The sequence below is a fragment of the Solanum verrucosum genome, unplaced genomic scaffold, assembly GCF_900185275.1.
Source record: "Solanum verrucosum unplaced genomic scaffold, falcon-dt-bn FXZP01000229.1, whole genome shotgun sequence".
In the NCBI taxonomy this organism is placed as follows: Eukaryota; Viridiplantae; Streptophyta; class Magnoliopsida; order Solanales; family Solanaceae; genus Solanum; species Solanum verrucosum.
The window spans coordinates 6,416,036-6,533,298 of NW_026020011.1; the positions used below are offsets into that span (position 1 = coordinate 6,416,036).

The following is a 117,263-nucleotide window of genomic DNA, read 5'->3' on the forward strand; positions in this document are numbered from 1 at the left end:
CGGCAAATTAGTTAGACGTATTGAACTACTTATAATTATATATAAAAAAATGTTCTTTTCTCTTCTTTTTATTAAATTTTTGTGTCTTGTCTTTACTATAGTGAAAATGAATTTGAATGAAATTATTAAATTGGTAAAATATGGTGGAAATTCAGATATCGACTGATGGTAGTTTAATTTAAGTCTAATTTGACCCAAAGCAAAAAATTATTTTAATAGAAATTGAACTTTTGATAATTTCTTCGGTATTATCAAGTAATTTGAATTTAGAACAGATATTGTGAAAAAAAATTATACATAAGAGAAGCTAATTATTATTATTGTTGATTTTTGGATATGTGATCTTTGTAAAATCATATATATATATATATATATATATATATATATATATATAATAAAAGAGAACCTTAGGCCCGCCTACGTGGTGTCATCACAAACCATAATTCACTTTTAATTTATTTATTTCCAAAACTAGCCTTTCCCTTTCATGACAAGTTATGACATTTATGAAAAATTGTGACTTTTATGAAAAGTTGCGACTTTAATGAAGAGTTGCGACTTTTATGAAAAGTTGTGACTTTTATGAAAAGTTGCGACATTAATGAAGAATTGCAACTTTTATGAAAAGTTGCGACTTTTATGAAAAATTGTGACTTTTGTGAAAGGTTGTGACCTATCTGAAGGGTTGCAACTTTTCCAAATAGTTACTCCCCCGTCCCTATTTAGTTGTCCATATTTCCTCTTTTAGTTGTCCCTATTTAGTTGTCTATTTTGACAAATCAAGAAAGGACAGCAAATTTTTCCTATTATACCCTTATTTAAAGTGAAAAGTTGTCATAAATAAAGTAAATAAACTTATGAACTTCCTAGCATTGATTAGTTATCTTGAGTGAATTTATTTTGGAAATAAATTGTACTATAAGGATAAAATTGTAACTTCACTATGCTAATCATTGTTGCCTTAATTTGTGTGTCATTTCTAAAGTGGACAACTAAATAGGGACGTAGGGAGTATAATCTTTCCGATAAGGCACTATAAACATTTGTTCACATTTCCATTTGTTGTCTATAAATAGAGGGATTTCCTCTCACTTTAAAACAACGAAAATTCTAAACCTCCTCATCTTCTCCTTCTTCACAATTAAATATTTTTGTACTTTACTCATGTTGAGTGTCTCAGTGACACAATTGCTTATGTTACAAATCATGGTATGTATTTTTACAGTCATTAATTTATGCTTATGTTATTAAGGATAAATGATAAGATGTAATAATTTTCATTTTCCTTTACATTATTAATCTGATAGGTTTTAAGTATTATTTTATATATTCCGTGATATTAAATTTCCGCAAAGTGCAGATAATTTTATTAATTATATATATTTGAAAGTTTGTAATAGCATGTAATAACAAGTATTTATTTATATATATATATATATATATAATTTTTATTAATATGGCGTTTTATTAGGATACTTCGATACCTTGTTTCTGAATCATAGTTTACATATTTGGTAAGATTGTTGAAGAGTTGGTGAAGTTCTAATAGTTTACATAAATTATGAGATTTTCATGATTAATTACGAAAAAAAATACAACTTACGTAAATCAAATTGCATGTCCAATCGTCCACACAAATTTCAACTTCAGGTCATTTGCACTTTTTGACCTATTTTCTGTTTGTCCTTATTTTTTACTCCTCGTGACTAGAGCCGTCAATATGGGCTAGGCCTGTTGGGCCAGCCTGGCTTAACCCGGGATTTAATAGGGCTGGGCTAAGATTTTTGGAGCCCATTTAAGAAAAGGGCTTTTTAGCCCGGCCTGAATAAGCCTGCTGATTTGTTGGGCTTGAGAAATATAGGTAGGGCCGGCCCGTGGGCCAAATAAAAATAATTTAAAAAATATAATATAATATTAAAATTTAAAATTAAAGAGAATCCAAACTCAAAATCTATTTAATATTTAACTAATTGAAACGGCATATAAATTGCAGATGAAAATGAAGATGTTAAGACAACCTTGCCACAAGCTGATTCAGATATGCTTGATGAAGATGATCATGAAGTGTTGAATACGCCATAGATTTCATGATGTGTTAGATACGCCATAAGTTTCATGATTTTTTTAAGGAGTTTATTTTTAACTTTTTTATGGTTGGAATATTGTCACATATTTTGTTTTTTTAATGTGACAAAACAATTAGGTTAATATTTCTATTTATATATTTATACTTTTATTTGAAAAAACCTTAATAAATATTATAAAGATAATTTTATTTGTGGATATGATTAACAAGTAGTAACATTAACATGATGTAATATTGTTTTGTCGAATTTATCATAATATTTTAAAATTATAATTTATAATTTATTTTAATAATTATAAAAAAAATATAATTTTTAAAAAAGTGGGCTAGCCCGGGAAACCTGTAGCCCACGTACTTGTGGGTTGGGCTGACCGTTTTCTGGCCCACACCAAAAATGGGCTAGCCCGGCCTGACCCGTAAAATGTCAAAGCCTGTATGGGTTAGCCTGGATGGGGTGGGCTAGCCCATATTGACAGCTCTACTCGTGACAAACAACTTTTTTTGAGAAATAAGTTTATTATTTTATTTCATAATATCCCTCAAGTTATTTTGAGCATGACTTTAGTTTCTAAAGTGCGTGTACCCTATAAGGCATGAGTTCAATTATTAGGAAAAAACTTACTATTTTAAAAAAAATATACAATTTTCATATTAAATCAAATCTGATTTCAAATTATATCGAATCAAACCTAAATTTGTACATTTTAGACAGATGAAGCCATATGGATCATAAGACCAAAATTGGGGTAATTAGGTGATGAGTGCTATGGATATGAACAAACTGGATAGGGCTCTTGTCTTGTTCTTTCTTTAGGAGAAAGTGCATAAATAACCCCTTTAGAGGTCCTATTTAAAGATGAGTCAAAATTTATAATACCAATTAAGTTTAATCATCTCATATCAACTTCAGATATGTAGGTCTAAAGTTAATTTTATCGTATATAAGGTATGAAATGTAACGTAAAATGGGAATACTGAAAAACTAAAAGGGAAAATTAATGAAAAGTCATGATTTCCTCATCATTGATAGAATAGAGGAAAAAGTATTGTCCTTATATTAAGAAACACTTTCTTTAACTCTTTAGGGTTAAGAAGATGTTGTTGTCATTGCTCGGGTGCGCTATATATATATATATATACGCGATTATTATATCATCTTTTAAATATAATAAATTTAATGTTTTAAAAAATGCATAAAAATGAGTAGTTAATACTCCATATGTCCAATAATACTTGTCAAATATTGACTTTGCATACTTCTTAAGAAGACATAATAAATAAATATGCCCTTTAATTTGGCCTCATTTCACATTTATACCCTCCAACTTTGGGCGTGCACAAATAAACACTTAAACTTGTATAAAGTTGACTAAGTAGACACATGAGTCTTATGTGGCATAATATACATAGGACACCACGTAGGACGCGAATTACCATGTAGGATGCCACATAGGACGTGTGTTTATTTGTTCAATTTTATACAAGTTTAAGTGTCTACTTGTGCACACTCGGAGGACATAAATATAAAATGAGGCAAAGTTAAAGGGCATATTTATGTATTATGCTTCTTAAGAAACTATAAATAGAAGGGTAATTTTACTAGGCACAATACATAAACATGACCCTTAACTTGGCATCAACTGACAACTATGACATTTACTTTGAGTGTGCTTGTAAACACTTAAACTTGTATAAAATTGAACAAATAAATACACACGTCCTACATGGCACGATATATGATAATTTTGTGTCCTATGTGGCGTTCTACGTGTATTATGTCTATTAGTGATGTATGGCAAACATGAATACGCGTTAAGGTTGGAGATAATGGTGTAGTTAATAAAGATGAATTAAATCGCGAGTTCCATAAGGGAAGTTATCATTGAAGAATTTGTATATGTAAATCATACAAGTGGATGAGAAGCAACAACACAAAAGTTTATTGGCTAAAGTTTAAATAGATTTTCTATTCAATTAATATATAAATATAATTTATCTCGAATTTGAATATACATCTGAATTTTTTGATAATTGCAATTCCGAGTCAAAATTAGTCAACCGTTTCTTCTCCTTCGATACTTCCTCCTTAACTTGCACTGTGATATCGTTCATATCTTTTTTCTTCCCCCATAAAAAACTATAGAGGCCGATAACGGTCACAATCGAACCCATAACTCTGATCAAAAATAAAAAAATAAAAAGTTTAATCAATGTTATATATTCATGACATCTAATTTAAAGGATATGATATATCATAAGGAAATGAAAATTTGAGGTTTTAAACATCTCATAACGTTTTGTGCATGTGTCTATAAAAATATGATAAATAATAAAATATAACTTACGTTCCAATGTATAATTTTTCACCAAGCAATGTCCAACTGAGAAAGGCAGAAAATATTAATTGCAACGGAAGGAACATTGAGACATATAAAGGTCCTTTTCTTTTGATGCACCATGTAGCCAAATATAATGCTAGTGCTGAGCTCACAATTCCCTAAGATAAATAAGAAAAAAAGTGTAAGTAATAAATAATAATAATAAAAAGTGACATCACAAAATGTTACATGCTCACGAAAGTCTAAACAAGCAAAGAAAACAATATAACAAGGGAAGATAACTCATGATCAATTTGTTTATCATAAAATGATTTATTTTTTTTGTGAGATAGTGTGTATTATATGTTTACTATTATTACCGTATATTATCCAACAATATTGCTTGCTTGTTGTTAGTAATTAACATATTCATATTAAAGATGTTGGTGTCCCTTTACGTTTAAATTCTGCATCTACCTCTGTTCGTCCCTTAGTGTTGATTGGGACTATACTTAGTATGAAAAATATTTTACACCTAAAAACGTTAAGAGTGATATATTAAGGTTTATATTATAGATATTCATTTGTATAAAATCTCTTTTTTAAAAAAAATATATAAATATGAAACGTGAAAACATATATACTTACATTGTAAAGAACAGAAATAGCTCTGATGGGGTTCAAAGACCATGCAGTTTTGTCATCATGATTAACACAAATTGCAACAATTGCACACTCCAAGCTTGCCATGAAGAACATCAATGTTGTGCTAGTATATGGAGCTGCATACCTCTTATTAACACTTGGCTAACTCCAAAATAAATAAATAAATAAGACAAAAAAAGGGTAGGTGGTACTTCCTCCGTCTCAATTTATATGACAACTTTCATATTTCGCAAGTCCAACAAGTTTTTCATTGACCGTGTTTCCTTCATATGCCTTTTTATTTTTTTTAATAAAACTTAATAGATTCTAAATATGTCTGAATATACGACAAAAGGGAGTTGCTCGGATGGTAAGCACCCTCACTTCCAATCTTAAGGTTGTGAATTCAAGTTACCAAGAGAGCAGAGCTTACCAAAAAAATGTCTGAATATGCAATCAAAATTAAGAAATTTGACTCGCGAAATTCGAACGATGTCACATAAATTGAGACTGAGAAAATAATATTTAATTAAGAGGAAGATTAGTAATATTACTTGTATGATTAACCATAAAGAATAAACCATAGTGCTAATTATGACTAGAAAAGGTCCATTGAAGAAGTTGCCATGACTATTATTTTTGCTTGTATTATTATGTTGTGAATATTTCCAATGAATTCCCAATTTTCCAATCACAACTTTTCCATGATATAATGATAACAACATAGCTCCACCAATGCACATTATTGTCCCGATCATTTTGGCTTGTCCTGCTTTAGTTTTTAGTCCTAGTTTTTCAAGCCTACATATATGTAAAAATAAAAGTTTCAAATTAGATATGTTCTTTTGTTGTTGAGAAATTTACATATTTACTCAAAAAGGACTATAAGATAATGAATTTAAGTCATATATATTATTTATCATATTGATAGTATTAATGTAACTTGACATGTTATATCTGAAAAAAATAAATTTTAAGCTTAACTCAACTCAAAATAATAATTTATGTGACGATAATTGTTAAAGATCATAAAAAGATTCAAGTGTCCATCACACATACGATGTAGGACTACTAGAACCTTTCACAAGTCCTGACTTGTCAACTGGAGTGTAAATAACTTAATATGAAAAACAACATCAGGTAAATCAAAAATTCAAATAGGCTAATTGGGATACCTTGTTAACAAAATAAATTCTTTTTTTTGCACATATATACCTACTTTAATTTAGACATACACAACGTTTGAAGTTAAGTTTGACAAAATCAAACTCGAAAGAAAATATTTGAAGTTACATAAAAGTAAGATTCATGCAATCTGCCTAAAGTTCAGACGAAAATAACTAAATGGTTGAAGTTCAGGCTATATGAAACTTTGTCTAGACTAAATTCAGACATTGATCATAAATCTGAAGTTGTCTTAAACTAATTACAACTTACACTTGTAAAAAATAATAATCTAAAAGGCGAACACAAATTATGTAATGGTGTCAAAATTGGATACCCATGCATTTCGCCCCATATTACGACAATAAATCTTGAATCTAACTCAAATCCAAAATTTAATCCATAATATAAGGATACCCTAATACCTAATAAACCATCTATTACTCTACTTTTAATTAGTACACTTTAAGTGATCTAATTGTGTCAATTATTTTATAATTTCACTACATAAATCATAAAGTAAAAAATATTACCTGCAAATGAGGGCAAGAAGAAATGTATTTGCTGGAATTAAATTAGCCATAGCTGTTGTAATAGTTGCTGTTGAATTTTTTAATCCTATAATACAAGTCATTTGCATTGCTGTTACCCTGCAGTTATCACACCAAAAAATCATATCAATTATAATTTAATTAATTAATTATCATTTAAGTAATTTGATTTAACAAATATTAATTAATCATGTGAGAAGGACAATTAATTTTGGAAATTAAAGTGATTGCTTACCCCAAAACAGAACATAAGAAAATTAGGAAAAGTGTAAATGGTGTCAACTTAGGCCTTGTTTCCCTGTGTGGTGGGACACAATCATTAGTTAGCAATAATATAATAATCGTATTATTCGTATATATGTTCAATGTAATTCTACGAGTATGATCTGAAAAAAATAAAAAATATGCATAAATAGGATTGTTTTCAAAAGATGGTTGACTCGAGTGTGGTAAATTAAAATAGTCATGAAAAAGGTAACACAATAATAGAGAAAATAGTCAATTAATACGGAAAGCAGTACACGACATTCAGAAAAAGAACAATAATAATAACGAAATAGTACATAAACACAAAAGATAATAGATGATAACATATATCAATCAAAAACAAGAAACTACATGTATAAGACTAATACTACAACAACTATGAAGCTTTCAGGCTCACACCATACCTAATCTGTTACGAATCTATCCAAGAAGGAGGGCCCAATTGATCGTGATTTACTGTCAAATTACACTTGAGACCCCGGTTAAAGGAATGTGCATGTGCACTAAAGATATCTATATAAAGAGGATAAACTATCTCATTAGGGTTATGTTATGAATTATGTTTTTTTTTTTTTAATTAGCTATATTGTAATAGCAGTCTGAAATCTCCTTTTTTTATTTTCCTTTTATTCTTTCATCAGCTAGTATTTTTTTTATGATCAATACAAACCTTAGTTCGTTACCTAATCATGCTGAAAGCAAGCCATAATTCAACTATATACTAATATTCTATTCTAATCTATGATTTCCATTCACTCATGAATTAAAAATGAATTATTTTATTATGAACCAAAGAAATGGAAGGAAGAGTTATGATTAAAGGATATAAACATCTAATATTTGGTGTTTGGTGTGATGGAGAATAATGTTTTCGAAAATGTCATTTCGTATTTGAATGCGAAATTATTTTATGGCGAAATATTTATTAAAACTTAATAATTAACAATATGATAAGAACTTATAGAATATTTTAATGAGATATTAATCTTAAAGAAATATATCGATTAAGATATGATAAGCATTATTTATAATAACATTTCACTATATATATTAATAACATATGTTTTTTTGTTTTGGAGAATTGATAACTTAAAAAGATTTTATTATAGCAATTAAAATATCCAAATGAGACAAACGATGTAATTATATATAAAGATTAAAATATATTGTATTGTACGATCCATGCATGTGATTGTGTGCATTGCCTGGCTGTATTAATGGGCCTCTAGTTTGACTATATTTTCTTTCTCAAAGGGAAATGAATGTGATTAACTACAAGGGTACGATTAAATTATTTAAAATAATAATATAATATAATAATAAGTAGAAAAAAATCAGTAAAAAAGTATGTCATTTTTTTCAATTTTTTTTTAAGAGGTAACAAGGTAAGAATCGAAGTCTCACAAACAAGATAAAAATTCAAGTAATTAATTAACTGAGCTACTAAAATATTCAAATAATTAATTAACTAAGCTACTAAGATTTTTTAAAAAAAAGTGGTATATTTCTTGCGTGAAGAACGTATGAAGCAATAAAGATAAAATGTGAAACAATACTATGAATTATTGAGTAATTAATTGAGATATGTGACTAAAAATATAATTTATCAGCATATTTAAAAATAAAAAATTGAGAATGAATGGAATAAATATTATTTTGTACATAACTACTAAAGAATATGAAGCAACGGATCAAGTTGTTCTTTTCTTAATCAGAAATCATAATTTTGAGTTCTGAATATAAAAAAATCTTAATACGGAGCATTTTTTTTTACTGAATCAGTGCAAATTCGAATTAGTTGAACTCTAACCAATTGAAAAAATTGCATATAGAGTTTGAATAAGAAATTACCTTTCAAAAAAGTAAGCAAAAGGTGCAATAGAAATGGTGGCCAAAATTTGTCTATAGGATAAGTGAACATAAGGATCCATGCCTTCATCCATTACAAGCTTTGATATAATAGCTGTGCCTGCATAACCTAATTGAACTACCACCATTAACAACAATGGCAATACATCTTCACCCATTTTTTCCAATTAAAAATATTATTTATGTATATAAATTCTCTATATACACCAATTAGCTTTATGAGAGGTTCTTTTTTTTTTTTGGGTATTTGGGGGGTGGGAGGGTGGAGTGGAGAGTGGGGGTGATTGTTAGAAGGATGGAAGGTTTTATAGATGACAAGTAGTTAGCTACTGCTTTCCTCTATTTCAATTTATGTGATTCATTTCAAATTTTGAGATTAAAATAAGTCTATTTTTTATTGTAAAATTTTCATATATTTTTTTAAATATTTTGAATTGTAAATTATTATGACTTATAGTACTTTTTACGTAGTTTACAAATATATATAAATTTCATTTTGAAAATTTTGAATATTCCATGAGCAAATTCTCGGTCAAACTTAAATTGTTTGACTTTCGAAAAACGAAATGTGTCACATAAATTGAAATAGAGGGGTACAAATTTTGAGCCGCAGTTAATATTTGGTCAATCTTTTAAAAACGGTTTTAAGTATATATTTTTTCAATAAACGTACTTTTGTGCATAAACTATTTTTTTAGCTTTTGAAAAACAACATCTAATTACTCTTTAGAAACCACTTATTTTTTCTTAAAAACTTAGTCATACACTTACTTTTATAAAATAAGCACGTTTGACCTTCTAAAAATTTGATCAAACAAATTATTAGTACCCGCGTCTGATTCTGATGATCAATTCAATAGTTTATGTTTCAATTTAGTATTTATATTAAAGTATATATGAATTTGAAGATAAATTCAAAATTCATAAACTTTAAATTATACGACAACAAAAGAATATTCACGTGTGAACATTTAAAAAAAAAATCCAATGTCTTTTAATTGAATATTTTCTAAAAAACATTTGCTAACTAGCTATGAGACAAGATTATAGTAGTGGGCTATAATCCAATTTTTTCTATTATATATATTCTCAGACTTTACCATCGGGCTGTCATTAATAATTTGAGACATTTTTGTTTATTCAAACCAAAGAACAAATACATGGGAAAGTTTCCTAAATTTAAACATAGGAAAATGTTATATTTGCCATTGGACTTAAAGAGTCATATTTGTCCAACATATATCATATTTTTTTTGATATGTTTGCTCCTAACATTCAACTTTAAGCACATCTTTGCCTTGGACTGTTAAGTCTCATCTCCCCACTTTTATCATCTTACGTGGCAAGCATAATCACTCAATATTCTCTTGCCACGTAGGCATCATATAGGCGTCGTCACATATGATGATAAAAGTGGAGAGATGAGACTTAACTATTCAATAGAAAATATATGTCTAAAGTTGGATGTTAGAGACAAATATGTCAAAAAAGTATGATGAAGGGTAAATATGACCCTTTTCTTAAAGTACAAGAGCAAATATGACCCTTTTCCATTTAAACATATATATTGAATCACCAACAGATGTGGCGGAGCAGTGGATGAGATTGCTCCTTTCTTAACTAAAAATTCCGCGTTTGAACTGCGAGTATGGAAAAAACCTTGATAGGAAGTGATACCCCCAAATGGGGCCCTATCCGGCGCAATATTGAAATATTTAGACTCCAATATATAAATATTGAATATCGGATGAGAAATTAAAAGGAAAGAAACATACATATTGCGGAACTTTGTTAGTACTATGGGTTTTTAATTCCGTAAATGTTTTGCAAAAAAAAATTGTCTGAAAGTCATATCACCAAAATATTTATGAGCTAACACACACGTGAATAACTGGAAAAAAAATCGTCTAATTTCTATAAAATGGCTCCTAAATGCCGAAATATGTGCAAAAAATGGAGAGGTTTCACGTACTGCACCCCCAACTCCCTATAGAGGGTTCCGTAAAGGTTTTGCAAAAAAATAATCTGGAAGCCGTATCATCAAAATATTCATGGGATAACACACACGAAAAATTGAGAAAATCGAATAATTCCTGTAAAATGGCTCCAAAATGCCCTAAAATCATTCTGAAATTGATGAAACTATATGTACTGCTCCCCCAACTTCCTACGGAGGGTTCCATAAATATTTTGCAAAAAAAAAATCGTTTGGAAGTTATGACACCAAAATTTTCATGGGCTAATACACACGATAAACTAAGAAAATCACCTAATTCATCTCCTAAATGTCCAAAATATGTGCAAAAAATGGTGAGGCTTCACGTACTGCTCCGGCAACTCCCTACAGACAGTTTCACAAATATTTTACAAAATAATTGTTCGAAATTCATATCACCAAAATATTCATGGGTTAACATACACAAAAAACTGAAAAAACCACCTAATTCTTGTAAAATGATTCTTAAATGCCCAAACTATATGCAAAAAATAGTGAAACTTCCCATACTGCTCCCCGAACTTCCCCACCATCTGAATATTTTAACATTTGTTATATGAACTTTTTCACATAAATTGAGACGAAAAAAAATATAAAATTAAATATCTTTTTTGGTGGATAGCTTTGGTAATCAGAATTGCAGAGGAGAAAACGCCACAATCTCAGGGCCAAGAGATTGCTTCTAATTATTTTAATTAAGTATATATTATGAAGATATAACGTAATAATTATGATAGAAACAACAGGCTTATATGTAGATTCATTCCTTAATTACCACTTTAAAAAAATTAAAAAGGAAAAAAAATATAAGTATCCATTTGAGTTAAACTCAAATTTCAGAAATACACTTTATCTTTACCTTATTATTTATCCTAATTAATTTTTTTAAAATTTAATAAATATCATCCTAAGAGCCACGTCAATAATTAGGATGATAATTAAGGAGTAGGAAAAACCAATACTATATTTGGATAATTATATTCTCCCATCTGAAGTTGTAAGCATGATTAATAATAACGTGCAATGGAGAATAATTACTAAGTAATTTATTAGGTCAGCTTAATATTAACCAAAAGATAAATAAATCATTAAACATTAATTATTCTTGCGTCAACCATAATTTTTAATTAGTTCTTCTCATTGAAGCCGTTGCTAAAATAGCCCCAGGTAGTTGTGGCCACACTCTTTTTAGTCCGTCTAAAAAATAAGAGAATTATTCTATCAAATTAGTCACTCAATATTTGTAGTATTTATTCGATCAGGCTTTAGAATAAAAGTCATTAAGAATGATTTTGATTTAGACTATGGCATATTTAAAAATAAACATGTTCTCGAAGACTTTTAACGAACATGATCAAGTCTATTTTTCAAGTCATAGACTAATAAAGTATTTTTTAATTTTATTTTTATTTGTCCAGTATTGATTTAATAATTTCTTAAAAAATAGTGAAAAAATGATAATTTTACTATATAATTATTAGAATTATAATAAATTTAATATTTTACAAAATACATTGAAAAATGAATGTGGTTAAGAAAAAGGTTAAATTAGAAACTAATTAATAAATTATTTTTCAATTTTTTAAACTGAACAATTAGAATTTAGAAATGAATATATAATTTTAATTTAATAGACAAATAAAACTAACGGGAAGATCAAATAAATAAAATTAGCTGGCACAGCAGCATTAAAGTCGGTCAGCACGCATTACAATAACACCTACATTTTCATACACATGCCCATTTAATGTCTACATTATGTTTCCGGCAATTCAAATTCGAGACCTTTTCGATTTGATGTTGAGTATTACATTGCTCATTTGTGAGACAAATTTTTAGGGGCGATATTTCTAATAATAAGTATTTTGTTCTCATAAATTCAAATTTAAGATCTTTAATTAAGAGTCGAAAGATTTCAATCATCCCACTGCCACTCATATTTATACTGGTTAAAACAAACATTATTAATTTCATCTAGCTGTCATCATTTAATTCCCCATCTTCTTCTTTTTTCACCATCACTTTAAATCTTAATGAATTTCCCATCATTTGTCATGTTGTGTTATTTTTGGACCAATAATGAAACTCCCAAAAAAACCTCTAAAATGTTGCCATTTCTTCAAACATGAAGAAAAAAAACTTGTTTCTTCCATTTTAACTTCACAATCCATACATTTTTCTCAAACAAGGCAATATTCAACTACATCAACAATATCTGATCCATCATCAACACCCACGGTTAATACGAATTTATTGTTATTTATGAACCATTCACCTGTGAAAAATGCGTTGTGGGAGGCACGATCGAGTATTTTCTGGAATTATTCATCTATTGTTCCATTGGCATTGTCAATTGATGATCATTTGATCGTTAAAACTCCGTCTAGGAGCAGGACTACCGTTGTGTATAGATTTTCTTCGGATTTTGAACTTCGGGAGAGGTATAGGAACCCGACAAATGAGATTCGAATTGAAAAGTTGTTAGAAGACTTGGATGCACTCGCTGGAACCATTTCCTATAAGGTATTTTTTCCATTTTATTTTATTTGTTTTAGTTTGACTGAACGCGAAATTTCAAAAAAGAGAAAGTTCATAGTAGAGGACTTTTTTGCTAGTCCTTTGTTGACTAGGCATGGCCCTATAGAAGTTATTTACTAAAATACCCTTGTTAATGATTGTTAAGGTTGTAACTTTAATAAATTTGGGCAATGTGGATACTTATTAAGGTTAATGTTGGATGAAAATAATTTGGGCTAGCTAAGCTTAAGTGTGTTACTTTACTATTGCCAACTAGATCAAGTGATTGCTTTGTTATTAGATTCTGATCTCAACAGATATTTCTTAGGTTCTCGATATAAATATAGAATTTATGTAAAAATTACTGAATTCTTGAGAACAAGCATTCTATACCCTAATGCATTACTCATATTGTTTCTCTTGACAAACAGCATTGTTCTTGTGATGATGGCAAAGCAAGGTCATTAATATTGGTGACTGCATCTGTGGATAATATGATTTTGAAAAAACCAATTTGTATTGACAATGATATCACTATAGAGGGGGCTGTTACATGGGTTGGATGTTCATCTTTGGAGATTCAATTAGAGGTCAAGCAATCTACACCAGGTATTTTTATAATCTTTTTTAAAAAATATATTTACGTTTGGTATTATAGATAAATATACTACCATTTGATTTGACTTCAGCTTGCATCTATGCCCTCTAATTATAGGTGTACAAATAGACATTTAAACTTGTATAAAGTAGAACAAGTAGACATATGTGTCTTATGTGGCGTCCTACAAGACCAGTTTGTGTCCTACGTGACATCCTATATGTATTATGTCACATAGGACGTGTGTGTCTACTTGTTCAATTTTATATAAATCTAAGTGTATACTTGTGCACATCCAAAGTAGGAGGGTATAAATGTCGGTTGAGGCCAAGTTAAAAGGCATGTTTATAGTAGACATAATACATAAATGTACCCTTTAACTTGGCCTCATTTCACATTTATGCTTTCCAACTTTGGGTATGAACAATTAGACACTTGAACTTGTGTAAAGTTGAACAAGTAGACACATAAATCCTACGTGGCACAATACACATAGGACACCACGTAGGACAAAAATGACACGTAGGGTGCCATGTAGGACACGTGTGTCTATTTGTTTAACTTTATATATAAGTTTAAGTGTCTACTTGTGCACACTCAAAGTTGAAGAGTATAAATGTAATTTGAAGCCAAGTTAAAGGGCATATTTATGTATTATGCCTTTATAGTATACATAAATTACATTTTTGGCATAATACATAAACATGACCCTTAACTTAGCGTCAACTGACAACTATGACTTTTAACTTTGGTGTGCACAAGTAGACACTTAAACTTGTATAAAATGGACACATTCGTCCTACATGGCACTCTAAATGAAAATTTTGTGTCTTACATGACATCCTACGTGTATTATGCTATGTAGGACACGTGTGTCTACTTGTTCAATTTAATACAAGTTTAAGTGCCTACTTGTGCACACTTAAAGTTGGAGGGCAAGTTGCCCACTAAAGCCAAGTTAAGGGTCATGTTTATGTATTATGTCTTTTGTGTTATTTATCATAAAGACATGATACATAAATATGTCATTTAACTTGGCTTCTGCTTGTATTTATACCCTTTAACTTTGAGTGTGTACAATTAGACACTTAAACTTGTATAAAATTGAACAAGTAGACACACACTTCCTAAGTGACATAATAGACGTAGAATGCCACATTGGACGAATGTGTCTATTTGTTCAATTTATACAATTAAGTGTCTACTTGTCATTCAAAGTTAGAGGACATAGATGTCTGTTGAGGCTAAGTTAAAAGACATGTTTATGTATTATGCCTATTATAAAAGATTTCATTAACTACTTATTCCAAATAATTTTTCAGATCCATTAGAGTACTATATATTAATTAATATAATATATATGATCAGTATCATGCTAAATATGCACTTCATTATATTTTTTTCTAAAGGAGGCGTAAAGTTCATTGTGGACAAGTAAAAGTGAACGAATCGGAGAGAGCACTTTTATAGGAAAAAAGACATGATATTTATCATTTTCTTGCAGAATCAACCAATTCCACAGAATCAGTATCTCTTACAGCAAACTTCACATTTGTAGCAAGAGACCAGACAGGAAAATCAGTTAAAATCAACCAAATTTTACCTGGAAATGAAAAAGAAAAACATCTATGGGAAGAAGCAGAAGAAAGAAACAAAATGAGAAAGAAGAAAAAAGAAGAAAAAAAAGACAATTTGAATGAATTGGTGTTGGCAAATAAAGACAACAACAATAACATTTTAATTAAGGAAACTTGTCTTCAAAATTCTTTGGTTTGCCAACCAGAGAAAAATAACATTCATGGACAAATATTTGGAGGTTATTTAATGAGGAAAGCTTATGAATTGGCATATGCAACTGCTTATTCATTTGCTAGGACTCCACCTTGCTTTGTGGAAGTTGATCATGTTGATTTCTTGAAACCAGTAAGTGTTTATTATTCTCGTAGTTCTGGTCCTTCGATTTATGTTACTATATATTGTTTATTGTGTTTATGTTATTATTTTATTTTAGGCATAATACATAAATATGTCCTTTAACTTTACCTCATTTTATATTTATGCTTCCAACTTTGAGAATGTACAAGTAGACACTCAAACTTGTATAAAATTGAACACATAGACACACGTGTCCTACGTGACATCCTACTACGTGGTGTCCCGTGTGTATTATGTAACATATAACTCATGTGTCTACTTGTGCACACTTAAACTTGTAGGGTATAAATGTGAAATGAAGCCCAGTTAAAAGGCATATTTATGTATATGCCTTTATTTTATTATGTGGTTATTGTTCCTTTTCTCTGTATGCTTTAGAATGTTTCCTCTAGTATTTGTGATGTCTTCATTACTTCTAATTTCTGTTTTTAAATCTGCTTTGATATGCATTACTTGTTATTATTGTTATAAGTACATAAATGTGTTGACGGTTACATGTGATTATCTGATTTAAAAGTTTAAGCGATTAAAACAAACATATTTTTATTGTTTGTGCTTTAATGTCTTGTATAAATTATGGCTAAGACATAGTCTACTAATGCAGGTAGATGTTGGAGATTTCCTTCACCTCAAATCATGTGTTATATACACACAAGTTGAAAATTCATCTAGGCCTTTGATTAATGTGGAAGTGGTATCTCATGTTACACAGCCCCAAGATCTTTCTAGTGAGGTGTGTACAATATCTTATATCAAATATTATTCACTGACGGAGTCAGAAATTCAAGTACTCAAGGGAATTCAAAACTTTAGACTAATATTTTACATATGCAAAGTCTGAATAAAATACAAATATGAGTATTAATACATTTTTATTATGAAATCCTTGATGAGTTATTTGATAAATTAGTATCTAATTGATTTTCTCTTTTACAGATTTCAAACAATTTCTACTTCACTTTCACAGTCCCCTCAGATTCACTAAGAAATGGCTTGAAAATTAGGAATGTTGTTCCTGGTACAGAGGAGGAAGCACGGTGTGTGATGGACGTACGGGATACCTTTCACCCCTGATCATAATTTTTGAATTTGAGTCTGTGAATGTGAATCTGAATTAGTCGGGACCATTGATGATACATACCAATTTTATTTTATTTTGCCTATAGAATCATTTGTTGATGTACTTCCAATATATTTTTTATTTGTTCTCATATGTGATTTTTGATACATTCAATCCTTAGGCGATTTTTTGGACATTTAGAGGCTAATTCACCTATTGTATAGTACTAATAATTCAATCCTTACACTTCATTTTTATTTTATAAAAATTGTATTTTTTTGGAGATTAATTTGAAAGAAAAAAAAAGTTTGAAGTAAAGTAGGACATTAAAAAGTGAGAGTTAAAAAAAAGGCACAATATTTTTTAAAAGGGCTCGATGGTGTAGAGCAAAATGGAAAAAATATATTAAATGGGCATGATAAGATGGGTTAAAGATATAGCGGACACCTTATTTTATTTCTCATTCTGTAATTTTTATGTATTTACTTCTTCATATTTCGAACTCCTGAATGAAAATTATGTGTGTCACTGTTTGATATTTATTCTTTATTACTCCGTTTAAAAAAAAATGTTACGTTTTTATATTTTTATGATAAGAAGCTCTTATAGCCATACAAATGATATTAACATGTTTAAGACTAGAAGTTTTATAACCGCACAATATTATGACATATTTACGATTATACGCTTTACCTACCGTTATCAATAATTCAAAGATCTTATCATCAATCAATTAGCAAATAGCCAAATAGGAATGAAAACGATAACTACTATCTATTGTAAAACATTAATTGTTGTACAACCTATCAATTATTAGATAAATTATTTATGCAATATTTAGAGCTCATACGTGCACTCTGATGGTGCCATTTAAATCTAACCCTAGGTTAGTGACTTTCATCGCACTTTGGAGGGGCATTATTTGTCTAGGTCGGCTCAATAAGTCGAGCCTACATCATAATTTGTGACAGTGGGGGTTACGTTAATTGATTTTTCAATTGTATGCACTTAAATGTTCAAACTCCTGTAATCGTTACTCGAATTTTAATTTGGGATATTTTTGTCCATAAACTCACAAAATGCATATGCGTGATGTTAACAAAGTTTAATAGGACTTTGTAGACCAAAAAATGTGGCGACTAAGGATATTAATGGTATGGTTCGGACGATTATTTTATAAAATTTATACCATACTATTTTTCGGTTATTTTATTTTATATAATCAAAAGTATACTTTACGAAATCATCTCATTATCTTGGTTTCTCTTCGATATCAATAATTGGTATCTAAGTGTCACAATTTTAGTTTTGATAAGCCATTCAAATGGACAGAGGGTGATGAGTTTAGCTGTCTAGGTGAAATATTCGGACAAGTTTAAAGTGTTATCTTTGTATTTAACCTTTTTTTAAAGAAAAAATATACCAATAAGGATTTCCGCGAATCTTAATTCACAATCCAAAGCCATAACAATTAAAAATATTATCATATAATCATATGTTATTCAAAGTGAAATCTCCCGGTAAGAATATTAATCATTTTATTTTGTTTGGTATATAAAAAATATATATATATCACATCATTTGCAAATTATAATTCCTCTGCAATCGTTAAATTACAAATAAAGCATTTGAGTACTTTGCGGAAGAATTTGTCCTTAAATAGAATAAATATTCATCCTTTATTTTTAGAAATTTGCACTATTGTATATTTTAATTTCATTACCTAAGTGTGTAATAATATTATGTGATTTTTTTCAAATTGTTATATTTAATTAGTATATGTTTGCACGTCTTATTTAATTGGGTAGAAAAATAATTGGTGGGGGGTTGGTGGAACATTTACTTGTGCAATTTAATTTCCTTTGATTCAGAAAATTATTGAGCTAAGTTGACTTTCTAAAAAAATAAAATATTAAGGAGTAATCCAAAATTCATGGATCTTGATTCTTGAGACTACTCGGTGAGGTAATTACAATGTGAGGAATCAAACCATCATCAACAAGGTGAAATATCAGATAGTCAATTAACTGAACTACTAAGATTTCTTGAAACTATTCGGGGGAGATGATTACAAGATGAGGAATGGAACAATCATCAACAAGGTAAAAGATCATGTAGTCAATCAACTAAACTTCTAGGATTTCCCGAGACTATTCTAATCCAAAATTCATATATCTTGATTCTTAAGACTACTCGGGGGAGGTGATTACAAGATGATGAATTGAACCATCATCAAGAAGGTGAAATAATAGGTAGTCAATCAACTGAACTACTAAGATTTTTTGAGACTACTCGGGGGAGTTGATTACAAGGTAAGGAATCGAACCATCATCAACAAGGTAAAAGATCAGATAAACAATCGACTGAACTACTAAGATTTTCCGAGACTAATCTAAATCCCTATACCAATTAATGACTTTATTACGCTTCATTTAAATTCCCCTGTCTATTGAAACACCGTCATATAAAATGAAACAGAAAGAAGTAAGTACTATTGTTTAAACTATTGCAAGTTTGCAACTATAAAGAGGGGATTGATCTTCTTCATATTCTTTATTGACTAGCAATGGCTTCTCCATCACAAAACACAAAAAGTAGTCTTGTCCATGTCTTTGTTATCTCATTTATGGGTCAAGGCAATGTTAACCCTTTTCTCAGACTAGCGAAACACCTTGCTAGCAAGGGCATGTTGGTTACTTTCTCTGCACCCGAGCTTGTTGGCAAAGAGATGAGAGCTGTCGATGAGAAGTTGATCATCGATCAGCCAACTCCTTACGGAGATGGTATGATCAGGTTTGAATTCTTCGAGGATGGATCCTCGAATCAATCCATTACTGAGGATTTTGACTTGAGGATGGAAATGCTTGAGCAAGCCGGACGAAGGAACTTGACTAAAATCCTGAAGAAACAGGATGACAAAGGTCGTCCTGTTTCTTGTATAGTCAACAATCCATTTTTTCCATGGGTATGTGAAATTGCTGAGAGTCTTGGAATACCTAACGCGTTGCTTTGGATTCAATCTTGTGCTTGTTTTTCGATATATTACCATTATAATTTCAATCTAGTGCCTTTTCCAAGTGAATTCGAACCTGAAAAGGATGTCATCCTACCTAGTATGCCTGTTTTGAAATACTATGATCTGCCTACGTTCCTACTCCATTCAAGTGGATTCGAATCAGTGTTGAAACGGATTATGTTGAATCAATTCAACATTTTGTCCAAACCTTTTTGCATTTTGGTGGACTCATTCCAAGAACTTGAACATGAGGTGGTAAGGCATATGTCGAAAATTTGCCCCATTAGAACTATTGGTCCCTTGTTATTCAATGACCCTAAAATCATTAGTCCCATTCGCGGTGATTGCACAAAAATCGAGGAGGATTGTATCGAGTGGCTTGACTCGAGGCCAACATCTTCAGTTGTTTACATTTCATTTGGTAGTGTTGCAGTTCCTGATCAAGAACAAGCAGGTGAGATCGCGTTTGGACTATTAAATTCGGGGATATCTTTCTTATGGGTCATGAAGCCACCCCCTGCCTATTCTGTTTTTCAGCCTGTTGTGTTACCTGATGGTTTTCTTTCGAAAGTCGGTGGAAGGGGGAAAATAGTGACATGGTGTCCACAAGAACAAGTCTTGTCTCACCCTTCTGTCGCCTTTTTTCTCACACATTGTGGATGGAATTCGTCGATGGAGGCAATTTCAAGTGGCGTCCCCATCATGGCTTACCCTCAATGGGGTGATCAAGCCACAAACGCAAAGTATTTGGTTGATGTGTTCAAAATGGGGATCAGATTAAGCAGGGGTGAGAATGGGAGTAAGATAATTACAAGGGAGGAGATCGAGAAATGCTTGCGTGAAGCCACTAGTGATGATTCGAAGGTAGCAGAGATGAAAGAAAATGCGCACAAGTGGAAGAAACAAGCAGAGGAAGCAGTGGCAGAGCGCGGCTCCTCTGCTATCAATATCCAAGCATTTGTGGATGAGTTGAAAAATATCCATGCCAAGAAACAAGAAGAAAACACCTAGTGATCGATAGTGTGTGTGTGTGTGCGCGTGTGGAGTTGGTGTTAGTTTGTGTTTTTACCATTTCTAAAGTTCAAGATGCACACTTGAAAGATTGTTCATTCCAAGTTTAACTTCAACCTATTACATAAATATTGAATTTATTTGTTATTTACATTTATGTTCGATCCTCAAAGTGTGTTAATCTATGGTTAGAATGTTGCCCCGTGGATTTCTTCAACGATAAAAGTAATACAACGCGAGATGTGTTTTAGACGCCCTTCATGAATCACACATATGAAATGTAAACAAAACTAAGTTTGGTATGACTTAAGAGATTGTCCTTGTAAATTCCAAGTCTAAATTTAACTTATTATATACATGTTGAAATAAATAGAGGGGGTGAAAGAAGAAATGAGAAAAGAAAGCAAATATATACCATTGTATGGATAATTACTTGGTAACTCGAACCCACAACCTTAGAGCTGGAGGGAGCTTACAAGCAACTCCTCTCGTCTTTCACAACAACTTTATTTCTTTTTTGATTGAGAAATTTATTGAGCTAAGTTGACTTGCTAAAATAATATTTAGGGACAATCCAAAATTCATGGATCTTGTTTCCCTAAAATATCCAAGTTAAACTATTGCCAGTTATTATTAAAATTAATCTTCAATTGCAACTAGAACTTAAACATCATTTGCCTAAATTGTTTGTTCTTAAATCTTTTTTTTCCCTTTGGCATATCCACTACTTCATTTTGCCTAAAAATGGATTTTGCATCACAAAACACCAAAAAAAGTAGTCTTGTCCATGTCTTTCTTGTCGCATTTACGGGTCAAGGCATTGTTAACCCTCTTCTTAGACTAGGGAAGTGTGTTGCTAGCAAGGGTATGTTGGTTACCTTCTCTGCACCCGAACGAGTTGGCAAAGAGATGAGAGCTGTCGATGAGAACTTGATCATCGATAAACCAACTCCTTATGGAGACGGTATGATCAGGTTTGAATTCTTTGAGGATGGATCCTCGGACTATGTTGATCCATCCAAAATTAATGATTTTGACTTGGTGATGGAAATGTTTGAACAAGCTGGAAGAAGGAGCTTGACTAAAATCCTGAAGAAACAGGATGACGAAGGTCGTCCTGTTTCTTGTATAGTCAACAATCCATTTACTCCATGGGTATGCGAAATTGCTGAGAGTCTTGGAATACCTAACGCGTTGCTTTGGGTTCAATCTTGTGCTTGCTTTTCGATATACTACCATTATCATTTCAACTCTGTACCCTTTCCAAGTGAATCCGAACCTGAAAAGGACATCGTCCTACCTAACATGCCTGTTCTGAAATACGATGATCTGCCTACGTTCCTAGTCCTGTCGAGCCCTTTCCAGGCGTTGAAACGGGTTATTTTGGATCAATTCCACAATTTGTCCAAACCGTTTTGCATACTGCTGGACTCATTTCAAGAACTTGAAGATAAGGTGGTAAGTCATATGTCGAAAATTTGCCCCATTAGAACTATTGGTCCCTTGTTATTCAATGACCATGATATTTCTAGTCCCACGAACGTTCACATTCGTGGTGATTGCACGAAAATAGAGGAGGATTGTATCGAGTGGCTTGACTCAAAACCTCATTCTTCAGTTGTTTACATTTCATTTGGTAGTATTGCAGTTCCTAATCAAGAACAAGTAAATGAGATCGCGTTCGGGCTATTAAATTCAGGGATATCTTTTTTGTGGATCATGAAGCCACCCCCTGAATATTCTGTTTTTAAGCCTGTTGTGTTACCTGATGGTTTTCTTTCGAAAGTTGGTGGCAGGGGGAAAATAGTGAAATGGTGTCCACAAGAACAAGTCTTGTCTCATCCTTCTATCGCGTTTTTTCTGACACATTATGGATGGAATTCATCGATGGAGGCAATTTCAAATGGCGTCCCCATCGTGGCTTACCCTCAATGGGGTGATCAAGTCACGAACGCAAAGTATTTGGTTGATGTGTTCAAAATGGGGACTAGATTAAGGAGAGGTGACAATGGGAGTACGATAATTACAAGGGAAGAGATCGAGAAATGCCTGCGTGAAGCCACTAGTGATGATCCAAAGGCCACGGAGATGAAAGAAAATGCGCTTAAGTGGAAGAGGAAAGCTGAGGAGGCAGTTGCAGAACGCGGCTCGTCAGACAAAAATATGCAAGCATTTGTGGATGAACTGAAAAAAATCCATGCCAAGAAACAAGAAGAAAATGTCTAGTCTTGTTTAACTACATTCATTTCAAGTGTATAATTCAATCTATGGGACTATATGATTGAGTATGTTGTTGTTTTTCTGCTTTCTATCGCACGTTTCTACTATTTGGTTATATAGTATGTGAACTCAAACAAATGGGAAGTGCCTATGATTAATTAGTTTCAAGAAAACGGTCATTCACGTCAGGAATAGAGGTTATTAAGGATGTACTTTCTTTTCCTTTTGTTCATCTAGATTGTGTTGGTCTTCAGTGTACCACTTGTCTAGTCTGATCTATGCATGCCTACATAGAGTACAAGATCAAAAAGAAAGCATTGAATGGATGTTCGATTATATGTTTGTATATAAAATTATATGGATAAGCATCTCTTTAAATTAGAAATAAACAACAGCTAGTAGCTCTTAAGCATAAGATGTTCCTCATCAGCTGACACCGAGGATTTTCAAGGAAAAATACTTATCTAGACGAGGTCAATGGTCGATCAAAAAGGCTCCACGATCTACGCTAGTGACCTTCATTGCACTTTGAAGGAGAGTCCAAATAAGGTTGGCCCAAGTGGTCGAGTCTATGTCATAATTTGTGGTCGAGTTCTATAAAATTAAACAAGTAGACATATGCGTTGTACGTGACAATTTACGTCGTATGTGGCATCCTACACATCATGTCACGTGGATGCACGTGTCTATTTTTCAACTTTATACAAATTTAAGTACCTATTTGTGCACTTGCAAAATTAAAGGATATAAATATCAATTAAGATCAAGTTAAAAGACACGTGTATGTATTATATTAAATATTATACCCACAAATAATACAATACAATAAAAAAATAGGAAAGTCAATGATCCAAATAGAGTTTCTTTACAAGTAATTACTTAGTTGATTGTGACATAACTAAAACTCATTTGATCAAGTTGTAGAAAAGTTAAATTAATAATCAATTAACTAACCCACCGAATCAAATCGAGTGCCAAAAAGTCAAACAAACCGACTTTTAATTACCTATTGTTTCGTAACGTATAGTAATGAATTGTATTATTTTAATATTATGATTTGCTAAGTATTGGTCATGTATAAGATAAGTATAAAAAAAAAAATCAAAATTAATACATATATTATTTTGTATAATACTTTTTACCGAACGACCCTTGAAGTTGTTCAAAATTTTGAAGACTTGATATATGTTGTAGAGCCAATAATCCCGAGGTAAGTCTTTTAAGATCAAAGCGAGTGTTATTTGGCAGCTGATTAGAGTTATTCAAGTATTAGTAATATATGAATTAGTTAGGAGAGAATATGTATTATTTATACAAAGTTTAGTTATTCATGAATCATATATTGATTATTAATATTTAATATAGTACATATTCCACATTCTATATAGCTGCATAAAATAATACATATATCTTTTCATAATTTATGCATTTATTAATTATGCGAATTTCCGAATTGCAAATCAAATAGTATCATATATTAACCTAAGATCTAATACACACATAACGACACTTTGACTTTTCTTCACCTTCTTGGCCAAGGGCTAAGTCAAAAGTCTTCTTAAATTACTTGTTTTTAGTACGTACTCTTTAATTTCTCATTAAAAAAAAAATAGGGTACATTTTTTATGATTTCAATTAGGAACATGATAAGAAGTTACAATAAAGACTATGAATAAATAGTGAAAAAAGGTGAAGTCTTGTTCTTCATTAAGTCTTTAGCAATTATAACTAATATTCTTCAACAATAATGTCACACACTTTTTCTTCTGAAATTCACAAGTACGATGCATTTCTGAGTTTTAGAGGTGAAGATACACGAAGAACATTCGTGAGTCATCTCTATAACGCTTTAATACAAGGAAGAATTGATGTTTTCAAAGATGATGAGCGTCTAGAAACCGGAAAATCAATTTCTGACGAACTACCAAAAGCCATAGAAGAGTCTAAATTTGCTATAGTGATATTTTCTGAAAGCTATGCATCGTCAAAATGGTGTTTAGATGAGCTTGCACACATTATAAAGTGTCGAAAGGAATTGAAACAAATCGTAATTCCTATTTTCTATAATGTGGATCCATCAGATGTGCGTCATCAAACTCAAACTTTTGCTGAGTCTTTTTCCCAACATGAGGAAAAATACAAAGACGATATCGAGAAGATTCAAAGATGGAGAGATGCATTTGCGGAGTCTGGGAAAATATCAGGGTATCATTTGCAAAATTACAGGTAAGATTACTTTTCTTTGTCTTATTAACGGTTAAGTCAAACATGTCATATAAACTGAGTCAAAGAGAATATTTAATTTGATTTCTAAAGTTCGATGTAAATAGTTGTTCTTTTCATTGTTACATTTAGGGATGAGGCAGATTGCATCAAAAAAGTTGTTGAAAGACTAATGTCAGTATTACATATTGAATCTGATGACGATGATGATGATGTCCGTGCCTTCATACGGGGCATGGACAATAACTCTCCAATTCTTATCGATGGAGGCAAAATGGTATTATTTCTTTTATCATGTCCATTAAGTACCTAGTTGCTAGTTTCAAAATTGTGTTAGTTGACCCTTGAAAATATTGTTTCAATTATCAATACAAAATCCTATTTAGTAAGTAATTATATAATGATCAATAGTCTTTAAAATACCAAATATTATGTATACATGTTTTTTTTTTTATAAATGATTAATTCACACTAGACATATGTCCACAACTAAATTAAAATTACATAATTCAATTATAGTTTTTTTCTTTTATTGTGTTATTTTCGTAAGTACTAGAATTTAGATTAATAAATAACTAATTGTTGATGAAAAGGACCAATGTCTATGTGTACCGTGTTACGTGTATGAGTGGAACTGTGGAAGTCATGTCAAGTGGGCAGGGTTAGTCCATGGCCGATCCAACCCGACCTGATAAGAAAGGGCGAGTGACTAGCCTGCCCCATTCATAAGGGTTGTTGGGTGGTCAGGGTCCAGGCGCAGGCCACCTACTAGCTTGGCCCATTCATTAGGATTGTTGAGTGGTCTCTATAGGACCTTTTTCGATTTGTTTTCTAATTTATGATGTCCTATGTTTGTGATTTGTCTTGTTAAATAGAGTTTTTCGTTAGATAAGAAGAGGAAGAAATGTTTTATGATAGCAGCAAGGGGACTTGATATTGAATGGAGTCATAAACCAAAGTATTGGAAATGGTTATCTCACTCTGACTCCAGGTTTTATATATTCGCAGTCCCTTTCCATATTTTAGTATAAAATTTGAAAGAAATCAGTAATAATTATTGAGTAAGGTGATTTTTTTTTGTAGATTCACGGAAGTGGCTAAACTCAAGAAGGTCTATTGGCTTGAAATTCAAGGCAAAATTGATTCTCGAAGACTGTCAAAAAGAACCAAATATGCTGCTTATCTAGTGTTCAAATTGGAAAATCAATTCCATGGCCTCGAAACTGTTAATGCAGTTGTTAGATTTGTTGATTCTGTGAGTAAAAAAGATGCAGAGAAACGAGCTAGCGTTGTGCATTTTGCAGGACGAGGACCTAGAGAAACGCTACCCTTCAAAAGAGGTGATGGATGGATGGAATTAAAAATGGGAGACTTTTTCAATGATGCGGGAGAAGACGGATATGTTGATGCGCAATTAATGGAAACTAAGAAACTAGATGAAAAAAGTGGCCTCATTGTTCAAGGAGTGGAGTTTCGTCCCGAATGAAGAAGAGAATAATCCTCCTCTTACTATGCCCTTTTGTTTTGGTCTCATTTTGATTGATTCAAGTACTTCTATATATATGGCCCTTCTAGAGGAACGTACTGATAGAGAAAATTGAATTTGATTAGACAATGTGTGTTTGTAGTAAGGTCGGTTTTTTAAACATTTTAATATGATTCTATAAGATTTAGTTCGTTCAAGTGTCGAGCTTATTTGCATCGACATCTAGCTAGTTGTTTAACAAAATTCATGTACTTTGGTTATTTGTGTTTGTGTTCGATCCTTAGTTAAAATGACGCACTGGATTTTTTTACAGTCCAAAAGTGGCGCTACATTTTTGTTTTAGAAGAGAGTATAACAACATTATGAGTATCTATTTCTTCCCAAGTAACTTAAAACAAATCAAAGCTTAAATACAATGATCTTTAATTTTCATCTCAAATTATATCTCATGATTTTTTAAAACTAACTATCTCAAGTTTTTTGTCATTTTAGAAGTTCAAGATAAAATTAATTATTTTTTTCATATTCTATCTAAAGAGTAGTAATGTTCTTGAAACTACAAATACTTCAATACATAAGTAGAGAAAATATTTAATTTAAAGAGATTATATAAATAAGTAGAGAAATTTTATCTGATGCCGTAGGCTGGCAATTAACCTCCATTATACATGGGAGGGTACCCGCTAGTGTCATTGTGCATGTATTAGATCTCGCACAAGTAATATCATATTTTATGAGTTGAAATAGGAAGATAATAAGAAGTTCCCATAAAGACTATCAATAGTCTTTACGATACTTAATTTTTTGAGTTTTAGAGGTAAAGATACACGTAAAACAATAGTTTTAATGGTACAAGTATACATAATTTTAAGTTTACTTAAAAGAGTGGTCCTAATAAAATATTAATATGGTCATCTTCAAACTTTTACATTGACATTGGATACAGAACTCCAATTAATTGGTCCATATTGAAGATATCCATTACTAGGCCTACCAATTTAATAGTACTAGAGAAATTCCATCCTCAAATTTGGTGGAAAATATCAAACATTAATCTTTCAATGTCATAACAACTTAGAGTAATTAATTAATAATGTTATCATATTACCATAATATTTTGTTATTCAATAGTACTATATATTTAGTTTAGTTTCTAACGTAATAACTAAAATAGGGGACCTTTGTAATTTTGTATCGTGGCACCTTTATCGAGACGATATGTTATTTGTCTCTGATTGAGCCTGATATATGCTAAGGCAAAATTTTCATCAGAAATTTTATCATTTACTATATTTGAAATCGATGATATTGTATCTATACGTCGCAATAGACGATGGTTTAATTATTAGTCCAAGAAAAATCATCGTTTAGTGTATTGCACACCAATTTTTCAGCCCAGCAGACTGTTTTAGAGAAAAACTCCATTCCTTTTAAGTTGTCATGGTTTTCTTTTTTAGATTCAAACGATAAAAACTTTGACTAACATTTTACGATGTATTTTTTATCATATTGATATGCAAAAAATTGCAATTTATAGTAATTTTCGTATAGTTTTTGAATATCTAAAATTTTAATTTTAATTATCGAATTAATATAATCTAATTTAACTTTAAAAATTAGTCAAATTAACTTTCGAAAAACGTAATATTACAACGAAAAAGGAACGGAGGGAGTATCAAACATATGGTATTACTTAGTTGTGCGAGATCTAATATACGACAACGTACACTTAGAGGTCGTTTGATCGGGTGTATAAAAATAATGTTAAATAGAATGTATTAGTTATGCTTGTATTAACTATACATAAATTAATTTTTATGCATTGTTTGGTTTGGTGTACAAAAAATAACATGAATTGCATAAAAAAATTCATTTATAAAAATATCCTCCACAATTATGATGGAAAACATGTAAAAAAGGGTTTTGAGGGGTAATTGAGTTTTTAACCATACTAATACATGTATTGAATCTCTTTGTGTTACTAATACCTAGAAATCAATGATATTAGGACTACACTCTTCCATACACAATAAAGTGTATAGCTAATGCGTGTAAACAAGATACTACTAATACACAGAGTTAATGCGTGCATTATTTTTGCTAATACACTCCACCGACACCTCAAGACTTTTCTTGGCTTTTTTGGCCAAGGGCTAAGTCAAAAGTCTTCTTACCTGTATTTTGTACGACCTCACTAATGAAAAAGTAGGTTACATTTTCATGACTTTGAAATAGAATTATAGAAACATGATAAGACCATAAAGACTATGAATAAATAGTTAAAAAATTAGGTGAAAGTGTTGTTCTTCATTAAGTTGAGAATTTCCCTATTAGTTTTTAGCAATTGTAATTAATACTCTTCAACAATGTCAAACACTTCTTCCAAAATTCAAAACTACGATGCTTTTCTGAGTTTTAGTGGTGTAGATAAACGTAGAACATTTGTGAGTCATCTCCATAACGCTTTAATACAAGGAGGAATTAATGTTTTCAAAGACGATGAACGTCTAAAAATTGGAAAATCAATTTCTGATGAACTACCAAAAGCCATAGAAGAGTCTAAATTTGCTATAGTGATATTTTCTAAAAGCTATGCATCGTCAAAATGGTGTTTAGACGAGCTTGCACACATCATAAAGTGTCGAAAGGAATTGGATCAAATCGTAATTCCTATTTTCTATAATGTGGATCCATCAGATGTGCGTCATCAAACTCAAACTTTTGCTAAGTCTTTTTCCCAACATGAGGAAAAATACAAAGACGATATCAAGAGGATTCAAAGATGGAGGGATGCATATATCACATCATTTGCAAATCATAATTCCTTTGGAATCGTTAAATTACAAATAAAGCATTTGAGTACTTTTTGGAAGAATTTGTCCTTAAATAGAATAAATATTCATCCTTAATCTTTCAAGAGTTATGGACAAACAAATCACATTATTTTCAGAAATTTGCACTATTGTATATTTTTATTTCATAACCTAAGTGTGTATAATATGATGTGATTTTTTTCAAATTGTTATTTTTAATTAGTATATGTTTGCATCATTGCATGTGTACATTATATAATTGGGTAAACAAATAATTGGTGCGGGGTTGGTGAAACATTTACTTGTGCAATTTAATTTCCTTTGATTCAGAAAATTATTGTTGACTTTCAAAAAAAAAAAATATTAAGGCATAATCCCAAATTCATGGATCTTGATTCTTGAGACTACTCGGGGGAGCTGATTACAAGGTGATGAATCGAACCATCATCAACAAGGTGAAATATCAGATAGTCAATTAACTGAACTACTAAGATTTCTTGAGACTATCCGGGGTAGATGATTACAAGATGAGGAATTGAACAATCATCAACAAGGTGAAAGATCAGATAAACAATCAACTGAACTACTAAGATTTTCCGAGACTAATCTAAATCCATATACCAATTAATGAAAATGTCTAATTTATCAAGCGGCATATAATATAATCTAACCAGGTAGCTCGTAGGGATGACTTATTAAGCATCTCTAATAACGACATGTTATGATATTGCCCTACGACCTAGGGTTTTAAGCCAGCAGCTGCACAGCTCTCATGGCTGCTACGACCACTGGACGGCCTCCTTTTGAGGCTGTCCAGCCCGCCCCACCACCCCAAACCACCACATACGCCACCCTTTTCAATTCCAATACTATAAATCCTAAACAATCTGCCCTAATTAACTCAAAAACAATCGCAAAACCAATCGAAATAATTCATGGAGAACCTACTATCACGTTTTCAATGGAGGAAAGGCAAGACTTTATGATTGAAGAGGGATTGCATCAAGCAGTGGTGTTTAAATTATCCCATGGTGCGCCAGATTTGAAGGTATTAAGGTCAATTTTACCGAAACATCTTGGTACCAAGGGCAATTGTTTAATTGGCTTACTTGCTCCAAGACAAATTTTGTTGAGATTTGATCAATATGAAGATTATGTACTAGCATTATCTCGCTCAGTTAATTATCTTCTCTACAATGGAGAGGAGCACCAATGTAGGGTTTTTCCATGGTCCATTGGATATAATCCTAAGGAGGAAACGACGTTAGCTGTGGTTTGGATTTCTTTACCAAACTTATCTCCAGATTTGTTTGCAAAGAAGTCTTTGTTGTCTATAGCATCGGCAGTTGGGAAACCAATAGCTATAGATAAAGCTACTCAAATCAAGTCAAGACCTAGCATAGCTAGGGTCAAGGTTATACTTGATCTAATGGAAAAGCTTCCAAATCGTATAAGATTGCAGTTTGTGGATGGAAAATCTGGTAAGTTGATCGAGATTTTTCAGGAGATTGTATAAGATAATCTACCTTTGTATTGCAATTATTGTAAGCACCAAGGTCATGATGAAGATAGTTGTCGTTTGATCTAAAAAAGAAATCAAAATAACAAACAAATTGATGATACCATTGAAGTTGCTACAAAAGGTACTATTGATAGTGAAAAGTATCAAGGGGATGCGAGAGAAATACTAAATGAAAAAAGAAAGGTTGTAGATATCAATCAAAGTAAAGCTACTTCGTTAGATCGGCAGTTGGTTGATGTCCCTTCTGAGCAAAATCGTGCACACTCAATGGATGTTGTTACAAGTAATATTGGTGTTCAAACAACGACCGAAAACAAAAGGGGAACGCCAAGAGTTGGGGTTGATGCGCCGCGAGTTGGTTCAGGCAAAAAAATAATGGATTCAGGACACAAACTAATGGATACATCTGATGTTGAAGATGCTGAAAATTTTGGGCAGCATGTTTTGCAAGTTGAAACCAAGAATGCAACTAAAAATTGGACACTGGTTGCACACAAAAATTCAACTAGTAATCGGAGCCTTTCCCCGACTAGTCAAAATAATTCTCCATGTAGTGAAAAGGGTGCGACTGGAAATTTTTATGACAGTGAGAAGAGGCAAGATATTAGTAATGCCTCAAGAGACCTATTATGTTCAAATAGCTTTGATGCTTTATTGAAGACTACTGGACAGCAAGTAAAGTTAACAGAGAATGACAACGATTTGATCCAAGAAAAGCAGGTCTCACCACCTACTTTGAATAGCAAATTAAGTCCAGAAGCTCCCGTATTTGTGCCTAAATGTGTGATTGCAAAGAAGAATGAGTCAAGGGTCTTAGTGTCAAATACAATTGATTTGGGCGAGGATTTTCTTGATGAAAATGGGGAAGACAATATGCTTGATTTTGGCGAGGATTCTCTTGATGAAGATGAGGAAGATATGCTGGACATGTGTTTTGATAGAGTGGCTAGGGAAGGAGATATATCACCTAGGCAACAAAGAAGTGGAAGCAACAGAAGCAAAAAGAAGACACATGGAAGGCAACATAGTTGGGACGGCAAAATGACTGAAGAGTTTGTTCCAAGGCACCAACCGATGCGACAGGCAAAGCAGAACCATTTGACAGTATCAATAGGTTCAACAAGATCCAATAAATCCATAAATAAAGTATGAATTATCAAGTGTTGTTGGATAGGTTTGAAGAAGAAGACAAGAGAAAAATACTTCAAGTTACTTTTGATGGGCAATCAATCTTTTTTAATTCATGCGTTTGCAATAGAAAGTTTGAGGCTGATAACTCAACTTTCTTCTTGATTGGCATATTTTTACATTATTTAAGCATCCTCATTTGTAATATCATCATGGAGTGTATTTCAAACTCTGTGGTGATCAGAAAATACTTAGTTCTCTCTAGCTCTTATTTTCTTCATGCTTGTTAGGTAGTAGACACTTCATTAGGATTAGTAAGGTAAGGCCTAGCCCCCCTTGCTTGCACTTATCCCTATTGATATTTTTTGTGTTTAATAAAAGGCCACTAGACACTATCTAGTGGTAAATTTGTGGGAAAAAAAATACCAATTAATGACTTTATTACGCTTCATTAAAATTCCCTTATCTATTGAAACATCGTCATATAAAATGAAACAGAATGAAGTAGGTACTATTGTTTAAACTATTGCAAGTTTGCAACTATAAAGAGAGGATTGATCTTTTTCATATTGTCTATTGACTAGCAATGGCTTCTCCATCACAAAACACAAAAAGTAGTCTTGTCCATATCTTTCTTGTCTCATTTCCAGGTCAAGGCAATGTTAACCCTTTTCTCAGACTAGCGAAACGCCTTGCTAGCAAGGGCATGTTGGTCACTTTCACTGCACCCGAACATGTTGGCAAAGAGATGAGAGCTGTCGATGTGAACTTGATCATCGATCAACCAACTCCTTACGGAGATGGTATGATCAGGTTTGAATTCTTCGAGGATGGATCCTCGAATCAATTCATTATCGAGGATTTTGACTTGAGGATGAAAATGCTTGAGCAAGCCGGACGAAGGAACTTGACTAAAATCCTGAAGAAACAGGATGATGAAGGTCGTCCTGTTTCTTGTATAGTCAACAATCCATTTTTTCCATGGGTATGTGAAATTGCTGAGAGTCTTGGAATACCTAACGCGTTGCTTTGGATTCAATCTTGTGCTTGTTTTTCGATATATTACCATTATAATTTCAATCTAGTGCCTTTTCCAAGTGAATTCGAACCTGAAAAGGATGTCATCCTACCTAGTATGCCTGTTTTGAAATACTATGATCTGCCTACGTTCCTACTCCATTCAAGTGGATTCGAATCAGTGTTGAAACGGATTATGTTGAATCAATTCAACATTTTGTCCAAACCTTTTTGCATTTTGGTGGACTCATTCCAAGAACTTGAACATGAGGTGGTAAGGCATATGTCGAAAATTTGCCCCATTAGAACTATTGGTCCCTTGTTATTCAATGACCCTAAAATCATTAGTCCCATTCGCGGTGATTGCACAAAAATCGAGGAGGATTGTATCGAGTGGCTTGACTCGAGGCCAACATCTTCAGTTGTTTACATTTCATTTGGTAGTGTTGCAGTTCCTGATCAAGAACAAGCAGGTGAGATCGCGTTTGGACTATTAAATTCGGGGATATCTTTCTTATGGGTCATGAAGCCACCCCCTGCCTATTCTGTTTTTCAGCCTGTTGTGTTACCTGATGGTTTTCTTTCGAAAGTCGGTGGAAGGGGGAAAATAGTGACATGGTGTCCACAAGAACAAGTCTTGTCTCACCCTTCTGTCGCCTTTTTTCTCACACATTGTGGATGGAATTCGTCGATGGAGGCAATTTCAAGTGGCGTCCCCATCATGGCTTACCCTCAATGGGGTGATCAAGCCACAAACGCAAAGTATTTGGTTGATGTGTTCAAAATGGGGATCAGATTAAGCAGGGGTGAGAATGGGAGTAAGATAATTACAAGGGAGGAGATCGAGAAATGCTTGCGTGAAGCCACTAGTGATGATTCGAAGGTAGCAGAGATGAAAGAAAATGCGCACAAGTGGAAGAAACAAGCAGAGGAAGCAGTGGCAGAGCGCGGCTCCTCTGCTATCAATATCCAAGCATTTGTGGATGAGTTGAAAAATATCCATGCCAAGAAACAAGAAGAAAACGCCTAGTGATCGATAGTGTGTTAGTGTGTGCGTGTGGAGTTGGTGTTAGTTTGTGTTTTTACCATTTCTAAAGTTCAAGATGCACACTTGAAAGATTGTTCATTCCAAGTTTAACTTCAACCTATTACATAAATATTGAATTTATTTGTTATTTACATTTCTATCGATCCTCGAAGTGTGTTGATCTATGGTTATAATGTTGCCCCTTGGATTTCTTCAACGATAAAAGTAATACAACGTGAGATGTGTTTTAGACGCCCTTCATGAATCACACATCCGAAATGTAAACAAAACTAAGTTTGGTATGACTTAAGAGATTGTTCTTGTCAATTCCAAGTCTAAATTTAACTTACGGCCCTTTAACTTATTATATACATGTTGAAATAAATAGAGGGGGTGAAAGAAGAAAAGAGAAAAGAAACCAAATATATACCATTGTATGGATAATTACTTGGTAACTCGAACCCACAACCTTAGAGATGGAGGGAGTTTACAAGCAACTCCTCTTGTCTTTCGCAACAACTTTATTTCTTTTTTTATTGAGAAATTTATTGAGCTAAGTTGACTTACTACAACAATATTAAGGGACAATCCAAAATTCATGGATCTTGTTTCCCTAAAATATCCAAGTTAAACTATTGCAAGTTTTTATTAAAATTAATCTTCATTTGCAACTAGAACTTAAACATCATTTGCCTAAATTGTTTGTTCTTAAATCTTTTTTTTTCCCTTTGGCATATCCACTACTTCATTTTGCCTAAAAATGGCTTTTGCATCACAAAACACCAAAAAAAGTAGTCTTGTCCATGTCTTTCTTGTCGCATTTACGGGTCAAGGCATTGTTAACCCTCTTCTTAGACTAGGGAAGTGTGTTGCTAGCAAGGGTATGTTGGTTACCTTCTCTGCACCCGAACGAGTTGGCAAAGAGATGAGAGCTGTTGATGAGAACTTGATCATCGATAAACCAACTCCTTATGGAGACGGTATGATCAGGTTTGAATTCTTCGAGGATGGATCCTCGGACTATGTTGATCCATCCAAAATTAATGATTTTGACTTGGTGATGGAAATGTTTGAACAAGCTGGAAGAAGGAGCTTGACTAAAATCCTGAAGAAACAGGATGATGAAGGTCGTCCTGTTTCTTGTATAGTTAACAATCCATTTACTCCATGGGTATGCAAAATTGCTGAGAGTCTTGGAATACCTAACGTGTTGCTTTGGGTTCAATCTTGTGCTTGCTTTTCAATATATTACCATTATCATTTCAACTCTGTACCCTTTCCAAGTGAATCCGAACCTGAAAAGGACATCGTCCTACCTAACATGCCTGTTTTGAAATACGATGATCTGCCTACGTTCCTAGTCCTGTCGAGCCCTTTCCAAGCGTTGAAACGGGTTATTTTGGATCAATTCCACAATTTGTCCAAACCTTTTTGCATACTGGTGGACTCATTTCAAGAACTTGAAGATGAGGTGGTAAGTCATATGTCGAAAATTTGCCTCATTAGAACTATTGGTCCCTTGTTATTCAATGACCATGATATTTCTAGTCCCACGAACATTCACATTCGTGGTGATTGCACGAAAATAGAGGAGGATTGTATCGAGTGGCTTGGCTCAAAACCTCATTCTTCAGTTGTTTACATTTCATTTGGTAGTATTGCAGTTCCTGATCAAGAACAAGTAAATGAGATCGCGTTCGGGCTATTAAATTCAGGGATATCTTTCTTGTGGATCATGAAGCCACCCCCTGAATATTCTGTTTTTAAGCCTGTTGTGTTACCTGATGGTTTTCTTTCGAAAGTCGGTGGCAGGGGGAAAATAGTGAAATGGTGTCCACAAGAACAAGTCTTGTCTCATCCTTCTATCGCGTTTTTTCTGACACATTGTGGATGGAATTCATCGATGGAGGCAATTTCAAATGGCGTCCCCATCGTGGCTTTCCCTCAATGGGGTGATCAAGTCACGAACGCAAAGTATTTGGTTGCTGTGTTCAAAATGGGGACTAGATTAAGGAGAGGTGACAATGGGAGTACGATAATTACAAGGGAAGAGATCAAGAAATGCCTGCGTGAAGCCACTAGTGATGATCCAAAGGCCACGGAGATGAAAGAAAATGCGCGTAAGTGGAAGAAGAAAGCTGAGGAGGCAGTTGAAGAACGCGGTTCGTCAGACAAAAATATGCAAGCATTTGTGGATGAACTGAAAAAAGTCCATGCCAAGAAACAAGAAGAAAATGTCTAGTCTTGTTTAACTACATTCATTTCAAGTGTATAATTCAATCTATGGGACTATATGATTGAGTATGTTGTTGTTTTTCTGCTTTCTATCACACGTTTCTACTATTTGTTTATATAGTATGTGAACTCAAACAAATGGGAAGTGCCTATGATTAATTAGTTTCAAGAAAACGGTCATTCACGTCAGGAATAGAGGTCATTAAGGATGTACTTTCTTTTCCTTTTGTTCATCTAGATTGTGTTGGTGTTCAGTGTACCACTTGTCTACTATGATCTATACAAGCTTACATAGAATACAAGATCGAAAAGAATGCATTGAATGAATGTCCGGTTATATGTTTGTATATAAAATTATATGGATAAGCATCTCTTTAAATTAGAAATAAACAACAGCTAGTAGCTGTTAAGCCTAAGATGTTCCTTATCAGCTGACACAAAGGATTTTCAAGGAAACATACTTATCTAGACGAGGTCAATGGACGATAAAAAAGGCTCAACGACCTAGGCTAGTGATCTTCATTGCACTTTGAAGGATCGTCCAACTAATGTTGGCCCAAGTGGTCGAGTCTATGTCATAATTTGTGGTTGAGTTATATAAAATTAAACAAGTAGACATATATACGCGTTCTAAGTGGCAATCTATGTCCTATGTGGCATCCTACATACATCATGTCACATGGGATGCGTGTGTCTACTTTTCCAACTTCATACAAGTTTTAAGTACCTACTTGTGCACTTTCAAAATTAAAGAATATAAATATCAATTAAGATCAAGTTAAAAGACAAGACTTATGTATTATATTAATATTATATCCACAAATAATACAATACAATAAAAAAAAATATTATAGTCAATGATCCAAATAGAGTTTGTTTAGAAGTAATTACTTAGTTGATTGTGACATAACTAAAACTCATTTGATCAAGTTGTAGAAAAGTTAAATTAATAATCTATTAATTAAAGACCGAATCAAATCGAGTGACAAAAAGTCAAATAAACCGACTTTTATATGAATATTGTTACCTATTGTTTCGTAACGTATGATAATGAATTGTATTATTTTAAGCAAAGTCATGCATACGATAAGTATAAAAAAAAAATCAAAATTAATACATATAGTATTTTCTTAAATACTTTTTACCTAAGGACCCTTGAAGTTGTTGAAAATTTCGAAGACTTGATGTTTCAGAGCCAATAATCCCGAGGTAATAAAGTCTTTTAACATCAAAGCGAGGGTTGTTTGGTTGCTGATTAGAGTTATGCAAATATTAGTAATATATGAATTAGTTAGGAGAGAATTTATGTATTATTTTATACAAATTTTAGTTATTCATGAATCATATTTTGATTATTAATATTTAATATAGTACATATTCCATATTTTATATAACCTGTATAAAATAATACATACATTTTCTCATACCTTATGCATTTATTAATTATGCGAATTTTGAAATTGCAAATCAAATACTCCCTCTGTTCCTAATTACTTGTCCACTTTTCTTTTTATAATTGTCCCTAATTACTTGTCCATTTTGACAAATCAAGAAAGGACAAAATTTTTTTACCTATTATACCCTCAATTAATTACTTTGAAAAAGGTTGAAATTTTGAAAATCATAAATTTTTAATTCATCCACTTTATAATTAATAAGGGTAAAATGATAAATTCACTATGTTAAGAATTGTTTTCTTAATAGGTGTGTCAATTAAAAAAATATATAAGTAATTAGGGACGGAGGGAAAAGTATCATATATGAACCTAAGATCTAATACACGCATAACGACACTTTGACTTTTCTTCACCTTCTTTTGCCAAGGGCAAAGTCAAAAGTCTTCTTAAATTACTTGATTTTAGTACGTACTCTTTAATTTCTCTCATTAAAAAATAAAATAGGGTATTTCAATTAGGAACATGATAAGAAGTTACCATAAAGACTATGAATAAATAGTGAAAAAAGGTGAAGTCTTGTTCTTCATTAAGTCTCTAGCAATTATAACTAATATTCTTCAACAACAATGTCACACACTTTATCTTCTGAAATTCACAAGTACGATGTATTTTTGAGTTTTAGAGGTGAAGATACACGAAGAACATTCGTGAGTCATCTCTATAACGCTTTAATACAAGGAAGAATTGATGTTTTCAAAGACGATGAACGTCTAGAAATCGGAAAATCAAATTGACGAACTACCAAAAGCCATAGAAGAGTCTAAATTTGCTATAGTGATATTTTCTGAAAGCTATGCATCGTCAAAATGGTGTTTAGATGAGCTTGCACACATTATAAAGTGTCAAAAGGAATTGGACCAAATTGTATTTCCTATTTTCTATAATGTGGATCCATCAGATGTGCGTCATCAAACTCAAACTTTTGCAGAGTCTTTTTCCAAACATGAGGAAAAATACAAAGACGATATCGAGAAGATTCAAAGATGGAGGGATGCATTTGCGGAGTCTGGGAAAATATCAGGGTATCATTTGCAAAATTACAAGATTACTTTTCTTTGTCTTATTAACTGTCAAGTCAAATGTGCCATATAAATTGAGTCAAAGAGATCATATTTTATTTGATTTCTAAAGTTCGATCTAAATGGTTGTTCTTTTCATTGTTACATTTAGGGATGAGGCAGATTGCATCAAAAAAGTTATTGACAGACTAATGTCAGTTTTGCATATTGAATCTGATGACGATGATGTTCGTGCCTTCATACGGGGCATGGACATTAAATCTCCAATTCTTATCGATGGAGGCAAAATGGTATTATTTCTTTTATAATTTGAATCCTCTTAGTGAAATTTGATAGATATCTATCTTATCACGTCCATTAAGCAGGGGTGGCTCAAACCCGTTGGTGGTCTAAGGCCAAAATCAAACTAGAGGCCTTAAAAAAAATTATAAATATTTTTATTTAAATCTATTTTTCTAGCTTTTTGAGATGCAAAGTTGTTAATAATTTTTGTGTAGTCAATCTCTTCTAATAATTTTTTTTCAATCAATAATATAGCCAAACCACTTAATCTTTCTTGAGACATTGTCGATCTTAAATAAGATTTTATTATTTTTAATTTTGAAAAACTTCTTTCGGCTGAGGCGACTGTTACGGGAATTGTTAACATTACTCTATAAGCAATGTAAGCATTTGGAAAAGAATCAAGTCTTTTTATTTGATTGAGTATCTCAATTAGAGTATTGTCTTCTACTTTTATGATTTCCCTTAACACTTTTAATTCAGAAAATAAGTCTAAACTGTCAATATCGGAGTGAGTATTATGTTTTAAGGAACATTCAAGATTAAGACAATATTTTTTTAAATTCTCATCATCTAATGATCTCAATTTTTTCCCACTAAATAGAAAACCAAAAATATTTTCATATACTTCAAATTGTTCAAATCTATTTTGAAGTGAAAAAATGGCTTGGTCTACTATGTACAAGAAGTAATCAAATCTAAATGATTCTTCAAGAGATCTTGTGATTTCATTATCAACATTTTCATCAAATTGTTCTTTTCTATAAATTACACGTTTCTTACGAAATACAAGTTCTATATTCATCTCTAATGCAATTTCCTTAGCCGAAATCATAGCACTTGTAAATCCTTCTTCTCTATATGTTTTAAAAAAAAAGAAACTAAACCTCTTAATTGATCTATAGCGACATCAATATGCATATCTTTTGATTGTAAACTTTTGCTAATTGAATTTACAGCAAATAATACATCATACCAAATAGTCATACCCAATAAAAATTCAAAATTTTCAAGCCAAAAATTGCTAAACAATTAGCTTCACTTTTAATTTTTGGATCATCACTAACTTCTTCTAATTTAAATAAAGCATCTCTTATTTGTGGAGTTTGAAACCTTATTGCTTTAACACTTTCAATACGACTTTTCCACCGTGTTTGTGACAATGATTTAAGAGTTAAACTAGGTACACTATCTTTTAAAATTTTCCACCGCTTAGTAGACGAAGAAAATAGGGAATATATACGTTGTACCACTCCAAAGAATGATATAGCTTCCGTACAAGAATTAACCATATCACAAAGTACCAAATTTAGATTATGACAACCACATGGTGTATAAAATGATCTAGGATTTATATCAAGAAGTCTTTTTTGCACTCCTCGGTGTTTTCCCTTCATATTAGACTCATTATCATATCCTTGTCCTCTTAAATTATCAATATCAAGTCCAATACATTTTATTTCATCTAAAATAACTTCAAAAAGACCTTCTCCACTTGTATCATCCACTTTTAAGAATTCTACGAAATATTCGGTTACATTTATTGGAGTTGCCGAAATATCTACACTCCGTATTATAAAAGACATTTGGTCTTGATGACTTGTATCTGGCGTGCAATCAAGTATGATAGAGAATTACTTTGTTTTTATAACTTTTTCAATAATCTTGTTCTTAATTTCACTTGCCAATAAATTTATTAATTCATTTTGTAAATTATGTCCAAGATAATGATTATGAATTTCATCATGTTTGATTCGTCGAATATGTTCTTGCATAATTGGATCAAATTCTGCAATCATTTCAATAAGACTCAAGAAGTTTCCGTTGTTTTCTTGATAGGTTTTTTCATTTTCCCCCCTAAACGCCAAATTATTTCTTCCAAGAGTTTTGATGATGGAAATAATTCTTGACAATACATTTTTCCAATGTTCTCTATCTCTATTAATTTGATCTTGAATGTTTTTATCGATTGTTTTATTATTACGCAATCTAAATTCTAAATCAATCCATGAACTCATATTAATAATATGTTGGTTAGTTGTTTCATCAGTTCTAAGCTTAGTAGTAAGATTTTTCCAATCTCTACTACCTTCATTAGCTAACTTATTATTCTTTGCATTAAATGTCGAATTAAATAACTTACAACAAAAACAAAATACCTTATTCAAATCTTTGAAATAAAATAACCATCTTCTTTCATGTCTTTCTCCATTTGCCAACTTTTGAAAATAATATGTAGTAGAAAAGTGCCTTAAAAATTTATCCTTCGGAAAACATGTGTCGGTAATTCTAATTGGCCCCTTTTCTACTAATAAGTCTCTTAACTCTGCATCAACAATATTCCATTGACTAGGATCATAGATATTTTTAGGAGTATGATTATTTAATTCATTTATAAGTTCTTGATTTTCTTGGGAATCTACATCCGACTTTTCACTAATTTTCTCTCCTTCTTCTTCTTTTTGGTTTATATCATTGTCTAACTCAACTTCAACTAAGTTAGTAACTTGTTCATCTAAAGAGCATTCCCCTACCTTTTTTAATTTAATTTTAACATTGTTTTCCAAAAATTTATCAAGAGCACCTTTTTGAGATTTTATCAAGTTTTCGACTTTTCTTTTTCTTTTAAGTTTTGAATGACCGAATTCATATTTTCTAGTTGACATATTAAAATCTAACAAATATTTTAAACACTATTTACAATATCAAATAAAAAATATAATAAACATAAGACACAAAACAAAAATAATATTAGAAATTAGAATGATATTACCGAATTCAAAAGCAATGAAGACTTGATTTTCGAAAATGAATCGGGCTCCTACAATATAGTTTTCTCCAAATTTAAAATATAAAAGTATCAATAGAACAAGTAAATTTGTAAGCTTTGAATAAGAGATAGATGTAAGATTAGAAAAGAGAAAGTGAGAAGAAATAGAAGGGAGGATGATAGACTATATAAAAATAAAATTAAAAAATCTATATAAAAATATAAAACTGAACGTAAGAATGATGATGTGGCATGCCTCAATGGCCAGAATGACTATTTAGCTATTTTGTCAGAATTTTGAAATTTTTGCTTATTTTCTATTATAAAACCTTCATGAAAAACTATATATTTCCTTATTAATTATTATTAGCATTTATTGAAATCACTCCTACTAATCATATATGTTAACTAATAACGTTATTTCATTTATTCCTTTCCTTATCAATAAAATACTATTAATTTCCTAGAATCTCTCTATATTCTTTATGTTACAAAAGTTTTTTGTTTTAATTAGATGAATTATATCTCATTTGTTTCTTCCCTTATTAATTTAATATTAATCTTTCTTAGAATCTCTCCATTTTCCTTATGTTACTTTGGTTTTCTTCTCTTTTTCTTTCTGATTGGATAAATTAAATATCATCATTATGAGTATTAATGTATGAGAAAAAGTCGGCCAATTTTTACTTACAAATACAAACTGACAATGTCATATTCCTTCTGGCACAAATTGATTTCACTTTCATTCTCTTTGTAATATCTCCATTAAAATTTGGTAAGTTCAACAATTCTCTCTTCTTCTTTTAAATATAAGTTCAACAATCCACTTTGTCGTTTGTGAATAAAATGCTTTGTAAATTTTATTTTTATCTTTTTTTTCTCTTTCCTCATGTATGATATAAATTTTTTCTCTATATATATTTAAATAGGTTTGCTCTCATCAAGGTAAGATCAATTATCTTCTTTTAAAAATTGTATATAGATTATAATATCATTAATTTTGAATTTGAATTTTATGTTTTTCATTTCTAATTCAAATGTATCAAAATTTAACTAATTTTTTTTATCACCAATCTTGAGGAATATTGAATTTGTGCAAGACAAATTATTTAAAAAAATTATATGTACACGAGCCTAACTAATTTATTGATGACCAATCTTAAGGAATATTGAATCTATGCCTAATTTCTTAATGACCCATGTTAAGGAATATTGAATCTATGTAACACAAATTAATTAAATTTCAATATGTAAAAGAGCTTCAATATGACAACAAATTTTGATGTAATAAGTTTTTCTCTTTTTTCCTCTTTTATTTATTTTTCAATGAAAAGCAATATTAAAGTATTATCTAATAACAGAGAGGACAAGAAAATGGAGGAGCGTGGAATGGCATCAAAGGAATATAGACGTTAAAATTATTGAATGAATACAACATTTTATGTTATTGAGGATTAAATGGTCGTGTCATGCTTGAAAGGTATTAAAATAGAATTATGATCATTCAAAATGCATAGAGATAATCTCAGGAAAGATGGTGTATGCACTTTTTTTTTATCTCTTACTTTTTGTTTCATTTTAATACAAGTATATTGTTTATTTATTTAATCAAAATTACACTATTCATTATAGCGTCATAACTTAGGAAAGTGAAAAATAATATAAAATAATAATTACTTACGTAAAATCCAAAAAAAAAAATATCATTTTACAATTCAAGCAATCTAATCATCCTTGACCAAAAAATAATTTCTAATTCATTCACAAATAAGTACTAAAGAAAATTATTGCTAAAGAACTTATAAATGTTATGATTTTATTAACTTGAAAATAGACGTAATGATATAAATATTTGTACTTATAAACATATATAATTGATGATTCTGAAGAGATTACTAATATATTTTTCTATTAAATTATTTTTATTTTTAGATATGCTTACATTTTATTGGGATTTAGTATGATGTTGAGAAATTTCACAGAGGTTAAATTTACGGTATCTGTCTCTTTTTGGAGATTTTCTTTATTTTTTCCTACTTTATATGCTATATTACATTTTTTTTTTAAAATTCACACATTTTATTCTCTTAGTAATATTAAATGTGTAATGTTAACCAATAGCCTTCATCTTATTCTTCAAGTCAAACTAAAGCATGTAAACATCAAAAACATAACAACTTAAAGAGCTAATAATGTGATCATTTCTACAAATTCTTACAGTGTCCTTATTTATAGTACTACATGTCTATTAATTATTTTAGGGTTTATGATAATAAAAATGTGAGAGTAATGAAAATAAAGATCATTAAATTACATTAACCGCTTGTTTTGATTGTTAATCTAATTTTATTGTATTGTATCGTTTCTTTCTTATAGAATAATGAGAATTTTCGTTATTACGGTTAGTTTAACGATACAATACAATAAAATTAGATTAACAATCAAAACAAGCGGTTAATGTAATTTAATGATCTTTATTTTCATTACTCTCACATTTTTATTATCATAAACCCTAAAATAATTAATAGACATGTAGTACTATAAATAAGGACACTGTAAGAATTTGTAGAAATGATCACATTATTAGCTCTTTAAGTTGTTATGTTTTTGATGTTTACATGCTTTAGTTTGACTTGAAAAATAAGATGAAGGCTATTGAATGATGATCAATTTGTGGGTGTAGAAATCGACAAGAGGTCGTAAGATTGTGCATTGATTTCGTATTGTTTCCTTCTATTTTTAATGATTAAGATCGTAAAAAAATTAGTGCACTTTTTTACATTTTCTTTCTATGATTTTTCTTTTATTTTGTATTTTATACGGGTTTTTTTAAATTTAATCCTTCCTAATTAACTAAAAATGGGGCCTTTGCATTTATTGTCTTAGTTCTAATATATATTTTTTTTAATTTAAGCCTACCTAATTAACTAAAAAATGGGGTCCCCTAAAATTGGGGGCCTAAGGCCAAGGACATTTTTGTAAGCCTAGCCAGCCGCCCCTGCCGAATTCAAAAGCAATGAAGACTTGATTTCCGAAAATGAATCGGGCTGCTGCAATATAGTTTTCTCCAAATTTAAAATATAAACTATTAATAGAACAAGTAAATTTGTAAGCTTTGAATAAGAGATAGATGTAAGATTAGAAAAGAGAAAGTCGAAAGAAATAGAAGGGAGGATGATAGACTATATCAAAATACAATTAGAAAAAAAATTAAGGTATAAAAAAAGAAGATAACTTGTACATTAAAAAAAAAGTACATAACTTTTTATTTGAAAGTTAAAAAGTCATAGTCATATCTATAGACTATCACTTCATTAAGCCGTTTGCATTTATTGCCTTAGTTCTAACTTCTTCTTTTTTTAAAAAAAAATTAATCCTTCCTAATTAACTAAAAAATGAGGTCTTTGCATTTATTGTCTTAGTTCTAATATTATTTTTTTAATTTAATCTTACCTAATTAACTAAAAAATGGGGTCCCCTAAAATTGGGGGCCTAAGGCCAAGGACTTTTTTGTAAGCCTAGCCAGCCACCCCTGCCATTAAGTACCTAGTTGCTAGTTTCAAAATTGTGTTAGTTGACCCTTGAAAATATTGTTTCAATTATCAATACAAAATCCTATTTAGTAAGTAATATAGTGATCAATAGTCTTTAAAATACCAAATATTATGTATACATGTTTTTTTATAAATGATTAATTCACACTTGACATATGTCCACAACTAAAATTACATATTCAATTATAGTTTTATTCTTTTATTGCGTTAATTTCGTAAATATTAGAATTTAAATTAATATACAACTAATTGTCAATGAAAAGGACCAATGTCTATGTGTACCGTGTTACATGTATGGGTGAAGACGGATATGTTGATGTGCGATTAATGGAAACTAAGAAACTCGATGAAAAAAGTGGCCTCATTGTTCTAGGAGTGGAGTTTCGTCCCGAATGAAGAAGAGAATAATCCTCCTCTTACTATGCCCTTGGCCCTTCTAGAGGAACATACTGATAGAGAAAATTGAATTTGATTAGACAATGTGTGTTTATAGTAAGGTAGAAATTTTAAACATTTTAATATGATTCTACAAGATTTAGTTTCGTTCAAGTGTCGAGCTTATTTGCATCGACATCTAGTTAGTTGTTTAACAAAATTTATGTACTTTGGTTATTTGTGTTTGTGTTTGATCCCTAGTTAAAAAGACGCACTGGATTTTTTTACAGTCCAAAAAGTGGCGCTACATTTTTGTTTTAGAAGAGCGTATAACAACATTATGAGTATCCATTTCTTCCCAAGCAATTTAAAACAAATCAAAGCTTAAATACTACGATCTTTTCATCTCAAATTATATCTCATGATTTTTTAAAAATAACTATCTCAAGTTTTTTGTCATTTTAGGAGTTCAAGATAAAATTAATTATTTTTTTTCATATTTTATCTAAAGAGTAGTAATGTTCTTGAAACTACAAATACTTCAATACGTAAGTAAAGAAAATATTTAATTTAAAGAGATTATATAAATAAGTAGAGAAATTTTATTTGATGCCGTAGGCTGGCAATTAACCTCCATTGTACATGGGAGGGTGCCCGCCTAGTGTCATTGTGCATGTAGTAGATCTCACCTCCATTGTACATGGGAGGGTGCCCGCCTAGTGTCATTGTGCATGTAGTAGATCTCGCACAAGTAATATCATATTTTATGAGTTGAAATTGGAAGATGATAAGAAGTTCCCATAAAGACTATCAATAGTCTTTACGATACTTAATTTTCTGAATTTTAGAGGTGAAGATATGTGTAGAACAATAGTTTTAACGGTATAAGTATACATAATTTTAAGTTTACTTAAAAGAGTGGTCCTAATAAAATATTAATATGGTCATCTTCAAACTTTTACATTGACATTGGATACACAACTCCAATTAATTGGTCCATTTTGAAGATATCCATTACTAGGCCTACCAATTTAATAGTACTAGAGAAATTCCATCCTCAAATTTAGGGCTGGGCATTTGGTATTTCGGTTCGGTTTCAGTTTTTTTTTTTGGTTTTTTTTGGTTTTCAGTTCTTGTACAACATGTACCAAACACCGAACCGAAATAATTCGGTTCGGTTTTTATTATTTCGGTTCGGTTTATGTTATTTCGGTTCGGTTTTTGTTAATTCAGTTTTTTGTTATGGGCCTGCTTAGTGGGCTTTTTAAAATTTTGTAAGTTTTTTGTTTATTTTATTTATGTTTATTTCTTTTTGCTTATTTTACTCTGTTTTTCAAATTATTGTATGATTCAAAATAATAAATTGTCGCTAACATTGAAATTTAGCCTTGTTATAACATTGAAATTTACCGGTTGTTGTTGTGCTGCGGCTGCCTGCTGGTCGATTGGCGGCTGCTGCGTACTGCTGGTCGCCGAAACGGTCGACGCTACTGTAGTCTGTAGACAACTAGACGTGGGAAGTGGGAACGGTAATTTTTGCCTTTTGGGAAGTGGGTCTGTAAAGTTGAAAAGACAAACTTTTGTTTTTAATTTTAAATTATAAGATTTATTATTTAAAATTAATAATTAATATAATATTAATATATATATTGTAATATAATATATTTTGGTAAACCGAAATATCGAAATACCGAATTATACAAAAATTACATACCGAAAACCGAACCAAAATACCGAAAGATACAAAATCATATACTGAATACCAAACCGAAAACGAAAACCGAAATACCGAAATACCGAAATAATTCGGTTCAGTTCGATTTTTCGATTTTTCAATGTTTATGCCCAGCCCTACTCAAATTTGGTGGAAAATATCAAACATTAATCTTTCAATGTCAAAACAACTTAGAGTAATTAATTAATAATCTTATCAGATTACCATAATATTTTGTTATTCAATAGTACTATATATTTAGTTTAGTTTCTAACGTAATAACTAAAATAGGGGACCTTTGTAATTTTGTATCGTGGCACCTTTATCGAGATGATATGTTATTTGTCTCTGATCGAGCCTGATATGTGCTAAGGCAAAATTTTCATCAGAAATTTTATCATTTACTATATTTGAAATCGATGATATTGTATCTATGTGTCGCAATAGACGATGGTTTAATTATTAGTCCAAGAAAAATCATCGTTTAGTGTATTGCACACCAATTTTTCAGCCCAGCAGACTGTTTTAGAGAAAAACTCCATTCATTTTTAGTGGTCATGCTTTCTTTTTTAAATTCAAACGATAAGAATTTTAACTAACATTTTATGATGTATTTTTTATCATATTAATATGCAAAAAATTGCAATTTATAGTAATTTTCGTATAGTTTTTGAATATCTAATTTTTTAATTTAAAATATCAAATTAATATAATCTAATTCAACTTTAAAAATTAGTTAAATTATCTTTCGAAAAGCGCAACATTACAACGAAAAAGGAACGGATGGAGTATCAAACATATGGTATTACTTAATTGTGCGACATCTAATAAACGACGACATACACTTAGAGGTCATTTGATAGGATGTATAAAAATAATGTTAAATAGAGTGTATTAGTTATGCTTGTATTCACTATACATAAATTATTTTTTATGCATTGTTTAGTTTGGTGTACAAAAAATAACATGAATTGCATAAAAAATATTTATTTATAAAAATATCCTCCATAATTATGATGAAAAAGATGTAAAAAGGAGTTTTAAGGGGTAATTGAGTTTTTAACCATACTAATGCATGTATTGAATCTCTTTGTGTTACTAATACCCAGAAATCAATTATATAGTAATACACTTTTTCATACACAATAACGTGTATAACTAATGTGTGCAAACAAGATACTATTAATACACATAGTTAATGTGTGTATTATTTTTGCTAATACACTCTACTAACACCGCAACTTTTGTTGGCTTTTTTGGCCAAGGGCTAAGTCAAAAGTCTTCTTATCTGTATTTTGTACGATCTCATTAATGAAAATGTCGGTTACCTTTTGACTTTGAAGGAGTAGAAACATAATAAGACCATAAAGACTATGAATAAGTAGTGAAAAAATTAGGTGAAGTGTTGTTTTTCATTAAGTTGAGAATTTCCAAATTAGTTTTTAGCAATTGTAACTAATATTCTTCAACAATGTCACACGCTTCTTCTTCTAACATTCAAAAGTACGATGCATTTCTGAGTTTTAGAGGTGAAGATACACGCAGAACATTTGTGAGTCATCTTTATAACGCTTTAATACAAGGAAGAATTAATGTTTTCAAAGACGATGAACGTCTAGAAACCGGAAAATCAATTTCTGACGAACTACCAAAGGCCATAGAAGAGTCTAAATTTGCTATAGTGATATTTTCTGAAAGCTATGCATCGTCAAAATGGTGTTTAGACGAGCTTGCACACATCATGAAGTGTCGAAAGGAATTGGACCAAATTGTAATTCCTATTTTCTATAATGTGGATCCATCAGATGTGCGTCATCAAACTCAAACTTTTGCTGAGTCTTTTTCCCAACATGAGGAAAAATACAAAGGCGATATCGAGAGGATTCAAAGATGGAGGGATGCATTTGCAGAGTCTGGGAAAATATCAGGGTATCATTTGCAAAATTACAGGTAAGATTACTTTTCTTTGTCTTATTAACTGTTTCAAGTCAAACGTGTCATATAAATTGAGTCAAAGACAATATTTAATTTGAGTTCTAAAGTTCGATCTAAATAGTTCTTCTCATCGTTACATTTAGGGATGAGGCAGATTGCATCAAAAAAGTTGTTGACAGACTAATGTCAGTATTGCATATTGAATCTGATGACGATTATGACGATGATGTTCGTGCCTTCATGCGGGGCATGGACATTAAATCTCCAATTCTTATCGATGGAGGCAAAATGGTATTATTTCTTTTATAATTGAATCCTCTTAGTGAAATTTGATAAATATCTATCTTATCACATGTAAAAAGTAAAGCGGTCAGTCCATTAAGTACCTAGTTGCTAGTTTCAAAATTGTGTGAGTTGACCCTTGAAAGTACTATTTCAATTATCAATACAAAATTGAGATAAGTGTCAAAAACACATTTAAATTATCTTTTTTTTTTAGTTTGATATTTAAACTATTAAAAATATGAGTTTCATACCTAAATTATCACTTTTTAATTTGAGAAACACATTTCAGTGGTGTGTGTAATACACTATTTCTTTTAATTGAAAAAACCTTGACACATGACATTCCACATGAAAAAAATATTTCAACCAACAAAAAATAAATAATAAACTATTAATATTAATTAAAAATTAAAGATTAAAGTATTACTATCCATAAAAAAAAATATTTTTTTAAAAAAATTAAATTATTTTTCTTACCCCACAACACCACCTCCTCTATACGTACCCCCCTCCTCCCCCCGACAATCCCCCATCCTTTTATAAAAAAAATTATTTTATAAAATATTTTTAAAAAATTCATACTTCACCCTCCCCCGCCCCCTCCCAAAAAAAACCACCCACTCATTCCCCCCCCCCCCCACCCCCCCTTCTCCCAAAAAAAAAAATTGATATTATTTTATTTTTAAGAAAATAAAAATTCTACCCCATCCTAGTTAACCCTCCGATCTTAATTTTTATTTTTAATTCTTTTTACATTTTTTCTCATTTTGTGTTAGATATGTACGTACGTATATTTTTAGAAAAAAAAAATTAGTAGTGTACCGAATATAACATAAATAAGTAAAAAATTAAGTAATATAATGATCAATAGTCTTTAAAATACCAAATATTATGTATACATGTTTTTTTTATAAATGATTAATTCACACTTGACATATGTCCACAACTAAAATTACATATTCAATTATAGTTTTATTCTTTTATTGCGTTATTTTCGTAAATATTAGAATTTAGATTAATATAAAACTAATTGTCAATGAAAAGGACCAATGTCTATGTGTACCGTGTTACATGTATGGGTGAAACTGTGGAAGTCATGTCAAGTGGGCAGGGTCAGTCCATGACCGATCCAACCCGACCTGATAAGAAAGGGCGAGTGACTAGCCTGCCCCATTCATAAGGGTTGTTGGGTGGTCAGGGTCCAGGCGCAGGCCAACTACTAGCTTCTTGGCCCATTCATTAGGATTGTTGAGTGGTCTCTATAGGACCTTTTTCGATTTGTTTTCTAATTTATGATGTCCTATGTTTGTGATTTGTCTTGTTAAATAGAGTTTTTCGTTAGATGAGAAGAGGAAGAAATGTTTTATGATAGCAGCAAGGGGACTTGATATTGAATGGAGTCATGAACCAAAGAAGTGGAAATGGTTATCTCACTCTGACTCCAGGTTTTATATATTTGCAGTCCCTTTCCATATTTTAGTATAAAATTTGAAAGAAATCAGTAATAATTATTGAGCAAGGTTAATTTTTTTTTTTTGTAGATTCGCGGAAGTGGCTAAACTCAAGAAGGTCTCTTGGCTTGAAATTCAAGGCAAAATTGATTCTCGAAGACTGTCAAAAAGAACCAAATATGTTGCTTATCTAGTGTTCAAATTGGAAGATAAATTCTATGGCCTTGAAACTGTTAATGCAGTTGTTAGATTTGTTGATTCTGTAAGTAAAAAAGATGCGGAGAAACAAGCTAGTGTTGTGCATTTTGCAGGACGAGGACCTAGAGAAACGCTACCCTTCAAAAGAGCTGATGGATGGATGGAATTAAAAATGGGAGACTTTTTCAATGATGCGGGAGAAGACGGATATGTTGATGCGCGATTAATGGAAACTAAGAAACTCAATGAAAAAAAAGGCCTCATTGTTCAAGGAGTGGAGTTTCGTCCCGAATGAAAAAGAGAACAATCCTCCTCTAACTATGCCCTTTTGTTTTGGTCTCATTTTGATATTGAGGGGTACTTACCATCCGAACAACTCTCTCTCTTCAAACATTTTAATATGATTCTACAACTTTTACTTTTTTTACCGTCCAAAAGAGGCGCTACATTTTTGTTTTAGAAGAGAGTATAACAACATTATGAGTATCTATTTCTTTCCAAGTAAATTAAAACAAATCAAAGCTTAAATACTACGATCTTTCCATCTCAAATTATCTGTCGTGATTTTTTTAAAATAATTATCTCAAGTTTTTTGTCATTTTAAAAGTTCAAGATAAAATTAATTATTTTTTTTCATATTTTATCTAAAGAGTAGTAATATTCTTGAAACAACAAACACTTCAATACATAAGCAGAGAAAATATTCAATTTAAAGAGATTATAAATAAGTAGAGAAATTTTATCTGATGGCGTAGGTGGGCATTATACATGGGACGTGGGAGGGTGCCCGCCTAGTGTCATTGTGCATGTATTAGATCTCGCACTAGTAATATCATATTTTATGACTTGAAATAAGAAGATGATAAGAAGTTCCCATAAAGACTATCATAGTCTTTACGATGCTTTTCTGAGTTTTAAAGGTGAATATACGCGTACAACAATAGTTTTAACTGTATAAGTATACATAATTTAAAGTTCATTTAAAAGAGTGGTCCTAATTAAATATTAATATGGTCATCTTCAAACTTTTACATTGACATTGGATACACAACTCCAATTAATTGGCCCATATTGAACAAACCATTCCTAGTACTAGGCCTACCAATTAAATAGTACTAGAAAAATTCCATCCTCAAATTTGGTGGAAAATATCAAACATTCTTAATTCTTTCAATGTCATAACAACTTAGAGTAATTAATTAATAATCTTATCAGATTGCAGCTAACACATAGTATACCATAATATTTTGTTATTGAATAATACTATATATTTAGTTTAGTTTCTAACTTTTTTCTATATTAAATCAAGGCCTACCAATTTCTCTGATACTTTTTACTGAACGACCCTGAAGTTATTGGAAATTTCGAAGAACTGATGTTGCAGAGCCAATAACCACAAGGCAATAAAGTCTTTTAAGTAGCGAGAGTCGTTTGATAGTTGATTAGAGTTATGCAGATATTAATAATACATGAATTAGCTACGAGAGAGTTTATGTAGGTATTAATAATACATGAATTAGCTACGGGAGAATTTATGTAGGTATTATGACCAGCTAGGAGATGAGTAAGAAAAACTTATCTCCTAGCTAGTCAGCTACTCCTCCATTCCTTTTTATAAAAACTAAAACGCATGCTATGTGTGTTCAGACATATGCTCCTCTGTTGAGATTTGGATATTTCCATAATCAAGATCAAAAAAAATTTCAAATTCTTGTTGTTGGTATGGCTCATTCTCAAATATTTCTTCTTCATCAACTTGCCCCATGTCAAACACATCTCTTGGTTGTAAATGTATAGCTACACTCCATTCTTTATCAGTTTCATCATCAACATAGTAGACCATATTTGCTTGTGATGCTTCAATATAAGGATCATCATCCTCACGATCACCGGTGTGAATCAATTTAGAAAAATTGACACAATTAAAATTCCAAACATCTCTTTTAAACCCTCTATCTCGAGTAGTGTCAGCCCACTTGCATTTGAAAAGCACAACCCTGAACTTTCCATAATAGTTAAGCTCAATAATATCTTCCAACTTCCCATAATATGGCAAATCTGCTTGTCTTGCATTTCTATCAGCACTAGATGCAATGCAAGAAGTGTCAGACATAAGAAAAACTCCACTATTTTGAGTTTCCAATCCTTGTTCTCTAGACAAAGTTCGAAATTTGAACCCATTAATGTTATAAGCAGTGAATCTTCTTGCATATGGCGCTGGACCTTGTGCTAAAAACTTTATTTCATCAGAGATTGTGTCTGCTATATCTTGATTCATTATCTAAATAAGAAAAATATTTTCGTCAGATATTCTAAATTGAATTAGAAATCCTATGCAAAAGTATCATTCTAATTTAAATCACTCACCCGCTTAGGAAACCAATCAGCAAACTCTCTATTAATTCTCTTTTCTACCTCTGTTACTGAAGGTTTTCTGCCTCTTGAACTCCTTTTAATGTGTTGCCTGAATTCACTACAAAGGAAATCAATCAACAATCCTTTTATTAATGTGTTTTTAATAGATCAAGCTTATTTAAATTACTTACTCAATAAATGGCTTTGCTGAAGCGCAATTGAGTAATACATATCGATGAGCTTGAGTTTTCTCCAAATGAGTCAAAGGAAATGTTATGAAGCCTCCGACAACTTTACCTTGTCGAGGGAACATAGATGACATTTCAGAAACCTTATTACGATTTGATTCATCATTTACTCGTTTAGGCCTATTTATCCTCGACTCGATATCCTCAAAATAACGAGAAAAAAGAGTTAGAACTTCTTCAATTTTGTGACCTTCAGCTATACATCCTTCTGCCTGTGATTTATTCCCTATAAGGGACTTGAAATGACCTAACAATCTATAATTAAAATTACATAGTATTAGAACAAGCATTTATTTTGAAATAAAGTTATTTTTGAATAAGATATTTTACCTTTCAACAAAATACATCCATCGATAATGTACTGGACCACCTTGTATTACTTCGTCCACTAAATGGACAGTTAAATGAACCATTACAGTAAAAAAGGATGGAGGGAACAACATCTCTAGGTGGCAAAGAGTGGTAACAATCCGTTTTTGTAGCTTTTCTAGGTCCATGAGGCTCAAGTTTTTCAGACAAATGTGTCTAAAAAAGGAACAGAACTCTACCAAAACTGCAACAACTTGATTCGGAAGCACATTGCGAATTGCTATCGGCAGTAATTGTTCCATAATGATGTGACAATCATGACTTTTTAATCCAAAGATCCTCTTTGATTCTAGATGTATACAACGAGATATATTACTTGAATAACCATCGGGCATTGAGATATTCTTTAAAGTTGTAAGGAAGGTCACTTTCTTATCCTTTGGAATTGTAAATGCACCAAGCCGAAAATCATCATTCTCATCTGGCCAAAGGTCTTGCCTTATATCCATATCTTGTAGATCTTTTCGAGCTTTAATATTATCCTTTGACTTTTCTTTATCATTTAACAAAGTGTATACAATATTGTCAAAAACATTTTTCTCAATATGCATAACATCTAAATTATGATGCAACAAGTTGGATTCCCAATAAGGAAGATTGAAGAATATGCTTTTTTTCTTCCACTGTTGAGTTAAACCTTCACCCACACTGCTTTGTCTATTGTTTATTCTTTTTCTTTTTCTTTTATCATTCAACTTTGCTTGTCTTCCAAATGTAACATCAATATTTGTCACTTGTTGCAAAATATCTGATCCAGATAACTTTTTTGGGGGGTTTCTTTCTTCTACAGTTCCATCAAAATGATTCTTCATTAATCTGAATTTGTGATTTCTTGCCAAAAATCGACGATGACCAACAAAGCACCACTTTTTACTATGATGAAGTCGACAAGGTTCCATGTCAAAATTACAAGATGGACATGCAAAACCGGTATATGTGTTCCAACCAGATAAGATACCGAGGCCCGGAAAATCACTAATTGTCCACATAAGAGCTGCCCGCATTCTGAACATTTCATTCTTTGATGAATCAAAAGTCTCTACACCTTCACTCCACAACTCATTTAACTCCTTAATAAGAGGTTGTAGGTATACATCTATGTTATTTCCCGCCATCTGTGGACCTGGAATGATCATTGATAGAATAGAACTTGGTTGTTTCATGCACAACCAAGGTGGAAGGTTATATGGAACCAAAATTACAGGCCAAATGCTATAATTAGTACTCATCGCTCCAAAGGGATTGAAACCATCACTAGCTAGCCCTAACCGAACATTTCGAGAATCAAAAGCAAATTCAGGATGAGTTGTATCAAATCTCTTCCATGCCTCACCATCTCTAGGATGCCTTATGATTCCATCTTTGTTACCACCCTCCGCATGCCACCTCATATGTTCTGCCATCTTAGAGCACATGAACAATCTTTGTAATCTTGGCTTTAATGGGAAGTAACGCAAAATTTTTGCAGGCCTTTTTTTTTTCTTACCCGTAGCAGCCACTTTACTGTTTGTATTCTTCTTATCAAGCTTCCATCTAGAAGTGTGACAATGCTTGCATGTTTCCTCATTAACATCATCTCCCCAATACAACATGCAATCGTTTGGACAAGCATCAATCTTAACATAATCAAGACATAGCTTGTTGATAGTTTTCTTGGCCTCATAAAAAGAATCAGGGATCTTTGCAAATTTAAAGGCATCCCTGAGTAGATCCAGTATCATAGTCATTCCTTTGTCACTTAGACCAGACAAACACTTTATGTGATATAATTTTAACAAAAACTCTAATTTTGAGTACTTAGACCCTTCATACAGTTCTTCCCTTCCATCTTTAAGCAACTCAAAAAAGTCTTTGTCATATGAAGTGGGCATATCATTTAATATCTCTTCTTCTGCCACTACTTGCGATGGACCTACATCAACGCTCTCTCGCATAAACCCATGAAATGCTTCATTAATCAATAATTCTACGGGATTTTTTGGAGGCTGTGTATCCTGAGTAGCCTCTCTGCTTTCAGAATTTTGCAACACAGTTGTTTCCCCATGCATAACCCAAATGACATAATTTTGAGGAAACGGCTTGCAAATCAAATGATCAAACACTACAGCTCTAGTCTGCCATTTTCCAAAACAACATTGAGGACACGGGCATTTTATTCTATCTTCTATAGCTCCATTTTTAAATGCAAATTCTAGGAACTGATTCAAGCCAACCAAATATTCTTTTGTGGTCCTTGGCATTCGAATCCAAGATTTATCCATTGAAAAAACAAGATTAGCAGACAATATCACCTATAAGCATCAGATGAACTTGAGGCCTCAACAATTTCCTTAGAGGCCTAACCACTGAAAAATATATATTGATCTAAGCAAATGAAAGAGTACCTCAACTTTCTTTATCCCTGAAGATCTAGAAGCTCTCCCGTTAATTCCAGTTCCAAATATTGGAGAGGGATCGGACCTGATAAATTAAACAAAGGAACATTTTCTATAAGATTATACATTTGTTTATATAAACAATACAGGAACAATGGAGGACACACTTTGGTCCAAAATGGGATGTTTTTGTACAGAGGAAGTCTGTTTCTATAAGATTATACATTTGTTTATATAATGTATGCATACAAGTATACAGAGATAAGTGAAGATTGAGGGCACATGTAACAACTAAAGAAGAATTAATTAACAAACAAAAGGGGAAACTATATACACCTTACTCCAGCATAAACAAGGATCGACGGAGACAACAACTCCAAATTTTACGAAGAAACAAGGCACCTGTTAGCGACACCATTTGAGACAAAGTGTCCCCAAAAAATCTGTAGACACAGAATGTCTCGAAGAATCTGTAGAATCACCAAAATTATAACAAAATAAACATAATTCTACCACAAAATACATGCTCAAATTTGATATTTCGAATTTTTCATCCATGAAGAATACAACAAAATTAACCTAATTCTACCTCCATGCATCTATACAAACAGCCAAAAAAACAAACTTATCTAGTAAATACAACCAGTAATTTGTACAATTTGTGAAGATTCAGATGAGAAAATCCAAAAATGTGAGGTGGGTTCATTATTCAAAGAGGTGAGAAGTGGAAAACATTACCTTAGAACACCTATCCCATTTTGAATCTAGTGAGTAGCTGAAGTTTACAGAGTTGTGAGGAGACGTGCAGCTGTAGACGGCGGAGAAGTGCCGCTGTAGACGGCGGAGAAGTGTCGTTGTAGAGAAGTGTGGCGGTGAGAGAAGTGTGACAGTGAGAGTAATTTGGAAGGAGTGAAGTTTCAAAAGCTGTGATTATTTTGTATTTTGTAATTAAATTAAAAATAGCTATTTATTAAATTACCTATTTCCAAAAGCTGTGAGTGTTTTTTATTTCATGAATTAAAAATATATATGTTATAGTTTAAAATAAAAATTGTATTTGGAGATAGCAGGTGTTTAAACCTCCGGTATTTACTTAAATTTTTTTCTGGGGGTTTTAAATCCTCGATGTTTACTTTTATTTTGCGTCAGCTACCAAACCCCCGTTATTTAATGTAATTTGTGGGGGTTTCAGCTAACCTCCGCTTTGAAACCCCCACGATTTAGGTGTTTTTTTGTAGTGTTAGTTGTCGTGGTTTTCTTTTTTAAACTCAAAGGATAAGAACTTTGACTGAACGATAAGAACTTTGACAAACATTTTACAATGTAGCCAAAAATTGCAATTTATAGTACTTTTCGTATAGTTCTAGAATATCTAAACTTTTAGTTTAAAGTATCGAATTAATATAATCTAATTGAATTTTGAAAATTAGTCAAATTAACTTTCGAAAAACGCAACGTTATAACTAAAAAGGAACGGAGGGAGTATCAAACATATGGTATTACTTAATTGTAAGAGATCTAATACACGACGACACTTAGAGGTCGTTTGATAGGGTGTATAAAAATAATGTTAAATAGAGTGTATTAGTTATGCTTGTATTAACTATACATAAATTATTTTTTTATGCATTGTTTGGTTTGGTGTATAAAAAATAACATGAATTGCATAAAAAAATTCATTTATAAAAATATCCTCCACAATTATGATGGAAAAGATGTAAAAAAGGGTTTTGAGGGGTAATTGAGGTTTTAACCATACTAATACATGTATTGAATCTCTTTGTGTTACTAATACCTAGAAATCAATGATATTAGTAATACACTCTTTCATACACAATAAAGTGTATAACTAATGTGTGCAAACAAGATTCTATTAATACACAAAGTTAATGCATGCATTATTTTTGCTAATACACTCCACCGACACCTCAAGACTTTTCTTGGCTTTTTTGGCCAAGGGCCAAGTCAAAAGTCTTCTTACCTGTATTTTGTACGACCTCACTAATGAAAAAGTAGGTTACATTTTCATGACTTTGAAATAGAATTATAGAAACATGATAAGACCATAAAGACTATGAATAAATAGTGAAAAAATTAGGTGAAGTTGCTGTTCTTCATTAAGTTGAGAATTTCCCTATTAGTTTTTAGCAATTGTAACTAATACTCTTCAACAATGTCAAACACTTCTTCTTCCAAAATTCAAAAGTACGATGCTTTTATGAGTTTTAGAGGTGAAGATACACGTAGAACATTTGTGAGTCATCTCTATAACGCTTTAATACAAGGAGGAATTAATGTTTTCAAAGACGATGAACGTCTAAAAACTGGAAAATCAATTTCTGATGAACTACCAAAAGCCATAGAAGAGTCTAAATTTGCTATAGTGATATTTTCTGAAAGCTATGCATCGTCAAAATGGTGTTTAGACGAGCTTGCACACATTATAAAGTGTCGAAAGGAATTGGATCAAATCGTAATTCCTATTTTCTTTAATGTGGATCCATCAGATGTGCGTCATCAAACTCAAACTTTTGCTGAGTCTTTTTCCCAACATGAGGAAAAATATAAAGATGATATGGAGAAAATTCAAAGATGGCGGGATGCATTTGCTGAGTCTGGGAAAATAGTAGGGCACCATTTGCAAAATTACAAGTAAGATTATTTTTCTTTTTCTTTTTCTTTTTACTCCCCCTCCGTCACAATATAGATCTCTTAATTTGATTGGACACGGAATTTTTTAAAAAAATAAAGAGAAATTTTGTGGTTTTAAACTTGTCGTGTAGATTGTTGGAATTGAAAAACACACTAAATATAGAAAGAGAATCTCTTATGGACAAATCAAAAAGGAAAGTAAGACACTTAGCTAGGGTTTAGACATGCCATATGAAGTCCTGATTTCAAATCAATGTTTGGGCATGTGATTTGGAATCCCAAATTCTCCATATAAAAAAAACATGCTTTGAGATTCCAAATCCATGTTTTTGGAGAATGATTTCAGATTCTAATCTCAAAATCTCATATTCAAATATTGATTTGAAATCATGACTTCATATCGTATATCCGTATGCAAACTTAAATTAGAATATATATAAGGAATAGTATTTTTCGAGCTTTGCCTTCTTGGGTGATTCAAGAAACATAGTGTTTTTATTGTTGTGCAAAAATAATTAAAATTAATAAAATAAGGTATATATAATATCATAAAGAGAGTATACCCTAAATATAAATTCTATAATCTTGTATTCTCTTTATGCCTTATGTGACATAATCCATTCAAAAAAAATATCACTTTTATATTAATAGAAGGAATTTAACTTTAAATTTTCTTTTGTACCCTTAATCAAATGATCATTTACAACTCCACACAAGTGTTTAAGGTTCTTTTTAGATCATAAATTTCAAATTTTGTTCTTTTCTTTCTTAAATTTTATGCCAAATCAAATGATGTCACATAAATTGAGATAGAAAAAAGTTCGATTTCTAAATTTCGATCTAAATAATTGTTCTTTTTATTGTAACATTTAGGGATGAGGCAGATTGCATCAAAAAGGTTGTTGACGAACTAATGTCATTATTACATATTAAATCTGATGACGATGGCGATCGGGGCATGGACGCTGAATCTCCAATTCTTATTGATGAAGGGAAAATGGTATTGTTTCTTTTATAATTTGAATTCATGACTAGCCTTCCCCATTCATAAGGGTTGTTAGGTGGCCTGAGCCTAGAACCAGGCCACCAAACATGTAGTTAATTATTGGCACGAATACAAATAAGTCTGACTAATTGTACAATGAAAATGACCCTCATGGCTATTGATGTGTTTTATATATGGTATAATACGCGGCCAGTTGTAGCTAGTCATGTCAAGTGAGTTGGATTGGCATGTGCTGAGCCCAATCATACACCATAAGAATATGCCAGACCCGTTACTAGCCTGGCCCATTCATAAGGGATATTAAGTGGTCTATAAGACCTTTTTCAAATTGTTTTATAATTTATAATGTCTTATGTTTGTGATTTGATATGTCAAATAGAGTTTTTCACGAGATAAGAAGACGGGAAAGAAATGTTTCATGATAGCAGCAAGAGGACTTGATATTGAATGGAGTAATACACCAGACTATTGGGAATGGTTACCTCACTCTGACTCCAGGTTTTATATATTTGTGGTATCTTATCTTTCTATGTACTAGTATAAAATTTGAAAGGAATTAGTCATAATTATTGATAAAAGTGAATTTTTTTGTAGATTCGGGGAAGTGGCTAAACTCAAGTGGGTTTGTTGGCTTGATATTCGAGGCAAAATTGAAACTCGAAGACTATCAAAAAGAACCAAATATGTTGCTTATCTAGTGTTCAAATTGGAAGATAAATTCCATGGCCTTGAAACCGTTAATGCAGTTGTTAGATTTGTTGATTCTATGAGTGTAAAAGAAGCGGAACAACGAGCTAGTGTTGTACATTTTGCAGGACGAGGATCTAGAGAGACACTACCCTTTAGAAGAGGTGATGGATGGATGGAATTAAAAATGGGCGACTTTTTCAATGATGCAGGAGAAGACGGAGATGTTGATGCGCGATTAATGGAGACTCAACGTCTCGAAGCAAAAGGTGGCCTCATTGTTCAAGGAGTGGAGTTTCGTCCCGAATGAAGAAGAGAAGAATCCTCCTATCTTACTATGTCTTTTTGTTTTGGTCTTATTTGGATTGATTCAAATACTTTTATATATGGCCCTTCTAGATGAATGTATTAATCGAGAGAATTGAATTTGATTAAACAATGTGCCGTTGGTAGTAAAGTTGATTTTTTAAAATATTTTAATATGGATTCTATAAAATTTAATTTTGTTCAAAGATCGAGCTTACTTGCATCGACATTTAGTTGTTTAAAAAAAAAATCATGTACAATAACAAAGTGAGTTGATGCATACACCAATTGTCTATAGTATCAATTTCTGCACTCAGTTTCAATAAACTCTTTTCCTCCCTCACTATTCCGAAAGGCAAAAGACTTGTCCAATCTATTGTCATATGATTAGGAGGTAAGAGGTTTGAGATGCAGAAACATCCTCTCACAGAAATGCAAGATAAAATTGCATATAGTACATTATTATGATCAGCCCTTCCCTAGACCCCTCGCATAACGAGAGCTTAGTGCACCGTCATACCCTTTTAAAATTTTATTTTCTATTGTGCAACTATTCTTTTGCCTTTTACTAAAGAATATTGTGATCTTCCTGCAATCAATGACATACGCCAATTTTTGGAGGGGTTCTCTTCATTGAGTGCCCCCAACAATTCTAGTTTCAATTTTTTTGGTGTAATATTATACAACAAAAAACGGATTTAAGATATGTATATAATTAGTGTATTTTATGAATATTCAAAAATCGTCTCAAAAAGATTTTGTTAAATATTTGGTTAATTAGTTTAGTTTAAGTTATGGTGTATGTTTTGAGTTAATTAATTTATAATTAAGTTAATTATTTTATTTTGTTAAGATGAAGAAGCTTGTTAATTAATTAATGTTAATTCATCATATCTAAGCATATCTACCTCTATGGTCTACTGTCACATATGTCAAGAAATTATGAATTAATGCATAGATATTGTCATTTATTAATATTGACCGCAGATTGTTTATTAATAACTTTGATAGTCATAAAACTCTTACTCATACTTTCTTTATTTCCGTTTGTTTTGCCGCATGTGACATTTATTCGAGTCCATTTTGGACTCCATCCCTGCTTTTCGTTAAGTTGAAATTCATTATCGAGTCAACTTCATCATTCCAAGAACCGAAAACCGATTTACAAGGCAACGGAAGCAAAATACAGGTCTTCGGAGCAAAAAAGTAGGCTGTATACATGATATACAACAGATTATACACAGTATATATACTGATATACAATGTGATACAGCCCCATATACAACAAAAATAGGGTCAGAAGCCCACCTAAAATTCCAGCAAAGTATTTTGTCGTAATTAGGCCAAAAACCCATCTACTTTGGCAATTATTTTAGGAAAAGTTGTATAAAATAGCAAACTATTAATTCAAATTAAATGTTATAGCCATAGTTTATTTTAATTGTAATTCGCAGCAATCATCCCCTTTTTTTGCCATCTAATTCGATATACAACTAGCCATTTTCGGTATACAATTAGCCATTTTATACATTTCGATATAAAATGTGTTTGTGTTTGTATAAAGCGAGAGAAAAGTGTATATACAAATACAAATACATATATTTTCGTCTTATACACTTATCATTATAAAAATAAAAATTTTATTATACAAATTACAATGTATAAATGAATTTATACAAAACTGAACAATTTGTATAAAATTGAATGTTTGTAGTGAATTATACAAATCAAAAGCTCCATAGCAAACATAAAAACTGCTATGGACGCAATTATGCAAACTAAGCTATAACATATAAATATAATTTTTATGTTTGTTATATGTGAAAGTTTTTCATTAGTTTATTAGTATTTAGGATAGGTACAAAGTGTTGGACCGAAAGCCCAAAGAAATCAGAATTAGGCTCAAGTACTTGCCCAGACGGATAGAAAATCAGACTTGGGCCCAATACTTCTTCCTCTTTATATTTTAATGAGCAACTTTCACATATAGCAAACACAAAAATCATATTTGTATGTTATAGCTATAGTTTGCATAATTGCGCTCCATAGCAAACATAAATATGTATATTTCGCTATACATCAGTTGTATAATCTGTTTTTGTTTCGGTATACATATACAAAAGATCAATTGTATAATCTGTGTTTGTATAAAGCGAGAAAGAGAGAAAAACAAAAGAAAACTAGGCAGGGGAATATCGTATTTATATAATCATAAGTGTATAGACGAAAATATAAGCATTTGTATTTGTATATACAATTTTCTCTCGCTTTATACAAACACAAACGCAATGTATACATTTGTGTTTGCATAAAGTGAGAGTGGCAAGCGAGCTCTGGGAGAGGGGAACGAAAATATGTGTATATATACAATTTTCTCTCGCTTTATACAAACACAAACGCATAATATACATTTGTGTTTGTATAAAAGCGAGAGAGGCGAGGGAGATTGCCAGCGAGAACGAGAGTGGCGAGCGAGATTCACCGAAATAGCAACAGTTTGCTATGGGGTACAATTAAATCAAACTATATTTATAGCATTTAATTTGAAAATAGTTTGCTAATTTATACAATTTTCCCTATTTTAATTTGCTCATTTTGTTATTTGATTATTTGTTGACAAATCTTAAAGTTTCAACTTGATTCAAATTCCCCAAAAATTAGTCATTTTATTATTAGTTATTTCGGAAACCCCTTATTTGAAAATTTCAAGTTTTTCTTTACTTGGTCATATTTAAGTAAAAATGTGCTCCTTTCAAATTCAAGTTTGTTTATTTCTTTAAAGAAATTAATAGCATGTCTACTTTCTTTTTTTAGCCAAATAATTTAAATTGTCGGATAACTGCGTGTTAGCGGGCAATTCAAGTGCTTTCAAACCTTCCTGAAATGTTAATGTGAACCCCGAACCCCCTTTGGTATTTTCAAACGATTTTATATGTTTAAGTCTTTTGAAAATTATGAGTTTTCTTGATTTTTCTTTAAAAATTAAGTGTCGACTCTAATATAAAATTGGTTTTTCTTTAAAGGTAAGTTAAATCGATTTTTTATAAAAATAAGTCTTATATTTCTCTTTTTAAATTCGTCAAACATCCATAAATAATATAATACAATATTAAAAATACTTATTAAAGTCAATAATCCAAATAGAGTTTGTTTAGAAGTAATTACTTAGTTGATTGTGACATAACCAAATTAATATATATATATATATATTATTATTATTTTCTCTAGGTACTTTTTACCGAACGATCCTTGAAGTTCTTGGAAATTTCGAAGACTTGATGTTGCAAAGCCAATTATAACCCCGAGGAAATAGTCTTTTACGTAGCAGGGTTGTTTGGTAACTGATTAGGAGACTACAGTTATACGGACATTAATAATATATGAATTAGTTAGGAGAGAATTAATGTATTATTTTATACAAAGTTTAGTTATCTTCATAAATCATGTATTGATTATTAATTGAAAATCAAATATCATATTGACCTAAAATCTAAAACACGCACAATGACACTTTGAGTTTTCTTCACCTTTTTGGCGGCTAAGTCAAAAGTCTTCTTACCTGTATTTAGTACGTACTCTTTCATTTCTCTCATTAATTAAAAAAAAGAAGGGTACAGTTTTTACGACTTCAATTAGGAACATGATAAGAAGTTCTCATAAAGACTATGAATAGCTAATAGTGAAAAAAGATGAAGTCTTGTTCTTCATTAAGTTGAGAATTCAACAATGTCACACACTTCTTCTTATGAAATCCGCAAGTACGATGCTTTTTTAAGTTTTAGAGGTGAAGATACACGCAGATCATTCGTGAGCCATCTCTATAACGCTTTAATACAAGGAAGAATTGATGTTTTCAAAGACGATGAACGTCTAGAAATCGGAAAATCAATTTCTGACGAACTACCAAAAGCCATAGAAGAGTCTAAATTTGCTATAGTGATATTTTCTAAAAGCTATGCATCATCAAAATGGTGTTTAGACGAGCTTGCACACATCATGAAGTGTCGAAAGGAATTGGATCAAATCATAATTCCTATTTTCTATAATGTGAATCCATCAGATGTGCATCATCAAACTCAAACTTTTGCTGAGTCTTTTTCCCAACATGAGGAAAAATACAAAGACGATATCGAGAAGATTCAAAGATGGAGGGATGCATTTGCGGAGTCTGGGAAAATATCAGGGTATCATTTGCAAAATTACAAGTAAGTTTACTTCTCTTTGTCTAATTAACTGTCAAATCAAATGTGCCATATAAATTGAGTCAAAGAGAATATTTAATTTGATTTCTAAAGTTCGATCTAAATAGTTGTTCTTTTCATTGTTACATTTAGGGATGATGCAGATTGCATAAAAAAGGTTGTTGAAAGACTAATGTCAGTATTACATATTGAATCTGATGACGATGATGTCCGTGCCTTCATACGGGGCATGGACAATAACTCTCCAATTCTTATCGATGGAGGCAAAATGGTATTGTTTTTTTTATAATTTGAATCCTCTTACTGAAATTTGATAGATATCTATCTTATCACGTCCATTAAGTACCTAGTTGCTAGTTTCAAAATTGTGTTAGTTGACCCTTGAAAATATTGTTTCAATTATCAATACAAAATCCTATTTAGTAAGTAATTATATAATGATCAATAGTCTTTAAAATACCAAATATTATGTATACATGTTTTTTTTTATAAATGATTAATTCACACTTGACATATGTCCATAACTAAAATTACATATTCAATTATAGTTTTATTCTTTTATTGCGTTATTTTCATAAATACTAGAATTTAGATTAATAAATAACTAATTGTCAATGAAAAGGACTAATGTCTATGTGTACCGTGTTACGTGTATGAGTGGAACTGTGGAAGTCATGACAAGTGGGCAGGGTCAGTCCATGTCCGATTCAATCCGACCAGATAAGAAAGGGCGAATGACTAGCCTGCCCCATTCATAAGGGTTGTTGAGTGGTCTCTATAGGACCTTTTTCGATTTGTTTTCTAATTTATGATGTCCTATGTTTGTGATTTGTCTTGTCAATTAGAGTTTTTCGTTAGATAAGAAGAGGAAGAAATGTTTTATGATAGCAGCAAGGGGATTTGATATTGAATGGAGTCATGAACCAAAGTATTGGAAATCAAGTTTTATATATTTGCAGTCCCTTTCCATATTTTAGTATAAAATTTGAAAGAAATCAGTAATAATTATTGAGCAAGGTTAAAAATTTTTTTTGTAGATTCGCGGAAGTGGCTAAACTCAAAAAGGTCTCTTGGCTTGAAATTCAAGGCAAAATTGATTCTCGAAGACTGTCAAAAAGAACCAAATATGTTGCTTATCTAGTGTTCAAATCGGAAAATCAATTCCATGGCCTTGAAACTGTTAATGCAGTTGTTAGATTTGTTGATTCTGTGAGTGAAAAAGATGCGGAGAAACGAGCTAGTGTTGTGCATTTTGCAGGACGAGGACCTAGAGAAACGCTACCCTTCAAAAGAGGTGATGGATCGATGGAATTAAAAATGGGAGACTTTTTCAATGATGCAGGAGAAGACGGATATGTTGATGCGCGATTAATGGAAACTAAGAAACTCGATGAAAAAAGTGGCCTCATTGTTCAAGGAGTGGAGTTTCATCCCGAATGAAGAAGAGAATAATCCTCCTCTTACTATGCCCTTGACCCTACTAGAGGAATATACTGATAGAGAAAATTGAATTTGATTAGACAATGTGTATTTGAATCGACATCTAGCTAGTTGTTAAACAAAATTCATGTACTTTGGTTATTTGTGTTTCTGTTCGATCCTTAGTTAAAATGACGCACTGGATTTTTTTACAGTACAAAAAGTGACGCTACATTTTTGTTTTAGAAGAGAGTATAACAACATTATGAGTATCTATTTCTTCCCAAGTAACTTAAAACAAATCAAAGCTTAAATACTACGATCTTTAATTTTCATATCAAATTATATCTCATGAACTTTTAAAAATAACTATCTCAAGTTTTTTGTCATTTTAGGAATTCAAGATAAAATTAATTATTTTTTTTCATATTTTATCTAAAGAGTAATGTTCTTGAAACTACAAATACTTCAATACATAAGTAGAGAAAATATTTAATTTAAAGAGATTATATAAATAAGTAAGAGAAATTTTATCTGATGCCGTAGGCTGGCAATTAACCTCCATTATACATGGGAGGGTGCCCGCCTAGTGTCATTGTGCATGTATTAGATCTCGCACAAGTAATATCATATTTTATGAGTTGAAATAGGAAGATGATAAGAAGTTCCCATAAAAACTATCAATAGTTTTTACGATGCTTAATTTTTTGAGTTTTAGAGGTAAAGATACTCGTAGAACAATAGTTTTAACGGTATAAGTATACATAATTTTAAGTTTACTCAAAAGAGTGGTCCTAATAAAATATTAATATGGTCATCTTCAAACTTTTACATTGACATTGGATACACAACTCCAATTAATTGGTCCATATTGAAGATATCCATTACTAGGCCTACAAATTTAGTAGTACTAGAGAAATTCCATCCTCAAATTTGGTGGAAAATATCAAACATTAATCTTTCAATGTCAAAACAACTTAGAGTAATTAATTAATAATCTTATCAGATTACCATAATATTTTGTTATTCAATAGTACTATATATTTAGTTTAGTTTCTAACGTAATAACTAAAATAGGGGACCTTTGTAATTTTGTATCGTGGCACCTTTATCGAGACGACATGTTATTTGTCTCTGATTGAGCCTGATATATGCTTAGGCAAAATTTTCATCAGAAACTTTATCATTTACTATATTTGAAATCGATGATATTGTATCTATACGTCGCAATAGACGATGGTTTAATTATTAGTCCAAGAAAAATCATCGTTTAGTGTATTGCACACCAATTTTTCATCCCAGCAGACTATTTTAGAGAAAAACTCCATTCCTTTTAAGTTGTCATGGTTTTCTTTTTTAGATTCAAACGATAAAAACTTTGACTAACATTTTACGATGTATTTTTTATCATATTGATATGCAAAAAATTGCAATTTATAGTAATTTTCGTATAGTTTTTGAATATCTAAAATTTTAATTTTAATTATCGATTTAATATAATCTAATTTAACTTTAAAAATTAGTCAAATTAACTTTCGAAAAACGTAATATTACAACGAAAAAGGAACGGAGGGAGTATCAAACATATGGTATTACTTAATTGTGCGAGATCTAATATACGACTACGTACACTTAGAGGTCGTTTGATTGGGTGTATAAAAATATTGTTAAATAGAGTGTATTAGTTATGCTTGTATTAACTATACATAAATTATTTTTTATGCATTGTTTGGTTTGGTGTACAAAAAATAACATGAATTGCATAAAAAAAATCATTTATAAAAATATCCTCCACAATTAAGATGGAAAACATGTAAAAAAAGGTTTTGAGGGGTAATTGAGTTTTTAACCATACTAATACATGTATTGAATCTCTTTGTGTTACTAATACCTAGAAATCAATGATATTAGTAATACACTCTTCCATACACAATAAAGTGTATAGCTAATGCATGCAAACAAGATACTACTAATACACAGAGTTATGAATTTTGCAAAAAGTCAAAGTTGGCATCTTTGTATGGGACGGCTGACCTAGGGTTTTAAGCCAGCAGCTGCGCAGCTCTCATGGCTGCTACGACCACTGGACGGCCTCCTTTCGAGGCTGTCCAGCCCGCCCCACCACCCCAAACCACCACATACGCCACTCTTTTCAATTCCAATACTATAAATCCTAAACAATCTGCCCTAATTAAATAAAAAACAATCGCAAAACCAATCGAAATAATTCATGGAGAACCTACTATCACGTTTTCAATGGAGGAAAGGCAAGACTTTATGATTGAAGAGGGATTGCATCAAGCAGTGGTGTTTAAATTATCCCATGGTGCGCGAAATTTGAAGGTATTAAGGTCAATTTTACCGAAACATCTTGGTACCAAGGGCAATTGTTTAATTGGCTTACTTGCTCCAAGACAAATTTTGTTGAGATTTGATCAATATGAAGATTATGTACTAGCATTATCTCGCTCAGTTAATTATCTTCTCTACAATGGAGAGGAGCACCAATATAGGGTTTTTCCATGGTCCATTGGATATAATCCTAAGGAGGAAACGACATTAGCTGTGATTTGGATTTCTTTACCAAATTTATCTCCAGATTTGTTTGCAAAGAAGTCTTTGTTGTCTATAGTATCGGCAATTGGGAAACCAATAGCTATAGATAAAGCTACTCAAATCAAGTCAAGACCTAGCACAGCTAGGGTCAAGGTTATACTTGATCTAATGGAAAAGCTTCCAAATCGTATAAGGTTGCAGTTTGTGGATGGAAAATCTGGTAAGTTGATCGAGGTTTTTCAGGAGATTGTATATGATAATCTACCTTTGTATTGCAATTATTGTAAGCACCAAGGTCATGATGAAGATAGTTGTCGTTTGATCTCAAAAAGAAATCAAAATAACAAACAAATTGATGATACCATTGAAGTTGCTACAAAAGGTACTATTGATAGTGAAAAGTATCAAGGTGATGCGAGAGAAATACTAAATGAAAAAAGAAAGGTTGTAGATATCAATCAAAGTAAAGCTACTTTGTTAGATCGGCAGTTGGTTGATGTCCCTTCTGAGCAAAATCGTGCACACTCAATGGATGTTGTTACAAGTAATATTGGTGTTCAAACAACGACCGAAAACAAAAGGGGAACGCCAAGAGTTGGGGTCGATGTGCCGCAAGTTGGTTCAGGCAAAAAAATAATGGATTCAGGACACAAACTAATGGATACATCTGATGTTGAAGATGCTGAAAATTCTGGGCAGCATGTTTTGCAAGTTGAAACCAAGAATGCAACTAAAAATTGGACACTGGTTGCACACAAAAATTCAACTAGTAATCGGAGCCTTTCCCCGACTAGTCAAAATAATTCTCCATGTAGTGAAAAGGGTGCGACTGGAAATTTTTATGACAGTGAGAAGAGGCAAGATATTAGTAATGCCTCAAGAGACCTATTATGTTCGAATAGCTTTGATGCTTTATCGAAGATTACTGGACAACAAGTAAAGTTAACAGAGAATGACAACGATTTGATCAAAGAAAAGCAGGTCTCACCACCTACTTTGAATAGCAAATTAAGTCCAGAAGCTCCCGTATTTGTGCCTAAATGTGTGATTGCAAAGAAAAATGAGTCAAGGGTCTTAGTGTCAAATACAATTGATTTGGGCGAGGATTTTCTTGATGAAAATGAGGAAGACAATATGCTTGATTTTGGCGAGGATTCTCTTGATGAAGATGAGGAAGATATGCTGGACATGTGCTTTGATAGAGTGGCTAGGGAAGGAGATATATCACCTAGGCAACAAAGAAGTAGAAGCAACAAAAGCAAAAAGAAGACACATGGAAGGCAACATAGTTGGGACGGTAAAATGACTGAGGAGTTTGTTCCAAGGCACCTACCGATGCGACAGGCAAAACAGAACCATTTGACAGTATCAATAGGTTCAACAAGGTCCAATAAATCCATAAAGAAAGTATGAATTATCAAGTGTTGTTGGATAAGTTTGAAGAAGAAGACAAGAGAAAAATACTTCAAGTTACTTTTGATGGGCAATCAATCTTTTTTAATTCATGCGTTTGCAATAGAAAGTTTGAGGCTGATAACTCAACTTTCTTCTTGATTGGCATATTTTTACATTATTTAAGCATCCTCATTTGTAATATCATCATGGAGTGTATTACAAACTCTGTGGTGATCAGAAAATACTTAGTTCTCTCTAGCTCTTATTTTCTTCATGCTTGTTAGGTAGTAGACACTTCATTAGGATTAGTAAGGTAAGGCCTAGCCCCCCTTGCTTGCACTTATCCCTATTGATATTTTTTATGTTTAATAAAAGGCCACTAGACACTATCTAGTGGTAAATTTGCGGAAAAAAAAATAAAAAATGCATGCATTATTTTTGCTAATACACTCCACCGACACCTCAAGACTTTTCTTGGCTTTTTTGGCCAAGGGCTAAGTCAAAAGTCTTCTTACCTGTATTTTGTACGACCTCACTAATGAAAAAGTAGGTTACATTTTCATGACTTTGAAATAGAATTATAGAAACATGATAAGACCATAAAGACTATGAATAAATAGTGAAAAAATTAGGTGAAAGTGTTGTTCTTCATTAAGTTGAGAATTTCCCTATTAGTTTTTAGCAATTGTAACTAATACTCTTCAACAATGTCAAACACTTCTTCTTCCAAAATTCAAAAGTACGATGCTTTTCTGAGTTTTAGTGGTGTAGATATACGTAGAACATTTGTGAGTCATCTCCATAACGCTTTAATACAAGGAGGAATTAATGTTTTCAAAGACGATGAACGTCTAAAAATTGGAAAATCAATTTCTGATGAACTACCAAAAGCCATAGAAGAGTCTAAATTTGCTATAGCGATATTTTCTAAAAGCTATGCATCGTCAAAATGGTGTTTAGACGAGCTTGCACACATCATAAAGTGTCGAAAGGAATTGGATCAAATCGTAATTCCTATTTTCTATAATGTGGATCCATCAGATGTGCGTCATCAAACTCAAACTTTTGCTGAGTCTTTTTCCCAACATGAGGAAAAATACAAAGACGATATCGAGAGGATTCAAAGATGGAGGGATGCATATATCACATCATTTGCAAATCATAATTCCTTTGGAATCGTTAAATTAAAAAATAAAGCATTTGAGTACTTTGTGGAAGAATTTGTCCTTAAATAGAATAAATATTCATCCTTAATCTTTCAAGAGTTATGGACCAACAAATCACATTATTTTCAGAAATTTGCACTATTGTATATTTTTATTTCATAACCTAAGTGTGTAATAATATGATGTGATTTTTTTCAAATTGTTATTTTTAATTAGTATATGTTTGCATCATTGCATGTGTACATTATATAATTGGGTAAACAAATAATTGGTGCGGGGTTGGTGAAACATTTACTTGTGCAATTTAATTTCCTTTGATTCAGAAAATTATTGAGCTATGTTGACTTTCTAAAAAAATATATATTAAGGCATAATCCCAAATTCATGGATCTTGATTCTTGAGACTACTCGGGGGAGCTGATTACAAGGTGAGGAATCGAACCATCATCAACAAGGTGAAATATCAGATAGTCAATTAACTGAACTACTAAGATTTCTTGAGACTATCCGGGGGAGATGATTACAAGATGAGGATTTGAACAATCATCAATAAGGTGAAAGATCAAATAAACAATCAACTGAACTACTAAGATTTCCCGAGACTAATCTAAATCCATATACCAATTAATGATTTTATTTCGCTTCATTAAAATTCCATTATCTATTGAAACACCGTCATATAAAATGAAACAGAATGAAGTAGGTACTATTGTTAAAACTATTGCAAGTTTGCAACTATAAAGAGAGGATTGATCTTTTTCATATTGTCTATTGACTAGCAATGGCTTCTCCATCACAAAACACAAAAAGTAGTCTTGTCCATGTCTTTCTTGTCTCATTTCCAGGTCAAGGCAATGTTAACCCTTTTCTCAGACTAGCGAAACGCCTTGCTAGCAAGGGCATGTTGGTCACTTTCTCTGCACCCGAACATGTTGGCAAAGAGATGAGAGCTGTCGATGTGAACTTGATCATCGATCAACCAACTCCTTACGGAGATGGTATGATCAGGTTTGAATTCTTCGAGGATGGACCCTCGAATCAACCCATTATCGAGGATTTTGACTTGAGGATGAAAATGCTTGAGCAAGCCGGACGAAGGAACTTGACTAAAATCCTGAAGAAACAGGATGACGAAGGTCGTCCTGTTTCTTGTATAGTCAACAATCCATTTTTTCCATGGGTATGTGAAATTGCTGAGAGTCTTGGAATACCTAACGCGTTGCTTTGGGTTCAATCTTGTGCTTGCTTTTCGATATATTACCATTATAATTTCAATCTAGTGCCTTTTCCAAGTGAACTCGAACCTGAAAAGGATGTCGTCCTACCTAACATGCCTGTTTTGAAATATGATGATCTGCCTACGTTCCTACTCCATTCAAGTGGATTCGAATCAGTGTTGAAACGGATTATGTTGGATCAATTCAACATTTTGTCCAAACCTTTTTGCATTTTGGTGGACTCATTCCAAGAACTTGAAGAGGAGGTGGTAAGGCATATGTCGAAAATTTGCCCCATTAGAACTATTGGTCCCTTGTTATTCAATGACCCTAAAATCGTTAGCACCATTCGTGGTGATTGCACAAAAATCGAGGAGGATTGCATCGAGTGGCTTGACTCGAGGCCAACATCTTCAGTTGTTTACATTTCATTTGGTAGTGTTGCAGTTCCTGATCAAGAACAAGCAGATGAGATCGCGTTTGGACTATTAAATTCGGGGATATCTTTCTTATGGGTCATGAAGCCACCCCCTGCCTATTCTGTTTTTCAGCCTGTTGTGTTACCTGATGGTTTTCTTTCGAAAGTCGGTGGGAAGGGGGAAAATAGTGACATGGTGTCCACAAGAACAAGTCTTGTCTCACCCTTCTGTCGCCTTTTTTCTCACACATTGTGGATGGAATTCGTCGATGGAGGCAATTTCAAGTGGCGTCCCCATCATGGCTTACCCTCAATGGGGTGATCAAGCCACAAACGCGAAGTATTTGGTTGATGTATTCAAAATGGGGATCAGATTAAGCAGGGGTGAGAATGGGTGTAAGATATTTACAAGGGAGGAGATCGAGAAATGCTTGCGTGAAGCCACTAGTGATGGTTCGAAGGTAGCAGAGATGAAAGAAAATGCGCACAAGTGGAAGAAACAAGCAGAGGAAGCAGTGGCAGAGCGCGGCTCCTCTGCTATCAATATCCAAGCATTTGTGGATGAGTTGAAAAATATCCATGCCAAGAAACAAGAAGAAAACGCCTAGTGATCGATAGTGTGTGTGTGTGTGCGCGTGTGGAGTTGGTGTTAGTTTGTGTTTTTACCATTTCTAAAGTTCAAGATGCACACTTGAAAGATTGTTCATTCCAAGTTTAACTTCAACCTATTACATAAATATTGAATTTATTTGTTATTTACATTTATGTTCGATCCTCAAAGTGTGTTAATCTATGGTTAGAATGTTGCCCCGTGGATTTCTTCAACGATAAAAGTAATACAACGCGAGATGTGTTTTAGACGCCCTTCATGAATCACACATCCGAAATGTAAACAAAACTAAGTTTGGTATGACTTAATTAAGAGATTGTCCTTGTCAATTCCAAGTCTAAATTTAACTTATTATATACATGTTGAAATAAATAGAGGGGGTGAAAGAAGAAAAGAGAAAAGAAACCAAATATATACCATTGTATAAGCAACTCCTCTCTTCTTCCGCAACAACTTTTTTTCTTTTTTGATTGAGAAATTTATTGAGCTAAGTTGACTTACTAAAACAATATTAAGGGACAATCCAAAATTCATGGATCTTGTTTCCCTAAAATATCCAAGTTAAACTATTGCAAGTTATTATTAAAATTAATCTTCATTTGCCTAAATTGTTTTGTCCTTAAATCTTTTTTTCCCTTTGGCATATCCAACCTAACGTGTTGCTTTGGGTTCAATCTTGTGCTTGCTTTTCGATATATTACCATTATCATTTCAACTCTGTACCCTTTCCAAGTGAATCCGAACCTGAAAAGGACATTGTCCTACCTAACATGCCTGTTTTGAGATACGATGAACTGCCTACGTTCCTACTCCTGTCGAGTCCTTTCCAAGCGTTGAAACGCGTTATTTTGGATCAACTCCACAACTTGTCCAAACCTTTTTGCATACTGGTGGACTCATTCCAAGAACTTGAAGAGGAGGTGGTAAGTCATATGTCGAAAATTTACCCCATTAGAACTATTGGTCCCTTGTTATTCAATGACCATGAAATTTCTAGTCCCACGAACGTTCACATTCGTGGTGATTGCATGAAAATCGAGGAGGATTGTATTGAGTGGCTCGACTCAAAACCTCATTCTTCAGTTGTTTACATTTCATTTGGTAGTATTGCAGTTCCTGATCAAGAACAGGTAGATGAGATCGCGTTCGGGTTATTAAATTCAGGGATATCTTTCATGTGGGTCATGAAGCCACCCTCTGAATATTCTGTTTTTCAGCCTGTTGTGTTACCTGATGGCTTTCTTTCGAAAGTCCGTGGCAGGGGGAAAATAGTGAAATGGTGTCCACAAGAACAAGTCTTGTCTCATCCTTCTACCACGTTTTTTCTGACACATTGTGGATGGAATTCATCGATGGAGGCAATTTCAAGTGGTGTCCCCATCGTGGCTTTCCCTCAATGGGGTGATCAAGTCACGAACACAAAGTATTTGGTTGATGTGTTCAAAATGGGGACTAGATTAAGGAGAGGTGAGAATGGGAGTACGATAATTACAAGGGAAGAGATCGAGAATTGCTTGCGTGAAGCCACTAGTGATGATCCAAAGGCCACGGAGATGAAAGAAAATGCGCGTAAGTGGAAGAAGAAAGCTGAGGAGGCAGTTGAAGGACGCGGTTCGTCAGACAAAAATATGCAAGCATTTGTGGATGAACTGAAAAAAATCCATGCCAAGAAACAAGAAGAAAATGTCTAGTCTTGTTTAACTACATTCATTTCAAGTGTATAATTCAATCTATGGGACTATATGATTGAGTATGTTGTTGTTTTTCTGCTTTCTATCGCACGTTTCTACTATTTGTTTATATAGTATGCGAACTCAAACAAATGGAAAGTGGCTATGAATAATTAGTTTCATGAAAGGGGTCGTTCACGTCAGGAATAGAAAGGTCATTAAGGATGTACTTTATTTTCCTTCTGTTCATCTAGATTGTGTTGATGTTCAGTGTACCACTTGTCTAGTGTGATCTATGCAAGCCTACATAGAGTACAAGATCGAAAAGAATGCATTGAATTCCGGTCATATGTTTGTATATAAAATTATATGGATAAGCATCTCTTTAAATTAGAAATAAACAACATCTAGTGGCTCTTAAGCATGAGATGTTCCTCATCAGCTGACACAGGATTTTCAAGGAAACATACTTATCTAGATGAGGTCAATGGACGATCAAAAAAGCTCAACGACCTAGGCTAGTGACCTTCATTGCACTTTGAAGGAGCGTCCAACTAAGGTTGGCCCAAGTGGTCGAGTCTATGTCATAATTTGTGGTCGAGTTCTATAAAATTAAACAAGTAGACATACGCGTTTTACGTGATAATTTACGTCGTATGTGGCATCCTACACATCATGTCACGTGGATGTATGTGTCTACTTTTTCAACTTTATACAAGTTTAAGTATCTATTTGTGCACTTGCAAAATTAAAGGATATAAATATCAATTAAGATCAAGTTAAAAGACACGTGTATGTATTATATTAAATATTATACCCACAAATAATACAATACAATAAAAAAAAAAGGAAAGTCAATGATCCAAATAGAGTTTGTTTAGAAGTAATTACTTAGTTGATTGTGACATAACTAAAACTCATTTGATCAAGTTGTAGAAAAGTTAAATTAATAATCAATTAACTAACCCACCGAATCAAATCGAGTGCCAAAAAGTCAAACAAACCGACTTTTAATTACCTATTGTTTCGCGTATGGTAATGAATTGTATTATTTTAATATTATGATTTGCTATGTATTGGTCATGTATAAGATAAGTATCAAAAAAAATAATCAAAATTAATACATATATTATTTTGTCTAATACTTTTTACCGAACGACCCTTGAAGTTGTTCAAAATTTTGAAGACTTGATGTTGTAGAGCCAATAATCCCGAGGTAAGTCTTTTAAGATCAAAGCGAGTGTTATTTGGCAGATTAGAGTTATTCAAATATTAGTAATACATGAATTAGTTAGGAGAAAATATGTATTATTTATACAAAGTTTAGTTATTCATGAATCATATATTGATTATTAATATTTAATATAGTACATATTCCACATTCTATATAGCTGCATAAAATAATACATACATTTTTTCATAATTTATGCATTTATTAATTATGCGGATTTCCGAATTGCAAATCAAATAATATCATATATTAACCTAAGATCTAATACACACATAACGACACTTTGACTTTTCTTCACTTCTTGGCCAAGGGCTAAGTCAAAAGTCTTCTTAAATTACTTGTTTTTAGTACGTACTCTTTAATTTCTCATTAAAAAAAAATAGGGTACATTTTTTTATGATTTCAATTAGGAACATGATAAGAAGTTACAATAAAGACTATGAATAAATAGTGAAAAAAGGTGAAGTCTTGTTCTTCATTAAGTCTTTAGCAATTATAACTAATATTCTTCAACAATAATGTCACACACTTTTTCTTCTGAAATTCACAAGTACGGTGCATTTCTGAGTTTTAGAGGTGAAGATACATGAAGAACATTCGTGAGTCATCTCTATAACGCTTTAATACAAGGAAGAATTGATGTTTTCAAAGACGATGAGCGTCTAGAAACCGGAAAATCAATTTCTGACGAACTACCAAAAGCCATAGAAGAGTCTAAATTTGCTATAGTGATATTTTCTGAAAGCTATGCATCGTCAAAATGGTGTTTAGATGAACTTGCACACATTATAAAGTGTCGAAAGGAATTGGATCAAATCGTAATTCCTATTTTCTATAATGTGAATCCATCAGATGTGCGTCATCAAACTCAAACTTTTGCTGAGTCTTTTTCCCAACATGAGGAAAAATACAAAGACAATATCGAGAAGATTCAAAGATGGAGGGATGCATTTGCGGAGTCTGGGAAAATATCAGGGTATCATTTGCAAAATTACAAGTAAGATTACTTCTCTTTGTCTTATTAACTGTCAAATCAAATGTGCCATATAAATTGAGTCAAAGAGAATATTTAATTTGATTTCTAAAGTTCGATCTAAATAGTTGTTCTTGTCATTGTTACATTTAGGGATGAGGCAGATTGCATAAAAAAGGTTGTTAAAAGACTAATGTCAGTATTACATATTGAATCTGATGACGATGATGACGATGATGTCCGTGCCTTCATACGGGGCATGGACAATAATTCTCCAATTCTTATCGATGGAGGCAAAATGGTATTGTTTTTTTTATAATTTGAATCCTCTTACTGAAATTTGATAGATATCTATCTTATCACGTCCATTAAGTACCTTGTTGCTAGTTTCAAAATTGTGTTAGTTGACCCTTGAAAATATTGTTTCAATTATCAATACAAAATCCTATTTAGTAAGTAATTATATAATGATCAATAGTCTTTAAAATACCAAATATTATGTATACATGTTTTTTTTATAAATGATTAATTCACACTTGACATATGTCCATAACTAAAATTACATATTCAATTATAGTTTTATTTTTTTATTGCGTTATTTTCGTAAATACTTGAATTTAGATTAATAAATAACTAATTGTCAATGAAAAGGACCAATGTCTATGTGTACCGTGTTACGATGTATGAGTGGAATTGTGGAAGTCGTCCATGACCGATCCAACCCAACCTGATAAGAAAGGGCGAGTGACTAGCCTGCCCCATTCATAAGGGTTGTTGGGTGGTCAGGGTCCACTACTAGCTTGGCCCATTCATTAGGATTGTTGAGTGGTCTCTATAGGACCTTTTTCGATTTGTTTTCTAATTTATGATGTCCTATGTTTGTGATTTGTCTTGTTAAATAGAGTTTTTCGTTAGATAAGAAGAGGAAGAAATGTTTTATGATAGCTGCAAGGGGACTTGATATTGAATGGAGTCATAAACTAAAGTATTGGAAATGGTTATCTCACTCTGACTCCAGGTTTTATATATTCGCAGTCCCTTTCCATATTTTAGTATAAAATTTGAAAGAAATCAGTAATAATTATTGAGTAAGGTTAATTTTTTTGTAGATTCGCGGAAGTGGCTAAACTCAAGAAGGTCTATTGGCTTGAAATTCAAGGCAAAATTGATTCTCGAAGACTGTCAAAAAGAACCAAATATGTTGCTTATCTAGTGTTCAAATTGGAAAATCAATTCTATGGCCTTGAAACTGTTAATGCAGTTGTTAGATTTGTTGATTCTATAAGTAAAAAGGATGCGGAGAAACAAGCTAGTGTTGTGCATTTTGCAGGACGAGGACCTAGAGAAACGCTACCCTTCAAAAGAGTTGATGGATGGATGGAATTAAAAATGGGAGACTTTTTCAATGAGGCGGGAGAAGACGGATATGTTGATGCACGATTAATGGAAACTAAGAAACTAGATGAAAAAAGTGGCCTCATTGTTCAAGGAGTGGAGTTTCGTCCCGAATGAAGAAGAGAACAATCCTCCTCTTACTATGCCCTTTTGTTTTGGTCTCATTATTTTGATTGATTCAAGTACTTTTATATATGGCCCTTCTAAAGGAACGTACTGATAGAGAGAATTGAATTTGATTAGACAATCTGTGTTTGTAGTAAGGTCGATTTTTTAAACATTTTAATAAGATTCTACAAGATTTACTTTTTTTACTGTCCAAAAGTGGCGCTACATTTTTGTTTTAGAAGAGAGTATAACAACATTATGAGTATCTATTTCTTCCCGAGTAACTTAAAACAAATCAAAGGTTAAATACTATGATCTTTCCATCTCCAATTATTTGTCATGATTTTTTAAAATAACCATCTCGATTTTTTTGCCATTTTAGAAGTTCAAGATAAAATTAATTATTTTTTTCATATTTTAGCTAGAGAGTAGTAATATTCTTGAAACTACAAGCACTTCAATACATAAATAGAGAAAATATTCAATTTAAAGAGATTATATAAATAAATAGAGAAATTGTATCTAATTGCGTAGGCGGGCATTATTTATGGGAGGGTGCCCACCTAGTGTCATTGTGCATGTATGAGATCTCGCACAAGTAATATCATATTTGATGACTTGAAATACGAAGATGATAAGAAGTTCCCATAAAGACTATGAATAGTTTTTACGATGCTTTTCTGAATTTAGAGGTAAAGATACGCGTAAAACAATAATTTTAACTGTCCTAATTAAATATTAATATGGTCATCTTCAAACTTTTACATTGACATTCGATACACACAACTCCAATTAATTGGTCCATATTGAAGATATCCATTACTAGGCCTACCAATTAAATAGTACTAGAGAAATTCCATCCTCAAATTTGGTGGAAAATATCAAACATTAATCTTTCAATGTCATAACAACTTAGAGTAATTAATTAATAATCTTATCAGATTACCATAATATTTTGTTATTCAATAGTACTATATATTTAGTTTAGTTTCTAACGTAATAACTAAAATAGGGGACCTTTGTAGTTTTGTATTGTGGCACCTTTATCGAAACGATATGTTATTTGTCTCTGATTGAGCCTGATATATGCTAAGGCAAAATTTTCATCAGAAATTTAATCATTTACTATATTTGAAATCGATGATATTGTATATATGCGTCGCAATAGACGATGGTTTAATTTAATTATTAGTCCAAGAAAAATCATCGTTTAGTGTATTGCACACCAATTTTTCAGCCCAGCAGACTGTTTTAGAGAAAAACTCCATTCCTTTTTAGTTGTCATGGTTTTCTTTTTTAGATTCAAACGATAAGAACTTTGACTAACATTTTACGATGTATTTTTTATCATATTGATATGCAAAAAATTGCAATTTATAGTAATTTTCATATAGTTTTTGAATATCTAAATTTTTAATTTAAAATATCAAATTAATATAATCTAATTTAACTTTGAAAATTAGTCAAATTATTTTTCGAAAAGCGCAACATTACAACGAAAAAGGAATGGTGGGAGTATCAAACATATGGTATTACTTAATTGTGAGAGATCTAATATACGACGACGTACACTTAGAGGTCGTTTGAGAGGATGTATAAAAATAATGTTAAATAGAGTGTATTATATTAGTTATGCTTGTATTCACTAAACATAAATTATTTTTATGCATTGTTTGGTTTGGTGTACAAAAAATAACATGAATTGCATAAAAAATATTTATTTATAAAAATATCCTCCACAATTATGATGGAAAATATGTAAAAAGGAGTTTTGAGGGGTAATTGAGTTTTTAACCATACTAATGCATGTATTGAATCTCTGTGTTACTAATACCTAGAAATCAATAATATAGTAATACACTCTTCCATACACAATAAAGTGTATAACTTACGTGTGCAAACAAGATACTACTAATACACAGAACTAATGCGTGCATTATTTTTGCTAATACACTCTACCAACACCGCAAGATTTTTGTTGGCTTTTTTGGCCAAGGGCCAAGTCAAAAGTCTTCTTAGCTGTATTTTGTACGACCTCATTAATGAAAAATGTAGGTTACATTTTATGACTTTGAAATAGAAACATTATAAGACCATAAAGACAATGAATAAACAGTGAAAAAATTAGATGAAGTGCTGTTTTTCATTAAGTTGAGAATTTCCCAATTAGTTTTTAGCAACTGTAACTAATATTCTTCAACAATGTCACACTCTTCTTCTTCTAAAATTCAAAAGTACGATGCTTTTCTGAGTTTTAGAGGTGTAGATATACGTAGAACATTTGTGAGTCATCTCTATAACGCTTTAATACAAGGAGGAATTAATGTTTTCAAAGACGATGAACGTCTAGAAACTGGAAAATTAATTTCTGATGAACTACCAAAAGCCATAGAAGAGTCTAAATTTGCTATAGTGATATTTTCTGAAAGCTATGCATCGTCAAAATGGTGTTTAGACGAGCTTGCACACATCATAAAGTGTCGAAAGGAATTTGACCAAATCTTAATTCCTATTTTCTATAATGTGGATCCATCAGATGTGCGTCATCAAACTCAAATTTTTGCTGAGTCTTTTTCCAAACATGAGGAAAAATATAAAGATGATATGGAGAAAATTCAAAGATGGAGGGATGCATTTTCTGAGTCTGGGAAAATAGTAGGGCACCATTTGCAAAATTACAAGTAAGATTATTTTTCTTTTTCTTATTACTCCCCCTCCGTCACAATATAGATCTCTTAATTTGATTGGGCACAGAATTTAAAAAAAAATAAAGAGAAATTTTGTTGTTTTAAACTTGTCGTGTAGATTGTTGGAATTGAAAAACACACTAAATATAGAAAGAGAATCTCTTATGGACAAATAAAAGAGGAAAGTGAGACACTTAGCTTGCGTTTAGACATGCAATCTGAAGTCTTGATTTCATTTCAAATCAGTGTTTGGGCATGTGATTTGGAATCCCAAATTCTCCATATAAAAAAAAACATGATTTGAAATTCCAAATCATGTTTTTTGGAGATTGATTTCAGTTTCTGATCTCCAAATCTCATATTCAAATATTGATTTGAAATCTTGACTTCATATCGCATATTCATATGCAATCTTAAATTGGGATATAAGGAATAGTATTTTTCGAGCTTTGCCCTCATGGGCAATTCAAGAAACATAGTGCCTTTTATGTTGTGCAAGAATAATTAAAATTAATAAAATAAGGTATATATAATATCATAAAGGGAGTATACCCTAAATATATATTCTATAATCTTGTATTCTCTTTGTGTCTATTTATGTGACACTTTCTTTTAGTCCATTCAAAAAAGAATATCACCTTTATATTAATAGAAGGAATTTAACTTTAAATTTTCTTTTGTACCCTTAAACAAATGACTTACAACTCCACACAAGTGTTTAAGGTTCTTTTTAGATCATAAATTTCAAATTTTGTTTTTTTCTTTCTTAAATTTTGTGTCAAATCAGATGATGTCACATAAATTGAGACAGAAAAAAGTTCGATTTCTAAATTTCGATCTAAATAATTGTTCTTTTCATTGTAACATTTAGGGATGAGGCAGATTGCATCAAAAAGGTTGTTGACGAACTAATGTCATCATTACATATTAAATCTGATGACGATGGCGATCGGGGCATGGACGCTGAATCTCCAATTCTTATTGATGAAGGGAAAATGGTATTGTTTCTTTTATAATTTGAATTCATGACTAGCCTTCCCCATTCATAAGGCGTTGTTAGGTGGCCTGGGCCTGGAACCAGGCCACCAAACATGTAGTTAATTATTAGCATGAATACAAATAAGTCTGACTAATTGTACAATGAAAATGACCCTCATGGCTATTGATGTGTTTTATGTATGGTATAATGCGCGGCCAGTTGTAGCTAGTCATGTCAAGTGAGCTGGATTGGCATGTGCTGAGCCCAATCATACACCATAAGAATAGGCCAGACCCGTTACTAGCCCGGCCCATTCATAAGGGCTATTAAGTGGTCTATAACACCTTTTTCAAATTGTTTTATAATTTATAATGTCTTATGTTTGTGATTTGATATGTCAAATAGAGTTTTTCACGAGATAAGAAGACGGGAAAGAAATGTTTCATGATAGCAGCAAGAGGACTTGATATTGAATGGAGTAATACACCAGACTATTGGGAATGGTTACCTCACTCTGACTCCAGGTTTTATATATTTGCGGTATCTTATCTTTCTATGTACTAGTATAAAATTTGAAAGAAATTAGTCATAATTATTGATAAAAGTGAATTTTTTTGTAGATTCGGGGAAGTGGCTAAACTCAAGTGGGTTTGTTGGCTTGATATTCGAGGCAAAATTGAAACTCGAAGACTATCAAAAAGAACCAAATATGTTGCTTATCTAGTGTTCAAATTGGAAGATAAATTCCATGGCCTTGAAACCGTTAATGCAGTTGTTAGATTTGTTGATTCTATGAGTGTAAAAGAAGCGGAACAACGAGCTAGTGTTGTACATTTTGCAGGACGAGGATCTAGAGAGACACTACCCTTTAGAAGAGGTGATGGATGGATGGAATTAAAAATGGGCGACTTTTTCAATGATGCAGGAGAAGACGGAGATGTTGATGCGCGATTAATGGAGACTCAACGTCTCGAAGCAAAAGGTGGCCTCATTGTTCAAGGAGTGGAGTTTCGTCCCGAATGAAGAAGAGAAGAATCCTCCTCTTACTATGCCTTATTGTTTTGGTCTTATTTGGATTGATTCAAATACTTTTATATATGGCCCTTCTAGATGAACGTATTAATCGAGAGAATTGAATTTGATTAAACAATGTGCCGTTGGTAGTAAAGTCGATTTTTTAAAATATTTTAATATGGATTCTATAAAATTTAATTTTGTTCAAAGATCGAGCTTATTTGCATCGACATTTAGTTGTTTAAAAAAAAATATCATGTACAATAACAAAGTGAGTTGATGCATACACCAATTGTCTATAGTATCAATTTCTGCACTCAGTTTCAATAAACTCTTTTCCTCCCTCACTATTCCGAAAGGCAAAAGACTTGTCCAATCTATTGTCATATGATTAGGAGGTAAGAGGTTTGAGATGCAGAAACATCCTCTCACAGAAATGCAAGATAAAATTGCGTATAGTACATTATTATGATCAGCCCTTCCCTAGACCCCTCGCATAACGAGAGCTTAGTGCACCGTCATACCCTTTTAAAATTTTATTTTCTATTGTGCAACTATTCTTTTGCCTTTTACTAAAGAATATTGTGATCTCCCTGCAATCAATGTCATACGCCAATTTTTGGAGGGGTTCTCTTCATTGAGTGCCCCCAACAATTCTAGTTTCAATTTTTTTGGTGTAATATTATACAACAAAAAACGGATTTAAGATATGTATATAATTAGTGTATTTTATGAATATTCAAAAATCGTATCAAAAAGATTTTGTTAAATATTTGGTTAATTAGTATAGTTTAAGTTATGGTGTATGTTTTGAGTTAATTAATTTATAATTAAGTTAATTATTTTATTTTGTTAAGATGAAGAAGCTTGTTAATTAATTAATGTTAATTCATCATATCTAAGCATATCTACCTCTATGGTCTACTGTCACATATGTCAAGAAATGATGAATTAATGCATAGATATTGTCATTTATTAATATTGTCCGCAGATTGTTTTATTAATAACTTTGATAGTCATAAAACTCTTACTCATACTTTCTTTATTTCCATTTGTTTTGCCGCATGTGACATTTATTCGAGTCCATTTTGGACTCCATCCCTGCTTTTCGTTAAGTTGAAATCCATTATCGAGTCAACTTCATCATTCCAAGAACCGAAAACCGATTTACAAGGCAACGGAAGCAAAATACAGGTCTTCGGAGCGAAAAAGTAGGCGGTATACATGATATACAACAGATTCTACACAGTATATATACTGATATACAATGTGATACAGCCCCATATACAACAAAAATAGGGTCAGAAGCCCACCTAAAAGTCCAGCAAAGTATTTTGTCGTAATTAGGCCAAAAGCCCATCTACTTTGGCAATTATTTTAGGGAAAATTGTATAAAATAGCAAACTATTAATTCAAATTAAATGTTATAGCCATAGTTTATTTTAATTGTAATTCGCAGCAATCATCCCCTTTTTTTGCCATCTGATTCGATATACAACTAGCCATTTTCGGTATACAATTAGCCATTTTATACATTTCGATATAAAATGTGTTTGTGTTTGTATAAAGCGAGAGAAAAGTGTATATACAAATACAAATACATATATTTTCGTCTTATACACTTATCATTATACAAATAAAAATTTTATTATACAAATTACAATGTATAAATGAATTTATACAAAACTGAACAATTTGTATAAAATTGAATGTTTGTAGTGAATTATACAAATCAAAAGCTCCATAGCAAACATAAAAATTGCTATGGACGCAATTATGCAAACTAAGCTATAACATATAAATATAATTTTTATGTTTGTTATATGTGAAAGTTTCTCATTATTTTATTAGTATTTAGGATAGGTACAAAGTGTTGGACCGAAAGCCCAAAGAAATCAGAATTAGGCCCAAGTACTTTCCCAGGCGGATAGAAAATCAGACTTGGGCCCAATACTTCTTCCTCTTTATATTTTAATGAGCAACTTTCACATATAGCAAACACAAAAATCATATTTGTATGTTATAGCTATAGTTTGCATAATTGTGCTCCATAGCAAACATAAATATGTATATTTCGCTATACATCAGTTGTATAATCTGTTTCTGTTTCGGTATACATATACAAAAGATCAATTGTATAATCTGTGTTTGTATAAAGCGAGAAAGAGAGAAAAACAAAAGAAAACTAGGCAGGGGAATATCGTATTTATATAATCATAAGTGTATAGGACAAAAATATAAGTATTTGTATTTGTATATACAATTTTCTCTCGCTTTATACAAACACAAACGCAATGTATACATTTGTGTTTGCATAAAGTGAGAGTGGCAAGCGAGCTCTGGGAGAGGGGAACGAAAATATGTGTATATATACAATTTTCTCTCGCTTTATACAAACACAAACGCATAGTATACATTTGTGTTTGTATAAAAGCGAGAGAGGCGAGGGAGATTGCCAGCGAGAATGAGAGTGGCGAGCGAGATTCACCGAAATAGCAACAGTTTGCTATGGGGTACAATTAAATCAAACTATATTTATAGCATTTAATTTGAAAATAGTTTGCTAATTTATACAATTTTCCCTATTTTAATTTGCTCATTTTGTTATTTGATTAATTGTTGACAAATCTTAAAGTTTCAACTTGATTCAAATTCCCCAAAAATTAGTCATTTTATTATTAGTTATTTCGGAAACCCCTTATTTGAAAATTTCAAGTTTTTCTTTACTTAGTCATATTTAAGTAAAAATGTGCTCCTTTCAAATTCAAGTTTGTTTATTTCTTTAAAGCAATTAATAGCATGTCTACTTTCTTTTTTTTAGCCAAATAATTTAAATTATCGGATAACCGCGTGTTAGCGGGCAATTCAAGTGCTTTCAAACCTTCCTGAAATGTTAATGTGAACCCCGAACCCCCTTTGGTATTTTCAAACGATTTTATATGTTTAAGTCTTTTGAAATTTATGAGTTTTCTTGATTTTTCTTTAAAAATTAAGTGTCGACTCTAATATAAAATTGGTTTTTCTTTAAAGGTAAGTTAAATCGATTTTTTATAAAATAAGTCTTATATTTCTCTTTTTAAATTCGTCAAACATCCATAAATAATATAATACAATATTAAAAATACTTATTAAAGTCAATAATCCAAATAGAGTTTGTTTAGAAGTAATTACTTAGTTGATTGTGACATAACCAAATTAATATAACGCTGTAATTCAAGGAAGAATTGATGTTTCCAAAGACGAAGAAGGTCTAGAAACCGGGAGATCAATTTCTGATGAACTACCTAAAGCCATAGAAGAGTCTAAATTTGCTATAGTGATCTGAAAGCTATGCATTGTCAAACTGGTGTTTATACGAGCTTACACACATTATAAAGTGTCGAAAGGAATTGGACCAAATCGTAATTCCTATTTTCTATAATGTGGATCCATCAGTGCACCATCAAACTCAAACTTTTGCTGAGTCTTTTTCCAAACATGAGGAAAAATTCAAAGACGATATCGAGAAGATTCAAAGATGGAGGGATGCATTTGCGGAGTCTGGGAAAATATCAGGGTATCATTTGCAAAATTACAAGTAAGATTACTTTTCTTTGTCATATTAAATGTCAAGTCAAACGTGCCATATAAATTGAGTCGAAGAGAATATTTAATTAATTTCTAAAAGTTCGATCTAAATAATTGTTGTTTTCATTGTTACATTTAGGGATGTGGCAGATTGCATTAAAAAGGTTGTTGACAGAATAATGTCAGTTTTATGTATTGAATCCGATGACGATGATGTTCGTGCCTTCATACGGAGCATGGAATCTCCAATTCTTATAGATAGAGGCAAAATGGTATTGTTTCTTTTAAAATTTAAATCCTCTTAGTGAAATTCGATAGATATCTATTTTATCACATATAAAAAGTAGAGAGGTCGGTTCATTAATATAACTACCTAGTTTCAAAATAGTGTGTCAGTTGACCCTTGAAAATATTGTTTCAATTATCAATACAAAATCCTATTTAGTAATCAATAGTTTTTATGTACCAAAATATTACATATGCATGTTTGTTATAAATGATTGATCATTCACGCTTGACATATATATATATATATAAAAACTAAAATTACATATTCAATTATAGTTCTTTTATTGTGTTATTTAATATGATCATTAATATCTATGTGTATACCGTGTCACATGTATGGGTGAAATCAGTGGCGGACCCAGAAATTTTACCAAGTGGGTTCAACATATAAAAAAAAATGAAGCAATATTAAATGTTGCAGGTGGGAATCGTACCCGCGATGCATCAGTCAAATTGTAACCACTTTGTCTCTGGGCTACATGTTACTACTGATTTACGTGGGGTCAAATTAATTATATAGTGTGTTTTGTTTCAAAAAACAAATTGAATATATATGTATATACAATGTATTTTTTTGACGAAGTGAATTCATATGAACCCACTTGCAACAAGGTAGGTCCGCCCCTGGGTGAAACTGTGGAAGTCATGTCAAGTGGGCAGGGTCAATCCATGACCGGTCCAACCTCATTCATAAGGGTTGTTGGGTGGTATGGGGCCAGGGCCAGGCCACTCAACATGTAGTTAATTATTGGAAAAATTACTTAAATACACAACACTTCTTTACCTATTCTCAATATTTCCCTACTCTTTTACTAAAATACAAAAATCCCTTATTTTTCCCCAATTCAACTTAACCGGATACTTTATTAGTTTAAGTATCCGCCCGTTATTAATTAAAGTATTCGCGCTGCTATATTATGCATCCGCCCGTTAATTAAGTTTTTGTGCTGCTAACAACTTAATAATTTAAGTATCCGCCGGTTATTAATTAAAGTATCCGCGCTGCTATATTATGCATCTGCCCGTTAATTAAGTATCCGTGTTGCTAACAACTTAATAATTTAAGTATCCGCCCGTTATTAATTAAAGTATCCGCGCTGCTATATTAAGTATCCACACTGCTATATTATGTATCCGAAAAACACTAAAAAAAGGGATTTTTGGTAATTAATGAAAGAGTAGGGAAATGAAGTAATCTCTTTCTTATACTATGTCATTTGCCTAATTTTTACTTAATTATTTGCCAAATCCATTGGTGCCCCCCTAAAGTTGGCACCAAGTTTCATATAGATACCTCAACTGTGCGATGTTCATTTTAGACACCTCATGTAGGATCTCGATATATTCTTTTGACACTTTTTTTACAATAAGAAAAAAGCTAAAGGTGAGTGTAATACAGTCGTAGATGACGTGGTAAACAACTAATTAAATGATTACATGTGTTATTTTAAGTTAAAATTATTTTAAAAACTATTTAGTAAATAAAATAAAAATATTATTCTAAAAAAAACAACTTGACCCCTCCCCGGTAGTTGTCTTCTCTATTATACCCAACAATTTTCTTAATTTTTTTCTTAATTTGCTCTTTAAAATTGTTTTAGATTCTTTTTTTCTTTCTATTTTAGTGTTGTTTTGAGAAAAGAGAGGAGGACCAGGGAGACAAGGAGAGAAAAAGAAAAATAATAAAATATGAGTGTTGATATCCATTTTTTCCGGCGAAAAAGGTGGAATCGGAAATCATATTTTTTCATTACACTCTATATCTCTTTTGTGCTTCTTTTTTTTTATACTATTTTTCATATTTTTTCTTTTCTTTCTTTTTTGTGTGGTTTTGTGGGAAGAGAAGAGGGAGAGGAAGAAAAAAAGAGAGATCAAATATGAAATATGGATGTTGGTATCCATTTATCCGGCAAAAAAGGTAGAGGGAGGTGATGATACAATGAAGATGAAAAAAAATGACTGCAAAAACGGATTTGAATAAAAACTTCGACCTCCATTGAAGGAGTTTAAGCTTGAAAAAAATGGCCGGAGGAGGTGGCTTGAAAATTGGAGAAGAAGAAGAGAAAATAAAATAAAAAATTGGCTAAATTAAGTCTTTCACGCGCTATTGTTGAGTGTATCACACTCATTTTGACATGTCAACAAAATGTGTCAAAATGACACAACGGGACCCTACATGAGGTGTAAAATGAACATCGCTTAGTTAAGGTGTCTAAGTGAAATTTGGTGCCAACTTTAGGGATCATCGATGTATTTGGCCTTTAATTATTTGTATGAATACAAAAAAAATCATGTCAAGTAAGGCAGATTGGTTAGACATCATAAGAACAAGGGTTGTTGAGTGGTCTATAGGACCTAAGGGTTGTTGAGAGGTCTATAGGACCTTTTTCGATATGTTTACATTATTTAATTTAGGCATAATACATAAACATGACCATTAACTTGGCTTCAGCGGACAACTATGCCCTTCAACTTTGAGTATGCACAAGTAGACACTTAAACTTGTATAAAATTGAATAAGTAGACATTGTGTCCTACATGGCTTAATACATGTAGGACACAAAATTTCCATGTAGGGTGCCATGTAGGACGGAGGTGTCTATTTGTTCAAATTTATACAAGTTTAAGTGTCTACTTGTGCATATCCAAAGTTAAAGGTCATAGTTGCCGACTGACGCCAAGTTAAGGGTCATGTTTATGTATTATGCCTTTAATTTATGATGTCCTATGTTTGTGATTATTCTTGTCAAATAGAGTTTTTCGCTGGATAAGAAGAGGAAGAAATGTTTTATGATAGCAGCAACAGGACTTGATATTATATGGAGTCATAAATCAAAGTATTGGAAATGGATACCTCACTCTGACTCCAGGTTTTATATATTCACAATCCCTTTCCATGTATTAGTATAAACTTTGAAAGAAATCAGCAATACTTATTGAGCAAGGTGGTTTATTTTTTTTTTAGATTTGCGGAAGTGGCTAAACTCAACAAGGTTTATTGGTTTGAAATTCAAGGAAAAATCGATACTCGAAGACTGTCAAAAAGAACAAAAGATGTTGCTTATCTAGTGTTCAAATTGGAAAATAAATTTCATGGCCTTGAAACTGTTAATGCAGTTGTTAGATTTGTTGATTTTGTGAGTAAAAATGACGCGGAGAAACGAGCTAGTGTTGTGCATTTTGCAGGACGAGGACCTAGAGAAACGCTACCCTTCAAAAGAGTTGATGGATGGATGGGATTAAAAATGGGGGACTTTTTCAATGATGCAGGAGAAGACGGATATGTTGATGCGCGATTAATGGAAACTAAGAAACTCTATGAAAAAAGTGGCCTCATTGTTCAAGGAGTGGAGTTTCGTCCCGAATGAAGAAGAGAATAATCCTCCTCTTACTATGCGTAATAACTGTACGTACTCTTTAATTTCTCATTAAAAAAAAATAGGGTACATTTTTTATGATTTCGATTAGGAACATGATAAGAAGTTACAATAAAGACTATGAATAAATAGTGAAAAAATTCACTATTTATGATGTCGAGCTTATTTGCATCGACATCTAGCTAGTTATTTAACAAAATTCATGTACTTTGGTTATTTGTGTTTGTGTTCGATCCTTAGTTAAAATGACGCACTGGATTTTTTTACAGTCCAAAAAGTGGCGCTACATTTTTGTTTTAGAAGAGAGTATAACAACATTATGAGTATCTATTTCTTCCCAAGTAACTTAAAACAAATCAAAGCTTAAATACTATGATCTTTAATTTTCATCTCAAATTATATCTCATGATTTTTAAAAAATAACTATCTCAAGTTTTTTGTCATTTTAGGAGTTCAAGATAAAATTAATTATTTTTTTCATATTTTATCTAAAGAGTAGTAATGTTCTTGAAACTACAAATACTTCAATACATAAGTAGAGAAAATATTTAATTTAAAGAGATTATATAAATAAGTAGAGAAATTTTATCTGATGCCGTAGGCTGGCAATTAACCTCCATTATACATGGGAGGGTGCCCGCCTAGTGTCATTGTGCATGTATTAGATCTCGCAAAAGTAATATCATATTTTATGAGTTGAAATAGGAAGATGATAAGAAGTTCCCATAAAGACTATCAATAGTTTTTACGATGCTTAATTTTCTGAGTTTTAAAGGTGAAGATACGCGTAGAACAATAATTTTTAACGGTATAAGTATACATAATTTTAAGTTTACTTAAAAGAGTGGTCCTAATAAAATATTAATATGGTCATCTTCAAACTTTTACATTGACATTCGATACACAACTCCAATTAATTGGTCCATATTGAAGATATCCATTACTAGGCCTACAAATTTAATAGTACTAGAGAAATTCCATCCTCAAATTTGGTGGAAAATATCAAACATTAATCTTTCAATGTCATAACAACTTAGAGTAATTAATTAATAATCTTATCAGATTACCATAATATTTGTTATTCAATAGTACTATATATTTAGTTTAGTTTCTAACGTAATAACTAAAATAGGGGACCTTTGTAGTTTTGTATTGTGGCACCTTTATCGAGACGATATGTTATTTGTCTCTGATTGAGCCTGATATATGCTAAGGCAAAATTTTCATCAGAAATTTTATCATTTACTATATTTGAAATCGATGATATTGTATCTATACGTCGCAATAGACGATGGTTTAATTATTAGTCCAAGAAAAATCATCGTTTAGTGTATTGCACACCAATTTTTCAGCCCAGCAGACTGTTTTAGAGAAAAACTCCATTCCTTTTAAGTTGTCATGGTTTTCTTTTTTAGATTCAAACGATAAAAACTTTGACTAACAATTTACGATGTATTTTTATCATATTGATATGCAAAAAATTGCAATTTATAGTAATTTTCGTATAGTTTTGGAAGATCTAAAATTTTAATTTTAATTATCGAATTAATATAATCTAATTTAACTTTAAAAATTAGTCAAATTAACTTTCGAAAAACTTAATATTACAACGAAAAAGGAACGGAGGGAGTATCAAACATATGGTATTACTTAATTGTGCGAGATCTAATATACGACAACGTACACTTAGAGGTCGTTTGATCGGGTGTATAAAAATAATGTTAAATAGAGTGTATTAGTTATGCTTGTATTAACTATACATAAATTATTTTTTATGCATTGTTTGGTTTGGTGTACAAAAAATAACATGAATTGCATAAAAAATTTCATTTATAAAAATATCCTCCACAATTATGATGGAAAACATGTAAAAAAGGATTTTGAGGGGTAATTGAGTTTTTAACCATACTAATACATGTATTGAATCTCTTTGTGTTACTAATACCTAGAAATCAATGATATTAGTAATACACTCTTTCATACACAATAAAGTGTATAGCTAATGCGTGCAAACAAGATACTACTAATACACAGAGTTAATGCGTGCATTATTTTTGCTAATACACTCCACCGACACCTCAAGACTTTTCTTGGCTTTTTTGGCCAAGGGCTAAGTCAAAAGTCTTCTTAGCTGTATTTTGTACGACCTCACTAATGAAAAAGTAGGTTACATTTTCATGACTTTGAAATAGAATTATAGAAACATGATAAGACCATAAAGACTATGAATAAATAGTGAAAAAATTAGGTGAAAGTGTTGTTCTTCATTAAGTTGAGAATTTCCCTATTAGTTTTTTAGCAATTGTAACTAATGCTCTTCAACAATATCAAACACTTCTTCTTCCAAAATTCAAAAGTACGATGTATTTCTGAGTTTTAGAGGTGTAGATATACGTACAACATTTGTGAGTCATCTCCATAACGCTTTAATACAAGGAGGAATTAATGTTTTCAAAGACGATGAACGTCTAGAAATTGGAAAATCAATTTCTGATGAACTACCAAAAGCCATAGAAGAGTCTAAATTTGCTATGGTGATATTTTCTAAAAGCTATGCATCGTCAAAATGGTGTTTAGACGAGCTTGCACACATCATAAAGTGTCAAAAGGAATTGGATCAAATCGTAATTCCTATTTTCTATAATGTGGATCCATCAGATGTGCGTCATCAAACTCAAACTTTTGCTGAGTCTTTTTCCCAACATGAGGAAAAATACAAAGACGATATCGAGAGGATTCAAAGATGGAGGGATGCATTTGTGGAGTCTGGGAAAATATCAGGGTTGTTTTATTAGAAAAATATATTTTGACTGGTTTAATTTAGAGTCGCCACTTAATTTTTTAAGGAAAATTAAGAAAACTATTCATTTTCAATAGATTAAAATAGGAATCTAGTGAAAATCTTAAAAAGGATTCGGGGTTCCTATTAATATTCTAGGAAGGTTTTTAGGGCACCTAGAATATTCGGAACTGAGAAAGAGATACCCTGTATATTGCGCTTCAACCAAGCTTTGTAAGTTTCATCATACCCCGCATTAAATCGATCTATGGCAATAGTGTCCTTGTTCATTCGCACAGCTCTTTTCCATTCTCTCAGCATCTCTGAAGCCTCAGGCACTCTATCATCCCCGATGTCGAACACATAGATACGGTAATATGCTTCTGGGGGTGTAGTCTGTCTTCTTCCAAACTGTCTCAAGACCCGAATGGGTGCATATGGGCGAATACCTCGAATACCTGGCAGAGGAAGCACAAGTTGTCTGTCACCCCGTACTATGGCATCTTTCGAGATGAAACGATCGAACATCCATTGGATGTTTTCTTCTCTCAACTCAGAGAAAATTTGAACCCATCTTTCTCTGGTTCTTCTTTTTTCCAAGTCTGCCCAGAACAACATGTCATTCAAACTCTTAAGAGCGTTATGCTCATCGAGGGCATGGAGTTCTTGAATTCTGTGTTTCTTCACCAAGTGACTCATTATCCACCATTGAAGAAGAAGGTTGCAACCCTGAAAGTAACGATGCCCTTCCTTGCATTTCCCCAAAGCACGGTACATGTCGAAAAGGATGACAGGTGCGATAGGATAATATTTTACTTGCCCTTGGTTCAGATGCCCGTGGAACAGAGTGTGCGCAAGCATTATCACTCGGGTGTTGATACTGAGGCTCGGGCCATGTGGGAAAACCATGGTGCCTAATAGTGCGATGGTAAATGCCAAAGGTCTGATTCCGTCCCATTCTCTGAAAGTGACCCTGAACTCTTGGTTGTAATTCACATAAAAGCTCGCATCTCCGAATCTAACATAGAGATCCATGAAAGAAACGCTAGAACCCTCGGCCCAGTAGGCGCAATCCTTTCTTAATCCGAGCCAGTTTACAATATCCTCGAGGGTAGGCTTGTTAGGGATTAGGATGTTTTCCCGCTTTCTCGCCCTTCTTTCAAGCCCTGTACCGACTGTGTCTATTCCATCCCGAATTTCCTCAATTGTCGGGGTGATTTCCGTGGTTCCGAATCGAAACACCATTTTCTCGTTGTCCCAATAACCTGTGAGGACTTCAATCAATTCAGGCCACCCAACCATATTGAGGAGTTCTGTTAGGGCTCCTACATATTTGTTGAGGACCCTTTTGTGAACCACAGTGAGGTTGTTATACCACATCTTGAGCAAAACTGGGGCTTCTACTACCATGTCGAATTTAGGAAATCGATCCATACCTACAAAATAAAGCACGGTTAAGATTCCCCTCCCCCAAATAGGCAACAATTAGGTTTTCACACATACATCTTTCAAATGTCAAACAATATGATATGTCGTTAGGTCGTGGACCTTGGACATGATTTTTGGCAGTTTTACTAATGGACTTAATACGCCTTGGGTATTAAGCCGTCTTAGGCTAATGCTTAGATTTGGATTTGGTTTCGCTTTACTCTAGGTTGACTAGAATTGGTTAAGAAATGACAGTTACCCGAGTCAGACAAACAACGGGGTGAAGTCTAATAAACGACGTTGGATGACCACAAGCCAACTATTCGTTTATCACTTCCAAAGAGTTCAACTTGTGTTTTTCTGAAGGACAGTCGTGGTAAGCCACGTAACCGCCTTTTTCCTAATGCAATCTATTTGCCGTTTGGCGGAATCGGGTGCCATGAATGCCACAATTCAATAAGATATGATAATTTAAACAAGTAAACAGTTAAACACATAGCCAAATAAATTAATCTTAAGGTTAGAACCATTCAAATCCCCAGCGGAAGTCGCCATTCTGTTTTATTAGAAAAATATATTTTGACTGGTTTAATTTAGAGTCGCCACTTAATTTTTTAAGGAAAATTAAGAAAACTATTCATTTTCAATAGATTAAAACAGGAATCTAGTGAAAATCTTAAAAAGGATTCGGGGTTCCTATTAATATTCTAGGAAGGTTTTTAGGGCACCTAGAATATCCACTAATGTGGTTATCCGACAATTAATTATTTGGCTAAAGTATTGTAACTTAACTTGATTTGAACAATTTTTTAGTTAAGACCATTTTAGGGAAAAAGGAGAAAAAGAAAAAAATAAATAAATAAAAATAAAATAAAATAAAATTAAGGTATTATCTAAGTTGAGTATTTTGCAAAAAATATTTTTTTAGCCTCGTTGAAGGTGATTGATTTAGTTAAGTTATAAAATCAAAACGGGTATCTTTGGGGATTTGAATTTTTAAACCTTAAGATTTAGCAGCAAATATTGACAGATAAACCATTAGGAAATAATAAAGTAAAGAAGGAAATTTGGGCCCAAGTCTGATTTTCTGTCCGCCTGGGCCAGCACTTGGGCCTAATTTCATTTTTTGCCCCAATTCTTGCCACCTGTCCTAAATTCTAACAAGACAACAATAAGCATAATAACAAGGGCTTAGGCCCAAAAATAACAAAAATACAAATTTTTGGAATTAAGAGTGGGCCTTTGGCCCAATCTTTTCAAATTTTAGATCTGCTGCGATATTTTTTAACCCCGGGACCTGTACGTCGATTTTCATTGGCCGGTTGACTCGATAAAGGAATTTGAACCTTTATGGCTCTCTCAAAATTGCGGGGAAATGAAAAGAGTCCAATTTGGACTCCGCCAAACATCACATGTAAAGAAAGTGAAAGGAAACAAGATTAGTAATCTCTTAAATGCCTTCTAAAAATAAAGTTGCATAAAATAAAATAAAAATAAAAAATAAAAAAAAACATTACTCAATGAATATGACAATTGACAAAATGTTCCCAACTTCCAGTTGGCTTCCAAACAGAAGACGAGGATATGTTTGTTCAAAAATGTGAAAATCATGAAGATATTGACGAATCCATATACAGGGAAAATTAAAAATAAAACCTTGAGGCCCACTTCCCCAACATGCTAAATTTTGACCGGACTACATGAATATTTGAATTCATATGGCGTTCTCAGAAACAATAAGTAACTAGTTTTGGAAAGGAAAAAATGAGTTTAACACTCGGAAATTCCAAACCAATAGCATATGATTAAATAAATTGCACGAGTATAATTCAATTTGGCTCGCATAACCAACTAATCTACCACAATTAAAACAAAAGTTATTACCAACTAAAGCAAACACACTTCATTATTGTTTAAGAAAGGAGTAAGATTCACACCGATTTGAATTTATGGAAAAGGCAAACACTAATCATAAAATAAGCACATTATTATTTTACTATCAAAAGGGGGCCCATATCTGAAACTTAAATACTAAATAAATAATCAATGTCTATGACTAAACAACAAGTAATCAACTGGGAATTAAAGAAGATGACAAAACAGTAGCTAAACATAGATCCAAAGACAAAACAAGAACGAAACTGAGATGGACAAAGAGGATGAATCAGTAGCTATCCAAATAACTACAGAAACTATATAATACTCTAATAAACATGAGAGCATGCTGAAAAATGGAGAAGTATGCGAGATACACGGACAACCATACACTAATACTTATATGCTCATAATCGACTGACACATTAAAGCTATCTAGTTATCAAGCAAATGCTAATTTTGAATGCAAAACAGGACCACATTAATGAACAAATCCTATTCTTAGCAAAGAGTAGGCTGCAAACTAAGACATAAAAAATGTCAGGTAACACTAGCAATTTGGGAATGGGGGACAAGAATTAGAAGTAAAGTGTAAACTGGGAAGAGGCAATACCCCACATTTTATAAACCTGAACTACAAGTTGTAAGTATTTTCGACCAGATTTTAAGTAAAATGAAGGCGTAAACTCGAGTCAAACATGCTTAGCTAGGTAGTAGAACAACATGAGTCATGAAAACGACAAAAAGGAGTTACTACATCAACTAACAACATATAAATCTCACATTGGTTAGCTTTGATATTCTGATGTTAATTTGAAAAGAAAAGCGTCATTAACAGTAGCAAAACCGAATAAAACTATTGACGCTAAGAGACAACAAGAACAAGAAAATGCGGATCGATAGTGTCAAACAAATGTATGCAAAGCAAGATAGCAACAACAATTCCAACAAAAGAGCAGAGGCAACAATGACAAATACATAACACAAAATTAATTTGACATTAAGACTGAATCACTGAAACTGATTAAGAACAATACACCATATTAAAATATCATTAACTAGGCACCTAACAATGAACCAGCCACAAAATAGAGGCTTTCCCAATATCAAAAGATCAACATAAGAAAAGAGACGAAGAGGGTGCTATTGAGGGAGGGGTGTTACCTTTTTCGGTGCAACGACTGGACAATGACGAGCAGATGAGCAGCGATTTTCCACACAAACGCGAGGCACAAACAAATAAATAGCGGACTCGAGCAAATCTCAACCCCAACCGAGCTTTGAAGAAGCACCGGCAGCGAAACGAAAACAGAGAAAACTTAGATTCTTCTCTGCTTTCTCAATGTTTTTAGAACGTATTTCAACTACTTCGCTTAAGCTGTTTAGGTATTTTTGCTATAAAAAATATACAACTGAAAAATCCCTCTAACTTTTTCCAATGTTTTTCTCTAAACACAAAATTCTCCACCCGAAAAATATCCAATCATTCTCCCTCCTCCTAGTGAATAACCAGCAACTAATATATAAAATTCCCTTCGGAAATGGGGGGAAAGGCCAATTTCGGTAAGGACAAAGGCCCAAATCGAAATTCAAAATCCAAAAATCTTTCACCAATTAAGGCAAACAAACTTTACTCTGAAAATTTGCCTAATTCCGAAAGAGGAAAGGGGGTAGGACACGTGCCTCTTTCTTGCTGTTGCAACATTAATGGGGATAGAGACGTGAGAGGAAGAAGACAACGAAGTTGCTGTCTTCTGTTGTACGAGTGCAGGGCATGAGGTTGCCGCTGCTGGTCGCGAGTTGCTTTCCGTGTATTTTGACGGAATCGCTCAGAAAAGTTGACGTTGCATTCACCCCGTCTGGAAAATAGACGTTGGTTGCTGGATGGTGTCTCGTACTGCTGCTAATTGATGCTGAAGAAGTTCTGGGTTCTTCTTTGAATTGGACAAGGATTTGGGTCGGGTCTTTAGGGGAGAAGGTGGGCTGGGAATTGGATTAAACTGTTGGATTTCTGAAGGGATATGGGCTGGCTGGGATGGGCTGCTGTAAATTAGAAATTAGAGTGGAGAGAAAAAAAAAAATTAGTGGGCTGGAACGTATGGAGGGGCTGGGAATTTTAGGAGTTGGTTGTTTTTTTTGCTGAAAATAAAGGAATGGGTTGTCTATTTGGGCCAAAATTTGGTATTAAGAAGAATTAAAAGTGAAGTAAGAAAAATGGGGTTGGATTGGAAACTAGGAATGGCTACATGCACGTGATTATGGCCAAAATTAAAATTATGAAGCTAGCCGAATCGAAATTAATTGGTTGTTCGACCAAAACTAAATAAGACGAATTAGTATAAATTAAATAAAGAGCTTCTTAACTCCAACGAAATAAATTCGCAAACTAATTAATCTAAAATTATAATCACAAATTAAACACGCTTCTCGAATTAACGAAATAAAATAATCAAGCTAATAAGCTAAATAACATAAAATTATAAATACACTTTAAACCCAATTACTTCAATTGAAGATTTAATAAAAATCTTTTTGAGACGAATTTTGAATATTCTTGAAATATACTAATTATATGTCTAATTACATAAAATATAAGTATTGTCTAAAGATTATAATAAGTGACAAAAGTTATTTAAAATAACCTACAAACTATATATATATATATATATATATATATATATATATATATATATATATATATATATATTTTTTATTTTATTTAAAAAATTAATTATCTTAAATCGTTCAAAATTAGAGAAGCTCGAAATTAATTATTATCGGGGAGGGTCAAAATTAGGTGTCAACAACTGTCCCTCATTTTACTTGAATTGATACAAGAAATTCGAGGAAAATGAATTTGACTAATCCAATTTTGACCGACCACACCTTCGTCCATAGGAAAGGGATTTTGGTACGGACTTTAGGAATTATGGCCGAACCCCGAAAGTGGGTTTCCCACATATCTCAGGTTATATGAGAATTCAGGCCACTTGTAGTTCGATACGCTTGATTTGACGCACGATTTTGAAAGAATTCAAAATTTATTTCGATATCGAATTATGGAGAGACCGAAACACTTGGGAGTAAGATTTAAGGGAGAATGTTGGGACACAACCGAGTTTTCAACAATGATCCCGCCTACATATCCTCAACTCAGGGAATCAGGCTGCTTGTAGTTCGACTCGATCGGTTAGAAAGGAAATCTATTATGCTAGATCACCTTTGGTTCCGGAAAAGCGACAAAGTGAGTCGAGTATGAAAAAGAGGCTTGCAATCTCTTAGTCATGAATGTGGTGCACTTCACACCCATAATTAAGAACTTACATGGACATAATTTCCAAAGCTCTTGGTACATCGTCACTCAGATTGGAAAGCCGCTTCCGATAGAGACCAAAAATTTCCGGAAGCGAAACTGAAACCGACAACCCTAAGAAAAACCCACATGCCTTCTAATAGGAGTGTGGTTTGATTATGGTGGAAGTCGTTCCTCTGCTCGCGTCTTAAGAGTTTGACACTCCTCTTTGGACTATGTCCCAGTTCGCTGCTAAGAAAAAGTTCCACGTTGTGCTGCATCCTTTTTGATGGCGTCCGCACCTGTGGTTTGTTTTGGAGAATTCACCCTTTGGATGCCTCGACAAGGACTGAGATAAAACTCATTAGCATGAAAATGCAATTCAAATGGGAGACAATGTCTTTTACCGTGTTGACACTTAATTGTTCTCTTTGAATATTTGACGTCAACTCTATCGGGTTTGACGTGAAGCAAATAAAGTTTGTGTCTCATATTTGCAATATGATCTTCAATGTACTCTTCCTTTGATGTCAAAGTAATAAAATAAGTTGATGTAAATATGTTGACAGTTCTCTTGACGTCGTTGTTGATAATTCTGTTGATGTCATTTTGTAAAGAAAAATGATGCAGTCGATGTTGGTCTTCTTGTGATGGGTAAATTTTTCTCTTGCAATGCATAACTTCTTTTCCGCGATGCATGAATCCTTCTCTTGCTATGCATGAATCTCTTTCCCGCGATGCATGGCATTTTTTCTTGCTATGCATGGTTGCTTCTTCTTGCTATGCATAAGTCTCTTTCCCGCGATGCATGACTTCTTTATCTTGCAATGCATGACTTTTCCCGCGATGCATGAATCCTTTTGATGATGCCTCCCTGATACCAAATGAAGATAATGCTTCATCGAGCAACATATGTGATCTTCTGGGTATCTTCTGGAACGGCGGTATCGTCTCAATCGACAATATAAATAAAAATGACCCTCGGAGTAGTGGTATCATCTCATTTGACAATACGATATAAATAACGTGCAGGGTAAGAATATTATCATATCTGATAATATAATGCAGATGAATATCTTCCAGGTATCTTTAGTTGCTGGAAAATAATAATATTTCTCTCTTCAAGGTTTTCATTTGTCCTATCTCTGAACATAATTGCATGTTCGTTATGAACCTCGTCTTGCTGAGAATTTGAGTAAAGTAATGCTACTCATATTCCCAATTCTTGGCATAAGAAGCATAAAATATTTCCTGCATCCACAGAAAGTTGCCAATTTGGGGAGCTCTCTGCCTTTTTAACTTCTCTGTATTCATTGAACGGAAAAATATGCCGATCTTGAGGAAAACCTATAGACCTGCATCCACAGAAAAATTGTTAGTTTTTTACAAAATGAACTGATCTGTGTCGATCTCTTCGGTTGTCTGCTCATTGTCTTGCTATCTCCGGTTGATTTCTCCAATCTCCCGCTTCTTGATAGATAAGACAAAATATTTTTTATGCAAAAATAATTAAAACATGAAGGAAGAGCTTATAAGGAAAATAGATTTTCAAAAGTAATGTTTGGTAAAAGTCATTGCCAAGTGTCATGTCACGTCAAACTTAATGAACACCTTTGGAGTGATGTCTCGAGATCTATCTGATTACTCATTGGGAAGTATTCAAAGTTGTTCTAAACTGCCGATAAACTCAGTTGAAATTTTTGAGGTCATTCTCAAAAATTTCTGTCCCAGTTAACTGTCTTGGTGTATCTTTAATCATCAGTGAGCAAATCACAGATTGTTTGAGATCCTCTCAAAATTCTGTCACAGTTGCAGTTATCAACGCGTTCTCAGTCTTGACTCGTTGAAGAAATCTTTTTCTTGAGAATTTTTGAGTCCCTCTCAAAAATTCTGTCCCAGTTTCTATTGTAAAGAGAAATAGAAATCCTTACGGGAAATATGACCGAGCCCTTGTGGCGCCTACGTATCCCGTTGAGGCAGGAATCAGGTCAAACGTAGTTCCCCCTCAGAGATTAACATAAATAAGAAGAATTACAAAGAAACCGACTGAGGCCGACATAGGCCGCCTACGTATCTCATTCTTGAGAATTCAGGTCGAACGTAGTTCAAATACATAGGGATAGATTTTAAACAAAATGATTACAAGCAAATAGAACGATTACAAAGAAATGACAGAAAATACAAACTGAACTTCACACATAGTATCTCTTGACAGCATCTGAGTTGATTGGTTTAGGCCATTCGGTGCCATCCATCTCCGACAGGACCAAGGCACTTCCAGATAACACTTTGCGAACCATGTAAGGTCCTTGCCAATTTGGTGCAAATTTTCCTTTGTACTCATCCTGATGAGGGAAAATACGTTTGAGGACCAACTGACCAACTTTAAACATTCTGGCTTTTACTTTCTTGTGAAAAACACAAATCATTCTCTGCCGATACAATTGACCATGACAAACAGCAACCATTCTCTTCTCATCAATCAGTGTTAACTGATCAATCCGCTTGCGAACCCATTCAGCATTATCCAATTCAGCTTCTTGGATGATTCTTAATGAGGGTATTTCAACTTCTGCAGGTATAACTTCTTCGGTTCCATATACTAGCAAATATGGAGTAGCTCCAACTGATGTTCTGACAGTCGTTCGGTAACCCAACAAAGCATATGGCAACATCTCGTGCTAACCTCTGCGATTATCAATCATTTTTCTCATCAAGTGACTGTTAAGATTCGCTCCATTATCAGTAATGATGGATTCTGGTACTCCAAACCTACATATCAGGTTGTTGCGAACAAAATCAGATACAACTTTCTTGGTTACCGATTTGTATGAAGCTGCTTCTACCCACTTGGTGAAGTAGTCAATGGCAACCAAAATGAATCTGTGTCCGTTAGAGGCGGCTGGCTCTATCGGACCAATGACATCCATGCCCTAGGCTACAAAAGGCCAAGGTGAACTCGTAGCATTAAGTTCCTGAGGCGGCACTCGAATTAAATCACCATGCACTTGACATTTATGACATTTCTGCACAAACTTGCAACAATCATGTTCCATAGTCATCCAAAAATAGCCGGCTCGAAGGATCTTCCTTGCCAAAGTGAGCCCATTCATGTGAGTACCACAAATTCCAGCATGTATTTGTTCCAGAAGCTTTGCAGCTTCACTAGCATCAACACATCTGAGAAGACCTAAATCTGGAGTCCTCCTATAAAGGATTTCCCCGCTTGCGAAGAAATTGAGGGTCATACGACGTATCGACTTCTTTTGTTTGAACGTTGCATTCTCAGGATAAGTCCCGTCTTCTAAATACTTCTTGATGTCATAATACCAAGGCAAACCATCTGGTTCCGCTTCGACGTGTGAACAATGAACAGGTTGTTCTTTTACCTCTATATCCACTGGATCAATATAACTTGTATCTGGATGCTTAATCATTGACGCGATGGTGGCAAGAGCATCGGCCAACTCATTCTGTGTCCTGGGAGTGTGTCTGAACTCAATCTTGCGAAATCTCTTGCACAACTTCAGTATATACCGCACATACGGTGTGATCTTTGGGTTTTTCACAGCCCATTCCCCTTGAACCTGATGAATCAGCAAATCTGAATCTCCAATAACCAGCAACTCGTGAACATTCATATCAATCGCCATCTTCAGACCGAGGATACAAGCTTCATACTCAGCCATGTTGTTCGTGCATTCAAATCGGAGTTTGGCCGCCATAGGATAGTGTTGACCGGTTTCTGACACTAGGACCGCTCCAATTCCTTTCCCTTGATGATTCGCCGCTCCATCAAAGAACACTCTCCAACCCGGGTACGCTTCAGAAATATCCTCACCAACAAACGAAACTTCCTCATCGGGAAAATAAGTCTTGAGCGGTTCATACTCTTCATCAACTAGATTCTCTGCAAGATGATCAGCCAAGGCTTGCGCCTTTATCGCCTTCTGAGTCACATACACAATGTCAAACTCACTCAAAAGCATTTGCCATTTAGCCAACTTCCCGGTCGGCATTGCTTTCTGGAAAATATACTTCAACGGGTCCATCCTAGAAATAAGGTATGTGGTATAAGAAGACAAGTAATGTCTTAATTTCTGAGCAATCCAGGTCAAAGCACAACACGTTCTCTCCAAAAGAGTGTAACGACCCTCATATGGAGTAAACTTTTTGCTCAAGTAATAAATGGCTCGCTCTATCTTTCCAGTTTCGTCATGTTGACCAAGCACGCATCCCAATGTATTATCTGAGATAGACAAATATAACAATAACGGACTCCCTTCTCGCGGAGGGACCAACACCGGTGGATTGGACAAATAGTTCTTGATAGCATCAAAAGCCGTTTGACATTCTCCGATCCACTTGGTCGAGGCATCTTTTTTCAATAACTTAAAGATAGGCTCACATACCACAGTGGATTGAGCTATGAACCGACTGATGTAGTTCAACCTTCCCAAAAAACTCATCACCTCTTTCTTGGTCTTCGGAGGGGGTAATTCTTGGATCGCCTTGATCTTGGAAGGGTCAAGCTCAATGCCTCTTCTACTGACTATAAATCCCAACAACTTGCCAGCTGGCACTCCAAATGCACATTTGGCGGGATTTAACTTCAAATTGTATCGACGCAAGCGATCAAAGAATTTCCTCAAGTGAGCTAAGTGATCCGAACTCTCACGGGACTTGATTATGACATCATCTACATACACCTCGATCTCCTTGTGAATCATATCGTGAAAGATGGTTGTCATGGACCTCATATAAGTAGCATCGGCATTCTTGAGACCAAATGACATCACGCGATAATGATATACACCCCAAGGCGTGATGAAAACTGTCTTTTCTGCATCTTCTTCGTCCATCAGGATCTGGTGGTAACCGGCATAACAATCCACAAATGACTGCATCTCATGCTTAGCACAGTTATCAATGAGAATGTGAATATTTGGTAATGGAAAATTATCTTTTGGGCTAGCTTTGTTGAGATCTCTGTAATCGACACAAATTCTTATTTTTCCGTCTTTCTTGGCAACCGGAACAACATTAGCTAACCAAGTCGGATATTGCGTCACTTCCACTACTTGGGACTCGATCTGCTTTGTAATCTCCTCTTTGATCTTCAAACTCAACTCAGGCTTGAACTTCCGAGTCTTTTGTTTTACTGGACTGAAATCTGGGTTGATCGGCAACTTGTGGGACACCATATTTGTGCTCAGCCCTGGCATGTCTTTATAAGACCAGGCAAATACATCAATGTACTCCCTAAGCAAGCGAACCAGGTCTCTTCTTTGAGCTTCCGTCAAATGGACACTGATTCTTACTTCTTTAACACATTCATCGTCTTCGAGATTCACAGTTTCTGTTTCTTCCAAATTTGGCTTATGTTGATTTTCAAATTGTCGAAACTCTTCAGCAACATGTTCGGGAACCTCATTTTCTTCTTCATATTCCTCACATTCATCATCACCTGCCTCATTTTGTTCACTCGGTTCATGACATGACATGACATTGGCAGGTTTTAAATTAATATTACTGAAATCATAAACGAACAAAGTTAGGAAAGTAAAATATAAACAGATAAGTAAACAAGCAAATTTGATAAAAGAGGCTTTTCATTTAAATTGAAAGACAAGCACAAACTTTAGCCATGGCCGAGGGCCATTTTTCCTTTTGAAACATCACAAGGGAATTTAAAAACTTCAAACGAATAAAATTGCATAAAGGGTGGGTCTAGGGCCTCTTCCGGACTACCACCGATTTTAAAACAAACAAAGACACATGTCTTTTCTACCCAGATGAGCGGGAAATCAGGAGTGGTGTGGAGGTCCAGTTCTGCAATCGCTCATCAGGCTCTGCATCACGGATGCCTGATGTCCCAGCCTCTTCCTCAATGACCGCATCAATCTCCTCAAAAAGGCCACAGATTCCTTCCCCGAGACCATTATCATTGACATATCCTCGCACCGGGAATGACTGGTACAGATGAGGGATTGGCCTGGCCAATGCTTGATCAACATTCTTGTTCTTCATCTCTGCTTCGTCATCTGTTGGGACATATCCCAAACCAAACTTTGCTCCTTTGGCGGGAATTTGGATAGGCTCGATGATTCCTTGGAAATGCTTCCCCAACCCAAAACCTGGTTCGAAACCATTCTGGAGCATAACAGTAGCAATCATCTTGTACGCGGCAGGCATAGGAGGTTGTGGAGCCAAGTCATCACCGGTAGCATTTACCAGGTCTACCGTGTAGAAATCACAACCTCGAGAGATATTATCAACGATCGGTGCATACCCATTGGAACGACTCCCTTCACCATAAATGACCAATTCCTGGTCCTTCCAAACAAATTTCAAGAGTTGGTGAAGGGTAGACGGCACGGCCCCGACCATATGGATAAACGGTCTTCCCAGAAGCAGGTTGTAACTAGTGTTGATATCCAACACCTGGAACTCCACATTAAACTCTGCAGGACCCATCTGGATTCCCAAGTTTACTGCCCCTATCGTGTCTCTCTGCACTCCATCGAAAGCTCTCACATTGACTTGGTTTTGTTGAACCTTTCCCAAGTCGAATTTCAGCTGCTTGAGAGTCGAAAGTGGGCAGATATTGAGACCGGATCCATCGTCGACCAAAACACGATTTATAACTTTGTCCCGGCATTTGATGGTGACGTTCAAAGCTTTGTTGTGCATCCTTCCTTCAAAGGGCAACTCTTCGTCACAAAAGCTGATTCGATGTCCCCGAATGACCTGGTTTATCATGGCTGCTAGATTGTCGCTGTCACTACCCACAGGCACATAAGTGTCATCCAAAGCTCTCATCAAAGCCTGTCTATGCAACTGCGAACTCATCAATAAAGCCCACACAGAAATCTGAGCCGACGTCTTCTCTAGATGCTTCACAATCGAATAATCTTTCGGTTGCATTTTTCTCCAGAACTCCTCAGCTTCGGCTTCACTGATCGGCCTTTTTTGCTTGGTCCTTCTTCTGCCCTCCTTGAGCCAACTCTTTCGGTGTGTAGCACCTGCCGGATCTGGTCATACCCTGAGTAACAGCTGTTTCGATCACAAACTTTGGTTGGGTAAGAGTTTCTCGTGGCACCAAGGCAACAACCTTCTCGGGTGTCAGAATCACAAACTCTTTCTTCTCTCTAATGCTCAACGAAGCTACAGCCCTTTCCAGTTCATCAAGAGCAATCGAAACTATTGTCTTCGCCACGCACCAGTCATCATCTATCTCTATCATATTGATAGTGGCGCCTCCATGATTTGGCAAAGGATTACTATTGACATTGGGCGCAACTGTCTGAAGAGAGACCACATTCTGGTCAATCAGGTCTTGGATCTTATGCTTCAGGTTGATACAGTCCTCAGTATCATGTCCAACACTGTTGGAGTGATACGCGCACCTCTGATCAGGTCTGTAAAACTTTGAGCTAGTGTCAACCGGCTTAGGCCCCACTGGATGAATATATCCTGCTGCAGTTAATCGCTCGAACATCTTTGTTCGGCTTTCAATAAGCGGAGTAAAAATTCTAGCAGGCTTCTTCTCAAATCTAGGACGGGGGGGATCGTAATTTCCTTGTTGAGGGGGAGGTATTTGGCGATAATTTGGAGCATTCGAACGTGGGGCTTGATATCTGGGATATTGAGTTGGTTTGGTAGTTTGGTTGTGGAGCTTGGTAGTTCGAGGGGGTATTTTGGTAAAGTGGAGTTGGGGTTTGGTACATTGGGGAAGGCGCTTGGTAATTCGTTTGAACGTTGGCACACTTGGGGGCGACATTTTGGTAGTGGTGAGATGAAGTCTGGTAAACTGGAGGGGGAGTTTGGTAGATAGTAGGGGGAGTTTGGTAGTTAGGAGGGGGAGTATTTTGATAGCTGGGAAGAGGGGTGTTTCGATAACTGGTGGGATGGGTATTTTGGTAATCGACCTGTGCATAACATGCCGGGTACAAAACTCTGTGAAGGTCGAGAACGACCTTGGTATGATGATAATTTCCTTGGGGTCTTCTTCCCCTCATAAGAGATAGAGGACACATCCTCTCTTTTCTTCTTCAACAAGCCCGAGGATCCGGGCGATGCAGCAACACGGGCGATCTTCCCGGTTCTCAATCCATCCTCGATAGTCTCACCTACCTTGACTATCTCGGCAAATTTTGCTCCAACGAGCAACATAATTTTGTCATAATATTCGGGCTCCTGCACCCGCACAAAAACTTCAACAATTTCCTTTTCTGACATAGGAGGTCTAACTCTAGCTGCCTCCTTTCGCCATCTATATGCAAATTCTCTGTAACTCTCGGTCGGCTTCTGCTTCATCTTCTCCAAGGAGTAACGATCAGGAACGATCTCCACATTGTAGGCGAATCGTTCGATGAAGTCCTTAGCCAGAGCATTCCAGCTAGACCACTGTTTCGTCTCATGAGACGTAAACCATTCTAGAGCCTCTCCGCTCAGACTTCGGCTAAAGAGCCGCATTAACAAAGCTTCGTCTCTCCCAACTCCCACGAGTTGGTCACAGTAGGCCCTTAGGTGTGGTAAGGGGTTCCCCGTTCCTCCGAAGATGTCAAATTTTGGCACCTTGAACCCTTCCGGGAGGTCCAAATTTGGATGAATGCACAGGTCTTCGTAACTCAACCCGGCGACCTCAGGAATGCAGTTCAGCTCCTTCATGGCTTTCCTAATTTCCTCCTTCATATCTATCTTGGTGGTCTCTTCCTTTGACCTCCACTTTCTCTCCCTTTCCTCATAGTGGTCGAGCTCCGAACCATGGGCATCATGCTCGTTGGGAACTGGTATTTGGAAAACGACTTTTTGCGGTAGTGGTGGAGCGATAGAGGGACTCTGGCCATTTAAAGGGGCGTGATAGTTTTGGGGATAAGTCTGGGGATTGGTGTACAGGTTTTGGTGAGGGAGGGAAGTACGTGGGTTGTTAGCGTTTTGGCTGTGAGGGGGTAGGCCAGTTTGGTGGTTTGCATTAGGGGGAGGGAGTGGTGCTTGGAGGTTGGTATTTTGAGGAGGGGGTGGTGTTTGATAAGAGGCTGAGGCGTAGTGGGGGTTTTGGGTGGTAAGGTCAATGATGGAAGGATTACGAGCAGGACTTGAAGGCGGGTTTTGAGCTTGTTCCACGTTAGGAGGCGGGATCTGAGCTGGAGGTCTGCCGTCAGGTTGAGTGTTGACAGCAAAAATCGGAGGAGGCAAATCTTCTCTTTTCTGCATCTCGACCCTCATCTCAGCAATTTGTTTGCATCAACTGCAAGATCAATTCATTCTGATCAGCAAGGGCGGGCTGAGCCACCACGACATCAGTAAGGCCATGTTCTTCGTTGTTATCACTCATTGTTGTTTTTCCCTTTTGTGAATTTTGGCCGGGAAAGGAATCTGTAGGCCCTTTTGATCTGGTAAAATAGGGATGATCGGCCAGTGTATCAACACAGATCAGTTCTAACTACCTGTAGAGAAAAACAACTCAAAGGCAAATGTGTCAGTATTAGTTCTGGATGAATAATGCAAGATATCACATAGAAAGCAGATAAACACATAAAAGTTGCTTCGTTTGAGGACACGTTAACCCACGAGTAATGGGGACTGATTTTTGAACAAGCAGGAATTTACTCGTTTTATTTTGGGGCTAGTGACTTAGAAAGGCTAAATTGCGTTGAGCTAAGGTCTTCTTGCTGCATCTTCTGTCATCTGTTGATCTGAACTCAATGTTTCTTTGTAGAATGAAAGAGGGGGAAAGAAAATTTGAAAAAGATAGAGGCCGGGCCTTGAAAGGCTACCTACGTATCTCCGAAGGAGAATTCAGGCCCAACGTAGTTCGAATACAAAAGGAAATTTCATTTTCATTCATTCATTTCTGGTGATTACAAGAAAAATGAAAAACAGATAATAAAGCGTCCTAAAAGATAGATGGTGCCTTCACCAAAGCTTCTTCTTCTAACTGCCGTATTAGCCACGGGGGACAAACTCAACTTGAATCTTTCCCATGTTGACGAGGGATTCCACGTCATAGCGAAACTTGAGGCACCTCCCAATGTTGTGATCGATGGCATCATGATAAGGGCAGGGCTTCCAAATCTCAATTCCAACGGGATCGATTGCTTCACCATCCTTTCTGATAGAGGCCAAGACTCTTTTTTGGACTAATAGACTGTAGATATCCAGCAATGTTTTCTTGAAAGGTGTGAAGTAGTGACAATAAAACAAAGTGTGCTCAGTGACCGGCACATTAGGCTCCTGTTGGTCACAGGTAAAGACGGTGTTTCTCCCCCACATATACGGGATCTTCCCAATGTTGATCAGGTTGTGGATCGCTGCCTTAAGCTCCACACATTCCTCTATACTGTGTCCTCTTTGGTTCGAGTGGTAGGCACATGTCTTTTGAGAGCTTTCATGCCCAAACCCAAAAGTGGTTCCTTCGAGAGGCTTCAGCATACCTGACGCCTTAAGGTGCTCGTAAATGAGAGCACACGACACGACTCTTGCCCCTACGCTATGTGTCCGCTCATAAGCCGGGAGAGTGATCTTTTGGTCCCCTCCTTTCAGATGTCCCAGGAAGGGAGGCATATAGATGATTTCCTCATCGACATCTTCTTCAGTAGCCCCAGGGTGAGTGTCTCTTGGACCACTATTGGCTTCTGATTGAAGAAAGAGCATTTCCCACGTGTCTTCTGAAGTCTCATAGTTGCATCTTTGAAGGCATCGCGTTTCTTCCACACAACAACTATCTTTTTACTTATAACATCGCATTTGGTCATCTTTGCGGCCAATTCCGCGTCTAGTGCCGCATTTGCTGCTTGTGCGACCGCGGTGGCAAACTCCACTTCTATTCTCCTTTTTCTAGTTTCTTGGATCTCTTGTCTGAGCCGCTGCAACTCCATCCTCAAATCCTCCTCGGTCAGCTCTATGTCGACACCCTTGCTTTTTTCCATCTTAGCGGCAATTTCACCTTTCCTGAGATGATAGAGTAATATTTTAGGATTTGGGTGGTAGGACTTTATTTCTGGCTGAGGAACTCAAGACTCATGGAATTTTGGTCGGACATTTTGATAGTGACTTGTATTTGGTATTGTAGAGATTTTGGAAATTTTTTGAAAAGGAGTGGGCTAAAATATCATCATTCAAAGCAACAATATCACATAAACAGCTAAAGCACACAAGCATATATCGCGCATCCTAAACAAGTAGGGGACCCTTTTGTGCCAAGGGTAGGCCTAGCGTATTTGAAAGATGTATGTGTAGAATTGAACCATTTTGTTACCCAAAGCAAATTTCGCATATAAAATGATGTTCAAGAAGCGAAAATAAGCAAGGGAAATAGGGAATAAACGAAAATCACAAAGGAAAGGCCCACGCAGGGGTCATTTGAAAAGAGTACCGAAATACAAGAAAGGCAAGCCCACGCAGGGGCAAATAACAATAAGTACATATAGAAAAACCCACGCAGGGGCGAAATCTGCTAAGATGTTCCCGTCGGCCCGCCTCTGATCTGCTCCTTTTGTTCTGCGCCATGAGATGTTGAAGCCTATATTGAATCATTAGCAAGTATCCTTCGCTCCGGCGACCTTTCTCTTCCCAGTCTTCGAGGCACATTCCGCTTTTCTTATCTCCAATCCATAAGTTAAGCTCTCCCAAATCGCTTCTCAAGCTTTCTAGTTCTTGAGTTACGCTCTCGAGGGCGTACTTATCCTCTTCTTGCTTTCGGAGAAATTCCTCGTGCATTTCCTGGGCTTCTCTTCTTACCTCTCTCAGTTCTATCAAAGCTTTGGACTCTTTGTCCTCTACACTGCGGTAAATGTTCGGAACTGAGAAAGAGATACCCTGTATATTGCGCTTCAACCAAGCTTTGTAAGTTTCATCATACCCCGCATTAAATCGATCTATGGCAATAGTGTCCTTGTTCATTCGCACTGCTCTTTTCCATTCTCTCAGCATCTCTGAAGCCTCAGGCACTCTATCATCCCCGATGTCGAACACATAGATACGGTAGTATGCTTCTGGGGTGTAGTCTGTCTTCTTCCAAACTGTCTCAAGACCCGAATGGGTGCATATGGGCGAATACCTCGAATACCTGGCAGAGGAAGCACAAGTTGTCTGTCACCCCGTACTATGGCATCTTTCGAGATGAAACGTCGAACATCCATTGGATGTTTTCTTCTCTCAACTCAGAGAAAATTTGAGCCCATCTTTCTCTGGTTCTTCTTTTTTCCAAGTCTGCCCAGAACAACATGTCATTCAAACTCTTAAGAGCGTTATGCTCATCGAGGGTATGGAGTTCTTGATTCTGTGTTTCTTCACCAAGTGACTCATTATCCACCATTGAAGAAGAAGGTTGCAACCCTGAAAGTAACGATGCCCTTCCTTGCATTTCCCCAAAGCACGGTACATGTCGAAAGGATGACAGGTGCGATAGGATAATATTTTACTTGCCCTTGGTTCAGATGCCCGTGGAACAGAGTGTGCGCAAGCATTATCACTCGGGTGTTGATACTGAGGCTCGGGCCGTGTGGGAAAACCATGGTGCCTAATAGTGCGATGGTAAATGCCAAAGGTCTGATTCCGTCCCATTCTCTGAAAGTGACCCTGAACTCTTGGTTGTAATTCACATAAAAGCTCGCATCTCCGAATCTAACATAGAGATCCATGAAAGAAACGCTAGAACCCTCGGCCCAGTAGGCGCAATCCTTTCTTAATCCGAGCCAGTTTACAATATCCTCGAGGTAGGCTTGTTAGGGATTAGGATGTTTTCCCGCTTTCTCGCCCTTCTTTCAAGCCCTGTACCGACTGTGTCTATTCCATCCCGAATTTCCTCAATTGTCGGGGTGATTTCCGTGGTTCCGAATCGAAACACCATTTTCTCGTTGTCCCAATAACCTGTGAGGACTTCAATCATTCAGGCCACCCAACCATATTGAGGAGTTCTGTTAGGGCTCCTACATATTTGTTGAGGACCCTTTTGTGAACCACAGTGAGGTTGTTATACCACATCTTGAGCAAAACTGGGCTTCTACTACCATGTCGAATTTAGGAAATCGATCCATACCTACAAAATAAAGCACGGTTAAGATTCCCCTCCCCCAAATAGGCAACAATTAGGTTTCACACATACATCTTTCAAATGTCAAACAATATGATATGTCGTTAGGTCGTGGACCTTGGACATGATTTTTGGCAGTTTTACTAATGGACTTAATACGCCTTGGGTATTAAGCCGTCTTAGGCTAATGCTTAGATTTGGATTTGGTTTCGCTTACTCTAGGTTGACTAGAATTGGTTAAGAAATGACGGTTACCCGAGTCAGACAAACAACGGGGTGAAGTCTAATAAACGACGTTGGATGACCACAAGCCAACTATTCGTTTATCACTTCCAAAGAGTTCAACTTGTGTTTTTCTGAAGGACAGTCGTGGTAAGCCACGTAACCGCCTTTTTCCTAATGCAATCTATTTGCCGTTTGGCGGAATCGGGTGCCATGAATGCCACAATTCAATAAGATATGATAATTTAAACAAGTAAACAGTTAAACACATAGCCAAATAAATTAATCTTAAGGTTAGAACCATTCAAATCCCCAGCGGAAGTCGCCATTCTGTTTTATTAGAAAAATATATTTTGACTGGTTTAATTTAGAGTCGCCACTTAATTTTTAAGGAAAATTAAGAAAACTATTCATTTTCAATAGATTAAAACAGGAATCTAGTGAAAATCTTAAAAAGGATTCGGGGTTCCTATTAATATTCTAGGAAGGTTTTTAGGGCACCTAGAATATCCACTAATGTGGTTATCCGACAATTAATTATTTGGCAAAGTATTGTAACTTAACTTGATTTGAACAATTTTTTAGTTAAGACCATTTTAGGGAAAAAGGAGAAAAAGAAAAAAAATAAATAAATAAAAATAAAATAAAATAAAATTAAGGTATTATCTAAGTTGAGTATTTTGCAAAAAATATTTTTTTAGCCTCGTTGAAGGTGATTGATTTAGTTAAGTTATAAAATCAAAACGGGTATCTTTGGGGATTTGAATTTTTAAACCTTAAGATTTAGCAGCAAATATTGACAGATAAACCATTAGGAAATAATAAAGTAAAGAAGGAAATTTGGGCCCAAGTCTGATTTTCTGTCCGCCTGGGCCAGCACTTGGGCCTAATTTCATTTTTTGCCCCAATTCTTGCCACCTGTCCTAAATTCTAACAAGACAACAATAAGCATAATAACAAGGGCTTAGGCCCAAAAATAACAAAAATACAAATTTTTGGAATTAAGAGTGGCCTTTGGCCCAATCTTTTCAAATTTTAGATCTGCTGCGATATTTTTTAACCCCGGACCTGTACGTCGATTTTCATTGGCCGGTTGACTCGATAAAGGAATTTGAACCTTTATGGCTCTCTCAAAATTGCGGGGAAATGAAAAGAGTCCAATTTGGACTCCGCCAAACATCACATGTAAAGAAAGTGAAAGGAAACAAGATTAGTAATCTCTTAAATGCCTTCTAAAAATAAAGTTGCATAAAATAAAATAAAAATAAAAAATAAAAAAAACATTACTCAATGAATATGACAATTGACAAAATGTTCCCAACTTCCAGTTGGCTTCCAAACAGAAGACGAGGATATGTTTGTTCAAAAATGTGAAAATCATGAAGATATTGACGAATCCATATACAGGGAAAATTAAAAATAAAACCTTGAGGCCCACTTCCCCAACATGCTAAATTTTGACCGGACTACATGAATATTTGAATTCATATGGCGTTCTCAGAAACAATAAGTAACTAGTTTTGGAAAGGAAAAAATGAGTTTAACACTCGGAAATTCCAAACCAATAGCATATGATTAAATAAATTGCACGAGTATAATTCAATTTGGCTCGCATAACCAACTAATCTACCACAATTAAACAAAAGTTATTACCAACTAAAGCAAACACACTTCATTATTGTTTAAGAAAGGAGTAAGATTCACACCGATTTGAATTTATGGAAAAGGCAAACACTAATCATAAAATAAGCACATTATTATTTTACTATCAAAAGGGGGCCCATATCTGAAACTTAAATACTAAATAAATAATCAATGTCTATGACTAAACAACAAGTAATCAACTGGGAATTAAAGAAGATGACAAAACAGTAGCTAAACATAGATCCAAAGACAAAACAAGAACGAAACTGAGATGGACAAAGAGGATGAATCAGTAGCTATCCAAATAACTACAGAAACTATATAATACTCTAATAAACATGAGAGCATGCTGAAAAATGGAGAAGTATGCGAGATACACGGACAACCATACACTAATACTTATATGCTCATAATCGACTGACACATTAAAGCTATCTAGTTATCAAGCAAATGCTAATTTTGAATGCAAAACAGGACCACATTAATGAACAAATCCTATTCTTAGCAAAGAGTAGGCTGCAAACTAAGACATAAAAAATGTCAGGTAACACTAGCAATTTGGGAATGGGGGACAAGAATTAGAAGTAAAGTGTAAACTGGGAAGAGGCAATACCCCACATTTTATAAACCTGAACTACAAGTTGTAAGTATTTTCGACCAGATTTTAAGTAAAATGAAGGCGTAAACTCGAGTCAAACATGCTTAGCTAGGTAGTAGAACAACATGAGTCATGAAAACGACAAAAAGGAGTTACTACATCAACTAACAACATATAAATCTCACATTGGTTAGCTTTGATATTCTGATGTTAATTTGAAAAGAAAAGCGTCATTAACAGTAGCAAAACCGAATAAAACTATTGACGCTAAGAGACAACAAGAACAAGAAAATGCGGATCGATAGTGTCAAACAAATGTATGCAAAGCAAGATAGCAACAACAATTCCAACAAAAGAGCAGAGGCAACAATG

General features: G+C 33.4%; 15 protein-coding genes, 1 long non-coding RNA gene, 1 other non-coding gene and 7 pseudogenes across 17 annotated transcripts; 20 read left to right on the forward strand and 4 right to left on the reverse strand.

The window, feature by feature from the left end:
- Positions 1-4,078: 4,078 nt before the first annotated feature.
- LOC125820050 (WAT1-related protein At1g09380-like) lies at positions 4,079-9,125 on the reverse strand. The gene is made up of 7 exons (XM_049499468.1): positions 8,883-9,125; positions 7,000-7,062; positions 6,747-6,863; positions 5,604-5,850; positions 5,053-5,211; positions 4,432-4,583; positions 4,079-4,262 (listed from the first exon to the last, which is right to left on the reverse strand). Exons 1-7 carry the CDS (start codon positions 9,056-9,058, stop codon positions 4,079-4,081), a joined length of 1,098 nt encoding a protein of 365 aa, XP_049355425.1. The 5' UTR covers positions 9,059-9,125.
- Positions 9,126-12,974: 3,849 nt separating this feature from the next.
- Positions 12,975-17,164, forward strand: LOC125820037 (acyl-coenzyme A thioesterase 4, mitochondrial-like). Its single transcript, XM_049499456.1, has 5 exons — positions 12,975-13,419; positions 13,845-14,022; positions 15,516-15,934; positions 16,551-16,679; positions 16,883-17,164. Exons 1-5 carry the CDS (start codon positions 12,976-12,978, stop codon positions 17,018-17,020), a joined length of 1,308 nt encoding a protein of 435 aa, XP_049355413.1. The 5' UTR covers position 12,975; the 3' UTR covers positions 17,021-17,164.
- A 2,408-nt stretch (positions 17,165-19,572) lies between these two features.
- On the forward strand, positions 19,573-21,183 carry LOC125820033 (gallate 1-beta-glucosyltransferase 84A24-like). The gene has a single exon (XM_049499451.1). It carries the CDS (start codon positions 19,573-19,575, stop codon positions 21,031-21,033), a length of 1,461 nt encoding a protein of 486 aa, XP_049355408.1. The 3' UTR covers positions 21,034-21,183.
- Positions 21,184-21,777: 594 nt separating this feature from the next.
- On the forward strand, positions 21,778-34,620 carry LOC125820031 (gallate 1-beta-glucosyltransferase 84A24-like). Its single transcript, XM_049499450.1, has 2 exons — positions 21,778-22,144; positions 33,367-34,620. Exons 1-2 carry the CDS (start codon positions 21,778-21,780, stop codon positions 34,470-34,472), a joined length of 1,473 nt encoding a protein of 490 aa, XP_049355407.1. The 3' UTR covers positions 34,473-34,620.
- Positions 23,710-23,857, forward strand: LOC125820523 (U1 spliceosomal RNA; annotated as a pseudogene).
- LOC125820044 (protein PHLOEM PROTEIN 2-LIKE A8-like) lies at positions 25,001-27,078 on the forward strand. Its single transcript, XM_049499462.1, has 4 exons — positions 25,001-25,479; positions 25,609-25,753; positions 26,352-26,467; positions 26,560-27,078. The coding sequence occupies exons 1-4, from the start codon at positions 25,001-25,003 to the stop codon at positions 26,960-26,962; spliced, it is 1,143 nt and encodes a 380-aa protein (XP_049355419.1). The 3' UTR covers positions 26,963-27,078.
- A 609-nt stretch (positions 34,621-35,229) lies between the features above and the next one.
- On the forward strand, positions 35,230-36,711 carry LOC125820391 (gallate 1-beta-glucosyltransferase 84A24-like). The gene has a single exon (XM_049499819.1). It carries the CDS (start codon positions 35,230-35,232, stop codon positions 36,709-36,711), a length of 1,482 nt encoding a protein of 493 aa, XP_049355776.1.
- Positions 36,712-37,161: 450 nt separating this feature from the next.
- On the forward strand, positions 37,162-37,309 carry LOC125820522 (U1 spliceosomal RNA; annotated as a pseudogene).
- Positions 37,310-38,727: 1,418 nt separating this feature from the next.
- On the forward strand, positions 38,728-39,590 carry LOC125820392 (TMV resistance protein N-like; annotated as a pseudogene).
- Positions 39,591-49,346: 9,756 nt separating this feature from the next.
- LOC125820045 (protein PHLOEM PROTEIN 2-LIKE A5-like) lies at positions 49,347-52,039 on the forward strand. Its single transcript, XM_049499463.1, has 4 exons — positions 49,347-49,825; positions 49,954-50,101; positions 51,425-51,540; positions 51,637-52,039. The coding sequence occupies exons 1-4, from the start codon at positions 49,347-49,349 to the stop codon at positions 52,037-52,039; spliced, it is 1,146 nt and encodes a 381-aa protein (XP_049355420.1).
- Positions 52,040-53,377: 1,338 nt separating this feature from the next.
- LOC125820393 (uncharacterized) lies at positions 53,378-56,650 on the reverse strand. Its single transcript, XM_049499820.1, has 4 exons — positions 54,678-56,650; positions 54,291-54,602; positions 54,112-54,208; positions 53,378-54,025 (listed from the first exon to the last, which is right to left on the reverse strand). Exons 1-4 carry the CDS (start codon positions 56,648-56,650, stop codon positions 53,378-53,380), a joined length of 3,030 nt encoding a protein of 1,009 aa, XP_049355777.1.
- A 108-nt stretch (positions 56,651-56,758) lies between these two features.
- On the reverse strand, positions 56,759-57,894 carry LOC125820063 (uncharacterized). Its single transcript, XR_007442506.1, has 3 exons — positions 57,830-57,894; positions 57,101-57,176; positions 56,759-57,007 (listed from the first exon to the last, which is right to left on the reverse strand). It is a non-coding gene; the product is annotated as an uncharacterized LOC125820063 (long non-coding RNA).
- Positions 57,895-59,264: 1,370 nt separating this feature from the next.
- On the forward strand, positions 59,265-59,747 carry LOC125820058 (TMV resistance protein N-like). Its single transcript, XM_049499475.1, has one exon. The coding sequence runs from the start codon at positions 59,265-59,267 to the stop codon at positions 59,745-59,747; it is 483 nt and encodes a 160-aa protein (XP_049355432.1).
- A 909-nt stretch (positions 59,748-60,656) lies between these two features.
- On the forward strand, positions 60,657-61,761 carry LOC125820394 (F-box protein PP2-B10-like). Its single transcript, XM_049499821.1, has 3 exons — positions 60,657-60,743; positions 61,129-61,247; positions 61,344-61,761. Exons 1-3 carry the CDS (start codon positions 60,657-60,659, stop codon positions 61,744-61,746), a joined length of 609 nt encoding a protein of 202 aa, XP_049355778.1. The 3' UTR covers positions 61,747-61,761.
- Positions 61,762-62,272: 511 nt separating this feature from the next.
- LOC125820503 (U5 spliceosomal RNA) lies at positions 62,273-62,384 on the forward strand. Its single transcript, XR_007442519.1, has one exon. It is a non-coding gene; the product is annotated as a U5 spliceosomal RNA (small nuclear RNA).
- A 3,084-nt stretch (positions 62,385-65,468) lies between these two features.
- Positions 65,469-67,384, forward strand: LOC125820047 (protein PHLOEM PROTEIN 2-LIKE A5-like). The gene is made up of 4 exons (XM_049499465.1): positions 65,469-65,947; positions 66,077-66,215; positions 66,790-66,902; positions 66,982-67,384. The coding sequence occupies exons 1-4, from the start codon at positions 65,469-65,471 to the stop codon at positions 67,382-67,384; spliced, it is 1,134 nt and encodes a 377-aa protein (XP_049355422.1).
- A 4,637-nt stretch (positions 67,385-72,021) lies between these two features.
- LOC125819876 (TMV resistance protein N-like) lies at positions 72,022-72,549 on the forward strand. Its single transcript, XM_049499277.1, has one exon. The coding sequence runs from the start codon at positions 72,022-72,024 to the stop codon at positions 72,547-72,549; it is 528 nt and encodes a 175-aa protein (XP_049355234.1).
- A 712-nt stretch (positions 72,550-73,261) lies between these two features.
- LOC125820032 (gallate 1-beta-glucosyltransferase 84A24-like) lies at positions 73,262-74,873 on the forward strand (annotated as a pseudogene).
- Positions 74,874-75,378: 505 nt separating this feature from the next.
- Positions 75,379-76,416, forward strand: LOC125819877 (gallate 1-beta-glucosyltransferase 84A24-like; the record flags this gene model as incomplete). Its single annotated transcript, XM_049499279.1, has 1 exon — positions 75,379-76,416. A coding segment is annotated over one exon (1,038 nt), but the record flags the coding sequence as incomplete, so codon positions are not given.
- A 445-nt stretch (positions 76,417-76,861) lies between these two features.
- On the forward strand, positions 76,862-77,009 carry LOC125820511 (U1 spliceosomal RNA; annotated as a pseudogene).
- A 1,135-nt stretch (positions 77,010-78,144) lies between these two features.
- LOC125820046 (protein PHLOEM PROTEIN 2-LIKE A5-like) lies at positions 78,145-80,111 on the forward strand (annotated as a pseudogene).
- A 2,178-nt stretch (positions 80,112-82,289) lies between these two features.
- Positions 82,290-84,821, forward strand: LOC125820062 (protein PHLOEM PROTEIN 2-LIKE A5-like). The gene is made up of 4 exons (XM_049499479.1): positions 82,290-82,783; positions 83,661-83,787; positions 84,174-84,292; positions 84,389-84,821. Exons 1-4 carry the CDS (start codon positions 82,305-82,307, stop codon positions 84,789-84,791), a joined length of 1,128 nt encoding a protein of 375 aa, XP_049355436.1. The 5' UTR covers positions 82,290-82,304; the 3' UTR covers positions 84,792-84,821.
- Positions 84,822-87,981: 3,160 nt separating this feature from the next.
- LOC125820059 (F-box protein PP2-B10-like) lies at positions 87,982-92,008 on the forward strand (annotated as a pseudogene).
- Positions 92,009-94,940: 2,932 nt separating this feature from the next.
- LOC125819878 (uncharacterized) lies at positions 94,941-96,227 on the reverse strand. Its single transcript, XM_049499280.1, has one exon. It carries the CDS (start codon positions 96,225-96,227, stop codon positions 94,941-94,943), a length of 1,287 nt encoding a protein of 428 aa, XP_049355237.1.
- Between the last annotated feature and the right edge of the window lie 21,036 nt (positions 96,228-117,263).

Excerpts from the sequence above, each read along its gene's own strand:
- LOC125820050 (XM_049499468.1), bottom strand. The coding sequence starts at position 9,058 with ATGGGTGAAGATGTATTGCCATTGTTGTTAATGGTGGTAGTTCAATTA. Across the intron at positions 6,864-6,999 it reads TTCTTATGTTCTGTTTTGGG|GGTAACAGCAATGCAAATGA; the intron begins GTAAGCAATCAC and ends TGATAACTGCAG. Across the intron at positions 5,851-6,746 it reads CTTCTTGCCCTCATTTGCAG|GCTTGAAAAACTAGGACTAA; the intron begins GTAATATTTTTT and ends ACATATATGTAG.
- LOC125820037 (XM_049499456.1), top strand. The coding sequence starts at position 12,976 with ATGAAACTCCCAAAAAAACCTCTAAAATGTTGCCATTTCTTCAAACAT. Across the intron at positions 15,935-16,550 it reads ATGTTGATTTCTTGAAACCA|GTAGATGTTGGAGATTTCCT; the intron begins GTAAGTGTTTAT and ends CTACTAATGCAG. Across the intron at positions 16,680-16,882 it reads CCCAAGATCTTTCTAGTGAG|ATTTCAAACAATTTCTACTT; the intron begins GTGTGTACAATA and ends TCTCTTTTACAG.
- LOC125820033 (XM_049499451.1), top strand. The coding sequence starts at position 19,573 with ATGGCTTCTCCATCACAAAACACAAAAAGTAGTCTTGTCCATGTCTTT.
- LOC125820031 (XM_049499450.1), top strand. The coding sequence starts at position 21,778 with ATGGATTTTGCATCACAAAACACCAAAAAAAGTAGTCTTGTCCATGTC. Across the intron at positions 22,145-33,366 it reads GAAGAAACAGGATGACGAAG|GTCGTCCTGTTTCTTGTATA; the intron begins GTCGTCCTGTTT and ends AGGATGATGAAG.
- LOC125820044 (XM_049499462.1), top strand. The coding sequence starts at position 25,001 with ATGTCACACACTTTTTCTTCTGAAATTCACAAGTACGATGCATTTCTG. Across the intron at positions 25,480-25,608 it reads TATCATTTGCAAAATTACAG|GGATGAGGCAGATTGCATCA; the intron begins GTAAGATTACTT and ends TGTTACATTTAG. Across the intron at positions 26,468-26,559 it reads TTATCTCACTCTGACTCCAG|ATTCACGGAAGTGGCTAAAC; the intron begins GTTTTATATATT and ends TTTTTTTTGTAG.
- LOC125820391 (XM_049499819.1), top strand. The coding sequence starts at position 35,230 with ATGGCTTTTGCATCACAAAACACCAAAAAAAGTAGTCTTGTCCATGTC.
- LOC125820045 (XM_049499463.1), top strand. The coding sequence starts at position 49,347 with ATGTCACACGCTTCTTCTTCTAACATTCAAAAGTACGATGCATTTCTG. Across the intron at positions 49,826-49,953 it reads TATCATTTGCAAAATTACAG|GGATGAGGCAGATTGCATCA; the intron begins GTAAGATTACTT and ends CGTTACATTTAG. Across the intron at positions 50,102-51,424 it reads TTATCGATGGAGGCAAAATG|AGTTTTTCGTTAGATGAGAA; the intron begins GTATTATTTCTT and ends CTTGTTAAATAG.
- LOC125820393 (XM_049499820.1), bottom strand. The coding sequence starts at position 56,650 with ATGCGAGAGAGCGTTGATGTAGGTCCATCGCAAGTAGTGGCAGAAGAA. Across the intron at positions 54,603-54,677 it reads TGGATGTATTTTGTTGAAAG|ATTGTTAGGTCATTTCAAGT; the intron begins GTAAAATATCTT and ends TTTTAATTATAG. Across the intron at positions 54,209-54,290 it reads TCAGCAAAGCCATTTATTGA|GCAACACATTAAAAGGAGTT; the intron begins GTAAGTAATTTA and ends TAGTGAATTCAG.
- LOC125820058 (XM_049499475.1), top strand. The coding sequence starts at position 59,265 with ATGTCAAACACTTCTTCTTCCAAAATTCAAAAGTACGATGCTTTTATG.
- LOC125820394 (XM_049499821.1), top strand. The coding sequence starts at position 60,657 with ATGTCATTATTACATATTAAATCTGATGACGATGGCGATCGGGGCATG. Across the intron at positions 60,744-61,128 it reads TTATTGATGAAGGGAAAATG|AGTTTTTCACGAGATAAGAA; the intron begins GTATTGTTTCTT and ends TATGTCAAATAG. Across the intron at positions 61,248-61,343 it reads TTACCTCACTCTGACTCCAG|ATTCGGGGAAGTGGCTAAAC; the intron begins GTTTTATATATT and ends ATTTTTTTGTAG.
- LOC125820047 (XM_049499465.1), top strand. The coding sequence starts at position 65,469 with ATGTCACACACTTCTTCTTATGAAATCCGCAAGTACGATGCTTTTTTA. Across the intron at positions 66,216-66,789 it reads TTATCGATGGAGGCAAAATG|AGTTTTTCGTTAGATAAGAA; the intron begins GTATTGTTTTTT and ends CTTGTCAATTAG. Across the intron at positions 66,903-66,981 it reads TCAAGTTTTATATATTTGCA|ATTCGCGGAAGTGGCTAAAC; the intron begins GTCCCTTTCCAT and ends TTTTTTTTGTAG.
- LOC125819876 (XM_049499277.1), top strand. The coding sequence starts at position 72,022 with ATGTCAAACACTTCTTCTTCCAAAATTCAAAAGTACGATGCTTTTCTG.
- LOC125820062 (XM_049499479.1), top strand. The coding sequence starts at position 82,305 with ATGTCACACTCTTCTTCTTCTAAAATTCAAAAGTACGATGCTTTTCTG. Across the intron at positions 82,784-83,660 it reads CACCATTTGCAAAATTACAA|GGATGAGGCAGATTGCATCA; the intron begins GTAAGATTATTT and ends TGTAACATTTAG. Across the intron at positions 84,293-84,388 it reads TTACCTCACTCTGACTCCAG|ATTCGGGGAAGTGGCTAAAC; the intron begins GTTTTATATATT and ends ATTTTTTTGTAG.
- LOC125819878 (XM_049499280.1), bottom strand. The coding sequence starts at position 96,227 with ATGGATCGATTTCCTAAATTCGACATGGTAGTAGAAGCCCCAGTTTTG.